The sequence below is a fragment of the Schistocerca americana genome, chromosome 8 (assembly GCF_021461395.2).
Source record: "Schistocerca americana isolate TAMUIC-IGC-003095 chromosome 8, iqSchAmer2.1, whole genome shotgun sequence".
NCBI lineage: Eukaryota > Metazoa > Arthropoda > Insecta > Orthoptera > Acrididae > Schistocerca > Schistocerca americana.
The window spans coordinates 398,388,669-398,532,847 of record NC_060126.1 but is presented as its reverse complement, the minus strand read 5'-3'; the positions used below and the strand labels follow the sequence as shown (position 1 = coordinate 398,532,847).

The 144,179-nt window shown below is 40.5% G+C and overlaps 1 protein-coding gene across 1 annotated transcript; it reads left to right on the top strand.

The window, feature by feature from the left end:
• Positions 1–59,855: 59,855 nt before the first annotated feature.
• Positions 59,856–134,869, top strand: LOC124544917 (protein FAM76A). The gene is made up of 6 exons (XM_047123656.1): positions 59,856–60,059; positions 60,247–60,311; positions 69,968–70,181; positions 79,118–79,254; positions 107,744–107,996; positions 134,007–134,869. The coding sequence occupies exons 1-6, from the start codon at positions 59,973–59,975 to the stop codon at positions 134,247–134,249; spliced, it is 999 nt and encodes a 332-aa protein (XP_046979612.1). The 5' UTR covers positions 59,856–59,972; the 3' UTR covers positions 134,250–134,869.
• The last annotated feature ends 9,310 nt before the right edge of the window (positions 134,870–144,179 follow it).

Below are 144,179 nucleotides of genomic sequence, written 5' to 3'. Positions count from 1 at the left end.
AAAAAAATGTTTGTTTTCTCCAGCATGTCCAAGCTTATCTCTTAGATAAAGGATGCCCATCTAAGCATGTGGATTGGGAAATATGTTCTTCTCCTAACAGGTAGTAACCATTCTGAAACACTTCCAGTTTCAGTTCAAAATGAGAGTCCCCTTTTCCTAAGTTTAAAAATGCTGATGACTCAACTGTCCAAAGTTTAAGCAATTCCCCTCTAATACCACCTTAAGTTTGGATCTGTCAACTTGTGATATGCTGGAAACGTTTAGAACTACAAACCCTGGTCATAAGTTTAAAATAGTGTGAAATAAAATAATTCTTACTTGTTCTATGAACCTATAGTCCACTTGTCTTAAGTTTAAAAAAACAGTGCAGTCTAAATGTTTAAACAAATCCTCTGCCCCTCTGAGATTAGATTTAGAGATGTCTTGCCTTAGATTTCATTCCATTCAGCATGCCACAACCTCCTCCCAGCCTGGAGCAGACACATGAATCCAGCATGCTTTTAGCAGGGAGTGCTCCACTGTCAGCATATGAAAGCAGAGCATGTTCAGTGCTGAGCTATGCTGTGCTGCACCATGCTGCTCCATGCTGTGCCAGGTCAGTTCAGACCGGGTTGAATTGAGCCAAAGCCTGCGAGTCCAACTCAACCTGGAGTCATTCAACCATCCACTGGTGAGTGCTCCACGTACAGAGATACCACACATATATTGCAGAGTCATCTTTCTAATGTGAATTGCAGAACAGTAGTTCTGAACTCCAGGCATAGTATTACTGTTTGTGATAGAGCTGCAGTCACAACCCATTGACCTGATTTGATATGGAGGAGAAATTTGAAAATGACAGCATCAAACTTTTGTTTTAACCAATATTTAAAAATGGCAGGGAAAGTCAAAATTCACTTAGGTAAAAACGACCTATTCCCCACACAGACATTCTGCAGGGAAGTTCAAAAATTGGGTAATCCACACTTGTCGTCTTGGAAAACTTGTGCAAATGGTTTTGAAGCCAGAAAAAATAGATTCAGATAATATACTTGTAAAATTCGGCACAAAAATATGTTTATGGTATGAACAGCAACTATGATAATCAACAGCCCCACAGATGCATCCCTTCTTTTTATTGTGATTTCATTCCCGTTGCCCTATACAAGAGGGGGTCGCCTGTCAGCAGATATAAGTTGCCACTCTTCAGCCATATGAGAGCTAAAAGTTTGAAACATAGTATAAAACTGGACATGACGGTTGACAAAATGAATGGTTGACATGATAAAAAGACATAGATTCAGTTACACAATTTAAAATATAAAAGGCAGATTAGTTGATTAATTAAAAGATTAACACAGGTGAAAAGGCAACAGAATGTTTCACAAAAGATAAAAGACAGAGATGCAGGAGCAGAAATTAAAAGCAGTAATAAGCTAATGTGAAATAAAGAGAGGGACCAGACTACCAGGAAGAGTAGTATCATGGAGATGTTGCAGTTGAGGCAGTGCTTAAGAGGGTGTCTGTGCAGGTGGATCGATAGAAGAGGAATTCACGAGAGCGAAGAGGGATGCCATTCTGGACTAAGGTTTAGGATGTGAGCGAAGAAGAGTTGAGAGGAATGGTGCTCTAACTGGGGGAGAATCTTTTAGATCTGATAGGATGCGTATTTGTCAGGACGGATTTCATGGTCAGGTAAGGAAACGTGATTAAAGTTTCGCTGGGAGACAATGTGGAGAGTGTGGTGGTATACCATTGACAGAATGTGGTGGTAGAGGCGCAGCTAAGTATCAAGAACAGTCAGTAGGTGGGAAACTAAACGTTGGATAGTGTCGAGTGTACGGCTAACGTAGGGTACTCAGAAACATTAAAGATGGGATAGGAGGGAGAGAAATTTCGTAAGTTGGTAGAGAATGTGGGTAGGGGAGTGTAAGCGTATTCTAAAGGCTAGGTGGAGCGTATGTCGTTTGAGGGTCTGCAGCACATGATAAAAGGAGGTAGGAGTGGAGGTCCATGCCACATTCGCGTAGCAGAGGATGGGTTGGATCAGGGATTCATAAGTGAGGATTGTGGAAGGGTGCAATCCTCATGTTCGGCCGGCTTGTAGTTTTACTAATTTCTGTCAATTGTAGGCTTTCTGTTGAATGGTTAGTAGATGAGTATTCTGTGATAGCGATCAGTTGTTAGTCTGAGGTATTTTAGCCTGTGAGTTAACTTTGTAGGAGTGTCATAAATGGTAAGGAGAAGTCATGGGGACAGAAGCTGTGAGTTGTTTAGCGTATAATTATTGCCTGCATTTTGGTAGGGTTGATTTTGAGGAGCAACTGTTTGCACCAGGAGGTGAAATGATTGAAATGGACCTGGAGGGATCGTTAGGATTTCTGAAGGGTAAGGTAGAGGGCAAGGAAGAAGGTGTCGTCAGCATACTGTAGGAGATAAACAGAAGGAGGGGGCTTGGGCATATCAGCAGTGTAGAGGACATATAGCAGAGGTGAGAGGACAGAACCTTGGGGTACACCTCCAGTGGGATGGAATATACAGGTGTTGGTATTGTTGACTGTGACATAAGGCATTTTGAGAGAAAGGAGGCGATGAGGTGGACATAATCTACGGGAAGTGCATAGATCTGGAGCTTAAAGAAGAGTTCAGAATGCCATACATGGTCATAAGTTATCTCAAGATCTAGGGAGACAAAAATGGCGAATTTAATGTTGCTGATTTGGTGGAAGGGAGTTAGTCATTGGAGAAAAATTGGGTCAGAAGCCACGTTGATGGACATGAATGGGTAGGTTTCTTGTAGGTGTTTATGGATATGTAAGAATAGAATGGACTCAAGGATCTTGCTAGACATAGGGGTGAGGCTGATGGGGCAATAGGAGGAGGTGTCAGTGCCAGGGTTATTAGTTTGGAGGAAGAGGAGGATTATAGTGATTTTCCATGGCTCAGAACACAAACATGTGTGAAGGATTCTATAATAAAGGGCAGCTAGGATTTCTAGGAAGGAGAGGGGCATTCCTTCAGGTGTTTGTAGGTGATGCAGTCGTGACTGGGAGCGATGGAGCATTTGTGATGGAGAATCTGCTGAATAACTTGTGTTGTTATTTGAGTATGGAGTTCTGTCTGCAGTATGTCGTTGAGATACTTGAAGCAAAGAGCAAAGGGTGGGAGGGACATATTGGTACTTTTGTGAACTGTCAGAATAAGGAGTAATAGAAGTGGGAGTCATATAGGATGGTGAAGGTGTCAGAGAGGTACAATGCAAAGTGGTTGGCTTCGCTTAGATAGTCAGGGAGAGGGTGATTATCGTGCAGTAGGAGGCAGGAGGGAGAAAGGTCGTTGGCAGTAAGGCGGTAGAATGCCTTCCAGTACCTCGAAGAGTTTATGAGCAGTGTGGCGTTGAGGTTTGTGAATGTTTGGCGTCAAACGCGGCGTTTCTTTGCTTTCAGCAGATTTCAGAGGTGTCGTAGTTGTCAGTGGCGTGTAAGTGTGTCTCAGTCATGGGTCTACAAGAAGGATTGGTAAGGGCGACGGGATTCAAGGAGGAGAAGGAGAGCACATGGAGGAAGTGTGGGGTGGTGTGGCTAGATGAGTTTCATAACAATGTGTTGAGTTACACAGCGTTTAAGAAGGCCTGTTGTAGGAAGGTGGCAGTATGGTGGATGCTATGGTGGTCTTGGAAGGATAAGGGGGCTTCCAAATTCGGTAGCAATGAATTCCCTGTAGGCATCTCAGTTGATATGGGAGTATTCATGGATTTGTTTGGAAGAGGCAGGAGAAATGGGTGCAAGAGTAGGGTGTTTGGTGTAGGGGATGCTGAGTGGGACAGGGAGATGGTCACTTCTCGGGAACTGCTGCAGTAACGCTCTCAAGGAGATGAGGACAGGTGACAATAACATCAGGAACTGCTTTCAGGGAGCATATGTAATGGAAGAGGGACTATATCACCAAGGGGGAGTCGATAAACTGCAATGGAGTTCAGTGTGGGACTGGTTATGAAGCAGCAATAACATAGGTATTGTCTATGTTGCTGAGGAAGTTGTATGGAATGGGATAACGTCATCAGATATGGATAGTAGCATAGGTAACAGCTATGGCCTTCAGGAAGGGGGTAACAATAAAGTGTTCTGCAGAGAAGTTGTAGAGTGATTGTGGCCAAACAAGGAGGTTCTTGTGGTGGGCAATGGCAACTCCACCTTGGGCCATGGGGAGAAGATTATTTGTTCAGTGGAGGATGCATGGTGAAGTGCGAATAGTGAGGTGAGATTGGAGGAGATTTCATTCAGGATGAAGGCCTCAGTAAGGTGTTGGGAGAGAGTGTGCACGAAAAGCTATTTGCAGGCTGAAGAGGAGTGGATATTGGGGAATCGGATATTATACTGCTGTCACGCCATGATTTATGGAGAGGAGGGGTAGCAGGGGTGGGTGGCTCAGTGGGTTTAAACTAGGGTGTCGAGATGAATGAAAAGAAAGTGGGTGTAGTTGTGGGAATAGATGGTAGATGGCTTGTGAGCTCAAGTGAAAGACAGAGCAGGCAGCAAGGGAAATTTGCTGTAGAGTGTATGCCCTCTGGAAAGGGTGAATATTTTGAAGAACTATGGTCATAAAGTAGATGATGAATTCAGCTGTTTCAGATGGGTAGAGGGAGTTGTTGGGGAGGAAGGGGTTGTCAATAGGTTTGATGGAAACTGTCAGCTCAGTTGTGGAAGGTGGAGGTTGATCCTTGCACTTGGAAGGACAGATCAGGTTGGGCAGGTAGCAGGTGCTGCATGAGGGAGGGGATTGGTTGGTTGTTTGGTTTAAGGGGGGAGGGTGAATGGACGAAACTGCTTGGTGAGTGATCCCTTGTTCCTATAAAACAAGTCCATGAGGGAAGGAATAAAACAAGCAGGACATCTCGCACAAAATCTGGAGAAAAGAAAAACCACAAGAACTACAGAAGGGCAACAAACATTACAATGGACAAAATAAGACAAGAAAACTACAAAGAGACGCAAGAAACAGGTAGAATGGATTAAAATAGTAGAACAGACGACTGTGGCTGGCTGATCACAAGATTAAAAAAGGATAAGCCAGCCAGTCTGCAACACATTAAAACTTCCAGCCTAAAAGCACTAGGGTAGAGAACACATATGGACAAAAGCATGAAATAAAACTTAGATGGAATGATAAAACTTCTCCCTCAAGTATAAAATGTAAAACTAAATCAGCTGATGTGGCATTGTGAACTAAAGCTAATGGTAACGAGTCCGGTAACTGATAATTCCGTCACAGGGCAGCTAAAGCAGGACAGTGCAACAGAATGTGGGCCACCATCAACTGGCCGCCACACTGACAGTAGGGTGGGTCATCACAGTGGAGGAGATAGGCGTGGGTCAACCAAGTGTGGCCTACATGGAGCTGGCAGAGGACTGACCACAGAGTCACTGCGACAACCCCACATGGACGACTTTCACTCATTCGTAGTCTCCTTTATGGCACACAGTTTATTGGGTGTACCTAGATTATGCCATTCCATATCCCAAAAACCTTGCCGCATAATACCGAGCGCAAGTCAGTTTTAGGGATGCCAATCTCTCCAGAAGCATTTTCTGAGTAGCCTGTTCGGCCAACCTGTCAGCAAGCTCATTTCCTGGGATTCCGACATGTCCTGGTGTCCAGACAAACACCATTGAATGACCAGTACGTTCCAGGGCATACTCAGACTCCTGGATGGTCGCTACCAAATGATGGCGAGGGTAGCACTTGAAGCTTGTATCTCGCTCAAAGAGTCACTACATAGAAGGAAGACCTCACCGGAGCAGGAACAGATATGCTCAAGAAAACACTGCAGCCATCCAGTAAGGAGGGCTATTCTGTATATCTCATGCAAGCACAAGCAAAGCCGATGGGACCATCAGCCATCGAGCCATCAGTGTAGACTACTTCAGAGCCCCAGGACATATCATCAGGAACTGGGAGAACATGACAGCAGAGAGCCTCAGAAAGAACTGAGTTCTTAGAGCCATGTGAAAAGTCCAGCTGAAGCTGGGGCCTAGGTATACACCATGGAGGTGTATGTGAATGGACCCATAGGAGAGGTAGTAAAGGAAAGGGCTCTAGTTCAGACATAAGGGATCAGATTCGAACAGCGATCATACTCCCTGACCTAGGCTGCTGATGCAGGAGATGAACTGCTGTGGCTGGGAAAAGGAGAGGGTAATTTGGATGCTCAGAAGCGTTACAAATGTGTGCGCTACAACTGATGAGCAGTTGTTGGTACCTGATCTGCAATGGAGGGACCCCAGCCTCCATTGCTAGGCTGATCACTGGACTTATCCTAAAAGCTCCCAGTCATAGTTGAACCCCACAGTGGTGCACTGGTTCTATCAACTGCAACGCTACGGGCACTGCCAAACCATAAACCACACTCCCATAGTCAAGGCAGGACTGAACAAGTGCTTTGTAGAGGCACAGCAGTGTAGAGCGATCTGCACCCCAATTGGTGTTGCTCAGGCATCAGAGGGCATTCAGATGCTGTCAGCACTTCCACTTAAGATGACAAAGGTGAGGAAGCCATCAGGCGTCAAAAACTAGTCCTAAGAATCGATATGTCTCCACTACAGTGAGTGGATGGTCATCAAGGTAAAGTTCTGGTTCCAGATGAACGATATGACACTGACAAAAGTACATGATGTACGCTTCACAGCTGAAACCTGGAGGCCATGGGTTAGAGCGCTTGACGGCATCTTTTGGATGACTCCATGTAGGTACCGCTCAACAGCACCAGTACTGGAGGAGCAATAGGAAACGCAAAAGTCGTCTTCATACAGAGAAGGTGGGACAGACGGCCCCACAGCTGCTGCCAGACCGTTAATGGCCACTAAAAATAAAAAGACACTCAATACTGAGCCCTCCTGGACCCCATTCGCCTGGATATGGGGGGAACTAGGAGAGGCACCAACCTGGACATGGAAATTAAGGAGCGACAGGAAATTTTAAATGAAAATCTGGAGTGAGCCCTGGAGACCCCGTTCATGTAATGTGGCGAGAATATTGTTTCGCCAAGTTGTGTCAAAAAAGATGGCTACCAAATGTTGGGTGTCTGGAAAAGGCTATTCGGATGGCAGACTCGAGGGACACTAAGTTATCAGCTGTAGAGAGATCCTGGCGGAAACCACCCTGGCATGGAGTCAATAGACCCCATGACTCTAGGTGCCGCCGGCCCCGGTGGTCTAGCGGTTCTAGGCGCTCAGTCCGGAACCGCGCGACTGCTACGGTCGCAGGTTCGAATCCTGCCTCGGGCATGGATGTGTGTGATGTCCTTAGGTTAGTTAGGTTTAATTAGTTCTAAGTTCTAGGGGACTGATGACCACAGATGTTAAGTCCCATAGAGCTCAGAGCCATTTTTGAACTCTAGGTGCCGACACAACCCCCGACTCACCAGAACGTTGGTTAGGCTGATGGGCTGGTACCTATCCACATCAAGTGGGTTTTATTGGGTTTGAGCACTGGAATGCCATTGCGACGGGAATACCCCATCGCTTCAGATGCGGTTGCAGATGACGAAGAGATATCACTGGTATTCTGACGAGAGATGTTTAATCATCTGAGTATGGATGCGATCTGGCCCAGGAGCTGTGTTGGAGCAATGTGCAAGGGCATGGATGAGCTCCCACACAGTAAATGGAGCGTTATATGGTACACTGTGGTGTGTCGTGAACGAGAGGAATTTCCGTTCCATCCAACGTTTGGGGGTACGAAAGGCAGGGAGTTAATTTTCCGACGAAGAGGCCTGAGTATAGTGCTCAGCAAAGTGCTCGGCAATTGCGTTTCCGTCGTTAGATAACGTTTCATTGATGGATATGCCACGGTCACCTGTTTGGGGCTGGTACCCACAGACGCGTCTGATCGTCGTCCAGACTTACAAAGGTGGCGCATGTGACCCATTGGTGGAGACATACCTCTCTCAACACTCCTGTTTCCGTCTTTTTATGAGCTGGCGAACACGGGCACAGAGCTGTTTAAAAGCTGTTATGTGCTTCAGTGATGGGTGCCACTTACGTTGCTGTAGAACCCTCCTATGCTCTTTAACGGCCTCAGTGATTTCTGGCGCCCACCAAGGCACTGTTTTTCGCTGTGGGCACCCTGAAGAACGAGATATCGCGTTTTCCGCAGCAGAAAAGATCGTTGTGGTCACTCTCTCGACCACCACATCGATGTTACCGTGTGTGTGTGTGTGTGGTGGGGGGAGAGTCAGCGGTAAGGAAAGAGGTGAAAGCTTGCCAGTCTGCTTTGTTCAAAGCCCATCTGGGTAGGCGTCCAGGGGAATGACGCTGGGGGAGCGACAAGGAGATAGGATTGTGGTCACTACCACGCAAATCGTTGTGGGCTCTCCAGTGGACAGATGGGAGAAATTCTGGGCTGCAAAATCATAAATAAATGGCAGAGTAATTACCGCAAGCCACACTAAAATGTGTGGGGGGCCCCAGTATTAGAATCGGAGGTCGAGTTGAGACAGGAAATTCTCACCAGGTCTATCTCAGCCAGTAAGCATGGTGCCGCCCTGCAAAGGGTTATGGGTTTAAAATCTCCCAGAAGTAGGAAACGTTTAGTAGTTGATTAATCAGTGCAGCCAATATGTTCAGGGGTACTTCACCGTCTGGAGGAAGATATACATTGCAGACAGTTATTTCTGGTGTTGCCCTTATCCCGATAGCGAGAGCTTTGAGAGGAGTTTGAAGGGACACAGGTTCACTGCATACCTAGTTCTGGACAAAGACATGTACTCCACCTGAGGCTTCAATATACTCGCTATGGGTTTTGTAAGGTCCCCTGTATTTGTGAATGGCAGGGGTCTGCATTGGTGGGAACCATGTTTCTTGGAGGGCAATGCAGAAAGCAGGTGTAAAGCTTAACAGTTGTCGTAGCTCAGACAGGTGGTTGAAGAAACTGTCGCAATTCCACTGAGGGAAGACATTGTCTGGAGTCTGGGAAGGCATGAAGGGACCAAGGAGGCAGTTTACGCCTCAGGGTAACCTGCTGCCACCGATTGTGTACCTGTGCGATCGATATCCATCGTGTCTGTGGATTCAGCGAGATTTAGGTCCTCAGGGGACACCAGTATCTCCACCTCATCCACAGATGCGGAGCTTGTAGGCAGCGGTGGTGTGGGGCCGCCTCAGTTTCTATTTTCTTGGGGGTCTTTTTTTGTCTCTCGCTGCTCCTTGGGTTTCTCTGGCTGCAAGGGCTTGACTGATTCAGTCTCAGGGGCTGAGGAGGATCTTGAAGCCCTATGACCAGCTGCCTGTGAGTTCTTCAGTCACTGGTGGGCATCCTCTTTCCCACTGGTAGGAACCTTGGAAGGGAGTGACCCAAGAGACCCCTTCCCAGCGAGAGGAGCTGAACACTGATGATTCGTTGGCTGAGAAGTGGTGGCTGATGTGCCCGATGGTTGGGGGATGGGGGGGGGGGCATACCCCCAAAGTAGGTATTGTTAGAGCAACAGGAATAGGAATGCCCCCAACCATGACCATCAATAAGGCAGGTGTAATCTTTCAGCCCTGGGGGCCAACTATAAATGGCAGAGCTGATGGGACTGTAACTGTTGTTGTAGCTGCAGCATAAGACAAAGTCATGTGCATGAACTGTTGTTGTAGCTGAGGCATAAGACAATGTCATGAACATGGGGTTTAGTCTTTTAAACTTCCATGATTTTCCTTTCGTTTTGGAGAATCCTGCAGTTAAGCGAGCAAGGGGAATGGTGCTCTCTGCAGTTGACACAAATGGGAGGCGGGGCACTTGGAGTATTGGGAATTATTTTTTGTTATGGTTTAGATGGATGTCCACAATCTCGACGTGTGACGCTGGAATACAGTGAGAAGACATATGCCTAAACTTCCAGCATTTAAAGTACCATATTGGGGAGGGATATATGGCTTTACATAGCATTGGTATACCACCACCTTGATCTTCTCGGGTAATGCGTCACCCTGAAAGGTCAAGATGAAGAAACCAGTGGCAACCTGATTATCCTTTGGACCCCTATGGACGCGCCAGACGAAATGGACACTTCATTGATATAAGTTGGCGCGCAACTCGTCATCGGTCAGCAAAAGAAGGTCCCTGTGGAATATAATGCCTTGCACCATATTTAAGCCATTATGGGGCGTGATGGAAACAGAAACATGCTCCGGCTTGTCACAGGCGAGTAATGCCCATGACTGGGCAGAGGATTCCGTTTTTTTTTTTTTTTTTTTTTTTATCAAGACTGACACAGGTCGCATTTTGGACAATCCCTCCACATAACCAAACTTGTCCTCTAAATGCTCCACAAAAAACTGATGCTTCGTCAACAGGAAAGATTCCCTATCAGCTCTCGTACATGCTAGGTACTGGGACGAGTAAGGTTCACTTCTGCTTTAGCCATTCCTCTGATGGTGTGGCCAGGGGGAGGGGGAGGGGGGACGAGTTGGAGTTATACTTCCTTGCATTGAATTGAGAGCTCAAACGTTTGGAGACTTCTGGTGTTTGATCACCAGCAAGAGATGACATAGTCCACTTCATTGTGGGTCATCTGCCCTGATGCCACGCCACCCAGCCTCAGCAAAGCCCACCTCGCAGGATGGCCATTGCTGGGAGTCCTGATGCCCCAGACAGGCAGGCATCCACTCCTTGGCACACATGGGAAGTTAACAGTGCAGCCATCAACAGAGCAATCCCTGTGTAGTCAGGGATACATAGCGACCCCACCACAACAGACTGCCTATGGTGATGGATATCAGGTGCAAAAAAGTCCATTATCATAGTGAGCTCAGAGAACGACACTGCACAATGGATAGAGGAAATGCACCCGAGAAGGTGTCCTCGCCCAACGGCTGGACAATGAGTGGAATTGTAGATCAATGACGATAAAGGATGCTAAGGCTCGCCACACACAAGGGACACAATGCACTACGTAAGGCGTCCTTCCGCAATTAGCTACCTCTTCGGAAAAATTTTGAAGAATGGATGTTAAACCCTATAGGGGACCATATCAGAAAGGCTGAAACATTTGAGACTCCTTTTAGTTGGCTCTTACGACAGGCAGGAATATCTCAAGCCTATTCTAATCCCTGGACTCACAGGGGGGGGGGGGGAGGAGGAGGAATGGGAGCAAAAAAAGTTAGGATACTGCTTGAGGAAGTGGTGGGATATATAATGGGGTAGACTGGAGGGATTTTTCAGTCAGTGTTTAGGTGGTCATTATACATTAGGCATCTTTGGCAGGGTGGGACTGAGAATGGGATTTGGATGACTCAATGGTGTGACTTCATTTGTAGATCAGGGCTGGATGGTGGAGTGGATGAATATGTATGAATATTCGGTGAAGACTTCACCTCCTCTATCATGGTCTCAGATTCGATCGCTTTGATCATGGCGATGAGTGTGAGGAGACAGTGAGGAGGTCATGGTTGCTTGGTCTGGGTGGTTCTGGGAAAGGGCGCGAGCTGTGCATAGGGACTGAAAGTGACATGGGGTATCTTCTGCAGGAGTTTGATGTATAATTCTGTATCATTACTTTTAATGAGGATGGAGTCTCTTCTAGGGATGATCAGAGTCGTGGGTAAGGCTGGGTTATATTTTCTGACTTCAAGGAGAAGCTTTTGACTTTGAGGAAGTTGGAGTCAGGACGGGACAGGAGGACGGTATGTAGTTCTGTAGATGCAGTGGTAGATGGGATGGCCTGGCAGTACATGAAGTCTGGGCTTTCCGTTTGTTTAGGCGTTTTTCTGGAATGAGGGGGGCAGCATCAGTACTAAGGTGTATAGCGTTTTTCCTGATGGGTGTAGGTAAGGAGGGGTTGGTGGGCAAACTGTGGATAACAGATGATGGGATTGTTTGGAAGGGGGTTTGGATGAAGACGGTACCACAGTGCAGGAACTTGTTGCGGAAACATCTGGTTGAGCCGATGGAAAAGAGCCACCGTGGTACAACAACCGAGTTAGAAAACTGCTATGGAAGCAAAGGGAACTTCACAGCAAACATAAACATAGCCAAAGCCTTGCAGACAAACAAAAATTACGCGAAGCGAAATGTAGTGTGAGGAGAGCTATGCGAGAGGCATTCAATGAATTCGAAAGTAAAGTTCTATGTACTGACTTGGCAGAAAATCCTAAGAAATTTTGGTCTTATGTCAAAGTGGTAGGTGGATCAAAACAAAATGTCCAGACACTCTGTGACCAAAATGGTACTGAAACAGAGGATGACAGACTAAAGGCCGAAATACTAAATGTATTTTTCCAAAGCTGTTTCACAGAGGGAGACTGCACTGTGGTTCCCTCTCTAGATTGTCGCACAGATGACAAAATGGTAGATATCGAAATAGACGACAGAGGGATAGAGAAACAATTATAATCGCTCAAAAGAGGAAAGGCCGCTGGACCTGATGGGATACCAGTTCGCTTTTACACAGAGTGCGCGAAGGAACTTGCCCCCTTCTTGCAGCGGCGTACCGTAGGTCTCCAGAAGAGCGTAGCGCTCCAAAGGATTGGAAAAGGGCACAAGTCATTCCTGTTTTCAAGAAAGGACGTCGAACAGTTGTGCAGAACTATAGACCTATATCCCTAACGTCGATCAGTTGTAGAATTTTGGAACACGTATTATGTTCGAGTATAATGACTTTTCTGGAGACTAGAAATCTACTCTGTAGGAATCAGCATGGGTTTCGAAAAAGACGGTCATGTGAAACCCAGCTCGCGCTATTCGTCCACGAGACTCAGAGGGCCATAGACACGGGTTCACAGGTAGATGCCGTGTTTCTTGTCTTCCGCAAGGCGTTCGATACAGTTCCCCACAGTCGTTTAATGAACAAAGTAAGAGCATATGGACTATCAGACCAATTGTGTGATTGGATTGAGGAGTTCCTAGATAACAGGACGCAGCATGTCCTTCTCAATGGAGAGAAGTCTTCCGAAGTAAGAGTGATTTCAGGTGTGCCGCAGGGGAGTGTCATAGGACCGTTGCTATTCACAATATACATAAATGACCTTGTGGATGACATCGGAAGTTCACTGAGGCTTTTTGCAGATGATGCTGTGGTGTATCGAGAGGTTGTAACAATGGAAAATTGTACTGAAATGCAGGAGGATCTGCAACGAATTGACGCATGGTGCAGAGAATGGCAACTGAATCTCAATGTAGACAAGTGTAATGTGCTGCGAATACACAGAAAGGAAGATCCTTTATCATTTAGCTACAATATAGCACGTCAGCAATTGGAAGCAGTTAATTCGATAAATTATCTGGGAGTAGGCATTAGGAGTGATTTAAAATGGAATGATCCTATAAAGTTGATCGTCGGTAAAGCAGATGACAGACTGAGATTCATTGGAAGAATCCTAAGGAAATGCAATCCGAAAACGAAGGAAGTAAGTTACAGGTACACTTGTTCGCCCACTGCTTGAATATTGCTCACCAGTGTGGGATCCATACCAGATAGGGTTGATAGAAGAGATAGAGAAGATCCAATGGAGGGCAGCGCGCTTCTTTACGGGATCGTTTGGTAATCGGGAGAGCGTTACGAAGATGATAGATAAACGCCAGTCGAAGACTTTGCAGGAGAGACGCTCAGTAGCTCGGTACGGGCTTTTGCTGAAGTTTCGAGAACATACCTTCACCAAGGAGTCAAGCAGTATATAGCTCCCTCCTACGTATATCTCGCGAAGAGACCATGAGGATAAAATCAGAGAGATTAGAGCCCACACGGAGGCATACCGACAGTCTTTCTTTCCATGAACAATACGAGACTGGAATAGAAGGGAGAAACGATAGAGGTACTCAAAATACCCTCTGCCACGCACCGTCAGGTGGCTTGCGGAGTATGGATGTAGATGTAGATGTAGATGGTGATGGCAATGCTGGTGTTGTTGCTGAACTGGGTGATGGCTCAAAAAAATGGCTCAAATGGCTCTGAGCACTATGGGACTTAACATCTGTGGTCATCAGTCCCCTAGAACTTAGAACTACTTAAACCTAACTAACCTAAGGACAGCACACACATCCATGCCCGAGGCAGGATTCGAACCTGCGACCGTAGCAGTCGCGCTGTTCCGGACTGAGCGCCTAGAACCGCGAGACCACCGCGGCCGGCAACTGGGTGATGCTGGTCCTTGTGCTGAGTCTGAAGTGTACAGTACAGAGGATGGTATACCTGGAGAGGAGAGGACTGGAAGATGGTGACCGCATCTAGCAGGTGAAAGAGGGATGGAAGACGCGTTTGCTGTTTCTCTAGGCATGAGAAACACCTTAGTTGACTTTGTAAGTTATAAGGATGGGCTGGCCGGAGTGGCCGTGCGGTTCTAGGCGCTACAGTCTGGAGCCGAGCGACCGCTACGGTCGCAGGTTCGAATCCTGCCTCGGGCATGGATGTGTGTGCTGTTCTTAGGTTAGTTAGGTTCAAGTAGTTCTAAGTTCTAGGCGACTGATGACCTTAGAATTCAAGTCGCATAGTGCTCAGATCCATTTCAACCATATAAGGATGATTTGGAATCTATTATATCACCGACATCGGTATTCGCTAGTGGAAACATGTTTCCTCTATTTTTTTCGAGTTTTCATGTAAAGGTCTTCACAGATGGGATAAGTTTTTCTCAGTCGAACGTAAAAAACTATACCAAGTTTGCTCATAAAACTAAATGAAAATGGAATTTGTCTATTTTCGTGGAAAGAGAACATTTATTATCGTCAGGAATGTTTTTTCCTCTTTTTTTAATTAGTTGCTTTATTATAGGAGTCGAGTTGATGTTAAATAATCCAGCGCAGAACGGCGGGTAAGTTCTCGACTCGGCACAGTCCCAGCTGGAGCATCATACGCGAAGTTAAACAAAACTGTTTTCCATCCCAGAACGAGAGGCCTATTGGAGGCGTTGGGGAACTGTCTTGTCTGTGACAGCTCGTCGCCGCAGTTGCGCCCCCTAATCATTAGGAGCGACTGTGTCACTATACTTTAAACGACCAAGATGCATTTGGGAAAACCACCCTTTCATCTCCTATTGTTTAGTTAACTATATCCGCTTTTGTGTTGATGAAGGACCATCGCTTCAAGGCGGACAGTGGCCATCACGAGCCACAAGGCTACCAGTGGAGTAGCTCCCTTCTGCAGTCCATCCACACTGCATATGGAGAGAGGGCCTCGGTTTTCGGCAGTTTGTGATTGTACATGGAAGAGAACGCATGTTCTACTACCACCCCTCTGTAGTCTTTTAGGACGACGATTTTCCCCATTACATGTGCTGCATTGTGACCCTTTCAATATGAATGCTGGTCTTTTCACGAAAATTTCGAAGTGTTATTAGAACTGTGACGCATGTTTTCCATCAGCTGTGATAGCATGTATTGGCTTCGTTTAGCTGGGCTGTAGGGTGATTTTTAGTAGAAGTGTGTAGTGAACTCTGATGTCAGACAGTGATAGATGATGTATGCTTGCAGGTAATATACTTTTTAACTTCCTCTCTGTCCAACACCAGCATCTAGTCAGCTGAGCTTATATCCCACCAAAAAGAACAAACATAGTATCTTAAACCTCAGCCTTTTTTCCCTTAGTTTGTAGGTGTAGGGTAGAGTTTGAGTGTTTCTGTCGCTGGTTTCGAGTGCGACTGCGAATTTTTTTCCCAGCAGGATAACACCTGTTGGATGGTATCGTCTGTTTTTGCAGCGTATTGCGCTTTTTTTGCCGTCCTTGTGTAACACTATGCCTATAGTTATGTAATTAGGTCCAATCACTGTGATTAATTGCGTAATTAGGATCGATATTTGGGTCAGTTTCGAGTGGTATTGCGAAGTTTTTTCCCAGCAGGATAAGACCAGTTGTATGGTATCGTTAGTTTTTGAGCTGTATTGCGATTTTAAGCCATCTTTGAGCAGCGCTATGCATATAGTTGTGTAATTAGTACCGATCTTTGTGATTAATTACGCAATTGGGATTGATATTTGCGTCAGTTTCCCGACCATAATAAATAAAGTACACTAACTTAACCTTCTTCTCTCGCATCTGGACAGTTTCCACGTGTTAGGGGATGCACTTGGGCTTTCCATCCAGTAGAATCAGGGTTCGAGTCGTTTTTTATGTGCACTGAGCGCTTGTGCACTGCATTATTTGCGGGTGTTTAAGCGTTGTGAACATGTTCGCATAGATTTACACATGCATTACTTCGGTGATCTATGAGTAGTTTACACGTGTGTATGCTGTGTACTGGATTATTTCGGTAATTTATGAGTTGTTTTAGTCTCTGCACATCAGTGTAGTGCATTATTTACGAGTAGTTTCCAAGTCTGTTAACTGTATATTGTGACCGCAAGTACACTCCTTCCTTTCTCCAGCAGCCCAGAACAGGCTGATAGAAGTAGGGCAAACTTCGTTGTGGCGCACTTTGTTAGTGCAGATTGCCTACATCAGGGGCTGGTATGCACTCAGAGACAAATCTATTGTTCTCCTTTGATTGACAGGTACTTAGCCTATTGTTCTCCTTTGGTTGACAGGTACTTAACACCTATTGTTCTGCTAAAAGAATCCTTCCTTTTGATTGACAGGCACTTAATTTATTGTTCCCAAACCCCCTCCCACTCCCCTGCCCTTTCAGGAAACCTCCCCCTCGCTGCTACAAGTACACTTTCAGGTCTGAGTTACTGGAATAGCTCCTCTCACTTTTATCAATTTGATTGACTACTTAATTAAATTGATCAATTAATAAACCTCTCACTCACTGGTAAACCCCCCCTTCTCTCTCCTCCCCAGAAAATGGCGAGAAGTTCAAATTCCATCAGGACAATGCAACACACCATGACTACCTCCACTAACCTAAGAAAAAGGCGGGAAAAATGTCACTTTGGCTACCTCCACCTCTTCCTAGGAATTGGCTGGAAAAGGACTCAACCGGTGCTGGATAGGATGGACATAAGTCTTTATTTTCAGTATTTATTTAGACAATTAGACACAGTACCGCCATCAAGTGTGTTCACCCTGAGGTCCAGAGTCCAACAGACATAGTATACAGTACTGCCACCAGAGGGTACTGTCATCCCTTCCATGATTTAATCCAAGATGGCGGTCTGGTGATGGAGAGGAAGGATCTCAGAACAGGAAATTCAAGGGTATATTGTTTATTTATAGAAAATTCAGTTTGTGGGGGTTAGATTTCCCTTGTTCATCATTCTCTGCTGTTTGGAAACATGTAGGTCCTTTAAGAAGTAATTACATGGGGCAAACATGTTGCATAACCTAATGTTTGGCACTGTATTCTGGGTATCTTAACCTAATGTTTGGCCCTTTGTCGGCACTTAACCTATTGTTCTGTTAAGTGGTTTCCACATCACCCCCATTTCCTTAAACTATTGTACCACCTTTGATACCAAATTAAGTTTTTAGATATGTCCTCCCACCAGCTTCTGTTACACTTTTCGAATGTCACATGCTTTTGAACGCCATTTCTGGCACATTCTTCTTTGTGACCCACCCCCTTAACCTACTGTACTGATCTTACATTGATATAAAAATTTATGCAAATTAATGAAATCGATATTCTTCACACGTATGGGGTAGATTTTTTTTTATTCACAGCATCCTATTGGTCAGTGAAATCGATGGAATATAGTTTAAACAAAAGACAGTTAATAAAAAACACATCCCACCAATCAATGCCCTATGCCAACACTGCCAACTCTGCAGATATCCCCAGGGATGCATCGGCAGTCCCCGCAAAGAGACTACGTGGCTGTCAGCTGTCAAGTGACACTTTGGTGTCAGTTCGGGTCCCGCAATGATGAGGCGGAGGCATCTCTTTCATACATGGCACCCGAGAATTACCTGTCGAAACATGTGTTCACCTAGGTACCATTGTTGACACAGTGACGCATAGCTGTGGTGCGGGTCCAGCACTGAGAGAGATGTTGCAAAGCTTCCCAGAATAGCACAGGGTGCACTCCTCCTAGCAATCCTAATGGAGCAGCTCGTCCATCACTGAATTTACCCATCAAACTGCTGCTGCTGCCGGTGTGGGAGCACTGTCCGCCTTTTTTTTTTTACTGTAGATGAGACTTTCAGCAGCAAAGCTATTTTGTGCGCATTGCCATATTGCACTGGCAGTTAAATCCCGTCAAAAGTTGTCTACAGATCATCAAAAACATACAAGACTCTCAAGAATACTGGGAACCACGAACATATTTACCAGTGTAACTGCAATTAAATATTACTATTGCTGCTGCAGTCTGATACCGATCGATGAGCAGGTAATGTCTCCTCTTGACAGCTGTGGTTCTGCAACAAATCTCAGTATCTATAATTTCCACGTAAAAATCTCTCTCATACCCTTGTGATTATCAATACACTGAATCTATATGTCCCTCACAATACAACACACACTCATTTTCTCTGGTCATGCCACAACATCAGATGCAGTAACATTACACTGAAATACATACGCATTTTGAGTGTAGGCTTAGCATAATTTTTTCAGGTGCTGTACAGATATACAAAGGTAACTGCACTGTTTGTGTAAAATGATGCAAAAGGGATGATTTTGTATGGCACAGGATACGAATTGTATGTTTCCTAATGGACACAGTACGCGGTGATATATTGCTGGGTTAGAGATCGGTTTCACGCTTCAATATTCAAGTTCATGTCCTCAGTGACAGAGCAGTGTAATTTTGTAAGAGTGTTTCCGTATTTGACGACCTGTAGGCCACTTTGCAAGGTTTAATTGTCGGTGCACATCCTGCTGCTTGAATGTAAAGATGCCTTGGCTTATGTTCGACATACGTTTGTGGGAAGTAGTCAAATTAGTATTCACATTAAAAAACAAAAACAAAACGTATGTCTAGTCGTAATGGAAGGATAGATTAGACATGGTGAATTGTGATTTCAATGCACTTCGGAGTATATTTGAACAAAAGTGGTGATAGATTCATTTCGTGAACAGCTGCACAATATAGCAATGCAAGTGTTCAATTGGACCTGCTATAGTGTGCAAACAGACCAGGCAATACAGCTGTAACAATATGTCCCCTCTTCGGATCCCCTAAGCATACCCTTGCATTTCCCATGTTGTTCTATCAATAGTGATGTCGATTACAGTACACCAACACTCGTCCATGATGTCTTTCCAAGCATTTCATCTGTGGGTGCGGTATTCATCATCACATAGTGCCGGATGCCTGTCCTTCATGACACTTGTTTGAGAGAACCTTGGCAGGATGCAGCACCTTCCAGAAGCGCTGATTCGAAGACTTTGTCAGACAATTTCCTAGGACTGAGGAGAATCGAGACATATAGGCGGTGTGAGAGAATACCATATAAGCACATGCACTGTAGGTATACTAGTGGCACTAGATATTTCCCTGCGAGTTCAGGCAGTCATCCACTCTCGACTCATGACCAGAGCGCCCTCAGTGGATCGAAAAATGTTTCAAATGGCTCTGAGCTCTATGCGACTTAACTTCTGAAGTCATCAGTCGCATAGAACTTAGAACCAATTAAACCTAACTAACCTAAGGAGATCACACACATCCACACCCGAGGCAGGATTTGAACCTGCGACCGTAGCGGTCGCTCGGCTCCAGACTGCAGCGCCTAGAACCGCACGGCCACTCCAGCCGGCTCAGTGGATCGGAGTCACTCTCAGAACTGTTGTGTAATGACAGGTTCGTTTCCCCCTCGGCACAAACGCATTGCTTTTTCTGGTCCAGACCTTATTGCTTGCTTTTCTACACACATATCCAGACTCTGGGATTACAAGAACATATGTAATTTCACATGCTTTTCCATAATATTATACCCCTTTCGCGGTACTTCTCGATACCAGGCACATAGCAATATCGCTTGCATAGCAGTATCGCTCGCACAACATAATTCCGAAGATATGTATTGGAAATATTTCTCTACAAAGCCGAAACCTTAGCGAGATGGAGCGTGCTGTAAACCACTGAGTAACTAGAAACGTATCCACTCCGCGAAGACCTTTACGTGAGAACTCGAAAAAAATTAGAGGAAACTGATATTTCCAATCGCGAATACCGATGTTTGTGATGTAACACATATACAGAAAACAGAGCAGACGTTCTGTAAACGAGGGGAATATGTGGGGTGGAGGCGACTTGATACAATCGAGTACAGTTCTGTACTGTACCTCCCGATCAGTGCATTTGCTCTAGGTGTTGGCAGCTGTACTACATTTACAAGCAATTTTAGAACCTGTAACGAGAGGTTATGTCGTGATCGCAGGGGTAGTACTGACATAAAAAAATTGATATAACTCTGGAAAATAACGAATACATTGATGGAATATACATCGAAATGCGGGAAAATTGAGAAAGTGTTTGCGAGTCTTTTGCTTGGGGCAGAACAATTTGTACATGGGGACAAGCATGCTACAGCAAGAGGCGAAAACATCGACATGGAAGCGTAGGGAACCAGGGAAACAGTCAGTTTTTTCCATCAAGGCAGCATTTACTGTATGTCTATTGAGGTACCAGTGATACACGCGAGTTGACTACTGTAGATGACGCTTTTCAGGAAATGACTGTAGAAGAATACTTTAGAGTTGATAGCGTAGTTGATTTACGTAAAATGCTTCGAACTCTCTCTGTCTGGAGCTCCATCATGCATAAAAATCACCCATTTCTTGTTCTTCCTAACCGTCTGCTATTACATCACAACACTTTCAAATCTGTTACTATACACCGATAAGGGGTGCTAATCTCCTCAACATGGGTGCATCTGGAGAAATCTTGTGTACTTGGATGTGTGAGGACTTGGCTAGCTCCATTCATTCATGAGACGTGGAATGTAGTGGTATACTTCTGGTCGGTTGCAGACTACACCGGTAACAGTGCTGCAGGGCAGGTTGATCAATGACAGTGTGAGAGAGTCTTTCGGTCTCTAACTGTACCCTAAGACTGCGAGAATGCTCTGTAACCCCCATCAGCATAGAGATAGATCGTAAACTAAACACTATGCTCAAGGTGTTAGCAAATATGTAGAGCACTCTCTGGTATACTGTGATGATGTATGTGATTGACAATTAACAGTGAATGGACATATTGGATAATCATCTATCTACATTTGCAATGATACTCGCAAAGTATGTTTAGCTACGATACTGTAATAGGGAAACATGCTGTCGCAGTATTATTCGGTGCTGAAATTACAGTAAAATTGCTGAAATTGTTTGCACTATCAACTATGATGCTTATTATTAGAGTACATCGATGGTGTCTTTTCCACGCCATCCGACCACTAGTACGCTGTTGGTTACCACATAATGACTGACTGGCATCGCTTGTTTGAGTTGCAGGAAGAGTTTTGATGGAGGGGTAACACCTTCTGGGGATGGTTAGCACCGAAACAGCGATTGCGTACATGAGTACAATATGAGGAATCAGTCGAAATGGAACGTAGAGCCATCAGCTATTCCGTTGCTGTGAGAAATGAGTTTAAATGTAGAGGTCGTCAGTCACTTTCGGACATAAGTTTGGAAGCTCTCCACAACGTCGCCAAACTCTTCCAGTTTACTTATGTTGTAACTGTCTTGTATTTAAAATCATCCAGTGTGTGTGGCGTGTTACGGTAGCCGCAGGGACAACATGATTTACACCGTGCGACATCTAGTTTTCTGCGAGAGGCCGTGGATCAGAACATGTTAATGTCAGTTTAGAACCTGACACAAACCTCGCACTCGTGGCGGAAAAACTTAACGTATGGCAGTGAGCAAAGCGTGTTACAGCAGAAAAAAACTGTCCTTCAAACGACGACACCGGGTCACACGGAGCGTCTCTTGCGACTTACAGTGTAATCTGTGGGATTCAGTCATCCTCCTACAGTATAGGTGATGATACTTTAAACTGCTCTGTGCAGTGGATCAATACTTCTATATTTAATAGGATCACCACATGTGCTCGATGCCGGCACGCATGACGCATTTGTTTTCGATATATGGGAGGAAAGAGATGCGGTAAAAAACTTATTGAGTTCTCTATCGGATGAAGTAAGTGGAGCTTTTATAGTTGGTAATTTTTCTATGGTGGATGGAACAGAATAACTATGATAGAATGTTGGGGTGATAGATGTGAATGGGCCCTGAGGGACGTGGATCTGTAGTACCTGCTTGTAGTTTGGGGAAGCACCACAGTGCAGTAGCAAAATCCAAGTCCTTCCCCCAGTTCCCATACTGTCTTTTATACTACCTCATGTTGCAGAAGCAGGCTTCGTTTCCGTCGAATGGTCAAAACACAGTTCTGCCGCAGTAACTCAGCTTCACCTGTTTCTATACAGGTTGCAGAAGGTGGTAGATATAGCTTTCTCTGACTTCTACTCAGTTCCGACTTACCTTTGAACTATTACATGCGCAAAGCTGCAGGGACGGTAGTGTTGTGTCTGAGGGGTAGTTGCAAGATGCATTGGGGCTACCTAAAACCATGTTGGAATTTTGCTGTAGCAGATAGGTCCGAGAAAGGTGGCTCGTTTCGAGATATGAGACTGCGAGAAATATCATTCACTAGTGGCTGTAACCATTAAAGGACTTCTCCATAGGATCCAATGCAGGTATATGGTTGAATGGAAAGACTTGATTCCAAATCATAGACATCATTTCTACTGAAAGCGTAGCATAGATATCTGAAAAGCAAGTGTACATTTCTTATGACCTCAATCATTACACCATCTACTACTGTTTGTAATCCTTCTCAATTAATCATTGTCTATAACTCAGTGGATATATCGCAGAACCTCTGACATGGCATTTAGACAGAGTGCAGTACACATACCAAAGAAATATCGAGTGGTGGTGGTGTGACGGAGTTGAAAATACCGGTTTCATACCATGCTCCTTAGCCAAATCACTTTCAAAATTCGGTAATTTTATTACGAGGGTGCACCGTCGGCGACGTGTAACCGCGCTGCTGGTCTGATAATATAAACTCCGGCGATCACCGTCTATATTCAGTGAATGGGAATGTCGTGTGGCTAGGGCCTCCCGTCGGGTAGACCGTTCGCCTGGTATTTGTCTGGAAAAACCACGTCATTCGTAGGTAATGCCATACGTGAACTTATAAAGCCAGTATAGGTTTTACATGGATACTTGTGTGCACCTGTGGAATCAAGACCATTTGTGATGGTAATATGGTTGTGTTTCTTTTAAAAATATAGCGGTTTGTAACACGATTATGACTCTCTTTCTAAGGCATGGTGGTAGCATTCGCAAGAAAAACTTATGAGGCATGTCCACCCATCACTGATTTTAGGTCCATATTATTTTGTACTGCCATCTATCAGTTACTAATGAAGTATTATACTTAGTAGTAAGGGGTGCGTGATAGGTTCGCCATGAGCATCAGCCTTATAAATATGTGTTTGTGTTCCGACATGTGCAAAGGAAATGACTATGTCCAGTCATAAGGAAGGTATGGATTTGAAGTGTACTGTGATAGCAAAGGGAAGAGTATCTCATGTCATATTTCTATTTTCAGAGCCACAGCCGTCAGCAGGGTGTATTTCTGATACTTCGCTCATTGACGAATGTCGTTCAACTGAGGCTGCAATTGTAACATTTAGTTGTAGGTACAGGGATAAAATATATATGAGGTCGGTTGTTTTCCTAGGACGATTCTGTCCATGTGTCCTTGACGTGCAGCGCCAGGGACCTCTGGTGGGAATGATTCACATTTCCCGTTAATGATAGGAACCGTCCGAATGGAGAGGCGTGTTGGAGTGCTGGAATGTAGCTGCCTTAACCGTGTTGTACTCCAGGCGCCCGAGTAGTGAGCTAATACTTAGTATGTGTTGGATAGCTTTCATGATCATGTGGAAATTTGAGAAGATTCAATACGGATGTGTGTTTGTACTGGACCGTTATTCCCTTCCTACGTAAATTGTTTCAGTTGACTGCTTCTGCACATTTCGTGCCTTTATTTATCTGAGGGAACATCGATTGTGGTGTGTGCATCTAGCACGTGCAAGAAACGTCTGCTGGTTCTCTAGACATGAGAAACACCTTAGTTGACTTTGTAAATTATATTGATGATTAGGAACTTGTTACATCACTGACATTGGTATTCGCGAGTTGAAATATCAGTTCCCTATCTGTATCTTTGGAATTATGTAGCCCGAGCGATACTGCTATGGAAGTGATATTGTTATGTGCTTGATATCGAGAAGTACCGCGAAAATGGTATAGTATTATGGCAAACCATGCGAAATTACATATTTTCTTGTAATCCCAGAGTGTGGAGATGTGTGTAGAAAAGCAAGCAAGTAGATCTGGACCAGAAACAGTAACACGTTTGTGCCGAGGATGAAACGAGCCCGTCTATGCACAACAGTTCTGAGAGTGACTTCGATCCACTGAGGGCACTCTAGTCATGTGTCGGGAGTGGATGACCGCCCGACCTCGCAGGGAAATATCTAGTGCCACGAGTATACCTACAGTGCATGTGCTTATGCTGTCTCTCTTCATGGTATATGTCTCAATGATGTAAAAGGGATGATATTGTATGGCGCAGGATATGAATTGTATGTTTACTACATCAACACGGTACGTGATGATATATTGCTGGGTTAGAGATCGGTTTCACGCTCTAATATTCCAGCTCATGTCCTCAGTGTAAAGGTACCTTAGCTTATGTTCGACATACGTTTTTGGGAAGTAATCAAATTACTATTCACATCAAAAAACAAAAAAAAGTACGTATGTCTAGTCGTAATGAAAGGATAGATTGGACATGGTGAATTGTGATTTCAATGCACTTAGGAGTATATTTGAACAAAAGTGGTGATAGATTCATTTTGTGAACAGCTGCACAATACAGCAATGCAAGTGTTCAATTGGACCTGCTATAGTGTACAAACAGAACGGGCAATACAGCTGTAACAATATGTCCCCTCTTCGGATCCCCTAAGCATACCCTTGCATTTCCCTTGTTGTTCTATCGATAGTGATGTTGATTACAGTACACCAACACTTGTCCATGATGTCTTTCCAAGCATTATGTCCATGGGTGCGGTATTCATCATCACCCATAGTGCTGGATGCCTGTCCTTCATGACACTTGTTTGAGAGAACCTTGGCAGGATGCAGCACCTTCCAGAGGCGCTGATTCGAAGACTTTGTCAGATAATTTCCTAGGACTGAGGAGAATCGAGACGGTGTGAGTGTAGGCATAGCATAATTTTTTCAGGTGCTGTACAGCTATACAAAGGTAACTGCAACTGTTTGTGTAAAATGTGTATATATTGCAGTGTAATGTTACTGCATCTGATGTTGTGGCATGGCCAGAGAAAATGAGTGTGTGTTGTATTGTGAGGGACGTTTAGATTCAGCGTATTGATAATCGCAAGGGTATGAGAGAGATTTTTACGTGGAAAACTATAGATACTGAGATTTGTTGCAGAACCACAGCTGTCAAAAGGAGACATTACCTGCACATCGATCAGTATCAGACTGCAGCAAAATGTGTGTGAAATCTTATAGGACTTTACTGCTAAGGTCTTCAGTCCCTAAGCTTACACACTACTTAACCTAAATTATCCTAAGGACAAACACACACACCCATGCCCAAGGGAGGACTCGAATCTCCGCCGGGACCAGCCGCACAGTCCATGACTGCAGCGCCTTAGACTGCTCGGCTAATCCCGCACGGCAGACTGCAGCAGCAATAGTAATATTTAATTGTAGTTACACTGGTAAATATGATCGTGGGTCCCAATATTCTTGAGATTCTTGTATGTACTGGATGATCTTTAGACAAGTTTTGATGGGGTTTAACTGCCAATGCAATATGGCGATATGCACAAAATAGTTTTGCTGCTGAAAGTCTCATCTGCAGAAAAAAAGGGTGGACAGTGTTCCCACACTAGCAGCAGCAGCAGTTTGATGGGTAAATTCAGTGATGGATGGGCTGTTCCGTTAGGATTGCCAGGAAGAATGCACCCTGTGCTATTCTGGGAAGCTTTGCAACATCTTTCTCGGTGCTGGACCCACATCACAGCTATGCGTCATTCCACCAGCAACGGAACCTAGGTGAACACGTGTTTCGACAGGCATTTCTTGGGTGTCGTATTTGAAAGAGATGCCTCCGCCTCATCCTTGTGGGACCCTAACTGACACCAATGTGTCACTTGGCAGCTGACGGCCATGTCGTCAGTTTGCAGGGACTGCTGATGCATCCCAACTCCCGGGGACATGTGCAGAGTTGGCAGCATCAGCGTCGGGCATTGATTGGCGTAATGTGTTTTTTATCAGCTATCTTTTGTTTAAATTATGTTCCATCGATTCCACCAATCAATAGGATGCTGCAAATTAAAAAAAAATCTACCCCATACATGTGAAGAATATCGATTTCATTAATTTGCATAAATTTTTTATATCAATGTGGTGTTAGTGGTATAATAGTTAAGGGCAGAGTGTGCATGAGTGGGTGACATGGAGTAGAACAGCAGGTTAAGTGCAGAACACTACGTTAAATTTGTAGAATTTTTGTGTAAAATGGAGTACAGTAGTTTAAGTGGGTGGGTGGCAAAGAAGAATGCGCCAGAAATGGTGTTCAAAAGCATGTGAGATTCGAAAAGTGTAACAGAAAATGGTGGGTGGACATAACTAATCACTTAATTTGGTATCAAAATCGGTACAATAGTTTAAGGGGGGTAGGACGTCAAACAGGCCTAGTAAGAGAGACTGTTCGATGAATTTTGCACAGCATACAAACCATACTTACAGGTGTCTGAAACTCTAGAATCTATTTAATTTATGAAAAAATGAATGAGCTGTTACGTTTTAAACTTTATGTTTAGAAAAAAAATCAAATTTTGTAGTTAAATATCTCAACTTTTACTAGTTTTTAATAAATTTGGAAAATTCTAGAGATTCATACACCTGTAAATATGATTTGTATGCTGTACAAAATTCATCAAAGAATCTCTCTTAGTCGTGAAGAAAAATGTGCCTATAGCAACAAAAGCAGCCAACAATAAGTGAAAAAATGATGAAATTTCATAAGTAAAAAAATTATTTTTTTAAGTTTTTGCACTTCCACTGCTATGAGTGTGAATCCTGAATCCTCCCTGGTCATGATGACAAAGTTTTATTAATTTATTTGTAAAAGTATAGACAGTAGAAAGTAAAATGTCCTGTGGTGCCTCTCCTGCTCCAAGTTGTCCCATTGACGTCCTACCCCCCTTAAGGAAATGGGGGTGACATGGAAAACCACTTAACAGAACAATAGGTTAAGTGCCGACAAAAGGCCAAACATTAGATTAAGACACCCAGAGTAGAGTGCCAAACATTAGGTTGTGCAACATGTTTGCCCCATGTAATTACTGCTTAAAAGACCTACATGTTTCTAAATAGCAGAGAATGATGAGCAAGAGAAATCCAACCCCCACAAACTGAATTTTCTATAAATAAACAATATACCCTTGAGTTTCCTGTTATGAGATCCTTCCTCACCACCACCAGACCGCCATCTTGGATTACATCATGGAAGGAACGACAGCACCCTCTCGTGGCAGTACTGCATACTAGGTCAGTTGGACTCTGGACCTCAGTGTGAACACATTTGATGGCGGTACTGCCTCTAATGTTTAAATACAGCCTGAAAATAAAGACTTATGTCCATCATGTGCAGCACAGGCTGAGTCCTTTTCCAACCAATTCCTAGGAAGAGGTGGCAATCAGATGACTTCTGTCAAATTGATAAGAGTGAGAGGAGCTATTCCAGTAACTCAGACCTGAAAGTGTCCCTGTAGCAGTGAGGGGCGAGGTTTCCTGTGGGGCAGAGGTGTTGGAGGGGGTGGGGGAACAATAGGTTAAGTGTCTGTCAGTCAAAAGGAAGGATTCTTTTAGTAGAATAATAGGTGTTAATTACCTGTCAATTAAATGAGAACAATAGGTTTGTCTTTGAGTGCATACCAGCCCCTGATCTAGGCAACCTGCCCTAAGAAAATGTACCACAATGAAGTATGCCCTACTACAGCTGATTCCTTTTCCCATCTAGTTTCCTCTCCAGACTGCCCGGGGGATGAGGAGGCTGGGGCACACATGTAGCTGATAAAAACACATGGTGTTATCATGATGCTCCTATTGACTGACCTGCAAGATCACATGACCTATCACGGCACCCTCTAATGGTAAACTCGCAGGCTACCTCAGTTCTTTGGTCTGCTTGGTTCGGAGGCAGTTATCTCTTGTGTGGTGGGAGTTTATATGTAGGTTTTAGAAATGACGTACAGTTCTATCAGGAACAGATGTTTCCTGCATTGTGTAATGCATCTTTATTGCAAATCATTTATTTGCAAGTCCGTATTCTTCCTCCTTCCTCTTCATATGCTCAAGCATTTATGCTCGCTTCCATTCTTCATGCACTCCTTGGCTGAATGAGTGCGTGTAATACAGCTATTAGAACTCCCCTTGTCTGGCACCAACATCTCTCTAATTGAACACATGCTCTTTCCACACTGACAGCTCAACAAGCACTGATATCTCAGCCTCTTGTGGTGGTAACACCACACTAAGTCACTACTGCTGTAGGTAGATAACAAATATAAACAAATATAAACAAATTTAAACAAGTTATATTCGAACTGAAATACATCATGAGCAGTCCCCAGTGGGGTCAGCACCACACTAAGTCCCTCAGCTGCAGGAGTAAACTCTTAGAGCAAAATTCCCTCCAAAATTCAAATTTTCCCGCCCATTTTCCAAGAGGATGACGCACCATCATGTAAAAAGTCGGAAAGGGGGGGAAGGGACTGTCGAGTGACCCGTAGAAGCACATAATTCAAATTTCCCGACAGGGGGAGTGGCAGGGGTGTATATCACTTTCCCGCCAAAAACCATCATTTTGGATACCGGTAATCGCATCGTCAGCTGTCGTCACGACCGCCATCTTGGATGATGTCATACGCTGTTGCCAAGTCTACAGGCAACCATCTTGGATGACGTTATCGCCGCCATCTTGCATACATCTGGGAACATTGGAGAGTGGGGTGGAGTCGGCCTTGTTCCACTACTAATGCCCACAACTACGCATTTACTGCTACTTGCATTCGACTTGAATAATGCAGCTAATAACACCACTTTTAAAGCTGCATTAAACCTTGATGGTAGCTCAACATGCGATGCAGATGTTGATGATAGTGGAATCTCAAAGCCTGGAAACAGTTTCACATTCTGAATTGATTTCTGTATGGATGTATCAAGTGCACTAAGCAATGTTAGTGTCTTGATGATCAGTGTATGTATTGGATATATTGGAAACTCAAAGGCTGGTAACAATTCTGTTTCCTGCTGTGATATATCAGGCACTGCATCATGGAGTCGGTCTGTGTGCTGAATTGATTTCTGCTGCTGCTCAGATGTATCTAGCACTGCATTGCATACATCATGGAGCTGTTGTGCTCAGGGAGAAATAAGTGAAAACCTTGAAAACACATACTCATACACGCAAAATGAATAATAAGCATTGAATACAGGCGACTGCATGAATAATTTTTTTCTATCAGGAAGAGGTACATTTCTGAGGACACGTTATGATGATGACCACCCTTCCTGTGGTGGCTCCACTTGATGCCTAGTACGCCGATGGACTCCGAGGATGAGTTATGGAGGTAGAAGGTGTAGGTAGACAACTACCTCAGAAACTGGGACAACTATTTTGGAATAGTAATGTTGCAGGCTACGTTCATATCCCTAGGTCTACCATCTTGGTTCGCCATCTGGGATTATATTATCATCGATGATATCATGGCTCTCCATCTTGCATTCTAACATCATTGATGACATCATGGATCGCCATATTGGATTCTAAACTTAGAACCATTCAGACTGTGCCAGTCAGGATCGCTATCTTGGGTTGCTCACCATGCATTAAGGTTACTCATCCTGTTTACAGTTTTGGGGGTGGGGGCATTTTTCTACAGTTCTTGCTGAAATATATAGATGTATGGAGTGAAGTGTTACATACTCTCCACTGTGCAGTGCACAAATTTTTCAATTTCCCACAATATTTCCACTTCATATGGAATACTCGAAGCCCAAACTAGTCTAAAATATTTCAGAGCAGCCTGCATAAAATTAAATGTCTCACAACGTTAAATAATACTAATTTTGAAGACCTATGAAACAAAACTGACAAAATCAGGAAACTCACAGACAAACAAACCAGACTGCAAACGAGAATCAACAAACACACAATAGGAAAGGTAATTTCCGATGAAGAAAGAATGAGATCCAAGAGAATGAAGAAGTACTGGGCTGACAGGAAACTGATAATTTCTTTGTATAAAGTTAGATACGGTGGCCAATGAAGGTCATAAAATGTAAATAATAATAATATTAATACTAGTTTTGATGATTGTTAGAAGTATTTCATTTCATTAGAAAATATTTCAATGTTCTTCAAGTTATCAGGCATGTAGTATTTTCCCAGGACTGTGTGGACTGTCGTTTCACATCACATCTCCTGACACCAGCAGAAAGACCCTTGTTGGAGAAATCATACATTCGTTCATCAGAAAATGATTTAGAAATACTTTGGACCATGTATGTAGCTAACAGAAGTCCCAATACACCACCAATTGATTACCATAAAAAATGAAGTAGCATCCCCTCTAGAAGTTAATAGTCCATCAAATGAAAATGCGTATGGGATGATGTGAAGTATACCATTTGCTTGTTAGATCTGGTTATAGATCTAGCTGTTCAGTTTTTGGAAACTTGTGATAGGGTCTTACGGGGCCAAACTGCTGAGCTCATCGGTCCCTAAGCTTACACACTACTTAATCTAACTTAAACTAACTTACGCTAAGGACAACACACACACACACACACCCATACTCGAGGGAGTACTCGAACCTCCGACGGGGGGAACCGCACGGACCATGACAAGACAGCTCAGACTGTGCGGCTACCCTTCACGGCTCTTCAGTTTCATAGCTTTAGCGATTGTAAGTGAGTGGCAGTGTAAGTATAACTGACAACTAATTGTGAAAAGCTAGTAATTAAAACCAAAACCGTGACTGAAAAGCCGACGTAACTAGATGGAAAAAATGGAAATGAACGTTTGGCATCATTGGCTGGGAGGCCCCTTGCGGGGCAGGTCCAGCCGCCTTGGTGCAGCTCTCATTACGTTAGACTCCACATTGGGCAACTTGAGCGCCGGATGGGGATGAAATGATGATGAAGACAGCACAACACCCAGTCCCTGAGCGGAGAAAATCACCGACCCAGCCGGGAATCGTACCCGGGCCCATAGGACGGCAATCCGTCAAGCTGACCACTCAGCTATCGGGGCGGACATGTAATTGAGATGAAGTGCCATCCTCGAGACTTACAGAGATTTGTAAGATTCATCATCAACGAATCTACTGCTATTTGCAGCGCTTGTAGGTGTACAAATCTTTCACACTGCTTCTCTCTGAAATTACAAAACTGTTATCTTAGATGGTGTTAGCCAGAAATGATTTTGTTAGAAATGATTAGAAATTCCTTGGAAACGTTTGGTATCCGCACCTGCCGTTTATATGTAATGAGATATGGGACATGTTCAGTCCCATATAAGGAACCGTTTCCTCTGAATTGTAGGGAATGGCCTTGTGTGAAAACTCTTATCCTAAAAGAATCTGCTCTGTCACATCTATATTTGAAGACTGTTTTGAATAAACCGAAATGTTCAGTTACACAGCTGTAGCGATCTGTTCATTGACAGGAAGTGGCGATATTCTGTCAACACTATGCATATGTTTCTCGAATATCATCTGCGAAATCAAAGTGCTACATTCCCGCATAGTCATGTCCGAAAAGAGAGATAAAATTAGGATCTTGGCATCTTGTCAAAGAGGCAGAAAATTTTATATATTTGGCTGCCATCTAAACTTGACAAAAACATGCCCTGCCGTCAAACAGAAGTCCCACATCCTATCAAACTAATATGGTCATTGAAACATTTCACAGTTCTTTTATTTCACAAAGTACAATTCTAATTCGAAAATATTACACATTAAAAAATGGATTCTTCGTTTTGTGTCACAAATTCAGAACATATCAGTGCTAACAGTAACATTCTCGTCTTGTGTGACACAGAATCGACGATGGAATGTGTACTGATTTGCTATTTAGCAGCCATTGTCATTCTTCAAGAACTTGCTGTTAATCTCACATGTTTTCTGATTTCTGCAGAAACAATACCACTTTGCTCGTGATAATTCGACGTCCGACTTACAAATTTAGTGGAAACGTCTGAAGTCATTATATTTAGCATGAAACGTACCAAACGATCGAGAAGTGATACTTCAGCGAGGTACCTATGTGAGAGGTGAATCGTTCATATGGCTGTCGCAACTGTAGTTTCTGTAAACTTCTGCATTAATGCTCCGCGAAATACGAGGTGCATTCAAGTTCTAAGGCCTCAGATTTTTTTTCTAATTAACTACTCACCCGAAATCGATGAAACTGGCGTTACTTCTCGACGTAATCGCCCTGCAGACGTACACATTTTCCACAACGCTGACGCCAAGATTCCATGGCAGCGGCGAAGGCTTCTTTAGGAGTCTGTTTTGACCACTGGAAAATCGCTGAGTCAATAGCAACACGGCTGGTGAATGTGCGGCCACGGAGAGTGTCTTTCATTGTTGGAAAAAGCCAAAAGTTACTAGGAACCAGGTCAGGTGAGTAGGGAGCATGAGGAATCACTCCAAAGTTGTTATCACGAAGAAACTGTTGCGTAACGTTAGCTCGATGTGTGGGTGCGTTGTCTTGGTGAAACAGCACACGTGCAGCCCTTCCCGGACGTTTTTGTTGCAGTGCAGGAAGGAATTTGTTCTTCAAAACATTTTCGTAGGATGCACCTGTTACCGTAGTGCCCTTTGGAACGCAATGGGTAAGGACTACGCCCTCGCTGTCCCAGAACATGGACACCATCATTTTTTCAGCACTGGCGGTTACCCTAAATTTTTTTGGTGGCGGTGAATCTGTGTGCTTCCATTGAGCTGACTGGCGCTTTGTTTCTGGATTGAAAAATGGCATCCACGTCTCATCCATTGTCACAACCGACGAAGAGAAAGTCCCATTCATGCTGTCGTTGCGTGTCAACATTGCTTGGCAACATGCCACACGGGCAGCCATGTGGTCGTCCGTCAGCACTCGTGGCACCCACCTGGATGACACTTTTCGCATTTTCAGGTCGTCATGCAGGATTGTGTGCACAGAACCCACAGAAATGCCAACTCTGGAGGCGATCTGTTCAACAGTCATTCGGCGATCCCCCAAAACAATTCTCTCCACTTTCTCGATCATGTCGTCAGACCGGCTTGTGCGAGCCCGAGGTTGTTTCGGTTTGTTGTCACACAATGTTCTGCCTTCATTAAACTGTCGCACCCACGAACGCACTTTTGACACATCCATAACTCCATCACCACATGTCTCCTTCAACTGTCGATGAGTTTCAATTGGTTTCACACCACGCAAATTCAGAAAACGAATGATTGCACGCTGTTCAAGTAAGGAAAACGTCGCCATTTTAAGTATTTAAAACAGTTCTCATTCTCGCCACTGGCGGTAAAATTCCATCTGCCGTACGGTGCTGCCATCTCTGGGACGTATTGACAATGAACGCGGCCTCATTTTAAAACAATGCACATGTTTCTATCTCTTTCCAGTCCGGAGAAAAAAAATCGGAGGCCTTAGAACTTGAATACACCTCGTAAACTTCCACATGCTTCTGAATTGCTTTGATCCCTTCCATTCATCCGATTGCCTCATTAGAAAGTTCATCGCTTTATATCTCTACTGGAGTAGTAACACATGACATAGCCATGTGATTTCCACTTAGCTGCTGGCTGGACACTTGAGTTATAGCATACATTTTCCTTCCACCAGATGGAGATAGTACTCTGTAGTATCACTGCTAGCCACCAGCACGAGTGGCACCAAACAAATGGGCCTATGGCTATCTGGCATCTCTGAGATATTTACCAAGCTACGGCAGCTTTGAATCTAATTGCTCTGAGCACTATGGGACTTAACATCTGTGGTCATCAGTCCCCTAGAACTTACAACTACTTAAACCTAACTAACCTAAGGACATCACACACATCCATGCCCGAGGCAGGATTCGAACCTGCGACCGTAGCAGTCGCACGGTTCCGGACTGAGCGCCTAGAACCGCGAGACCACTGCGGCCGGTTAGCTTTGAATCTCAGTGGCCCATTCTGGCCTATATTTTCATACTTCTCTTCGTACAGGAGGCGTCTCGGTCATGCATCTAGAACTGTTGACCGTATTTCGAGTTGAACTGCTGCATGCAGCGATGTTATTGAGTTTTAATTCCGTAAAAAATGTTGTTTTAGATATTTGCATTTGTTCTGTTTTTGATGGTCCCGTTTCGGCTTTTCACTTAGTCTAAAGATGTTTTGCTTTCAATGTGCTTAGTACACGTCTGGTATACATGTAATCTTCACGTGTTTGGATGCACCTATGGGGCTAGTTTAAGATAGCTGCTGTCCATAAGACACACATTTTTGTGGTGAATTTTTACAAGTATATTACCTCAATCTATTTTTTCTGGCTTCAAAACCATTTGCACAAGTTTTCCAAGATGACAAGTGTGGATTACACAATTTTTGAACTTCCCTGCAGAATGTTTGTGTGGGGAATAGGTCGTTATAAACCTAACAGAGTTTTGAATTTCGCTGCCATTTTTAAATATTGGTTAAAACATATGTTTGATGCTTTCATTTTCAAATTTCTCCTCCATATTAAATCGGGTCAATGGGCTATGACAGCAGCGCTATCGCAAACAGTAATACTATTGCTGGAGTTCAGAACTACTATTCTCCGATTCACATTAGAAAGATGAATCTGCAATATATGTGTGGCATCTCTGTACAAGGAGCTGTCACCAGTGGATGGTTGAACGACTGCAGGTCGAATGGGACTCGTGGGCTTTGGCTCAATATGGCCTGGCTTGAACTGGCCTGTCACAGCAGGGCACAGCAAGGTGCAGAGCAGGGGGCGGGGGATTTGTTTAAACATTTAGACTGCACTCGTTTTTAAACTTAAGACAGGTGAGCTGTAGGTTCATAGGACAACTAACAATTATTTTAATTCCCACCATTTTAAACTTAGGACCAGAGTTTATACTTCTAAACTTTCCCAGCATAGCACAAGTTGACAGATCCAAACTTAGGGTGACATCAGAGAGGAATTGCTTAAACTTTGGAGCTGGGCTAGCAACATTTTCACTTTTAGGGAAACAGGACTTCCATTATGAACAGAACTGGACTGAAATCGGATCAAACTGGTTTCTACCTGTTGGGTGAAGAACATGTTAACTTATCCGCAGGCTGAGACTATCATCCTTTATCTAAGAGATAAAGGCTATGGATAGACCCCCTCCCACCTCCTCCAATGGGAACATTTCTTGACTTGGTTGAGACAGTGCTCTTTGTCCTAGGATTGCTACAGAGGGTGACTAACACTCTTTGTCTCAGAACCATGGGCTGAGACTCTGTCATCTGTTGTGCAAGAGCTAGGCCTGGACTTGATGCCAGGGGGAAAATCCAGAATGTGTGGTAGCAATGCAGGGCATGCCAGTATCCCATGTCAGTCATGTTGGATTCCGACGTCAAAGAGTCTGTGCCTTTATGCAAAGGTAGCAATCTTGGGTCACGATCTTGCATTTTTTCACACCAACATGAAATTCAACATCTTGGATTTTTGAATTTGCCGCCAATTTATACTCAAGGCAAAAGCTCTATTACCACAGTGACATGATACAGTGTGGTGGGAAAACTGCTGTGGCACAGTGCGGCTATTTTTGATTTTCTCATCACATTTTGAATTTCCCACTATTTTATACATAGAGAAATTGGCCATGTCAGAGGGGTTGAGGGTGGGTGAGCAGTCTGAAATCTGGCAACGGCGAATAACATTACAGAGGAGGGGAAAATCTAGCAACCACTTATTCTGTCCCAGAACTCTTCTTGTATCGTCTGCTTAAGTTACCTGGAGTGGTCAGAAATAACTATAAAATCGGATAGTGAATATAACATTTTGCGCTTCGTTACAGGATCATTTAGTAATTGCGAAAGCGTTACAGAGATGACAGATAAACTCCAGTGGAAGACTTTGCAGGAGAGACGCTCAGTAGCTCGGTACGGGCATTTGTTGAAGTTTCGAGAACATACCTTCACCGAGGAGTCAAGCAGTATATTGCTCCCTCCTACGTATATCTCGCGAAGAGACCATGAGGATAAAATCAGAGAGATTAGAGCCCACACAGAGGCATACCGACAATCTTTCTTTCCACGAACAATACGAAACTGGAATAGAAGGGAGAACCGATAGAGGTACTCAAAGTACCCTCCGCCACACACCGTCAGGTGGCTTGCGGAGTGTGGATGTGGATGTAGATGTAGATGTAGCATTATTCATCAGAATGAAGGCAGATAAGACATTTAAGATGTTTACCTAATTATTTGTGTAAGCATGAACTCAGAATTTATAAATACATTTCACCTGTCTAAGGAATCTGCACTGAGTCATTTCGATCTTGTGAGTAAGAAATAGGATTGTATATTTGAAAGTGGATCAGCATTTGTTCTCTTATAGCATAATTTTACCGTGTGCTGTACCAGTTGTACACAGTGTTAATTGGGTCATACGGTTTTCTTACCCACATTTCAAAATTTTGTTTCAGTACTTCATTTCAAAATGAAAAGAACAATTTAGTAGTTTCATTTATGCTGAAAGAATCTCAAATTTATCTCCTGATTAATATTATCGTGTCCCTGTATTACCATTGCTACAGTATTTTTCGATTTGTCTGTTTCTTTCGTAAAAACAATACAAAATGGCCCTAGCAGTGGTTTAAAACCTTTTCTCTCAAGATTTATATTTGGATTGACGTAAACATACTACTTCTCCATCTAGTATTAGGAGTAGTTTCTTATGTTTCCACAGTGGAAGTACTTTTGTAGCATAAATTATTATTCTTGTCTCTCCCATTACGAGTGATGTTCTCTGTAAACAACCCAACAGGGGTCTGACAATTTTATATTATTTAGTGGAACTATGAAAATGACAGGTTCGTTAATACTGAAAAGAAACAAAACTGTCTTCCCTCACCATCATTTCCATTACTTTTGCTGGTGGGGACAGGTTTTTATAAACAATTAAGTCAGTATTTTTACTCCAGTTGTGACGACTGTATCTTCTAATTGTGCTCAGAATCTGTCGCCTATAAGTTCTGTATACTAAGAAAGAAATTCCTGTAGTCGCACTGCTCACCCCTTTTTATTTTTCTGTTTTAGAAATAACTATTCCACCAACGACTTAACTGCTGCTAACCATTAAGATATTTTTCTTTGGCAATTTTCTTTCTGTCACTTGAAGAATTTCATTGGTATCAACAAGAAGATATTGAGCAGGACTATCCTTTAGAGTCTCAGTGTCCACTGTGCTCCTTTGTACCTACATACATCAAGCAACCAAACGTACAGGAGAAAAATATTATAGCACAAGACAGCGTCTTAAAAATAGCTTTATTCCTATTAGTATCCAGTGCCATACGTGATCATTTATAAAAATGAATTCGCCAGTTGGTAAAATCATGGTTCATTCTGTGGTGCAGTTAAATGAATTTCGTACACTCTAATTAGGAACTGACTTCGTCACATGAATAGTAAAACTATGTAAATAACAAAATATATTTACAGCATGTTCATTTATCAAAAGGCTCCATACACAGCTATCAACACTGATGGCAATGAATTATCTGAAAATCCACTCTGCCGTCTGGTAGCTTACAAGGAATAGGTACTACAATATTTGACAGTAATTACCTTTTGTGAATTTTACCTATGTGCTATGTGATAACAATTGCTGGTGTGTGACTTTTCATGCCTTCCTGACAGATCTGTTGCAAATACACTGCTCGGGTTTGTCGCCAGATGGTATTGTGTAAATAGCAAAATATTTTATCGGTGCAAGGAATTTCAATTCCCTGTCTGGGATGGCCGGGCTGCAGCACAGGCACTGCTCTTCAGCCAAGAGACCATAAGTACATAACAGGAAGACTTAAAACAACATAAAGGAGAAAATATGGCAGGACGTAGATATAGAAAGGGGGAACACTATGGAAGAGTGTGTAGAAAAGGGGATGACTGTAAAAATGGAGGTAAAAATCTAAAAAAGTAAATTAGACGAAAAATCACACACTGTAACTATAAAAAGAACACAAAGCGAAGTACAGCTGGAGCATAAAGTCAAGCACACGATTAAAATCACAGCACTTGACGTCACTGTAGATTGACACTGAACACAACACTGACGTAGCACACTGATGACAAAGAACAAACTGCGAGCATCTGCCAAGGGTAGGGATACAAGGGAGAAGAGAAGAAAAGGGGGGAAGAGGTGGTGTTATAGAGGAGAAGAGAAGGGGAAGATAGGGTGGGGGAGCGCCGAAGGGTGCTGGGGAGGGAAGGAGGGGAGAGGAAAACAGTTGAGGAGGGACTGCAGAGACTCAAGGGCAAAGGAGGAGAAACCGCTCTGGAGAAAGAAGGGGAGGGACAGGGGGGCCCTCGAGAGGTGAGGGAGGGGGAGGGGACAAGGCCAGGCTACAGTTGGTAGGAAGGTTTGATGTCATGGCGAAGTTCATCATCTGGAAAGGAGGTGCTGGAAGTTACCCTGATGAAGGATATGGAGGATGTGGAGATGGAGACAGGGGGGATACAATGATAGAGGCACACCAACAGATAGAGGGTGGAGAGGAAGGAGGACACCAGAGGGTGGGGGGATCAATCCTGCAGACAGTGTAAAAGATGCGGATATGTTGGTGGAAAAGGAGGAGGTGGAGGAAGGGGGTGAGGTCGTACAGGAGCTGTGTGGCGAATGGAAGGTGGATACGAATGACAAGGCAGAGCAAGGATTTGGACGGCCTTTAGGAATTTTTAGGTGTGGAGGATGGTGGAAGGATGCCATCCCCATGTCCTGCTGGACAGGAGTTTCAGGAGGTGGAGGCGGGTATGGGCTTCCAGCTGGATGGTAAGAAATGAGGGGGCCAGGTGAGGTGGCAGTTGAGGGTGAAGCCAAGGTATCTTAAGGTGGGGATGAGGTGGATGGGACGACCATAAATGGTTAGGCAGAAATCATGTTGACGGAAAAGCGCGTACTGCGATCTATGATCATAATTGCCTCGGCCTTGGAAGGATTGATACGAAAGAATAATTATCGCGCGGCGGCGTCGAAATTTATCAGGCTGGGAGCAGGCAATACGCTTCGCGGGAAGACGCTCGCAGCTGGAGGAAAACGGTGCTTCTGGTGCCCCCTGCTGGGAGCCGCAGAAAGGCCTTCCATGCGTGTGCTGTGGGCAATCACTGTGCTGCTGGACGCTCCTGTGGTTAGAATCTGAACTGAATCTGATGAATCGGAAGTTCTTGTTTTCCCTGTTTTGATTTAATGGCGGCTAGTGCTGCATTCCAGGCGGCACTTTGTTGAAAACCAGTATACTTGTTGATAATATTGTCCGCCGTGCGGATATGTATGGCCTCCTTAACAACACCGTTCCAGAAAGATGACGCTGGGAATAATATTTCAGTCTTTTCGTAAAACATACGATGTCCCATGTTTAATCAATGCTGCGCTACAGGTAATTTATCAGGTTGCTCCAGGCGTGTATGACGATGGCGTTCTGGTGTTTGACGAACCGTCCTTGCACGTTTTGGCATATAAGATTTTCCACATTGGTATGGGATCTTATACACGCCACATTTCCTAAAGCCAAACTCGTCTTTGACCAAGCACACTAAATTCCTCAATTTTGCTGGTGGCCGAAAAACGCAATTGAGGCGAGGGTTTTGAGGGTTCTTTCCGTTCTTGAATATATGCCGCCAAAGTAGAGCAAGAACGCCGTTTTACTGGATGCCTCCGCATCTTTATTTACATCTCTGTTTCGAATTTCCATAGAACAGAATGCAAGGCGTATGTGTCTATCGGAATAGCCAATCTGTCGGAATACCGTTCTTGGGAGTTGTACCTCACCAGGTAGACTGTCGGCATGGGAGAGCACATGTGCTCTATGCACCAAAGAGCGTAAGACGCTACCGCGTTGTGCAGGGTGATGAAAACTTGTGGCCAGCAAATATAGCTCCGTATGAGTTTATCTGCGATAGACGCTATGCCCCAGTGTACCATTGGATTTTCTTCTGACTGTGACATCCAGGAATGGTAAAATGCCATTCTTCTCCACTTCCGTTGTGAACTGTATATTGGGATGGAGCGAGTTCCAATGCTAGAGGTAATGTGTCTATTCTGTAGGGTCACACCACACATGAATCGTCTATGTACCGCCAGAGGCAGGAAGGTTTGAGACTTCCCGACTGCAGTGCTTTTTCCTCAAAGTCTTCCATGAAATAGTTGGCCACGATGGGAGAAAGAGGACTTCCCATAGCGACACTGTCCACTTGTTCAAAACATTGGCCATTGAATAAGAAATAATTTGAAGAAGCAAATTTTTTAAACAATGCCGTAATGTCTTTCTCAAAGTGGCTGCTGATAGGCTCTAACGAGTCCTGCAGAGGTACTTTCGTAAATAAAGATACAACGTCAAATCTAATCGAAAGATACGACGATTGTAGCTTAATTGCCATCAGGCGCACTATGAAGTCCTCTGAATTCCTGTTATTGAGGTCACACTTGCCTATGAGAGGTCCCAACAATGTAGTAGAATGTTTGGCCAGAAAATAGGTAGGAGTTCCAATGGTGCTCAGGAATGAGCGAAGAAGAATCCCATCCTTAACTATCTTGGTTGGGCTGTGCAGTGTTGGGGGAACTACAGCCTGTTGACATAGGCTCTTAATCACTTTTGAAGGAACAGAACTTTTCTTTAGAAGATCTAATATTTTTCTCTGGACCTCTATTATAAATTTCGACTCATCAGTGCGATATTTATCAGTCTCGCCTTGCAGCAGTGACAGCAGCAACTACCACCACCTGAAGATGTCGAGCAGTTGCGTTGATGAAATATTGTACGACATACACAATACGATCTGGCGGCAAACACGAGAAGTGTATTTGCAACAGATCCGTCGGAAAAGCATGACAAGTCACATCTGGTACCTCTATGGAGAGGAGATGGCCACCCACATGCGTGAGTTTGACAAGCTGTGTAATAAGAGAGGTTACTTGTGTGCACTATGGCGTTTTTATGGAAATGCCACGACAAGCAAACTGTCCCAACGTCTGCTAAATTTAAACATCTTATTGTCTCAGCAGCCACTCTTAGAATTAAATGACGTGCGAGTGCAGCCCTATTGAGAAAGAGGGTACTTTACACAAGACGGGAACTACACATGGTGTCCATGAAATTTCTATCATTTCATCTGAAGATATCTTCGAAACTCTTAGCTGCATTCTGGGACTGGGTAATAAGCGCTTCCTGGGCGCTAGCTGCCTGGTCAAAACAACACATGAAGGTTCGCCAAATGTCAAAGTATATTTGTCTCAAGGCCCAACTGCAAGAAGGAAATGCACCACACTGATGCACACTGTGTTTAATCTCACGGACAGACTCCTGGACGACGCAGCCATTCCAGTGCTAAAGAAACGTTTGAACCATGCACTAACACCACGAGCAGCTACCGTCTGAGATGTCATAGCTGGCATAGAAAGGGCAATTTTGAAGCTTCCTAGTGACGTTACTGAAGAGATCATCAGGAGGGATACCTGTCTAATTTTTACACGAGCTCCACCAAGAACGTCCGACATCAGCTCAGGAAAGCGCAAAGCTCTGCGAGACTATAGAGCGGACAAAGACCTCGTCATTTAACCTGCCGACAAGAGGAACGCCACCGTCATTCTCTCAAGAGTTGAAGTTGGAGGCACTGCTCGACGATCCTACCTGTCACAAGCTAAGACAGGACCTGACTGGAAGGGTCAAGAGAAAAACATTAGACCTTCTAAAGAAGAGTTCTATTCCTTCACAAGTGATTAAGAGCCTACGTCAACAGGCTGTAGTTCCCTCAACACTGCACAGCCTAACCGAGATAGTTAAGGATATTCTTCTTCGCTCATTCGTGAGCACCATTGCAGCTCCTACCTTTTTTCTGGCCAAACATCTTACTACATTTTTGGGACCTCTCATAGGAACCTGTGACCACCATACCAGGAATTCAGAGGACTTCGTAGGACGCCTGAAGACACTTACGCTACAATCGCCGCATCTTTTGATTAGCTTTGACGTTGTATTTTTATTTACAAAATTACCGCTGCGGGACTCGTTAGAGCTTATGAGCAGCCAGTTTGAGGAAGACATTATGCATTGTTTAAAGAATTGCATACTTCAAATTGCTTCTTATTCAATGGCCAGTGTTTTGAACAAGTGGACAGTGTTGCTATGGGAAGTCCTCTTTCTCCCATCGTGGCCAACTATGTCTTGGAAGACTTTGAGGAAAAAGCACTGCAGTTGACAAGTCTCAAACCTTCCCGCTTCTGGAGGTACATAGACGATTCATGTGAGGTGTGGCCCTACGCAATAGACACATTACCTCTGGCATCAGAACTCGCTCCATCCCAATATACAGTTCACAATGGGAGTGGAGAAGAATGGCATTTTACCATTCTTGGATGTCATCGTCAGAAGAAAAGCTGATGGTACCCTGGGACATAGCGTCTATCGCAAATAAACTCATATGGAGCTATATTTGCTGGCCACAAGTTTTCATCACCCTGCACAACGCGGTAGTGTCTTACGCTCTTTGGTGCATAGAGCACATGTGCTCTCACATGCCGACAGTCTACCTGGTGAGGTACAACTGCCAAGAACGCTATTCCGACAGACCGCCTATTTGGATAGGCACATACACCTTGCATTCTGTTCTATGGAAATTCGAAACAGAGATGTAAATGAAGAAGCAGAGGCATCCAGTAAAACGGCGTTCTTGTCCTACTTTGGCGGTGTGGTGTGCGTACTGTAAGACCTTCGGTACACACACCATCAGATTATTTGACTTGTCGCTCTAGCAAAGTAGGCGAGTGTCAGCAACATGTCTCGTGGTCTTATCGTGGCGTGTTTATCTTCTGCCGTTAGGTCAGATGATAGAAATGCCACTTGCACGCTTACAGTAGCAGATTGACGGTGACCAACTTTAAACAGAACTTGATTAATTTTCACACAAATTTATTAAAATAATAATAATCGTAGACATTACGTAACTTGATTCTGGATGCTGTTTACAATTGACAATCTGAAGTTCCTTTGGTCTTGGTACGTTAATCTTATTCTCACATATCTCTGATACTTGACAAAGTGTCTATACATTTCTCTTCATGGCTATGTACAGGAATACGATAATCTTATTAGGCGCAGACTGGAAGTTGACTACAGACTAATGCAGACTGACTAATCGGAGGTCTGTACACTCGTTATAATACCTCGAGCGTTCAGGTGTCACTGCGCGAGTGTGATCCGCGAGGAGGAAAGGTTCTACGTTAGCAGCAATCTTATTGGCTACATATTAATACGCGGATTGGCGCAAGCAGAATTTGGTCCATCTCTAAGACAGCGCCATATCGTAGTGTGGAGACGGACGAGCGCTACGCCTGCGCTGTTGTGCTTAGTGGGGCGCGCTCTATTGGGAAAATTGGGTACGCGCTGACTACGCGGAACTATGTACGCAACAGGCGGCATATCTTCAAGAATAGAAAGAACCCTCAAAAGGCTCGACTCAACTGCGTTTTTCGGCCACCAGCAAAATTGAGGAATTCATTGTCCTTGGTCAAAGACAATCTTGGCCTTAGGAAATGTGGCGTATGTATGTTCCCATACCAATGTGGAAAATCTTATATTGGGCAGACATGCCAAAACGTGCAAGGACATTGCGTCAAAGACCAGAGCACCATCGTCATACACGCCTGGAGGAACCGGATAAATCAGCTGTAGTGGAGCATTGCTTAAACATGGGACATCGTAAGTTTAACGAAAAGACTGAAATATTATCCCCAGCGTCATCTTTCTGGAACTGTGTTGTTAAGGAGGCCATACATATCCGTACGGCGGACAATATTATCAAAGAGTATACTGGTTTTCAACAAAGTGCCGCCTGGAATGCAGCACTAGCCGCCATTAAATCAAAACAGGGAAAACAAGAACTTCCTATTCATCAGATTAAGTTCAGATTTTAACCACAGGAGCGTCCAGCAGCCGGGGATTTCCCACAGCACACGCGTGGAAGGCCTTTCTGCGGCTCCCAGCAGGGGCGGCAGAAGCGCCGTTTTCCTCCAGCTGCGAGCGTCTTCCCGCGAAGCATATTGCCTGCTCCCAGCCTAATAAATTTCGACGCCGCCACGCGAGTATTATCAGTCGCGCCTTGCAGCAGTGACAGCAACAACTACCACCACCTGAAGATGTCGAGCAATTGCACCAATGAAATACTGTGCGATGTACACAATACCATCCGGCAGGAAACCCGATAAGAGTATTTGCAACTAATGGTATAGTGACAGAAATGGTGGTAGTAGTGCAACATAATGGGCTTAGAAACTGTAAACAAAGCCAGGAATTAAATTAGTGAACCAAACACTTCAGATGCTCACGCACAGCTGCTAGTGAGCATTGCACAAATCACTGTGCCGACCGGTGTGGCCGAGCGGTTCTAGGCGCTTCAGTCTGGAAGTGCGCTGCTGCAACGGTCGCAGGTTCGAATCCTGCCTCGGGCATGGATGTGTGTGATCTCCTAAAGTTAGTTAGGTTTAAGTAGTTCTAAGTTCTAGGGGACTGATGACCTCAGATGTTAAGACCCATAGTGCTCAGAGCCATTTGAACCATTTTTTGAACAAATCACTGTGATGCAGACAGTTTTGTTCTTCCAACATGCCGGGTAGACAAAACAAAAACATGCATTTCATGCATTTGTGTCTGAGGTACAATTCTAATGCTGTAATGTCTAAGGAATTTTGTTGTTTATTGCAAAAACTGTAACTGTTGTTCTTCCCTGTATACATCCCACATAATTATTAATGATAACCACATGATAACAGTTGGACTTGCACATAATTGTGCAAGAATTGTAGAAATTGATGTATACTAGATGGATAAACAGAGGCGAACAGCTTACAGATTTTCTTTCTTTAGGCCACTGATTAACACTTCGATTAATTAATTGTTCAATGATGCAAATACAACAAATTAACTGATGGAGATGGGAGGGGGTAATGCTTCAGAACAGTGATCCAGTAAATTTAGTTGGAAATCTCTATTTGTCAGAGAATGTACTTTCTAAATATAATGTAGTACACATCATGAACAGTATGGAATATCTTTTTAACAAGCAAATTACTATTTCACCATTACTGTTGCATTATGTACAATTAAAATAATTACAGAACTGTGTCAAAATTATTATTGTGTCAAATTCAATGAGCTCCACATATGAGATTTATGCTCAATGTATGGAACAGAACCAGTGTGCAACTTCTGGTCTTTGCTGAGCAAAATATTCCCCTGTTTCTGTTTCAGAGCATCCTTTCTCTGCCTCAACAATTCCCCTGATAGACATTCATACAGTGTGCACTTACAGCTATACTGTAATCAGCCTTTTCAATGAATAGTTATATCTGGCTTGATCCAGCGATCTTAAAACTAGTCCATAAACGGAATTCATCTATTATATCCTACACTGAACGAAGTATCGTTCTCCACTGATATCAGAGTAGTTTCCAAAGAGCAGGGATATGACTGGTGTTCTTGAAAAAAGTATACTTTCTGTTGTGTTACATACTAATGCCTTAATGGATATTATTATATAAGACCTCAGATGATTCACGTGTATGAGAGCTAATTCTGTCATGTAAAAATAAGAATAGTATCCAGTTAGACATCGAGAAAATGTTAGTGTCATGTAAATGGCAAGTAACTCATAATGCAGAGGAAGGAAAAGTTGTGCACATCTTGAGAGAAAAAAAAAAAAAATATATATATATATATATATATATATATATATATATATATATATATATATATATATACACATCAAAAACGTTTTGCATCACCTCGATTCCGAGAATTCCGGAACTGTACAGAAAATTGGAATAGAGATCAACATAAACATCATTTCCGTCCTTTTTATGCTCATGAAAACCACTCATTGCATGCCATATGACCACATTGTGAGACCTCTGGAGGTGGTGGTCCAGACTGCTGTAAACACCGGTAACTCTTATACCCAGTAGCATGTCCTCCTGCATTGTGCATGCCCATGTTCGTCGTGGCATAATATCCACAAGTACATCAAGGCACTGTTGGTCCACATTGTCCCACTCCTCAATGGCGATTCGTCGTAGATCCCTCTGTGCGGTTGGTGGTTCACATCGTCCATAAATTCCCCTTGTCAATCTATCCCAGGTATGTTCGATAGGGTTAGGGTTCATGTCTGAAGAACATGCTGGCCTATCTAGTCGAGTGATGTGGTTATCCTGAACGAAGTCATTGACAAGATGTGCACAATGGAGGTGTGAATTGTCGCACATGAAGACGAATTCCTCGCCAATATGCTGCTGATATGGTTCCACTATCGGTTGGAGGAGGGCGTTCACGTATCGTACAGCCATTACAGCGCCTTCCATGACCACAAGCGGTGTATGTCGGCCCCACATAACGCCAACCCAAAACAGCAGGGTACCTCCACCTAGCTGCACTCGCTGTACAGTGTGCCTAAGACGTTCAGCCTGACCGGGTTGCCTCCAAACACGTCTCTAACCATTGTCAGGTTGAAGGCGTATGCGACACTCATCGGTAAAGAGAACATGATATCAGTCCTGAGCGGTCCATTCGACATGTTTTTGGGCCCATCTGTACCGTGCTGCATGGTTTTGTGGTTGCAAAGATGGACCTCGCCATGGACGTCAGGAGTGAAGTTGCGCATCATGCAGCCAAGCCTATTGCGCAAGTTTGAGTCGTAACACTACGTCTTGTGGCTGCACGAAAAGCTTTATTCAATATGGTGGCTTTGGTGGCAGGTCTCCTCCGAGTCATAATCCGTAGGTAGCGGTCGTCCACTGCAGAAGTAGCCCTTGGGCGGCCTGAACGAGGCATGTCATCGACAGTTCCGGTCTCTCTGTATCTCCTCCATGTCCGAACAACATAGCTTTGGTTCACTCCAAGACGCCTGGACTGTTCCCTTGTTGAGAGCCATTCCTGGCATAAAGTAACAATGCCGACGCCATCGAACCATGATATTGACCGTTTAGGCATGGTTGAACTACAATCAACACGAGCCATGTACCTCCTTCCTGGTGGAATGACTGGAACTGATTGGCTGTTGGACCCCATCCGTCTAATAGGCGCTGCTCATGCATAGTTGTTTACATCTTTGGGCGGGTTTAGTGACATCTCTGAACAGTCCAAGGGACTGTGTCTGTGATACAACAACCACAGTCAATGTGGAGTTCTGGGAACCAGGCTGATGCATAACTTTTCGGATATATATATATCTGTGTGTGTGTATGTGTGTGTGTGTGTGTGTGAAAAGAAAACGAGCATTAAAGCCCACAGAAGATGTTTTATAAATAAAAGAAGTGAAGCATATGTGATAAAAAAACAAACTGCCTTTCATTTGATTGAAAAGATTGAACACAGCTCCACGAAATTTTGAAGCAACTAAGGAATGACAGAAAGCGATAAAAATGAAGATAATTAGTCATCATATCACACAAATATAAGAGTAAGAATGTGTTGAAATATGAACTGGACCGACATTTAATTGTAGGGAAAACAGTTGATAAGATCCTTGGAACTGCATTTTGTGTACTAAAGAGAGTGCACTCACAAAAGTTATACAGTCCATACTTAAAAATGTCTTTAATGTATGGTCAGGCTAAAGGCTACTCCACATGCAATGACCTATCTGGGCAGATGTCTATACATGCACTGAACCACCACAAAACTTCTGGACCACACGACAGTTTCAAGCTACTGCATCCCCATCAACTGTTGGTCAAGGAACAAACTTTCAGCAGCAAGCATCTACCCTCTCACAAAGGATATTTCAGTTTAGGACACTCATAATGTAGGAAATTCTGCTGTGGTCTGCGTTCGAAACTAGCCTCGAAAACGAGAACAAAGTGCCAGAGGCGCAAAGAACGACATGGCTAAATTATCTGTGAATGGATATATAGACGTTTATAGTGACACCATGTAACTCAGCAAATACTTGCATGAGGTGAGTAATTTCACCACACGAACGATTAATACCGACATTGTGACTCCTGGCAATGGGAAGAAATACAAACATTTTGAATTTTTCAAAATATTAATGTCCAAACAAGCATTGGGCGAATTATACTGATACATGTGAATCTCTATACACTGTTCTGAAAAAGGGTTTTAGAACAACAAATGAAATATTTCAATAACATATGAAGTGTGAGAAATTACAGATAATATTTTTACATTTTAGACATTTTTTGAACTCTGTCTATGTTGCTCTTGTGGTCTTTAGTCCAGAGACTGGTTTCATGCAGCTCTCCATGCTACTCTATCCTGTGTAAGCCTCTTCATCTCCGAATAACTACCGCAACATACATCCTTCTGAATCTGTTTAGTGTATTCATCTCTTTATCTCCCTCTACTATTTTTACCCTCCACGCTTCCTTCCAATACTAAATTGGTGATCCCTTGATGCCTCACAATGTGTCCTACCAACCAGTCCCTTCTTCTAGTCAAGTTGTGCCACAAATTCCTCTTCTCCCCAAATTTATTTAGTACCTCCTCATTAGTAACATAATCTACCCATCGAAACTTCAGCATTTTTCTGTAGCACAACATTTCGAAAGCTTCTGTTGTCTTTTTGTCTAAACCATTTATCGACCATGTTTCACTTCTCTACATGGCTACTCTCCATACAAATACTTTCAAAAAAGACTTCCTGACACTCAAATCTATACTCGATGTTAACAAATTTCTCTTCTTCAGAAATGTTTTCCTTGTCATTGCCAGTCTACATTTTATATCCTCTCTACTTCGAAAATCATCGGTTATTTTGCTCCCCAAATAGCAAAACTCATCTAGTACTTTAAGCGTCTCATTTCCTAATCAAATTCCCTGGACATCACCTGATTTAATTCATCTACATTCTATCATCCTCGTTTTGCTTTTGTTGATGTTCATCTTATATCCTCCTTTCAAGACATTGTCCATTCCGATCAGCTGCTCTTCCAGGTCCTTTGCTGTCTCTGACAGAATTAGAATGTCGTCGGCAAACCTCAAAGTTTTTATTTCTTCTCCACGGGTTTTAATTCCTACTCCAAATTTCTATTTTGTTTCCTTCACTGCTTGCTCAATACACAGATCGAATCTTTTGTTCCTCTCGACTCTTATAACTGCCATCTGGTTTCTGTAGAAATTGTAAACAGCCTTTTCCTCTCTGCATTGTACCCCTGCCACCTTCAGAATTTGGATGAGAGTATGCTAGTCAACATTGTCAAAAGCTTTTCGTAAGTATACATCTGCTAGAAACGTAGGTTTCCCTTTCCTTAGCCTATGTGGTAAGATAAGTGGTATGGACAGTATTGCCTCACATGTTCCTGCATTTCTCCAGAATCCAAACAGATCTTCCCCAAGGTCGACTACTACCAGTTTTTCCATTCTTCTGTGAAGGATTCGTGTGAGTATTTTGCAGGTGTCACTTATTAAACTGATATTTCTGTAATTTTCACCCCTGTCAGCACCTACTTTCTTTGGGATTGGAATTATTATATTCTTATTGAAGTCTGAGGGTATTTCGCCTGTCTCATAAATCTTACTCACCAGATCGATGAGTTTTGTCATGGCTGGCTCTTCTAAGGCTATCAGTAGTTGTAATGGAATGTTGTCTACTCCTGGGACCTTGTTTCGACTTAAGTCTGTCAGTGTCCTGTCAAATTCTTTATGCAGTATCGTATTTCCCATTTCGTCTTCAACTATGTCCTCTTCCATTTCCATAATATTATAAAATTTCCCTCAAGTACAACGCCCTTATATAGACCCTCTATATACTCCTTCCACCTTTCTGCTTTCCCTTGTTTGCTTAGGACTGGTTTTCCATCTGCACTCTTGATATTCGTACAGGTGGTTCTCATTTCTCCAAAGGTCTCTTTAATTTTCCTTTAGGCAGTATCTATTTTACTCGCCGTGATACATGCTTCTATCTCCTTACATTTGTCCTCTAGCCATCCCTGCTTAGCCATTTTTCGCTTCTTGTTGATCTCATTTTGGATACATTTGTATTCCTTTTCACCTACTTCATTTACTGCATTTTTATATGTTCTTCTTTCATGAAAATCTCTTCTATTACCCAAGGATTTCTACTAGCCCTCATCTTTTTACCTACTTGATCCTCTGCTGCCTTTTTCATCTATCAAAGCTACCCATTCTTCTAGTACTGTATCTCTTTCCCCTGTTCTTGTCAATCGTCCCCTAATGCTCTCTCTGAAAACTTTACAGCCTCTGGTTCTTTCAGTTCTATCTCCTTAATTTCCTAACTTTACAGCCTCTGGTTCTTTCAGTTCTATCTCCTTAATTTCCTAACTTTTTCCAGTTTATTCAGTTTAGGCTACAGTTCATAACCAATAAATTGTGATCAGAGTCCACATCTGCCCCTAGAAATGTCTTATAGTTTAAAACCTGGCTCCTAAATCTCTATCTTACCATTACATAATCAATCTGAAACCCTTCAATGTCTCCAGGCCTCTTCCACATACACAACCTTCTTTCATTATTCTTGAACCAAGTGTTAGCTATGATTAAGTTATGCTCTGTGCAAAAGTCTACCAGGCAGCTTCCTCTTTCATTCCTTGCCCCCAGTCCATAGTCATCTATTGCTTATCCTTCTCTTCCTTTTCCTACTATCGAATTCCAGTCATCTATGTCTATTAAATTTTCGTCTTCCTTCACTATATGAATTATTTCTTTTACCTCATCTTAAATTTCATCAATCTCTTCGTAGTCTGCTAAGCTAGTTGGCATATAAACTTGTACTACTGTAGTAGGCATGGGCTTCATGTCTATCTTTGCTAGAATAATGCGTTCACTATGCTGTTTGTAGTAGCTTATCCGCGCTCCTATTTTTTTATTCGTTATTAAACCTACTCCTGCATTATCCCTATTTGATTTTGTATTTATAGCCCTGTATTCACCTGACCAGAAGTCTTGTTCCTTCTGCCACTGAACTTCACTAATTCCCACTATATCTAGTTTTAACCTATCAATTTCCATTTTTAAATTTTCTAACCTACCTGCCCGATTAAGGGATCTGACACTCCACTCTTCGATTCATAGAATGCAAGTTTTGTTTCTCCTGATAACAACGTTTTCCTGAGTATTCCCCACCCGTAGATCCGAATGGGGGACTATTTTACCTCCGGAATATTCTACCCAAGAGGACACCATTATCATTTAACCAAATAGTAAAGCTGCATGTCCTTGAGAAAAATTACGGATGTAGTTTTCCCTTGCCTTCACCTGTTTGAAGTATCAGGCCAGCAAGACCATTTTAGTTTATGTTACAAGGCCAGACCAGTCAATCTCCCAGACTGCTGCCCCTGAAACTACTGAAAAGCTCGCTGCTCCTTTTCAGGAACCACACGTTTGTCTGGCCTCTCAGCAGACACTGCTTTATTCTGGTTGCGCCTACAGTACGGCTATCTGTATCGCTGAGGCACGAAGTCTCCCTACCAACGGCAAGGTCTATGGTTCAGGAGGGGGATTCTATCTATATATTCTGTTAAATTATGGGAGTGGTCATTGAGGTATCTTTTAGTTTATTTCTGAGTATTTGGGGATTATCAGCACCCTTTCTGTAGTCTACCACCAACCTGTTACAAATTTTTACACCAGCAAATAAAACTCCATACTGAACTCTAGATAATGACGCAAAATTTTAATACCGTTATAGTGGTTTGTGCGGTTCAACTTCAATTCTCTCCTGCTGTGAAGCATGTATTCCATAAGGGAGTAAATGTATTGACAGACGAATATAGAAATTCCCATGCCCAGAAGACACTGTGCAAGATGTTACTTATTGGCTTAACACAATATTCAGACTGCACTCTTCTGTAGAACTGCTTCGAAATGTCATGGTATAGGTCACCACCGAGTGATAGTGTGCTACCAGTCCACAGGTCAAAGTAATGAGAGAGATTTCAAAGCGCCAAACAGGCAGAACTTTGGTTAACTCTATAACGCTGTTTTTCTTTTTAATTAGTTGCCCTCTTTGCTGTGGGGTCTACTGCTCTTGTTTGGTCTATTAAAGCATTATTAGCAGCGGTCTGCTTATCCTGAATGCTGTAATCTTACTTTTCCTCAAATGTGTGTATCATGTATATATTTCACTAAATTCAGCCATAGACATCCTAAGGAAACAATGTGTATCAGCCATTTTAAAATTTACTGTATCTTCACAGACGAGAAATACAAAACGACAGTGACTTAAACACGTTTCGCACGCCAGATTTGCAACAATCTCCTGTCGGCACTACAGTCTGTCTGTGCAGACGTGATTTTCACAGATATTTGCGCTTGTGTGATGTGCACAGACATTAGAGCAGGCGGATAGTTGCCTGTTGGCTGTTGCTTAGCCGGGTACGTCAAGTACAATCAATCACTACGTTTACATGCGACATCTCTTCCGAAAGACGAAACCCGAATTTCGGAAACCGTTTATGACTGTCATGTTTACATGTTGAGTTCCGAAGCGGATTTGATAGCCCAGTTATATACGGCAGCTGGAAAACAGCTGTTCCAGTTTCTGATTTAGTCATTTCAACCGCTATTTCTCTTCTCTTAAACATTAGAGATAGACATTTTCAGTTTCAGTATAATATTTCCGATGCTCCTTCACTGCACAATAAGTCACCCCATTGATATTAGTCAAATATTTGAAAACAAGACGTAAACTGACAGACCAAGGACATTACAAAAATGGTTGTGCTTTTGTATAGGAGCGAAAATCGATTGTGGAAGTGGAAAAGCTAGAAAAGTATTACCAGAGTTTGGAGTGTTTACATGACTAATCAGAGACGGTAATGTGAAATCAGCTTGCGAAATCTGGTTATGGAAGCCCCATGTAAACATAGTGAATGAAGACTGGAGCAATTTCTCGTATGCTTGAAAGGGCAATAGTATAACAGAAATACTGAAAACTCTTCACTAGAAGACTTTCAAAGAAAATGCCATAATGTTTTGTGATTCACACCTGCTTGTAGTTAAACTATGTTGAAAATTTACAAACATAGCCCTCAGAAAAATTTATAGTGGTATAGTCATCTGATGTTGCTGTCAGTAAAAATCCTGAGCCTGCTTTGGAGTGTTTGTATGAGACAATAACTTTTGTATGATAATATCTAGAAACATCTGATTCAAATTGACAAATAGATTTGTGCATAATCATAGAGCCAGTAGCTACGAGAACTATCAATAAATTCGATAGGCAAAATATTAATCAGCCACTTAAAAGAGAGCACTGATCACTTTGAACTAATTTAGATGAAATAGACCTGGTACTAGGCTGTCATATGATCCTCCATAGGGAATGTAAGTCATGCTAGTCAGACAGTGTAAACGAGTATGCAATTCAGTTGTTTGAATTCAGAAGTGGGTCGATATGGATAAGTGACGGACTGGTAGAAATACATGATTTCACTGTGAATCATGTAGCCAGATTGGTTGATGAATGAACATGGACTATGCAACATGTCTACAAGAAATGGTGTACAATTCATATTCATGTACCACATCATAAGGACAGTGGTTATAAGGAGATCTAACTGACAGGGACCAGAGACGTGTGTCACACATTGTGAATGGGAACTGTTTTCAGACCTGACAGGAATTGTTACTATTAGTGAATGCACGTCTATCTCATTGAGTTTATGAGCAAACAATGTGAAGGAAACTGGATTCGATGGACATTCGGTGTCGCCCATCTAACAAAAGGCCACGACTTTCCCTGCTCTCAAAAAATGAAACGTGTTAAGTGCACCAACAGTTCAATGAAGCATTTAACCTGCAGTTTATGGAGAACGTAGTTCAAACTGTAGGTGTTTCTGTAATGTTAGTGTTTTTAAGATAGTGGCTTGGATGCACTCATTGACGTCACTGTGGAGTTAAACCAAAATGTTTTATTTCAACATTATCATTAACTAAGTTTGTCCTTTGCGCTACATCTACATTTTGGTAAGATGTGAGTATACACTCCTATGTTCCAAGATGACACAAGCCATGTTCACAAAGTTTCACATAAACGCAACTGGCTTTATGAAACTCTAGCAGGGTATCGCTCCTTAAATGCTCTCTAAAGTAATCTTAAGCCCGTGAGAACCGTCTGCGAGAACTTCTGTGAACTTTGAAAGGTAGGGGACGAGGTACTGGCAAAACTGAAGCTGTGAGGACGGATCGTGAGTCGTTCTTGGGTAGCTCAGATGGTAGAACACTTGCCTGCGAAAGGCAAAGGTCCTGAGTTCGAGTCTTGGTCCGGCACACAGTTTAAATCTCCTAGGAAGTTTCATATCAGCAAGCACTCCGTTGCAGAGTGAAAATCTCTTTCTGGGTTCTTAAAACTGCGTGAATGGTTAAGCCACACTTTGTCCGTTGGGCTCCACCTTTTACCTTGAAATAAAAGATCTTCTACCTTGGAACACGTGATATTTGCAAATAACAAGAGTTTTTTTTAATGTTTCAAAAGTGTTAGCTGTCTTGAAAATGGAAATCTGACCCTGTTTCCAATAACTTCTATTTCGAAATGTAGTTTACTTGTAAGTGGTTTCTGACAATACTTTTATTTCATTCGATATCATTAACTGATTATAATACTTCTGTTTAATTTGAGTTCATTAACTGATTGTTGATGTGTTGTAGAGTAGTTGTGTAACAGATAGACTATTAAATACAGTATTCAGAATGAGTAAAGTGTTCTGAGGCTCAAGCTGTGTAAAATGTTTAAAAGTGCACATATAAATGTTAAATATCGCTGAATACTACATAAGAAGACAAACTTTGAGGCACCACCACCCATCTAGGACATCACATGTAGTAGCCTCAAAGCACAAGATGCCCAGACCTACTGCACTTATGATATCATTCAGAAAGAGATAGTCAGCAAAGTAGCTGAAAAACCTGAAAAGAGAAGAAAAGAAGACCCACCCCAGGATGGGTGGACATACAAGAAATAATGCTTTCCTTGCAAATTAACAGCACATGAAATTTTGAAGAGAGGCATTGGCACTTCATTAGAAGGTGGAAGGAAAATGACGTAGATTCTGCGAAATTGTGCCGCAAAGAAACCCCAGGTGATTTTACTCAGTCAAAGAATTTGTTTCAAATTATATATTTCCTGTTATGATGATAGTAGACCTACATATTACAAATAGAAAAAAAAGAACATAAGGAAGTCGAAGTACATATAATATAAAAAGTCTTCACCTATACAGTTGTAGAGGCAACAAGCATATATCATTTTAGAAGTGAAATTTCTGGATGTATGGATTGGCAGAAACCGAAGGATGTGTCACAGAAAAACGATATACACATAATTATGTAGTGAAAATTAAAACTGCGACACACAGTTAAAAAGAAAAAGCAACCAACATAATTATCAGTCAAGTTAAAAAATGAGATAGAACAAAACATAGTCACAGAACGCTTTTCTGTCTCAGTAACTTCCTAAATCTCCTCCATAGGTTAGGTGTCAGTGGCTTCCCAATTTGTTAATCAGAAACTATACTTCTGTTGGTGATTTCAGTTCTTTATTATTTTAGACCGAGTAATATCAAGACAAATAAGCCAATCTGTGCAGTGACCATGGGAAGTAAAGATCAGTTTCCCACCAATATAAGCATTACTTTCACATCAGAATATAAACAATTTACATAATTGTCACGTTTATTTTTATCTGTGTATATAATTCTTTGACATCACAGATGCCATCTGTACCATTGCAGGATCGGTAACTTCCAAGAATCCTTGGGTATCGAAGTGGCACCCACAATAAGAGCGGTATATGTAGAATGTTCTCTTGTCAAGTTGGCAGGTTTTGATATTGTTTTACTCGTTGACAACTCAGACAACAAACATGGCGGTGAATACAAAGTCATTAAATTACGAACAGGGTTAAAATGAATAATAAAAATTTCTATTGCTCTCGCTTTCAGCAATGTAATGAAGGAATTAATAGACTGACTTACCCAGTCATGAGCGACATCCTCAGCATGAGTAATGCTGCATGAGGTGTAGGAAGCTGGGATCATTCCTTTATTTCTGTATCTGGGATAAACTAGTGAAATGTCTTTGCGATATATAAGAAGATTGTTAACGAATGAGACTTTTCTGATAGTCATAAATTGCGGATATACAGGTATTTGAAAATCTATAGTTCATCTCTATCCCCCAGTCGGTCCTTTCTCTCAATGTGTAACTTTTATGACTTCCGCAGCAGCTCTTTGTTTTGGATGTGCACAAATGGATCGTCTGAACATACAAACTTTGTTGAGTGATTCTCAAAATCGTGACTGAAACCCTCATTCTTCAATTTTTGATAGTGTTTGAAGACATCAGCTATCCCTTTTGTACCCAGAAGAAGGACAGGCTTTATAAGTGGCACTAAAACTGTCTTATCCCAAGAACAAACACGAGCTATAATACACTTTTGTGATTCCCTTTTGATTCCGCTCTACACCCAAATGTGTTCTACATCATGTTTAAGGTGGCATTTTCTCCCTTACTTGCAAGTAGTCATGTGCAACTCGTCAACCTCTACAATCTTATTGTTGCCACTGGTGGGAATACTTTCGTTAGATACAATTACACAGCAGACGTCCTGACTAAATCCATAACAATCACAGATGGTATTCACAGATATGTCACTTTCTGAAGCAGTCGCTCGCGATGTATAATCTCTTATCCATCATGAAATGATAGTTGCACTTTTCTCAATGTTGAACTTTAAGTTTACGAACCAAATATAATTCTAATTGAGGTCCTTTTTTGCATTGAGAACAATAAATCTAGAGCAGAGAGTCTCAGTCAGCTCAGCGGTCTTTTTCCTAGAGTTTCACACATGATCCTCTGTGACAATCCTTGCAATTTCTTTGATTTTGGTTCAGCAATAAACCATATTCCCAACAGAATTGTAAGTATTTCTCTACTGCACATATTCATGAAATTAAATTGCGCCATGTAATAATATTACAGGAGATTTGCTCATGGCTCTTCAAAATGTTAAACAATATTCCCTTGTCAATCCGCAAAACAGTATCCAAACCTGCAACCTCAGCAATCAAATGTTTGATATACATGACTTGCATTGCGGGTGCAACTTCAAAGCCATGACTTCGATACTCAAGACTTTTTGGACACAACTCAGAAGACACAAACGAACTGTAGACATTGGCAGCGAGCAGGCATTGATTGAAATCAATCACACACTGCAGCCAATGTCTGCAGCAGTTGCACTATAGAACAAATTAGTATATTTGGAGTATTATTTGCCTTCATTTCATACTCTGATAATACTGACGAACTGAATTTGTACCAGCCACTATGACATATTATTTTGATCTGATATAAGCTAATATGTTCTCTTTCTGAAGTATTTCTTTTAAAAACATCATATATAGTACTCCTGTATGTGGTACATACATCACAGACTGGTAAGAAATAAGCAAATAAGACTACTTTGTCATTTATCTTGTAGACTATAATCCCACTGAAACGTGGGCATCTACTACCTCTGTGATTTAATGGTTAGCAATGCTGATTACTGGCCCGAATGTCCATTGCTCATGTCCAGTGATTAGTTTCGAATCTCCTGAAATGCAGTACACTTAACCTTGATAAGGGAGCAGAATATGTTTTAATTATACCAATATTGCCTATCTTAAATACTGAGGGCAGCATTTGTTCAGATAATTGTTATAGACATTTTAGTATAGAACAACTAATATTCTGAACATAATCCTCAGCAATGTGTTTTGGAGTCTTGCTGACATCATCTGCTGTCTTAGGTTAAACCTGCATAAACATGCACTTCAAAATCACTTTTGACCTTGTGTGTGTCTGAAGTGCATCCTTATGTAGCATATGAAGCCAGATGGTGTGAACTTGACTCTCAAAACATATTGTTGAGGATTATGTTCCTAACATTAGTGGGTGCTTGCTAAAATATTTATAACAATATTTTACTTGTATTTTGTGTCACATGCATCTGTGATGTGTGTATATCGCAAAGATGATGAAAGTGTCACATGTGTATCTACACAACAGTGTAGTGGCATTGTATGGTAAGCCACATGTGACGCGCCTGCTGCAAGTTCATCTCAGTCAAGCTATTAATTTGCTCAATCCACCATAATGGTGTGCATCCTCTAGGTCTTTAGCCATCGAATTTTCTCGCTATCGATGTTCTTTCCATTGCTTCTTGCTTTCTGGCAGTGTGACCAAAATATTTCAACAGATTTTTGTTGAAAAGAGTCGACAGTCTTGTTCTGATGCTGTGCTGCCCCAAAATCTATTCATCTGTTTGATGTGCTCTCCAAGGTAATAGAAGTCGTTTTCTATAACACCATATTTCCACAGCATCACTCCTGAGACGATCCGCCACCTTCATTGTTCAAATTTCTGCTGAATAGGTCATGATAGGGAAGATTAGAGTTCACACGAGCCTGAGATTCTTCTCGGAGGTGAGGAGGTGTCCTTCCAGATGCAAGCACGTTTTGCTGTATAATTTCTCTCAATTGAAATGTGCCTACGGATCTCAGGCTCACAATCTCCAGTACAGTTGACAACAGCTCCTAAATACTCGAAGTGACTAATGATCTTGCAGCCAGCAATATTTGTGACGTCAAGTACGTTGTCATTAGGGCAGTCAACAGTAATCACTTTGTTATTTGCATAGTTGATTTTAAGAGGAAATTAATTAATTAATAAAGGCTAGTTAAGTACAATATGTAACTTCATTGAAGTAGCAAAACTTAAAAGAAGGTATGCAGAAAAGGCAGTAAGTCGAAATCTTTGATTAGCTTGTGATATGACAAACAATAATTGATTTCTAGCTGTCTAGGGTGCACATATATATGCTTATGTAGTCATCTTGTATAATGACATCTTTACATTAAAGGTTGTAGTAAAAATAATACGAATTAGATCTTTATACTTAGGGTAACATTATGCTGCATAAGTGGCGAAACAAACATTCAGTTTAACAGAACAAATAATGTGTAACATTTAAATCTCCATAAAGGAAACCATAGTCGACTTAAACAATTACAAAAGACTTGATTTACCTCCGCCATCAATTCTTTGGTCACTGCAATTTTCGGCTGCATCGTCCACCCAGGGTTGCGTGACATCCAGCTGCACACTCATTTTAACTTCTTTCCGGTTCAGAAGAATAAAAATCAGTAGGTTTTTCGTGGAGGTAGATATTAGCAATGATGCAGTGATTTTGTTGGTCAGGCTTTTTTTACATCGAGATTGGGAAAGACAGTGGCGCAGTTACTTTCTCCTCTTCACGTTGAAAGAAATGTAAAATATTGAACTTCTCGAATTGATGAAGGCTTGGGTTCCTCTTACATCGTTCTTTTTTTTAACATTAACTTAATAACACTGTCCGCAAAAGGCCTAACAGCTCAAGATACTTTCCAAAACGAATGACAATTTTTGAACGTCACATAGCAATTGTGACGTTATGCAATGTCATTTGTCTTTTCAGATATAGAATTTTGTTTTAATACTCCTTGATGTTGCTGAGCAACAGGAGGAAACTTGCACATCTAATAGAGCGAATGTTTTCCACTCCGCACTTTCATCTTGTGTTCTGTTCATCTTTGCTTCGTAAGTCATATCTTTGTGGCGTTGTAGCTGCTGAACGCTGTCGGTTGGTGGATTTGTAGTTTGTGTCGCATTGTGTTTTAATTGTACAAATTTGTTAATTAAAATTTGTTATGATTCTTGTGGAAACAGACTAGAAAATGAACATGTCCGCCTTATTTGCGTGCTCTAAGTGTTTCTCGAGGCACCCTTTCGAGGAACTCTCCGTTGGCCAACAGTTGTGCAAAGTAAGTCTTGCGAAATAGATTTACTGGTGTAGTTTTAGGTGTTCCATGTTTTCTTACCAATTATGTATATGGAATCGATTCTACTTGAGTTGTTTTCATCTCTTCTAGTGTGATATTGATATGCGTTTGTAGAGTTAAGACCGTCAACACTCAGTGAAGGTGTTATAAGTTTGTTACTTGGTTTTAGGAATGCCGTGGCGCTTTTCCAGTTGTGAAGTGTACTTACTGCAGGTCTGAATTTCAGCAGACAAGGTAAGACGTTTTAGCTGAACCATTTTGCTGCTTGCTACATTAGTTATAAGCTATGATGCGACGAGCAATTTATAATTCCGTCATGGAAATATTTTGTGCTGATCGAATTAAAACAGACCATTATTGACGAAGCAGTGAATCTCAGAGAAGTGCTTAGTGACAACTTTTCTGATCTATATTTTCATTCTTATCGCGAACTATAGATCACTTCCGTATTACTGTTGGTGTAGGATATTTGTTACAGTTTAAATAACTTGCGGTGATGTGGCAGGGTTAAACTCTTAAATGAGTTTTGACCCTAAACCTGCCTTAGGTTTGATGATGATGACTACCAGCGTCTCGCATTAAACTAGTTTATAAATTGAATTTCGAATCCTATAGACTGCTCCTTTGATGAGATAAGCAAAATTTTCATATTGTCCCCTTTTTTATTTTGTAAGGTAAGGTAAGTTAAGTACGTTGAAGTTATATATATAAATATTTATTTTGGCATATAGATTTACTTTAGAGAGCAATAAATCTTATGTAACAAACCCCATAAGGAACAACTGACAACAAACCATCTCATCCTACATGATGAAGATATCAATAGACATTTTTATTGCTATATTAGTAGCAAGAACAAAATTTTGTATTGTGTTGTTTATTTTATGAATGGAACAAAGTACAGTAATTAGAAATAGGATTTAGAGGGCCAGTTCAGTGCAAAGCTGCCCAAGAAATAAGAATTTATTTCCATGACTCCATTCTGGTAATAAACAGCAGGTTCCCAAGGTTTATCTCTATCCGCAATAACTATTGTAACCATGTTTGTCTCATTTGCATTCTTGAGGTACCAGTGAACTAATGTGAGGTTCCCGAAAAGTATGATTTCCATACTTTTTGTTCGTAGCTTATGGGCGATTAAGTGTCTTGCAAAACTGGTATTTCTGAATCAAAATAATTACTTTGCAACATTATAGTTGGGTGGGAAAACAATTCATAAATTTCTTCAAAGGCATTTTATGACAAAAATGAGGTATAGAGTCAAATTATTATTGTCTTCTGTCATGATTTTACTTCTTCATGACTTTCCATGAATTAAAATTGCCTAAAGTGTAACAGTCAAAACTGCACTGTTGTAAAGAGTTCATTTTTTCATCCGTTTGCTTCTCTTTGAACTTGAATAGCCGAGCTGAATTTGCACACTGATCTTTTGATGATGGCCATCTGAAAGCATTAGCAGGACTAGGTGGGGTCACAAAGGGGACAGTGTTATATCTTGCAGCTCTGTCTCACCCACCACTGATTGTCATACACACAAGAAATGAAGTGGCTCACTGCAAAGTCTTCTAATACATACTGTGGTCCCTGCATTTCACACACAGTAACAGGCTGCATTTTGTGATTAATCACTCTTCCAATGTTTGTGCCACTCTGGGATACAGCACAGTAGTGACTCGATTGAAGTCCTACCACAGGTTTCTCTCTTTTTTTAAATGGAATTCCCTTAATGTACTTTCATTTAGAGTTAAGAGTTTCTTGTTTGTTACTAATGTTGATACAGTGTGTACAAGTACATTAGCATCTCTTACAGCATCAACAGCCTCATACTGGAGGTCAAATCTTGTTGCAAGATGTTTACAGAGACCTCCTACATCATCACATACACTTTTTCCATGACCTGTTGCTGAAAATATCTTTTTTTTCTGTACTACAATGTTGACTAAGATCATAAAGTTGTAGGTGGTTTTTAAAATGAGATGCTGCATCATCAGTCAAATACACATGTTTAGGAAATACATGCCCTTTGAATGATATGTTATCAGTTATGCTGACAGCATAGAATGCATGTGCACTGTCATGAATGAGATCATCACTGACAATAGCAAAACAGTGTGATGTTCCAAAGGAAGTGAGCAACACGTGTGAACATTGATACGTATAATGTGTGCCAGTGGTAACTTTCAATTTCGTTCTGAAAGTAGTAGACCAGTTCTCAGCAAAGTCGAAATGAACAACAACTAATGTCTCAGTATTCAGGGATATGGCTGATTTTACTTCTGCTATGGCCTGGGACCGAGCGAGGTGGCGCAGTGGTTAGCACACTGGACTTGCATTCGGGAGGACGACGGTTCAATCCCGTCTCCAGCCATCCTGATTTAGGTTTTCCGTGATTTCCCTAAATCGCTTCAGGCAAATGCCAGGATGGTTCCTTTGAAAGGGCACGGCCGATTTCCTTCCCCATCCTTCCCTCACCCGGGCTTTCGCTCCGTCTCTAATGACCTTGTTGTCGACGGGACGTTAAACACTAATCTCCTCCTCCCCTCCATGGCCTGGGATATGGCTGATTTTACTTATGTATGGCCTAGATCGGGATCCTCCAGATGTGATGATGAGCTATTCCTCTCATGACCCAATGCCTAACCTCTGTAATAAACTTCTCTGGCTCTACTATCTTCTTCACCAACTCTACTCCCTACCACAATGCACAGGTTATGTCCTTGTCAGTATCGTGAAGGTGTAATGCTTCAAGAGCCACCATTTCAGCACCAGGACACATTGCACCCTCCTACAACTAACATTTATCTTGCAGCTCTTGACGTACACACAAAAGCGTCAGGTCCGTCTCTGTATAGGCTTACTTATTTCCTGTGACACTGCTTAATTGCAAAACAAGTTTCAAATTAGTGTTTTAAATATCTATGTATATTTCCTTAACTGGCTGGCATTTTAGCCATTTTGGGCGTAAGGAGTGTAATTTTGTGAGACCAATTATCAAATTCGGGTTCTCCTTTTTCGTTAGGAGCTATGCTTCTCATATTTATCTTGTTGTATATCTTTCTAACTTTTTCATGATTTTCACTAACAGATTACATGAGCTTGATTAGGACTTTGCCTGCTACAATCTTTGTCATCACTTAAATAATATTCTGGAGCAACAGTAAGCTTATCATTTTACGATGGATGTCCACAGTAAGAATCTAGGCATGCTCAGGTACCTTTCTCATTCTTTATTTTATGAGCTTTTGAAATCAGATAATGTGAGGAAGTGGATATGTATGTCTGTATCTGCTGCTTAGAATAGCTACCTGGTATCAGGGTCAGTATCTGTACCTTCTCAGTACAGGTGGTTGCTGAGATAGCAATACTTAGGTTCTGAAACAGCACGTCACATTTTGTGTACATATCACTATCTTCAGGTTCTGCACCAAGTGCATCTACATTATAAATGTCACAGTATTGAAGATGTTACTTTTGTAAAACTTATTTCAATTTCTTCCACTTTTCTTTTTACATACTGTTTTCTTCTTACCTTTCGTGGACATTTAAGGGGGGATGTGGTAGGGGCTACAGAAGAAGTGCTAACATTCAACACATCAACTACTTCACACCTAGGAATGTAAACGTCTGCATTGTCTTCTTCAGTTTCACATTCGGGTGATGGTGATCGTTCAGGTGGATTGTCACTAAATTTCTTCTTGTAGTTAGTTAGCAATTCCTGCACAATGGATGTAATGCTAATATCGTTGCATGAGGACCAAGATATTTCTGCAGTACCTCTTGACTTATTTCCGACCACTGGGAAGAGTTTTCACTTTTCTTAAACACCACCTTCTTGTGGCTCTTTTTCATTGTCCACACACCTCACTATTTCACTTCTGCATCTCCTCATTGACATCGTATCTTCAAAATAATTCGAACTAGACACAAAACTCGATGCAGAATGGTTTTTGTGCAAGTTCTCATTTGTTTATTATAAACAGAAGAGCACTGGAAACAGTATTGCCAACATGCATATTTTATGCTAGAAATTCAGTGATACAAAATATACAGAATGTTGAAATTTTTTTAACACTTTACACACTGTGTTCATACTGAATACTAACGTATTAACCAAACAGTGTTTCGCATAATTCTCAAAAGCTTTCGGATGGGGGATTGCGAGTAAATAATTTGCAAAGATGCAACTTTTTAAATTTTTAGTAATAAATATTTACAATATTCTTTAAGTGGAAAATTTAATTTAAATTTCATATTTTTGTCTTAAATTTGTAAGTTAAAGGAAGCCCATATATGTGTATCAACTAAGTTTCAACACTTTGAGAGGGAGCTTTAACGCTAAACATCTGCCAGGTCTCTAGTACTTTTGTTTTGATATATATCTGTTTTAAAAGTTATTTACAAAACATATGTTTTTCAAAAATTAATATAAAATGAAAATACTTTATTTCTTAACACTTATGATATAGAGGTCTAATATATATTTTTTCCCGGGGAAATTCATGACCACGAGTTGACATGACCTGTATGATTTGAGATGAAATCATCCTTATTTTTATTTGCAATAGTTCTGATTATGTGTTTGTATTACTTCTGTAATGTTGCACAGCCTGAAAGTGATTCTGTAACTTAGCAAATTTTTCAGTCTGCAGTGGTGATTAGGCTCTGTGATACACCATTGTACTGTTCAAAAAGAATATTGCCTCAAGATACCTCTTTTGTCTGATGCTTCTGGTCTCATTTATCCACATAGATCTTGTAGCCATTATTTTATCTTGTGGGTAGTTGGTGTCTTCTTCTTTTTATATTGAATACAAATTCTTCCCTAGTATTCGACCAATGTTGATTTATTTATGTAACTGGGTGGCCCTCTTTAGCATTATTTCTTTTGTGGCCAAGTTTAGTAGCTTTAATACATAGAGATTCTCAGGGGTTTGAAAGTGAAAATACATTGTTTTCTGGGCCATAATTAGACAGTGGGCCCTTATGTCTGACATTGCGCCTTCTACATATCATCAAAATTATTTTGCTGTACCACACAACAAAAACATCTCATGACTGGTTTATGGCAATGTCCAGTATGTAACTCACTGATGTTATTCCTGTTGGTTCAATAGACCATCAAATTGCTTCTTTAGTTTCATAAGGTGTACTGACTTCTATCTGAAATCAGAAGGCTCAAGAGTTATCTGTGTTAGTTTCGTGACTAACAACAAGCAAGCTGAAATCTGTCTTCTTAGAATTAAAATAGTAAACACCTTTCTGCAAGGACATTTACCAGAATTTATGTAAAATTTAATACAACAAGTTCATGGTAATTGTGTTCTAAATTGCCCGTTCTTGTAAATTTTGTGATTTTAGTTAGGTGCTCTCGCAACGCAATTGAAAGGAACTGAAGTTTGTAATAATAATGAGCTGGTGGTTGAAACTGAACATTTACAGTAAGGTATTGATTTAAAGAATAGCTTGTCAGTCCAAGTACTCTCTCTAGATACCATCTGCTATATGTAGATTTATTCATTGTGAATTAATTTTGTTTTTCGTTTTATCTTAAGCTTGCATACCGTCTGTCTCTCAATCAACAGATACGCGATACTCTGGAAGCTTGTTACTTGTAGATGAGCAGTGGGATCAGTATGACTTATGACATTTTTCCAGAAAGTACGTGTGGCATACTCTTCCTTTCTTTTACAGGTTTATGTAAAGTTGTCTACCTAAATCTTCAGAACTGTCATATAATCTAGGGAATTAAATATTGTACAGTTATTCTGTGAAGTTTTAAGAGTTCCTTCTTTTTAACATTGAAATTTACAAGTTAAGGATACGATGGTTGTAATCATTGTTACGTTTTGAAGTAATAAGTTATAAGACAGAACTGCTGGCGAGTACTTTCTTCAGGGGGCAAAATATATAGTACCTCCAGTTAATACACTACATGTAAAAAGGACGTACTACTTTTGTAGATATGACACTTATCCTCGCTACAGATCATGCTGTTTCATAGATGCCCACCCTCTCTGTACTAAAGTAACTATACGAATGGTGTGAAGACAACTTTTTACTTCAGTTCTTGAAAACACAAGGTAGTTTAACATTCAAATAGAGGCTTAAAAATTCTCTCTGGAGACGTACGCTTCTGGGAAGTGCATAAACAGATAATACAGTCCTATTTACTGTCTTTCACAATCAGAACTGAGAGGCTAAAATGTCATCAGAATTTAAGCTGTCTAGAAATTGAAAGGGGTACGTGTATCATCTTGATTAATAGCAGTAAGAATTTAGTGTGAAACAGACAACAAACTGGGACAACAAAGGAACGATTCCAGCATTTAACTTAAGAAACACCAGAAAATCTAAATTTGGATGGGTGGACAGCTATTTAGGCAACCGTCCTCTTAAATATGAGTCTGATGTCTTTCCAGTGTGACACCTTACTTGCTTAAATGTGTGTCCACACAATGCCTTTTTTCAGTTCAACTGTGCACATCCGCTTACATTTCCAACAAAGCAAGCAGGTAAGCATAATTGTGGCTGCATAATTTCTTCGAATTGGAGGGCCTTTGTCATAGTGCGTTGCAACCCGAGTTTGGCTGTGATCTCGTGCACTGTTCAGTAGACAGGCAGGTGGGGCCAATATGTGTTTCGTTGTGTAATGTGTTGAAGTTAAGCTTTAAGACGATTTATGAGCAGTAATGTCTGTGGACTCCAAAGAAAGCACACTGAAAACTAGGAGGAGTCATGGAATGCCACTTCTAAAGAGTATTTGAGTAGAAATTTGAGGTGTGGTGCGCTTAGTGTCAAGTGTTGGATAAAGTCTCTGATCGTATTACTGTAAAGAAGAAGATAAGTCTCAGAGTAGGAAATCAAAAGAGAGGAGACTACAAACTTACGAAAAGTGCATAGAAAACTGTGCATAGGTATTCCTGTTATGGTGACTTAATTACACAAGTGAGGGCCGTAATACCTGAAAAAGAAAAAGAAAAGAAAAAAATATGAAGTCGGAGTAGCTCCTCAACAAACCAATAGAAACTGGAATGAAGGACATTGATAAAAAATGAAAACACAACCTCCATTCTAATGGATTCTGGGGTCTGTAGCATTCCCAAGTTTGTTGAGTCAAGGCATCTTAATGTGTGTATAATCTTTTTTCATTCAAGTTGTGTAGGCAACCTTTCATAAAATAAAATACTAATAATATACTGAAAGTCAATCTACCTTCACATAACGTAACATCTTAGAACCTCCCTTAAGTATTTCTCAGTTTGAGGAAAAATAACGAAGGCGGCCAGACATGCCCCGTAAGGGGCTTCCCGGCCAATGACGCCAAAAGCTCATTACCATTTACCGAAATGCTGTTGTTCTGTAGTATGAAATAAATAGCTCAAACTGATATATGTCACTGGTTGCCAGATAATGATACGTCATTGCCAGCCGTATAGCTGCAGTTTTCCTAGCAGAAAATTTCAAATCTCACTGTGACCCCCTGAAATTTGTCAACAGAATCTCACGAGGTTTGTATTTCTCATACACTTATGTGCTGTTTTACCCATTACCACTTTAATGTTTTCTTTTTCTGTTGCCCTTAATTACAATAAAGACAGTACAGACAGCCAAGCAGACAAATGGGTTCTTAGTAGCCTGCTTGCACAGTGAAGCAACGTTTGGACAGGACAACACATGTGCTTACCTTTCATTCTTTGTACTAATTTTTGTGCATGCGCTTTTGTTTCCAGACGTCTGTGATTGCGGATGAGAAAAGAGGCATCGTGTGGACGTACCTTAACCTTAACTTGTGGAAGTTGCCAAAAAAAAAAAAAAAAATAATAATAATAATAAAAACCAAGATGTCAGAAGAGGTCGCAACAATAGTATTTGGAATAGAAATCAAGATTATGAAATTACAGTAACCAAGAAACAAATTCTAGGAGAGATGTTATGTGTAATGTTACAGAGGCAAAATGGTACAAAGGATAACCAGTGAGGAGAGATGATTAAGGTGGAAACATAGGAACAAGATTATGGTAAATAGTTGGGAGGAAAATAAAGTGATATAATTAACAATTTGGCAGCTTCAGACAGGGATAGAAGAGATTAAGATATGCTGATATCAAGATGGAGGACTATTTTAAGATTGTGTAACATTGTGACAATTATAGCATTCAATATGCATACGAACAGTTACAAATAATATGAAATACATTTGATTGCAGAAATAACATGAAACTGAAGGGGTAACTGTAGAAATTAGGTGGGTAGTGGGTGGGGACAAACTAGACATATAGCAGTCTTAATAATGTAGACATACCAAAATAACTACTAATGCTCCCACGTCTGAAATGCAACAATTTTGGACATTCTCATACTTCTCTGTAAATGTAGAACTTCACACAGTCAGCAACTAAACCGAATAACAGAGGGAATTTAATCAGGGCTAACATGTTGTCCCCCATTGCAGCATGCAGAATCCTTCTTGTGAACTTCATTCTTGTATCCATAACTAACAAAAATTGGAACATAAAATTAAACCCTTGACAATGAACAACATACTACTCTAACAATACCAAACCTGAAAACAAATCTATTATCCACAACTGCCAACAATAAAATAACTCACTAACGAATGCCCAAAAATTCTTACAGCATTATTCTCAACAACAGCTCTCAAGGAGCCAGAGAATAACTGTCAGCCTCAAACAGTGTAGAAACATAAACTTCCCACGCTGTTGAGTATCACCACATACTGCAGTACGGTCCGTATAAACACAATCCATTTCGAATACACCACACTGTCATAATGTCGCACAAAGCAGTTACATCACGGATGAAAGCATTTGGGCAGCACTGCGAAGTTTGGTTAACACACCCAAATCTTATTCAGCGCTTGCCCCTCCACTCTTTCCTCTCCTTTCTTAGACACCTTGTGTACATTTCCTTGCCCATATGTTGTTTACGGTATTTCTCCTGCCAAGTGCTATTTTTGTAATATGATTTATTGATTGTTTTGTCCTGTTCAGGACTTCAATAAATTATCAGAATTTTGAATTGTGATTGTTTCTCTCCGTTGGTTAAATTCTGTACTTGCTACTATTTGATTCGTTCATTTGATTAATTCATCTATGTGTTTAAAACTGTAGTTATAGGTGAATCATCAGGGTGAGATTCTTATTTCGTTTCTTTGGTTTTTCCTTCAAATCGTACATGAAGAATTATAGTCAAACTTGGTACCTTATTTATCATGTTGTAGGCAATTTGTATCTTTTTGCATCTATATTCTGGCTTTCCCTTGCAAGTGCAGTTTGTATTTTCCCCTTGGACTTGGTGCCATGTATAGAGTTGTTTGCAGTTTCCCTTGCCCTTTTTAACCTTCATTTCCTGTTGTGTATACCTGCCAATAACATAAAGAATAGTAGTGCACAATAAAAATGTTATAGCCTAATCACAGTTACGGATTAATGTGGTTGTGCTGAAGCATCTTGTAAATTAGTTCTGCAAGACACCAGTATTATGAAAAAAATCGAGTGCTACTCGCCATATAGAGGAGATGTTGAGTTGCAAACAGGCACAATAAAAAGACTGTTAACTGTATAACAGTCTTTTCATTATGCCTGTTTGCATCTCAATGTCTCATCTATGTTGTGAGTAGTAATCTATCCATTTCATAATACTGTCATTGTTCCATCCTGGACTTTCAGTTCTCCTAGATATTAATACAAATTTAAACTTTCGGTTACAGTATCAACTGATTTATTGATTCCAGTTAGTTTGAAAACTGCATAGCTTAATCTGACGTAATATACTGTGTTTTGTATGGAATGTATTGACTTACTTTGTGATACAGTGTCGATTTCAAGACAACCCCAGTAACACAGATTGTATCTCTCTTTTGTTCTCAGTAAAGGAAGCCCCAGTGCAATTTGTAAAAAATGTGAGCAGAATGTAAAGCAGTTCGGTAAACCTTCAGCTTGTGAATATTGCAATACAATAGCAGCATTCATCGGGAACAAGTGTCAACGTTGTACCAACTCTGAGAAGAAATATGGTCCTCCGGTGACTTGTGAACAGTGCAAACAAAAATGTGCTTTTGATAGGAAAGATGAAGATAAGAAGGTATAGTTACACCACTACGTGTGAAACAACAGCAGATACAAAGATGATATGAAAGTAGTCTCTATAGGCCAGATAAGTTGTACAAAAAAGTGAAAAGTTTGTAAAAAAAAAAAAAAAGAAATTTGTAAAACTGTTGTAATTAACATTTAAGAACATTGATTGTACAAATTTTATTGCTTTATGGTGCAATTTTAATATTGGATATGATGGTAAAAAAAAAAAATATTTGTACTTGAATACAGTTCAGTTTCAAAACTGTTGAGACTACCTTTGTCCTACAAGAGAATTAAAAAATATACTTATGGTTTAATATTACTGGTGCAGGAAACTACTGTTGATTAGAGTGTTACAATGTGGTGCATATTAACAACATGGTTATAAACAAGTCTCTGGATGTACCAGATTTTTCTCCCCCCCCCCCCCTCCCCTCCCCCCCCCCCCCCCCCCCCCCCCCAAGTCATCTGACAACAGAAATGTGTTGTTGTAATGAACCAGTTGAAGAATCTTGGCTATTTATGAAACACACTTAAGTGTGTGTAGTGAGAGCCTTGTAGTTTCTAAATTAGATCTTTCACTGAATATGTAGAACTGTCCAGCAGATTGAGAATACATCTGGTTTGTTAAGGGGGCATCAACAGTGAAAACAACATACGTTATTCATATCACAACCTTCCTAAGGGCAACATTTTACTCGTAACATGATTTGGAGAAATTAGTGAATTAATAGAAGTATGTGATAGTCAAAAGAATAGTTCAATATAACAACGTTTTATTGCAAAACTTTGGTCAGTAAAATATTCTTGACTTGTAACTATGTGAGGCTCACCTTTTAAACCCCTGGTCTAATAGGAGAACAAATTTTTGTCAAGCTACTACTTGTTATGATGACCCAATGTATGCAGTTCTGAAATACGCTCTTAGTTGTATCTTGTATAATTAATTTGGGATAGAGTTACCAGTATTACTTGCATACTGTAGTTACTGAAACTGATTGTAGTGTGTTGAGTAACAGATAACAGTACAAAGAATAGTGTTGTTCATCTTAAGTTTTAGTGTGTTTTAATGATGTTGTCAATATATTAATGTGACTAAAAGATTTCATTAGGTTTGTGATATTGGCTGATGGATTGTAAATTTCTTCCTCCATCCTGCCATTTTTCAAGAATCTAATCTGAATATCTTAAGGTTGGTAATTTGCAAGGTGATAAAATACAGTGGGAAATAGAACCCATAGAAAATTTTGAAAAATATGGAAAATGTGACCCACAGTTTTTCTGTAATACGCAGCTGTTAAAACGGGTGGTGGGGAGGGGGGAGGGTTGGCTTGTCTTCAGCATTGAGTAGGTAAAAAATATTCAGACAAGAAAGAGAAACATAGTGTAAATGTCCTACTTGTCAGCATTGAAAGCTGTGATAAGTAGATTTGATAATGATCTGCAAATGCTTACTCTCTTTTTCATTGTAAATTGACAACAAAAATATCGTAACAGTTCAGTGATTGAAACATGTTGGATTCCATCACTATTCTTTCAAACAGAGAAATTTTTTGCTGTATATTGCATTGTTAAAGGTCATTATGCCCCCCCCCCCCCCCCAAAAAAAAAAAATAGAGAGGGAGAGAGAGAGAGAGAGAAAAGAAGAAAAAGAAAAAAGGGGTGGGATGTGTTTGATCTCTCACCATTGGTGAATATAATATAAAGTTCGATTTCAAATATTACATACTGCTATCTGAAAAGTTTTCTGACGAGTTTCTATGTTTGTGTATAAGTTTTCTGTGGCGTTGCTATGTTGAAAATGGGAATAATCATAACTGGAAGATGGTGGCAATGTCAGTAATTTCCAATAGAAATAAGCTTACAAGCAAACACAAAATAAACAGCCAGTAAAATTATTCAGTTTAATTTCTGTATAACATTTATTACTATAACATGATCAACGCATATAATGTGTGACTTGTGGACAATGGTACGAGCATTTTGTTTTGAGAAGATTTGTTTAACTGGAAACACAAGAAATTAATTTATGATTTAAGGAAACACTCCTCAGCTGTTTTTAATTTGATCAGCACAAAATTGAATAGTTTTACTTATTTGTACTGTTGCTTTTCATATTAGTACTATTATTGCTATTGCCACTGCCACTTTTGCTGAAGCTTCTCCTGCATGTTTTACTACTGTTAATGCTGCTGCTGCTGCTGCTGCTTTTATGTATCAGGAAAAGGGGATGTAGATTTGTGCAATTGTTTTTTGAAATTGACTTTTTGTTTGTAAAGACAATGGAAAGTCCAAGTAGGAATATCAACAATGTAGGAAAAGACAGATTGCTACTAAGACACTTACATAAAGCTTTCTGCCACAGCCTTCATTAGCAAACAAGAAACACAAGCAAGTACACCTCATGCACACATGATCGCCAACTTCAGCATCTTGTATTGGAATGCAGCTATCACGTGGGATGCAAGCAGCAACCTGGATGGGGTGGGGAAGGGGAACGGGTAGTAGTGTACAGGCTGGGAGAGACAAAATGATGACTGGTGAAGTGTGCAGGCACTAGAAAGACAACGGCTGGTGAAGTGTGCAGGGACTAGAAAGACAAGAAGTGCAGCATCAGGAGGTTTTGGGGCTGGGAGGTGGGGGGGGGGAAAGGAGAGGAGTGGGAAAAGATCGGCAGGTGTGTTGGCAGATGGTGCCAAATAAACAGGATTGGAGACGAGAATGGGGAGGAGATAGGATAGAGGTGGTGGAAAATGATGGGTGGAGGTTGTGGGGCAGTATGTTACTGTAGATGAAGGCCGGGATAGTTACAGAAATGGAGAATGTGTTGTAAGGATAACACCCATCTCTGCAGTTTGAAAACGCTGCTGGTGGTAAGAAGCATCCAGATGGCTCAGGTAGTGAAGCGGCCATTGAAATCAAGTTTATGTTCAGCTGCATGTTGTGCCCAGGTATTCTCCTTTGCTCTTAGCTACAGTTTGGCAGTGGCCGTTCATTCTGATGGACAGCTGGTTGATAGTCATACCAACATAAACAGCTGTGCAATAATTGCAGCAGAGCTGGTAAATGACATGACCGCTTTCACAGGTGGCCCAGCCCTGTATTTGGTAGGATAAACCTGTGACAGCACTGGAATAGGAAGTGCAGGTTGGATGGATTGGGCGGTCTTACACCTTGCTCTTCCACAGGGAATATGATCCTTGTGGCAAGGGGTTAGGATTGGGAGTAGCATTGGGATGGACTAGGATGTTCTAGAGGTTGTATGAGTGACAGAACACCACCTTAGAAAGGGTGGGAATTATCTCTGGTAGGATGTCCTTCATTTCAGGGCATAACGATAGGTAATAAAGAATTTTTAAGTATGGAAGGGATGACAAATCACCCCTGCCATAACAGCCTGGCCACCTAGGGACAGCATATCTGCAGTGAAGAGAACTCCCTTGCTCAGTATGCTGAAGATCTCACTAAGGCCTTCACAGACAGGCACTGTCCCCCAGACTTAGTCTGCAAACAGATTTCCCATGCCATTTCACCTCACACCCTCAATCTTCCCACCACTTCCAAGAATCAGCCACAGAGGAGTGTCCACTTGTCTCCCAGTACCACTCTTGCCTGGAACAACTGAGCCACATCCTTTGATGATTACCTATCATGATGCCCTGAAATGAGGAACATCCTACCCAAGAAACATCCCACCCCTCATAAAGTGGTGTTCCATTGCCAACCCAACCTCCACAACATCCTAGTCTGCCCGTGCCACTCCCTATCCCAGCACCTTGCCTTAAGCATCATATTCCTGTGGAAGACCAAGCTGCAAGTCCTGCCCAATCCACCCACACAGCATTCCCCATTTCAGGCCTGTCACAGGTTTACCTTGTTTCATCATGGACAGGGACACCTGTGAAAGCAGCCATGTCATTTACCAGCTCTGCTGCCATCCTTGTGCAGCTTTTTATGTTGGTGTGATTTCCAACCAGCTGTCCACCAGAATGAGCGGCCACTGCCATACTGCAGCCAAGAGCAGAGGAGACCACCCTGTGGCACAACACGCAGCTGAACATAACATACTTGATTTCAGTGGTTGCTTCACTACCTGAGTCATCTGGATCCTTCCTACCACCAGCAGCTGTTTCGAACTGCGCAAATGGGAGTTATCCTCACAACACATTCTCCACTTCCGCAACCATCCCTGTCTCAACCCAAGATAACATATTGCCTTAAACCCTCCCCCCAACAATTTCCATCCCCTCTATCCTATCAACTACTTCCCATTCTCATCTCCCACTGTGTTTATTTACCGTCCTCTGCCAACGCATCTGCCCATCTTTCCCTGCTCCTCTCTTTTTTCGCTCCTCTTTTCCCCACCTTCCTGCTCCACAATCTCCTAATGCTGCACTTGTTGTCATTCTAGTCCCTGCACACTCCTCCAGACAGCGTTCACCTGTCTACCCACTTGTACACTGCTTTTACCCTTCCCCACTCCGTCCAGATTGCTCCTTGCATCCCACATGATAGCTGCATTCCGGCACTAGATGCTAAGGTTGGCAGTCATGAGTGCATGAGGTGTGCTTGCTTGTGTGTAAGAATGTTGTGTGTTTCTCTTTTGCTGATGAAGGCTGTGGCTGAAATCTATATGTATTCGTATGTAAGTGTCTTGTAATTATACCTGTATGCAATTTAATGTCTTCTTTATGGTCATTAGCAATCTATATTTTCTTACATTGTTGATATTCCTTTTTTGACAGTGAGAATATGTACTCACTGGCAAAGCAAATTGTCAGCCTGGAAGGGCAATGGTGCATTTTGGTACTTAAATTCAGTTTCCTGGAACATGTGTTTCTGTGGACGAACAGCTCATTGCTTGACAAATGATACATTAGGTTTAGTTATGGTCACTAAAACATATGTAGAATTGTCCTCTCGTTTGAGGGATGAGGAGATTTTGATGAATGCCTGTGAGTAGGCTATAATAAAGAATGCACTATACTTTGCAGTCCACTGTATGCTGTACATAGAATACATATTGTGGTTGATTACTTCCCTACCTGTTGCATTCTAGAATGGAATTTTTTTAAAGTACGAGAGAGGACTTTGTGCTCATGAATTCTACACAGAAGTGAAAGTGGAGGTGCAGATTTAATTTATGGTATATTGAAAGTATGGTTCATTGAAGTTACATAACCACTTGTCCCAAAATTATAATTATCTTACTTCAAATATTTCCTGTAAAAAAATTCGTCCTGTAGCTTTCTAATGCAATAATACTGACTGGTTACAATTCCAGTGGCATGCTGTTATATTCTTTCAGTTTACTTAACTTTACACTGAATAGTAGAAGCATTGAGCTGTTGATAGACACACAAAAATACATGTGCAATTTTTGTGCCAGCTGAAATTAAAATGCTGGGATGACAGTTCGGCGGGTAGATTGGGGTGAAGGGTTGTGTTGGGCAAGATTGTCTGGAAGCTAGCAAAGTTTTCATTCCAACTTGCATTATTATTGTTTGTATGTAGCTTTCCTTAGAATTGCTCCATGTTGTTTCAATTTTTGATTACATGTTATTTCTTAAACAATCATTTTTAGTTGGATATTTATAAAGCAATTCATGATTCAGGGTTCTTTCTTGTTCTCATTTTAAGGTACTGCCATCTGTTTTCTTGTCGCCATTTAATCCTCCATCTTCGTACAAGTAGACTTATTCTGTAGTGTCATCCAGACCTTTGTTGAAGTGAATATGTTATATTGTAAATTTTATTAGACCTGTCATTTTAGAATTTCAGTATCACATACAGCTTCTGAGCAGTGTATAATACGAAGTTTAGTTTAAAATTTGTCAGCTGGTCAGTGAGATACTGCTTTTAGCTCAAATATACGTCAATTATTTCACAGTTTACCACTTACGTAAATTCATTTAGTCCAGCATGTTTCTATGGACTTAAGTTTAAAGACTGTTTTGATGCAGCTCTCCAAGATCCAAGAAGTATCCAGTGGATGTATTTGATTCTTGAAGAGCAGTTGTGAATTACCTTTAAAATATCTCCCTGTATCTGCCATAACTTCTTCATTTGCCTCAAAATGTTTTCCAGCTGCAAATTTCATAAAATGTTGGAGTAGGGAGAAGTTGGAAGGTATCGCCCTCCTTCCCTCCCCTCTCCACCCACTCCTCGTGCTTTTGCAAGCCAATCTTCTCATTTTTTTTTATACAGTTGGGTCAGAAGTCTTGTACTATATTTGCCATTTGCTACTGTTCTCTTTGGAAGGTAGTCAATAAGATGATCCCTTCTTTATCAATGAAAGACTGGGCTTATCCTCCTCAGTGAATTGATTGTACTTTGCTTTCTTGGACTGGTCCACTGGCTTTCGTATACTGTACATTCTCTCTCTCTCTCTCTCTCTCTCTCTCTCTCTCTCTCTCTCTCTCTCTCTCTCACTGCACCACGAAGTGATGGATATACAGGGTGACCCAGAAGTCCGTCAATGTATGAAAATTCGATACTTCTTGTAATAATGTAGATAAAGAGGTAAAAATTGACGCATGCTTGAAATGACATGACGTTTCATTGACACTAAAAAGAAAGTTCACAAAACAACCAACAGATGGTGCTACATATGATAAAAAAGCTATGATTAGCATAGTAATTGATGATTAGCATAGATGATGTTCTTTATAACAAATGCTTGTGTCTGCCATCATTCATCATCAATATTTGTGGTTGAGGGACAATATTGTGAACAGCATTGTACAACTTACCAGTAGGTATGGTTTTCAGCATCCCTAATGAGATAAATCATGGTAGAGTTAAGGCTTCAGATAAAGATACCCCCCCCCCCCCCCCTCAAAAATAAAATAAAATAAAATAATCATGTGGATTGAGTTCAGGAACCTTGGGTGGCCAAGCATGACGGAACTAGCGGCTCATCACGCAATCCTCATCAAATGATGTTCGCAAGAAATATTTCGCACGTGTAGCAGTACAGGGCTAATCACCACCTCACATTCTAACACGGTTTTATCAGCCACGCTAGGGATGGCGTGATTCTGTAACATACTGGCATACCTCACTTCCATCACACTGACTGTTTGAATAGCAGTGTCCCGCATTTCCTCAAAGAAAAAGGGTATAGTTATCATTGATGTACTAAATCCACACCACACCGTGATTTTCTCGTCATGCAGTGTGGTTTTCACAACAGTTCAAAGATTTTCAGCAGCTCAAGTTCTTCAGTTGTGGTTGTTGAGAGACCCTCAGATTATGAAATGGGCTTCATTGGTCCACAACACGTTAGACAACCAATCATCATCATCTCCCATTTTTTGAAGTGCCCACACTGCAGATACTGTCTTGAGTTGAAAAAGTGAGGCTAACAGTTCATGATGATACTGGGTTTTGTACAGCTAACATTGAGGGTGTGTCTTAGCACTCTGTTGAACAGTAGTGCATGGAATCCTGGTGCCATGTGTGTCTTCACAATTGCTGACTTAACTGTACAGAGTTGAACCCGCTAATGTCTCCATTTCTTCCTAATTGTCTGAGTAGCAGTAGCACTTATGACTGGTCGCCCACTGTGCAGCTGATCTAAACAAAATGTTGCTTTGGACTGTGTGATAATTTTCTTCTCGATAACACTTGTTACAGGACCTTTAACAGTTCAAATACTCTCATGACAATAGGATCTTGAACCTGCAGAAGCGGATTCTTCATTCTGATTGTAAAGCTTCACTGACAGTGTCTTTCCTGGTAAAGTCAACATGCCGTGATTGCTGATGCATCTGACGCCCTCTCTCACTACAGCTCATTTTATATACGATTCTCGTATGATATCATTGACATTTTGCTGTCCATTGCCATCTGATAGCCAGTTTTTCTGCACTTGTTGTTGATTTCAGTAAAACACTGTGCCATTTCAAGCATGTGTATCAATTTTTACCTCTTGTCTTCATTATTCCTTGAATTAGCGCATTTTCAAATGTTAACAGACTTTTGAGTCACACACTGTGAATCATGGACAGTAACAAACCAATTCCCAAAAACAATTGGAGTTTATCTCTTCTGATATATCAGTGGCATCATTTATTTAATATTCCATGGTTACCAGTCATCCAATAACATTGACAAACTTTTTGATGTTGATACACTTCAAGATGCAGTTGTGATGTGTGGTAGATCTTGCCACCCAAGACCATGTAGTTGAGAGAGAGAGAGAGAGAGAGAGAGAGAGAGAGAGAGAGAGAGAACATGTTGCAGTTAGAAACAGAACAACAATAATCATACTATGCAGTATTACCAAGAACAGTTATACTAATGAATTCATAGAGTTCTTTGATTGATTATGTGGTGTAGAATTTGAGATTGAATGTCGACCTCTTGGAATTTTTAGTTCTCATGTTATCAGTTTAGAATATGGCTGTAAAGTATGTAAGTAATTGGGTGACATACCTCCTTCTCTGTAATAAATACCAAATATTGGAGTACATGAGGTTGAGGGTTGGAGAAAGGGAGGGTTTTAAAATATGAGGAGAAAGATGGAAGTTTCAGCCATTAGCTTACACATCCCACCCTCCACACTATCTTTTTTTTTTTCTTCATCTGCTTATAGAGTCCTAAAATATTATTGCACAATTTGTGCAGTGTTATTGTGTGATGTTATTTGTGCTATCATATGATAATATAATTGTAATTTGCTAGAATTGGTAATAAGGTGATTCCCATAGAAGCTGTGATATTGCGGCCCAATGCGTAGAATGTCGTGCATAAAACATTGTACAAACTGCCTAATCCACACTAAAGATAATTAATTATTCCACATAAATCATGAGGTTGTTACTTGTTTTCTGTGATATCCTGATCTTATTAATTTCATCTGGTGTCAAGCACAGCCTCATTTTTCAGAGAAAAAGCGTTGTCACATCTGTACATGTAACTTCGATGATTTGTTTACAGGTCGATGGAAAACTTCTTTGTTGGCTGTGCACACTGTCATACAAAAGAGCTCTTGCCAAGACAAAGCAAACAGATGCCGAAAGAAGAGCTCACCTGAAACTTGCTGCCCAACGAGCCGCAAAGGGGAAAGATATTAAGTAAGTGGTGTAATAGTCTTTTTGTAATTTCTACCCAATGTACGTATAGAGGCAAATAAAGCAATGTACATTTTGCCACGCCAAATTTAGCAACTAATGATCAGAATATATAGTGAGTGGTTAATAAAACTTGGCTGGTCGAGCCGGCCGGCGTGGCCTAGCGGTTCTAGGCGCTTCAGACCGGAACCGCGCTGCTGCTACAGTCGCAGGTTCGAATCCTGCCTCAGGCATGGAAGTGTGTGATGTCCTTAAGTTAGTTAGGTTTAAGTAGTTCTAAGTTCTAGGGGACTGATGACCTCAGAAGTTAAGTGCCATAGTGCTCAGAGCCATTTTGGCTGTTCGATAAAAGGATATCTACCTTTCTTTGTATCTGTTTGACCAGCCAGGTTAAGTTGAACTAATAAGAGCAGATCTAGCATTTTTTCACAGGCTAATAGTTAACACCAAAGCAGCTGCAAAATCTTTTGTACTCATAGCAAGAGTGAAATAATTTGTTCAGTTACTTTGTTTCTCAGTTTGGCAGTTGCAAATTTTTGCAAGGATCATTTCATAAATTGGCATTGACAGATGCTGAGACTGATATTGAGACAGCTCTGCCAAGAACATTATTGTTATATGACCTTGTAGCTTCTAGTCTTTTTAGTAATTTATGTGAAGCGTAAATTTAGATTATCAGTGTCAGCAGCTTTCTTTTAAGTGTGCAACAAATCCAATGGCTTAATCTAAAGACAGTTGAACAGATATTATTATAAGGATTGAAGAATCAATTTATAAAGTATCAGTTTAATTAAATTTATTTATTAGAACAATGTGGAGAATTGGTTTCAACTGGAACATGCTAATAGGCCAACATCGAAGAAAAAACTGATTTTTAGACTCAATTCTACATTGACGTTTCCATGTTGAGTTAAAAAAGTAGTTTTATGACAACTGCTTTATATGCAACCATTTTTACATACAGAGTCCATAAGCAAATCATAAATATATCAGGGCTTTGATGGTACTGATGCTGAGACAGTATCAATGCAATTGAGTTTACCTGTATGTGGTACATACATCTTGCCATTTTAGGTGTGATGTAGGAGTCATTGATGCATAATGACTGAGCGCTGTAAATTCGACTGTACAGGCCTTTGTGGTCTTGGTTTACCAAAAAATACACCCAAAATATTTAGGAGATGAAAACTTAAAATGGAGATTCTAAAAACATACATTAATCAAGGCCATAGTGGCTTGCACACAGGCATTTCTTAGGTTCAAAAGGAATACACTAGAAAAATCTGCCACTACTTGAGGCTGGAGAGTCAGTTGAAATTATGGCCCAAAAATGGTGCATGAGGTTTACAGAAGGAAATTGACATGTTTCATTTATTACCAAGCATGCTCAGAATAAAACAAAGTGATAATTCCTAAGAGATTTTTTCCCCCCGTTATTTCCATCGATAATTTTCTCCAGTTTAGGGGTACTTGGGTGACTTATTTAAACACATAAATTCTGCTTCTTTCCATATTGGTGAAAATTTCATACTGTATTCAAATGGTCATTAGAATTAGACACTTACCTTTAAGTTTGTAGGGATCACCTACTTCTATATCTACATCTATACTCTGCAGATCATCAGGAGGGGCAGGGCAGAGGGTATGCCCTACTTTACAAGTTACTAGGGGATTGATACCCTATATAATCATACTTTTGACAATAATCGTAGGTGTGGTACTGAGTCAAATGCTTTTCGGAAGTCAAGAAATACTGCCTCTACCTGATCACGTGAGAAGAGTGCAAGTTGGGTTTCACATGATCTATGTTTTCGGAATCTGTGTCAGTTGGTATTGAGGAGGCCATAATGTTGGAGCTTAGAAATATGTTCCGAGATTTTGCAACAAATTTGTGTCGGGGATATTGGACAGTAGTTTTCGTTAGCTGTTTCCCAACACCAGTGACACTAATTCTTATTTCATTCATCTTTCCAGTGGTATGAGGATTACATTGGGGAAATTCTCCTGGGGTTTGCATTTGAAAATGGAATTAAGCATTTCAGCTTTTGCTTTCCTGCCCTCAGTTTCATTTCCTGTCTCGTGCAGTAGGGCCTGGACACTAACATTGGTGCCACTTAACAGCCTTTACAAATGACCAGAATTTCTTCAGGTTTTGCAAAATATCATTTGACAGTATTCTGCTACTGTAGTCATTGAAGGCATCACACTTTGCTTTCTTTACAGCCAAACCCGTCTCATTCAGTATCTCTGTATCTATAGTCCCATGCTTTCTTTTACACCTATTATGCAGTAATCTCTGTTTCCCTGATACTTTTAGCATTTCATGATGTGATGTGGAACCGTGACTTAGGGGTGCTTATTAGTTTCTCCAAACATCTGGACATCAATCAGAGCAAGGTGTGTACATTTTTCTTGCCAGTGCTTTCACTTCCTGAACAAATTTGAAGTCCACGAACTGTTCATCATACCAGTCTGACTCTGTCTGATAATGATAGGCTATATTGTCGTTTTGGATTCACAGGTCTCCAGTTGAATGATGTTCTGGGTCAGACAGGTATATGTAGTATGTCCTTGCACTGTTTGTCTATGTGATGATGGTGGGAGTCATTCAGCATCCCCAGTTCATCTTGCATAAAAATTACCCTATAAAGATAGTACCATCAGTATTAATGGTACACACACTTGTACCATGACACCGGCATATATCACATCGTACAGTAGCTGTATGTACACCGACATGTAGTAGATGCTTCTGAATCATTCTGCTTCTCTCTTAGAATACCCCTGTATTCCTCACACTATGACTGTGAATCTGGCAGTTTTGTTAAATCGAGGTACTGCTTTTTAAATCTTAACAGGTTGGCTAAAAAAGATGACTTGTCTCAGATCTAGGCTCAGTTGGCTGTAACAAGATGAGAAGTACTGAGCATGTGACATTATACTTCCAATAGTGTCTACATGTTACTGTTTATGGGGCCAAGGTGCCTAACAAATTAAAAATAGTTAAAAAGTACATAAAAGGAAAGGTACACAAAAGAGGCTCATAATATTATAATAAGCTCCAAAAGGGGAAAGATATACCATGATCAATTCGAGGTACGTTGAAGAACTGGCACCCATGTTACCAAGAAAAGTGGAACAGTTTGGCATGTTACATTATCATGATGTTGCCAGCCCTTTCCATCAGCTCTTGTTTTTGCATAATGATAGAGTAGTGTGGGATGAGCACACAAGAAATTAACCTACTTGGTCATGGCCACTTTATATGTGCACTCCTGTGGGATGTTTCATCACAGGTTGTGCAGGCAATCAGATTTTTACACACATGCCATTGTGTCAAAGGTGTGGCTTGAGTATCTCGATTCAGGGAAAGCTACCAATGCCAGTGTTGAGTACCATATGCAGCATCATGTTTGGTAGGCTTACCGTCAATTATCAGAAATTGTAACAGGAAATATATATAAAACAATTACCCATTGAAGGAATCTGACAAACAATCCTCCAACTATAGGCCATTTGCATTCTGCCAAGATAACCAATGGCTTTAGAACAGCCTCCTAGATATTTAACACCAAATAATGTTTTGGATTAATATTAGTCTGGTTCCTGGCAAAATCACAGCATGAAGACAGCTCTCATAAAAGTGACTGACAAATTGAAACAAGCTTTGTACAGCAGAAGGTGTCTGTTTTAAGGGCTTTTTGGATTTCAACAAAGCTTTCCACATTGTTGACTTTGATGTTCTACTTGCTAAACTCACAAGCAAAACTTTTTCCAAGTGCAGTACAACAGTTCCGCTATGGGCCCATTACTTCTGTCATACAGGGTGATTCACAAAGACATGCAAATATTTTAATATGTTGTTCTACAAGTAAAACTTAAGAAAAAAAAGTTCATATAAACATAGGTTCGCAAATGTTTAGTTATGGGGTTACTGCTAATAAAAGATTTTGCCTGAAATTTAGCAACTTCGCTAATATGAAACCACCGCAAAACCATATGAGGTTAAAGGAAAGCACAATTTCCATTTATTTTGTTGTTATTGGTGTGGTGAATCTAATAAAACATGCCCCAGACGTCTATCTGCGGTAGTTTCCCAGAACATCCTGAGAAGCAAAGAGGTAATGTCGTAAAATTTTTAATTTATTAACTACTTGGCCCAATTTGTTTTTTAAATTCCAGACAATTGTGCAAAGCTTTCAACAGAAGTTGTGGAGAATTTAATTGTGGAAAAATGATGGTAATAACATTAACTGAAACTGTATGAATGGGTCAGTTAATCTGCTTTTATTAATACCACGGCACACTTGAATTCATGTTAAACCAGAATATACAAAGCTCAGTATTAAGGAAATTGAACAACAGATTTTGTTGTTTGTTTCAGCTTCACCGGGTTGTTCTTAATTTCGTCTGTTGCATTCATAATGTGAACAAGTAATGCTTCACGTGTATTGACTTTGTTCTCATAAACTATGTCTTTTATCCATCCCCATACACAAAAATACATTGGTGTTAAATCAGGCAATCAGGGTGGCCACAGACGGGTAGCACCACGACCAATCCATTTCTGGGGAAAATGTACATTTAAATGTGTAGTAATGGTGTTGGTTCAATGTGGAGGCACGCTACCATATTGAAAATACATTTGCAATTGCGTAGTAGGTGGAACATCTTCGAGCAAGCGGTGCATTTCTTCTTGAAGGAATTGAAGTATGTCTCACCAATTAGACGTCCTGGGAAACTGAATGGTCCAATAAAGTGTGTGCTGATTATACCTCACCGCACATTTATGTTAAATCGCTGCTGGAAATGGCGATGCACTGTTGCGTGTGGGCTTGCTTCAGACCATATGTGCTTGTTATGTTAATTGTTGCCGAATTAGTATTTAACCAGTTGCACAACTCCGCAAGTAAAGGGCAGGATCTCCCGGGTGTAAATGAAGCACTTTTTTTATGGTAAGGATACAGATTATTGTACTTCAGTGTATGCCATACCCTAGATTGTGAACTCCGGATGTTCTGGAAAACTACTGCAGATACACGTCTGGGACATGTTTTATTAGATTCACCACAGTAATAACAACAAAATAAATGGAAATCCTGCTTTACTGTAACCTCGTACAGTTTTGCGATGGCTTCGTATTAGCGAAGTTGCTAAATTTCAGGCAAAATCTTTTATTAGCTGTAACTCCGTAACTAAACATTTGTGGACCTACGTTTATATGAACGTTTTTCTTTATTTCTACTTGCAGAATAACATACTGAAATATTTGCATGTCCGTGAATCACCCTGTATATTAACCCCAGGGGGCTCGCCACTCTTTGGTGGGTTTGTGCTTGGCTACCACGGGGCCTGAGCATCTTTTGCCTTACGTGCTGCATGTCTGCCCTCTTGCCATTCTTTTCCCTCTCCCTTGCGCAGCGTGTCTGGGGTGTTACTGGGAATGTTCCGCATTGTCTGTCGCTGACTAAGAACACTGTTCTTTCGCTCCCTTTTCCTTTTTTTATTTCTCTTCTCCTCTTGTTCCTCTGCTTCGATGTTTGAGGTTCCTCTTTTTCTTCTTCCTCCCTGTGCACTCCTGAAGGCCAGCCCACGTATCTGATATGTAGCAGGTGACTGGGAACACTTAATTCCCAGCCCCTGGTTGACAGGTAGGGTTTGCACATAACCCTTGGTACAGGCCAGACCCAGGGAGGGGTGAGGCCAGGGCCAGGGAGGGGTGATTGCCTGAGCTGCATCCTTCCCAAATTGCTGATTTGTCCCTCTGTCAGGCGTTCGGGAGGTGTGACCTGAGATGAGAATAACCACCTAATGCGGGTGCACCCCCCTTTGAAGGGGAAGGAGCGCACCATTGGAGATGCTGGCAATCCTGGGGGATTTTATGACACTGAGCCAATCGTCTTCACAGTCAATGCTTACAAAACATAAATATAATGAGGCCAATGATTCAGAGACCCCTCCCGCTACACCGTGGTTCAGTCGACCACCACGGTAAATCCGTTTATTATTCAGAAAGGTGGTTGATCAATTGCCGGCCCTGTGAAATCTTGCTCGTGTTTATGGAATGGCACTTTACTTTTGGAGACTATTTCTGATTCTCAAGCACAACAACTGCTTGCCACCTTGCTTTTCCATGGCTATCCTGTTTGTGTCGAGTCCCATAGAACTTTGAATTCTTCCCATGGTGTTATTTGCACGAGGCTGCTCAGTGGTCTAACCGAGGCCGAAATCCAATCTTACCTCTTTGATCAAGATGTCATTGCCATCCATCAGGTGACGAAAAAGGTAAATTCCTCCATAGTGTCCACCCGCACTCTTTTTCTCACCTTTGATAGAGTGGTGCTTCTGTCCAAGATCAAAACAGGCTATGAAATTATCACAATCCAGCCGTGCATTCCGAACTCGATGCAGTGCTACGGGTGTCATCGTTTCAACCACACTATAATGTCTTGTCAACACCCAGCCAAATGTGTAACCTGTGGTAGGGATGCACACGAGGGCCATTGTCCGCCTCCTTATCCCCGTGGTATCGGCTCCTCTCGGGATTGTCCCGTGTATCGTGATGAGTGGGCTGTCCAAGAGATCCTGGTAAAGGAAAAAGTGCCTTACCCAGTCCCTCGCAACTTATCGGCTAGTCGCAAACCCCGCATTCTCCTGTCTGGCACCTATAGTTCTGTTCTTGTTACCCTAGCTCCATAAAGGACATGGCCACGCAGACATGCAACCTCAACTTCAGCTCTGAGGTTGTGAAATTGCCTAGTGTCACGGTAGCATCACCATCCCTCCGTCCAACTGTGCAGCAAGCCGTCAAACTCGATTCAAGGGGTGTAGCCTACACAAACGTTAGACCGGAAAGGACAGGAGTACTCCCGTGAAGACTTCCTACGTCCCTCCAGCCAAACACCACCCGAGTCTTCCTCTAACTGGAAAGGCTCAAAGACATCCACTTTCGGCAAACATTCTCCTCCTCCTCCTCCTCCTCCTCCTCCTCCTCCTCCTCCTTGACACTGCTGCCACGTGATACCTTAGCCCAGCCAGCCTCCGTGTCACCGGTGCACACTACCAACCGTTTTTAAATGTTGGACTCCACAGACCGACAGCACAAGCCAGCTGATGCTTCTGTGCACCCCATGGAGCAGAATCCTCCCATGTCTGTGTGCTGCAGCAGCAACTCTACACAGGCTGTCACTCAGTAGCCGCCGAGATGACATTTCTTCCTCATCATGACTCTTCTCCAATGGAACGTTCACAGCCTTCCGTCCCACAAAGAGGATTTACTGCCGCTTTTAGCATCGCAGCGTCCCCTTGTACTCTGCCTTCAGGAAACGAAATTGCGCCCTCACGACTGCTTTGAGCTTTCACATTTCTTCCCCGTTCGTTTTGACCTTCCCCCTGAGGTTGGCATTCCATTTCATGGGGGTGTCATGCTGCTCATATGGGATGACATTCATGATCAACCCTTCTACCTGACTGCCCATCTTCAGGCTGTTGCAGTTCGCCTTTTTATTCCCCACCTTACCTTTTGCATCTGTACCACTTTGTTCCTCCGTCATTCAGCGTCACCAGAGCAGACTGCCATCAGTTTATTGGGCAGCTACCTCCCCCATTTCTGCTACAAGGTGACTTTAATGCACATCATCCCCTTTGGTGTTCTCCCAGAAACTGTCATAGAGGTGCCCTGTTGGCTGACCTTAACCAACTTAACTTCTTCTGCCTTAACATTGGAGCACTTATTTTCCTTTCCGACTCCTCACACCCCTATTCCCATTTGGACCTATCGTTCTGCACTTCCCAGCTTGCCCATTGTCTTGAGTGGTCCATTCTTTCTGATGCCTACTTGAGCGACCATTTCTCTTGTGCTATCCGTTTGCCAACTCCTAACCCACCTGTGTGCACACTCAGCTGGCAGCTTACTAAGGCTGACTGGCGGCTTTACTCCTCCCTGGCAACCTTCAAAGAACAAGATATCCCCAGTTGTGATGACCGGGAGGAATATCTCACAAATGTTGTCTTTACTGTCGCGGGATGTTCCATTCCTCACACTTCCTCATTACCATGCTGTGGCCCAGTCCCTTGGTGGATTGAGGCATGCCGTGACGCAATTCGCGCACGGAGGTGTGCTCTCCACGTTTGTAACCATCATTCTACAATGGCAAACTGCATTCAGATGCGTGCAAATTGTTTCCTGTTCTTCAGGATAGCAGAAAAGCTAGCTGGATTGCATTCACTAGTTCTTTTAACAGTTTCATGCCTTCCTCTGTCGTGTGGGCCAACTTCCGATGGCTCTCTGGGACCAAGATCCATTTGCCAATTCCCGGCCTGACAGTAGCAGACAATGTCATAATGGACCTTATTGCTATCACTAACACCTTGGGTCGCCATTTTACAGACGTTTCGAGCTCTTCCCACTATCACCCTTCCTTCTTCCATTGGAAGCATGTGGAGGAGGCTCGGGCAATACCCTTCTTTTCTCAGAATCAGGAGTGCTACAACACCGCCTTTACTATGTGGGAGCTAGATCATGCTCTCAGTTCCTCCCGATCCTCTGCCCCAGGGCCAGACGCTGTCCACATTCAGACGTTGCAGCACCTTTCTCTTGCAGGCAAGCACTTTGTGCTTAACACGTACAACAGCATATGACCAGAAGGCACATTCCCCGGACTTTGGCATGAAGCCACTGTCATACCCATACCTAAGACCAGTAAGGACAAAAACCTTCCTTCTAGCTACTGCCCCATCTGTCTCACCAGTTGTGTTTGCAAGGTGATGGAATGTATGATTCATGCCCGGTTGGTATGGTGGCTCGAGTCTCGCTATTTACTAACAAATGCACAGTGTGGATTTCGAGCTTGGTGTTCTGCAGTTGACCGTCTCATTACTTTGTCTACCCATGTCATGAATGGTTTTCTGCAGAAATCCCAGACTGTGACCATGTTTTTCGATTTGGAGGAGGCCAACGACACCTGCTGGAGAACTGTTATCGTTCGTACTCTTTACACGTGGGGCTTCCTTGGCCGCCTGCCTGTTTCCTTCAAGAATTTTTAAAAGAGTTTTCACGGTGCATGTGGGTTCTGCCTTGTCAGACACCTTTATCCAGGAAAAGCATGTGCCTCAGGGTTCCGTCTTGAGTGTCGTCCTCTTTGCTATTGGCATTAATCCTATAATGGCCTGTCTCCTGCCGAGCGTCTCTGGCTGCCTTTTTGTTGACGATTTTGCTGCCTATTGCAGTTCTCCACAGACCTGTCTCACTGAGCGGCATCTTCAGCGATGTCTTGATCGTCTTTACTCCTGGTGCATTGACAGTGGCTTTCATTTTTCCACTGAATTTCTGGTGGTGCCATCGGTTTATCCCACCATCATCACATCTTGGGCCTATTGCCATCGTTCGTTAAAACTACAAAATTCCCGGGGCTCATGATCAATAGGAAACTCTCTTGGTCTTGCCATGTGTCTTAATGGCAGCCTGCTGTATGCGGTTCCTTAGTGTCCTACATGTCCTCAGTGGTACTTCCCGGGGTTCTGATCGAACCACCCTCCTACATTTGTACTGGTTCTTTGTCCATTCGAAACTCAAGTATAGGTATTTTGTTTATGCGGTTGCACATCCATCCCTCTTACACTGTCTCAACATTATCCACCATCGTGGTATCCGTTTGACCACTGGCGCCTTTTACACTAACCCAGTTTGAGAGTCTGTATGCTGAAGCTGCTGAGCTACCACTGTCCTACCACTGTGACTCTCTCCTCAGCAGGTATGCATGCCATTTGTCTGCCATGTGTGGTCACCCATCCTATGCCGCCTCCTTCGATGATTCCTTTGATCACCAGTATGGGACGCGTTGCTCTTCTGTTACCTCCTGGAGTTCGCTTTTGGCACTTCCTATTGTGGCTTACCTTCACACTACCTGCAGTTTTCCCAGTGTGTGTGAACCCTTCACCGCCTAGGCTCTGTGAAGCGGCCCAACCTTGGCCTTCATTTGCTTCCTACGGACACTACTCCAGCCTCGGTTTATCATTTATCACCTTCAGTTTCACGACCTTCACATGGAGCTTCGCGATAGTATCGTATACACTGATGGCTCTCGGACTGACTGTGGAGTCACGTGTGCCTTCGTCATTGGCACCTGTGTTTTTCGATATCGGCTTCCGGCACACTGCTCAGTATTTACAGCTGAGCTCTTCACCCTTTATCAGGCCACAGAGTACATCCGGTGACATAGACTTTTCAATTGTGTCCTCTGCTCGGACTTGCTCATCGCCCTTCAAAGTCTAAGTGTGCTGTACACTGCCCATCCCTTAGTGCAGCAGGACCTGGTAAACTGTAACTTGCTAACTCTTGGTGGAGCCACTGTGATGATTATGTGGGTTCCTGGTCATGTTGGTCTGCCAGGAAATGAGACTGCTGATGTTTCTGCCAAGGCTGCAGTCCTCGTACCTCAGCCTGCTAGTTCCTGTATTCCCTCCGATGATCTCTGAGTTGCTGTCTATCAGGAGGTGGTGTCCCTTGACATCAACAATGGTCCTGCCTTCACAGGAATAAGCTCCAGTTTATTAAACCCTCTCCCAGCAGCTTGGACGACCTCCTCTTGGCCCTCCCACTGGGAGAAGGTCATTTTAACTAGGCTGCGTATTCGGCACTGTGTTTTTAGCCATCTTCAATTGATAAGTGACGCTACCCCACCACTTTGTACGCATTGCGCAGAAGTTTTGACTGTTTGCCACTTCCTGACGGAATGCCCATTTTTTAACTGTTTACATTCCCGCTTGGGTTTGCTGTCTTGAGTTATCGACCATTTTATCAAATGATGCTTTTGCTGTCGACTGCGGTTTACTTTTTATCGGCCAAAGCACTATGGCAAAGGCCATTTAATTTTTAGCTTTGGACCTCCATTTCTGTATGGTGTCTTTTTTAGCCCTTTATACACGTCCCTGTTTTTATCTGTCTTCTCGTATGTCAATTGGGACTGACATACAGTTGTTTTTCAACTCCTCTCTGTCTTCGTGTTCTATAGTTGTGACTTGGGCGCATATGACCTCATTTGTTTTTTTCGCTCTAAAGCAAAACAAAACCAAAACTAAACCCTGTATATTAATGATATGTTAACTGTTTTCTTCCATTGCAAATATTACTTTAATGCTGATCATCTTCAGGTATGACTAAGTGCAAGTCCAACAAACCTGAGCACAGCCATGCAGCATGTAAATGCTAATTTTCTTGGCTTACGAAAGTAGGTGCAAAGCACAGGTTTGAAATTTAACTTATCTACAACGGAAGCAGTATTTGTCATATATAATAGACTTATTACCCCTCAGTTCAGAGAATCTCTTCCATCCTTAATCCTAAATGGCACAGAAATAACCTTTCCTTCCTTATACACAGAATCTGGAGATAATTCTGGACTATCACTTGCACACAACTGCAATCTGTAAGATGATGTTGGTGTCACTTAATTCACGACAGAAATATTACAAAAAGTCCCATTTTGAGCTTAAAAAGAAACCCATGAAGTCAGTAATGCTTCCTATACTTAATTGTGGTGATCCTATTATTCGAGGACTTTCGTATTAGAGCTCACTTTGGTTGGAGCTTGTGCTGAATGCTTGTGTAAGATCAATTTATGTGGTGTACACTTTTTCAACCATATCACTCCTTTCTATCTTTCTCTGTTTGCGCTATCATCTGTTCAGCCATTGCACTCCCTCTTATTTATCTTCAACTCACACACTGCTATGTGAACAGCACAGAAAAAATACTTGTTCTCAACAAAGTAAAATCCTCTCTGTGCCATTGCATAACATTGGTGTGCTCTCTAAATCATTTTTGGTATCGGGACACATCTATGGAACAATCTTCCTCAGAATATCGGAGAAATTAAATTCCCCTCAATCTTCAAAAGAAAGCTAATGGTCCCTCTTGTATCACAGTAGCAATCTCTCCCCACATACTTGTATGCTGCTCACTCTTATCAATCCCTCCCTCTCTTACAACTTTTCCTTACCCCTCGTTTACAGATTTCTCTATTTAACTTGTGTTCTGTCCTGACCATCATTGTTACTGTCATTTCAATTTTCACCTCCTTCTCTATCCCTTCAGATTCCGATTATGTTAAACAAGGCATCAGCTGTGTTAAACTGCTGTACATAATTCTTAATGCCCTTTATTGTTATTGTTGCTGTTATTATTGTAAATGTTTTGTTGTAATATAGTCGGTATGCATTGTTGCTGGAAAGCTGTAAGAGATGGCCTTAAGACTCTAGTTGGCTCGGGCTAAATGGGCAATAAAGGGTCACTGTGCATAAAGCACTAACCATTTTAGTGCTGGATATCTGTGAATAGCCATATCTTCCAAACCGTGAACTTAAGTACGGAAGCCACCATGGCAGATGTACAGCCAGGCATAAGGCACAGAAATCATTACATGGTTAACTACACTGCCATAGGACATTCAAATTGGATAAAAAAAATGTGAGTGCATACATTACATGATGATGATGATGATGCCCATTGGTAATGTACATTTTTACCAGAAACAATGAGTCGATGCCTCGCACTTGCCAGTAGGATATCTTTCAGTCACAAGGTGGAACAAATCTATGCGAGGTGATGTTTATGTCGAATAAAGTGGGGCCTTAATACATTCGTGCTCACCTCTAACTGATGAACCATACTGGAACCCACTCTCAAAATCGTGTGAATCCATTCATATGCTTAAAGTAGTCAGCAGATGATCTGCACCTTCAGCACAACAATGCACCGCCCCACTGCTGCCAAAATGTCTCAGAATGTTTTGAGCAACACTTGACAGTCATGGAGTGCTTGTTTGTCTTACCAAGTCACATGTCCTCATCAACCCTGTTGAGCCCATCTGGTATACCATCAAGTAAATTGCACGTGTTTGAGTGAGCTTTGGATCACATCTGTTCCTGCCATTGTTGAAGTGAAAGGAGGTGCCACGAGGTAGACATTTCCATTTCTGTTGCACAAAATTTATAACAGCTGACTCTTGAACCCATCCATCAGTAGAAACCAAATGTTTGTTTACATCCAAGTTTGAGATGGATTGTCGAACAAACATTGATACAGTAAAACCTTGCCTTTAAGAAATGCCTGCTTGTAATAAATATTTCTATCAGTCTCAGTGACACTGCCACAAAAATTTGTTTTCAATAAATCATTTTTTAAGAAAAAGTTGACCTTTATGGACTATTTATGCAATAATTTGGGGCAGGAAATTTTCGAATTAATGATAAAATGACAAATGACATCAAATTGGCAGTTTTTACTGACACAATGTGAAGTTGGTTGTTTAGCTACCAGGGTGACATAACAAGCATTATTGCCTTTTTTGTAACTTTGTTCATTACTAATGGTAGTGCATCTTTTTTAAAATGGTAGCCTATATTTTTTAGTCGGTAATACACTTCCTGTCTTCAAGACCTATTCAAAAATATCACAGTGTCAAAATTGAGTTTGACTGTCCTGTATTAGCACACCATGCAGATTCTAGGGGGTAATGTAACTTGTCCATTTGCTGCAATTAAAAGTAAACAAATGAGAATACAAGACAATAGCACACCACATTCAGTGTACCATCTTCAGCTCAATTTTTGTGTGAGTAGAATGTACACCAATGATGAGAGAGTAGAAATGCTACTGATATATGGAGAATGTTTAAGTTATCAGAACAAAAATTGCAATAATGTTTCGTTACTCATGATGTAGGTATGTGTAGTATAGTGCTGCAGTACTTCTCAACAGTATGTTGTGTACAGTGAAGGCAGTCCTCTATTAAAAAATTCATCATCATTACTTTTCTTTTATGATACAGGATGATGCAGTTAAATGTAGGCCACCTCCCCTCTGAATGCGAATGCAATATTTTGACTTTTGCAAAAAAGAGCTACAACAGTGGACAGTTTTATATAATAGTAGATTATTAGCATTCTTCTGTCAGTAATTCAGTTTATTTCATCAGTTTATATCTTTGCAGTCAGAAAGAATTGAAATGTGGAAGCATATGTGAAAACAGGTTTGATTAAGGAAACTTGCAAAATTTTTGGGCTCATGTACCCGGGTAGAGGACTACCAGCAAAGAGAGCAATACAGGATCTGTATAAAAATTGGTGCATCTATGGAACTATGCAGAATGAAAAATAACAAAGAATTCCATCAGTTTTGCACAAGAAGTTATTGCAGACATTTTCCAAAGAATTATTCTGAGCTGAAATAAGTCTACACATAATTGGCCCAACCGGCACATGTGAGGAAGAGGAGTTGGCTAGAGGATATTGAAAACTCTTAATTTGAAACCATATTGTGATAGTTGTGCAGCAGTTACAGGAGGCTGACAGTCATAAATGTGTAAATTACTCCACGTAGCTTTTGAATAAAATCAGCAGTTGTTTGTTAGACCCTTTCCATTTCATCTTGAGTGATGAAGCATGATTTGATCTTTCTGGTCGTGTGAAGTCACAGAACACGAGGTGGGGGCAGTAGGAGGGTAATGTCTATGAAACAAATCCACACACAAAACAGGAGCTGAAAGACAGCACAGCAGTGAAGTTGCTGCCATTGATACCTGCAATTTATGCATGGTGTATCTGAATATGCTTAGACATGCACAGCTGTGTATTGTTGTTGTAGGGGATCACTTTCAGCATTCTTCTATGAATGTGTTTTTTGCTGTATTCTCACTGTAAATAAATAGTAAGTCCATTTCAGCTCTTAGTTTCTGTAATTTCACTGCATCTCCTTCATACTTACATGGGCTGAGTTCATCTGCGCCACCTTGTACTACTCAGGAATAGGAATTCTACAGATTGCAGTATCCTGACTGGAATCCAATTTCTCATCTTACAACAGTTGCAGTTCTGCTAACTTAACATTCTCCTTGGATAAATAGCTTTTCTATGTTCTCTTTGTTCATATACAGTGTACTTCCACAGGTCGTCAACTGAATGACTGGCATGCATTGTGTTTGTGTTTTCGTTTATTATCAACTCCAGTGAGTGAATGAGTTACATTACCGTAAGTGCTTGCACAGGAGAGTCAAAATGAGTTTTGTGTTACATTTTCAGTAATGTCATGGTTATGTGAAAAGACATGCTGCTGTTCATATCTCTGTAACTAACAAAGTTACAAGAAAGGAAATCATCCTCATTAATGTTGCCTCGGCAACAAACATGTTGCTCAATAAAAAAAATTTTATTGTTCTTCTGAACCAAAAAGTCATTTTCTGTGGTGAAGATAAGTACGATGTTGTAACAAATGATTGACAGCAAATTGTCCCTGAATAGGAATTTGAAATTTCAAGGAATATTTTCTTTAGAAAAAAATTGAACATTTTTTTGATACAAAGTTATTTGTTCTTTAATTGGTTGGTTTCAGTAGGTTTGAAGTAAAGCTTTTTTTAAGTAATGTAATAAATGAGATGTGTGATGTTAATAAATATAATTGATAGATGAATGTTCATTTTCAGTATAAGACTTAAAAACAATGAAATATGACAAAAATAACATAGTTGAAAACTAATTTGTCAGAAAATAACACCAAATTGGGCAAAAAAGATTTTGACAAAATTCTTATCAATCCTGGATGTCGGCAGCTGTTCGTTTCTTTATTGAAAACGAAAATTTTAATAGAATAAATGGTAGTAATTAAAGTGACAAGTAGATCATAGCTTCTTGATTGGTGATTTCATACACCATTCTGATAGAAATAATAGTAGTGAATTAATTGGTAAATTGTAACACCAGTTGGAAGCAGCTTCATGACAATCTTAACATGAAGTTTATAATTTCTGGCTCATTTATGGAAGTTTATGTGATCACTCTAAGCTTGTGGTTATAGCTTGATACCAGTGCCTACCAATTTTAATTGTATAGTACAGCACTTAGGATGGTCACTAAGTGACTGAAAATCGATTTTGCTGACAATAAAACTACAAAATACAGCCAATGCTGATTTTCCTTCCAATTCTATCCATTATTTGGTCATGGTGCACACAACACGCCATTGAGTTGCCAATCAATATCATTTACTTCCAAAATGAAGTGATAGATAACTAAACAATCAGACTGTAGGACTTCGTGCAGGAGTTTTCATCCAGGCTTTCTGGCCAGTGTGTGACAAGAGATCGTATGACTGGGCACCACAAATGTTTTAATCCCCATTGATTCCATTCATTTTCATGAGTTTAATTCAGTTGCTATTTATCCCTAGGGCAAGATAAGCCACAGCCCTCCATCAAATTCATTTCCCTATTGTTGCTATTCCACTAATTCTGTAGGAGAAATTCAGTTATATTTATTTAGAAGTAATTGGAGAAAACATCAATGGTAATGCAAGTTTGAGTCAGGCTTGGAAACTTAATCAGATAATCTAATGGTTAAGGCAGCTGCAGCTAGTTGGTCCAGTATTGAATACCAGTCTGGCACAACTAACATGACAGGGTCCCCTTTCCTAAACAGACTTCAATGATGATATTACATATTTTAATGCTTGTACAAAAAACTACCTAGCCTTCTGCAGAGGGCTAGCATTAGATATTCCTTATTTGTGGGATCCATCATGGCTTTCAGGATCTCTTGTAAGAAGAGTGCAATTTGGGTTTGAGGATGGAACATGAGATAATACAGTACTGGTACACTAAGAAAATTTGCAGCCCGAAAACAGCACTTAAGAGCTTAGTACTTTGGAGCTTACTTCATAGTTAATTTCGACATACGAATATGAACTTTAAGCCGAATTACACATTTTAGTATGGTTTACCAAATTCAGATGCTCTTGGAGTGTCCTCTGATGTCCTATAAGATCTCTCAATGCTATATACAGGGTGTCCCATCTATCTTAACCACCCTAAATAACTGTTTGTCCAGATCCAGATTACAGAATGGTTCTTCAGCTGTCAGGGGGACATCAATCAGCATGATTGCCTTCATTGTAGCTTTGTTTTTTGCAAAGATATGAACAGTGGTACGACTTTTTTAAATGGCACCCTGTATTTTTTATTCAGTAATTATTTCCTCTTCTAAAGACCTGTTCAAAAATGTATCACAGTTTACCATTCACTGAAACACAACGTTATTAATTACATAACACAAAATTGACTTTGAGCCGGGATCGCAAACTCGTCCACTTGCTGGAGTTGTCAAAAAATAATTGAAAACCAAGTAAAAACATAACACAAAATTGACTTTGACTCTCCTGTACCATTGACCAGGAGTAGAACATTGAAAGGTGCTCAAAGTGGTGACCCTGGACACCGATACATTGGTTCGTTCGTTGAATGAAAGAAGTGTTGCCTGCTGAAGAGAATTACAAGCAAGCACGATACCTTCCTGCATGTCCTCTGGAGTTGGTGGAATATCGCAAAAGACAACGTATTTAATACATCCCTAAAGAAAAAATGTCCCGAGGATTTAAATCAGGACACCTAGCAGGCCAAGTAACTGTTCCTCTTTGACCAATCCATCTGGCAGGATACCTCTGGTTTAGAATGCAACATGCATGCAAGGCATTATGTGCTGGACATCCATCATGTCGATACCTCATAAGCATTCTGGTTCTTAGTGGCACTTCATCCAGAAGAGGAGGAACAATTCGTCTGAGGAAGTTGGCATATGCTGTGTCGTTTATACTACCATTGATGAAATAGGGGCCAATAATTGTAGTTCCAAGCATCCCACACCAGATGTTAACTCTCCATTGACGCTGATGTTCCACCTGTCTAAGCCATCGTGGATTGTCGCTGGACCAATAATGCATGTTCCTTTTATTTGCTTGTCCTTTGTTTGAGAAGGAACATTCATCGGTAAATAGAACGTTGGAGAAGTAGTTCAGGTTGGCGAGGATTTGCTGCTGTGCCCACTGACAGAACTGTACATGATTCTGGAAATCATTCCCATGGAATTCTTGATGTAGGTGTACGTGGTAAGGATGGAACCAGTGACGTGTAAGAATACGATGTACACTATTTTTAGGAATGCCAATCTCGTGTTCAAGCTGTCGTATGCCACATGTGTATTCATGGTAACGGAAGCAAGAATAGTAACTTCGGAGCTTTGGCTGTGCAAGTGCTATGATGATTGCGTTGTCGTGGGTTGAAACTTCCCGTTTTGTGAAGCTTCACAAGAAGACAAAAAAACATCAATTGGGAAGGTGGGTTCTTGTCAGGATATTGCTCTCTGTATAGTTCTGCTGCCTGCATAGCATTTCACCTACCTTCAACAACAACAACAACAACAATAAAGGAAACATTATGTTGATGCAGTTTGTAGGAAGGACAGCCTTTACTGTATGCCTTCTCTACACAACAGTATTTAAAAGGAAACCACTGTACCAAATGTACCTGTACATAAGAAAACAGTATTGCAATTACCGTTCTGCTAACTTACATTCCCCATAGATGAGTAGCATTTCTACCTTCTCTTCATTGGTGTACATTCTACTCACACAACTCTTCAACTGATAATGGTTGACGGATTGACAGGTGTGCATTCTACTTATGTTTACATTTGTCCTCTGTCGCTGTCAGCACATGGGTGTGTTCCATTATCCCGAGTACCTGCTCTAAGCACTTGGAGTGTCAGCATTAATGTTGTGTTACATAATTAATAACATTGTGTTTCAGTGAATGGTACACTGAAATACATTTTTGAATAGGTCTTTAGGAGAGGAAATGAATTACCGAATAAAAAATACAGGGAGCCGTTTAAACAAGTCATACCGCTGTTCACACCTTTGTAAAAAAAAAAAAAAGCGACAATGAAGGCAATGCTGATTGATGTCCCCCCGATGGCTAAATAACATTTGCTTGAAACATTTCTTAATTTGCATCTGGACAAACACTTATTAAGGGTGGTAAAGATAAATGGAACACCTTGTATGTATGAACATATGGGCTTCTTACATCATCGTAGCCGCTCATGTGTAGTAACACCTTTTCTCTGGCGCTCTCTGGCAACTGCTGAAATGAACCTAGTTCTAACAGGTAACGGGAAAATACTGCAAGTGGTGCTTTGAAAAGTGTTACTTTCAATGTAAATAACCTACACAGATGAATTATGTTATGTGTGAGAATGTGCAATGAATTTATTAAATCACACAGCATCTGACTCTCATTTAAAACTTCCAACACTTGGAGGAACAGTCACTTAGAAGAATTTCGAGCCCAGAAAATTGGATGTTAATGTCATTATTTAAAAATTTTTTGCACATTTGTGTGATGTATCTTAAAAGGGTGACATGCGTGTGAAAGCTTAGCTTTTTTGTAGCTACATTATGTACATTAATTTAATCCATTTACTTTTCCTGTTTGTGTGTTCCCTGTGCTTAACAGTACTGTCGCTATTGGCTTATTACATCATGTCCTATAAGCTATGATTGGTTTACAAAATCTTGATATCAAAGCTTCAGAAACAAACGTGCTGTGTTTGGTGGAATTCGAATTTATACTTTCATAAAACAAAAATACGCAGCGTATCGTAATATGAAAATATGCAGCGTACGTGTTGATACACAGCAAAGATATTTCCAAAACACGTTTTTCCCCCCTTTCATTTTCTGAAGTGCTGGGAAATTCTACTCTGCTGTGTAAAACCTTTACCATCTGAATGATTGATATTTTTACAGCTCTAAGGGAAAGTATGCTGTCACTTATCATGGAAAATGTGTATTTTCGCTGTGGAAAATGTGTATTTTTGCTGTGGAAAAAGTGTATTTTTACGTGGGAAAAAGTGCATATTTAACTGGCAGATCTGGGATAAATGTGGAAATTTTTTTTCTTGTCCTCGTATACACCCTGAAAGATGACACATTGACCTATAGCCAAGCACAGTTAAAAGGTTGTTACACTGTAAGTTTTCAACCAAAACCATCAGAAAAGAGAGACACACATGCATAACAACCAGATATAGCAGTCATGTATGTGTGAGGTGTGCTTGCTTTTGTGAATGCGTGTGTGGTTTTTTTTCTCTGATGAAGGCTTTGGCTGAAAACTAATGTGTAACAGTCTTTTCATTGTGCCTGTCTGCAACTCAACATGTCATCTTTATGGAGAGTAGCAATCTATCCTTTCTGTTATTGTTGATATTGCAACCTGAACTTTCATTGTTTGAAAATGTAAGTTAATGCAGATGAGAGGAAAAAAACAGTACCGTAAATGTTCGAATACAGCATTAGTAGTGTGCTGCTTGACACAGTCATCTTAATTAAATATGTAGTTGTAACATTGCAAACCACTGCATTAAAGACACTAATGTGTATCCACAGGACATGTGGCCTGTAATTGACATTGTCATGACAGTATCTCCATTGGACCAGCCCCTGTCAGATTTCCAGGAGGGGAGTGTTTGGGGGGGGGGGGGGGTGACCATGAGAAAAAGACTGAATAATCAATGAAGTAATAATGTTCTAAAAGTTGGGGTGTGATAGGGAGACTAGAGAATCTGAAAAGGCTCAATCTGAATATAGTGGATGTTAGGCAAGTGAAATGGAAAGCAGATTAGGAAATGGTCAGATTAGTATAGGATAATATCAACAGCAGCAGAAAATGGTATAACAGGAGTAGGATTTATTATGATTGGGAAGGTAGGGGGAGAAAGTGAGTAACTGTGGACAGTTCGATGATAGGGTTTTTCTCATCAGAATTGGCACCAAACCAACACTGACAGTGATAGGTCCAGTATAGATGCCAATGTTACAAGCCGAAGATGATGAGATTGAGAATATATATGAGGATATTGAAAGGGTAATACATTACGTAAAGGGAGATTAATATCTAATAGTGATGGGGGACTGGAAGCCGGTTGCAGGGGAAGGAGTAGAAGAAAGGGTTACAAGAGAGTATGGGCGTGGTACGAGGAGTGAGAGAGGAGAAAGACTAATCAAGTTCTGCAATAAATTTCAGCTAGTAATAGTGAATACTCTGTTCAAGATTCACAAGAGGAGGAGACATACTAGGAAAAGGCCAGGAGATATGGGAAGACTTCAGTTAGGTTACATCATGGTCAGGCAGAGATTCTGAAATCGGATATTGGATTGTAAGGTGTACCCAGGAGCAGGCATTGACTCGGATCACAATTTAATAGTGATGAAGAGTGGAGTAAAGTTTGAAAGACTTGTCAGAAAGAACCAGTGCACAAGGAAGTGGGATATGGAAGTACCGAGGTATTAAGAAACACGCTTGAAGCTCCCTGAAGCTACACACAAAAAAAAAGAAGTTTTGCATCACCCCAGTTCCCACAACTCCTGATGATAGACATTGACTGTGGATATTGCATCACAGACACAGTCCCTTTGACTGTTCAGAGATGTCCCTAAACCTGCCCAAAGATGTAAACAACCATGCATCAGCAGCGCCTATTAGACGGAGGGGGTCTGACGGCTGATCAGTTCGTCATTCCACCAGAAAGGAGGTACACAGCTGGTGTTGTCTGTAGTTCAATCATGCTTAGACGGTCAGTACCATGGTTGAATCACATCTGCATTGTTACTTTGTGCCAGGAAGGGTTCTCAACAAAGTAAATCTCCCGATGTCTCGGAAAGAACTAAAGCAATGTTGTTCGGACATGGAGGAGATACAGAGAGCTGCACCGGAAGTTGTGATTTTGATAACGCAGCCGCACCAGCATCGTTCGTCACAAGGTGTCAGTCGCCGAGCAGCAGCACGTACACACAGAGATGCCGCGCTACTACATGAGGAGGAGGCATACACGCCAGACAGTGTATAAAGCTATTGACAACATTAATATGAAAGTTGATAGCACTAATGGACAGGTGTTTTTGCATGGCCCATCTGTTTTTTGTGGAGGAGTGATAAAATCACAATTACATCGCAAAACACTGACAACAGTGAAAATTCACAATATCTATCGAAATACAGTATTCCAGATCTACCCGCATGTGATCTGTGAGCACTGACGTCGCAGGCGAGCTCGCTGCACTGCATACCGGAACACAGTCGTGATTTTTCATGTTTTATTATTAATGCTAGAGACTCCTTGCCGCTACTTTCATACAAAGCACCATCCTCTGCGCCATCGAGCACATTAGAAATACAGTACATTTTTTTAAATGCATGATGAACAGTTTCACTTGGGAGACATTTCCAAGATTGACTAAAGCATCCGCACACTTGAGACAAGCTTGCACACTCAGGCGTTAATTGTCTATCTTCTTTTGTTAGTCACTGTGTATACATATATTTCTGCTTGTCCATAAAAGGTTTAAACAAACACCTAACGGGTGCAGAATGGATGTCATCCATTTTGGAATTACAACTAAGTCCATTTTACCCTCTGCAAATTTTTTTTCACAGCTGGTGTACAGTGACCTGCGTACGAATCTAACACAAGCATACGTGGCAAACCTAGCAAGGTACCAGGACGATGTTGCCAGACAGGTGTGATCCACTCTAAAACCATGTCCGCCGTGAACCAGCCAATTTCGTTTGCACGTACAATAACACCTTTAGGAAACACTTCGGACTTCAGTAAAGTCTTCAGTGTGAAATTAATGGTGGCAGTTTATGGCCATCGGCTGTACAAGCCAGCATAAGTTCCGGTGCGCAGTTTGATGATGTAGCGCTGAAATGTGACGAGTCTTTCCCTGTACTTTTCAGACCCAATTGCGGCTCCTTTTAAAATCCTGGGTTTTCTGATGTGCTTTTACTTGTATTCTTCCTGCAGTTGCAGGTAAGCACTGTTGCTGCTTCCTCACGAAATCGTTCATTATGGTTTCCACCCCATAGTGGCAGCCACGTTTTGGTCCAGAAAACGCTTTTCTGTTGCTGGAACAAGCTGAAAGTTGTTACTTTTGGTGTCTCCATGTCTTACCGAAGTTCAAAAGCAGATTGTAACAAACGTTTTTATGAGCACTGTCGAAATGTAAAGAGCTTTTTTTAGATTGCCATGAATATTTGAAAAATTGCTAAATTCGCCCATGATAAAAAATACCTTACATTAATTACTTGAAACTAACACAACGGCTCCTGTGGCGGCTTCTAGTGGCAAAAAGCAGCAATAATGGCCGCCAGCTCTTACGGCGACAACTATCAGCATTTTTTGGAACTTCTTAGGCTTTGAACCCGGATGTAAATCGCAGGCGGTTTTTTGGATTCCGAAAACCGGAAAAAGTGCAGCTTGCATTCGGGCCACAAAAGCCACTATTGTATTGTTTTCAATATTTAATATTCTTAATGCTAAATGCAGGTTTTGCCGTGATTCGAATTACGTTAAATTGAATATAAAATTGCATTGCACTTATTGATTAATTTTCGGGACTTGAAATTTCTTCCGTTAAATGCGGGTTTACACTAAACTGAGGTCACGCACAATCGAGGTTATACTGTAAAACATCAAATACTGTAATGTCAAGATTGGGAAGACATATGAAAATGCACAGTGTTCGTTCGTAAACACGGGGCTGTGGGCATACCGAAATGTGTTACAGTAATATAGGTAAATAATAATAATAATAATAATAATAATAATAATAATAATAATAATAATAATATAATATTAGATGTTATACTAATACATCATAAAGTTGTATATAGCCACAAAACATCAGCATGTATGTATGTGAACCATTGTGTTTTGTCAAAATAATGTTCACAAAATAATTTTTTAAATTTATTATTTGAAATAAAAAAATTACGGTATGGGACGACCAAATTTTATTATATACATTTTAAACGTACACTCTTAAGCTATTTTTCTACATAATCACAATTGAAATTGAGGTACTTATACCGTGCAACAAGTTTTTCAATTCTCTCTCTCTATAAATCTGCCACCTGCAATTGCAACCATTGGTTTATACTGGCATGCAGTTCGCCGTTAGTATGGAAGTGTTGCGTAGCAGGACACGTCTTCATTGCTGGGAACATGTGATTGTTGCATGGTGCCAAATCCTTGCTGTATGGTGGATGATCAAATACCTCCCATCCAAAACCCCGTATGTGCTCTCAGGTAGCATTGGCCATGTGTGGGCGTTAATTGTTAAGAAAATGCAGAACTTTTTTGCTAAGTTTTCCCCAACTTATTATTTCTTTTCTGTGTTTATCATGAAGGTTGCAATAAATTTCAATTGGCTTGCAGATTTTTGAGAACAAAAACCTAATCACAGAACACATCTCACAAGCGATAACGTTTTCTATTGCAGTGCACATTTTAAAATGTCAAAGGAATCAAATTATCAGAGGCATAGACCACACACTACCACTGTTGGATGCGTACTGAGTAGGAAATTTTGTGGCACCAAGATGGTGGCTGGAGCCCCGCCCACTGCCATGATAGACAAAAACATCTGTGGGTTTCTGGATAGCTCTCATGTAAACGTTTGTAGAACTGTTCATTAAAGTAATAGTTCCGTCATCATTTTTCGTAGCTCTTGCACTGTCACACTGAACCGTAAAACAATTGTGGGTACTTTCGTTTGAGCCTATCTGCTTCTTCGCATTATTGCACTCAAACTAAACTTCAGCAACGTACATTCGTCTTGCAGAAATTGTAATTCATGTAGCATGATATGTTCTACACATCCATGTGGAGTAGCGGTTCCAATCTTTCTTAGACCATTACCCATGAGTGCAATCACACAATAGCTAATATACCTGCCCTCCACCCCTGCCCCTGCTATCTGTTGGCTGCCCCCCTCCTTCCTCCCGCACATTTTACCAACCATCACCTAACTAAACACTGCAGAATGAAAGACTTTTCTTGGATCTCACTTATTTTTAAAATTATGAAAGATGAATGATATTTAGTTTGTGTGTGTGTGTGTGTGTGTGTGTGTGTGTGTGTGTGTGTTTCAGAATGAATGACAAAGGAATTTGTGGTGCACTGTAAGTGCTACCTGTGACTCTTTCTCGGAAATGAACGCTATAACTATTCACAGTGATCGTACACACATATTACAAAACATGCTTGTCCTACATTACTCCTCTCCTTACCGATTTTTGCACTATACTTACTGTTCATAAATCACTTGATTGCTGCACTTCATACATCTGAACTGGCAGAAATTGAACAACTTCAGGCTGATAATGCTTTGTGTTAACCACCCTAATAATAACAATAATAAAATTGTATAAAGTTCTATATTAGCCCATATGTAGTTAACGCTGTGCTGTGCTGTCAATGTATTCATTTATCTGTTTTGAAGTGAATAATGAAGCAATTTCTGGACTACTGTAGGTACTACGTACATTTTGGAGAAGCCATTTTCTTCAGATGTTTAGCATTTGTTACATCTGTATGTCACTGTTATCAGCGATGTATGAAACAAAGCACAATGTGTGTGTAGTGGGTTGACTATGTGAGGAACCTGTAACCTCCACCGCACCAGTGTTACTAATTGAGAAAAAATAATTATTGGTAACTTATATAACTAGTATTAGAATCTTACAAAATTATAATAATATCATTCAGTTTTTACTTCTCAGATAATTCTGTTTTACCCCTCATGGGGTGATCACCTCCAGGTTGGGAACCACTGATGTGGAGGAAGCATTAGATGATAACATTCTTGATAAGAGTTTCACACAATCATAGTAGGCACAGGCACAACCTGTATATACATCAATATTAAACATAATTCACATTAAAATATGAAAATAAAAATTTCATGCAACTTACTATCTCATGCATTAATGTAAAATGGAAAAGAAATAAACCCTTACTGCACAGAGCATAACTTAATCACAGCTAACACTTGGATCAAGAATCATGAAAGGAGGTTGTATACATGGAAGAGGCCTGGAGATATTGGAAGGTTTCGATAGATTATATAACGGTAAGACAGAGATTTAGGAACCAGGTTTTAAATTGTAAGGCATTTCCAAGGGCGTATGTGGACTCTGACCACTATCTATTGGTTATGAACTGTAGCTTAAAGCTGAAGAAACTGCTAAAAGGTGGGAATTTAAGGAGATGGGACCTGGATAAACTGACAAAACCAGAGGTTGTACAGAGTTTCAGGGAGAGCATTAAGGAACGATTGACAGGAATGGGGGAAAGAGATACAGTAGAAGAAGAATGGGTAGCTTTGAGGGATGAAATAGTGAAGGCAGCAGAGGATCAAGTAGGTAAAAAGACGAGGGCTAGTAGAAATCCTTGGGTAACAGAAGAAATATTGAATTTAATTGATGAACCGAGAAAATATAAAACTGCAGTAAATAAAGCAGGCAAAAAGGAATACAAACGTCTCAGAAGCGAGATCGACAGGAAGTGCAAAACGGCTAAGCAGGGATGGCTAGAGGACAGATGTAGGGATGTAGAGGCTTATCTCACTAGGAGTAAGATAGATACTGCCTACAGGAAAATTAAAGACCTTTGGAGAAAAGAGAACTACTTGTATGAATATCAAGAGCTCAGAGGGAAACCCATTTCTAAGCAAAGAAGGGAAAACAGAAAGATGGAAGTAGCATATAGAGGATCTATACAAGGACGATGTATTTGTGGACAATATTATGGAAATGGAAGAGGATGTAGATGATGATGATGATGATGAAATGGGAGCTATGATACTGCGTGAAGAGTTTGACAAAGCACTGAAAGACGCAAGTTGAAATAAGGCCCTGGGAGTAGACAACATTCCATTAGAACTATTGACAGCCTTGGGAGAGCCAGCCCTGTTAAAACTCTACCATCTGGTGAGCAAGATGAATGAGACAGGTAAAATACCTTCAGACTTCAAGAAGAATAAAATAACTCCAATCCCAAAGAAAGCAGGTGTGAAAATCACCGAACTATCAGTTTAATAAGTCATGGCTGCAAAATACTAACATGAATTCTTTACAGACAAATGGAAAAACTGGTAGAAGCTGACCTCAGGGAATATCAGTTTGGATTCCATAGAAATTTTGGAACACGTGAGGCAATACTGACCCTATGACTTATCTTTGAAGATAGATTAAGGGAAGGCAAACCTACATTTCTAGCATTTGTAGACTTAGAAAAATCTTTTGATAATGTTGACTGGAATACTCTTTCAAATTCTGAAGGTGGCAGTAGTAAAATACAGGGAGTTAAAGGCTATTTACAATTTGTACAGAAACCACATGGCAGTTATGAGTCGAGGGGCATAAAAGGGAAACAGTGGTTGGGAAGGGAGTGAGACAGGGTTGTAGCCTATCCCTGATGTTATTCAATCTGTATATTGAGCAAGCAGTAAAAGAAACAAAAGAAAAATTTGGGGTAGGTATTAAAATCCATGGAGAGGAAATAAAAACTTTGAGGTTCGCCAATGATATTGTAATTCTGTTAGACAGCAAAGGACTAGGAAGAGCAGTTGAACGGAATGGACAATGTCTTGAAAGGAGGATATAAGATTAACATCAACAAAAGCAAAACGAGGATAATGGAATGTACTCGAATTAAGTCGGGTGATAGATTAGGAAATGAGACACTTAAAGCAGTAAAGGAGTTTTGCTATTTGGGGAGCAAAATAACTGATGATGGTCGAAGTAGAGAGGATGTAAAATGTAGACTGGCAATGGCAGGGAAAGCATTTCTGAAGGAGAGAAATTTGTCAGCATCGATTACAGATTTAAGTGTCAGGACGTTTTTTCTGAATGTATTTGTATGGAGTGTAGCCATGTACAAGAGTGAAACATGGACGATAAATAGTTTGGACAAGAAGAGAATAGATGCTTTCGAAATGCGGTGCTACAGAAGAATGCTGAAGATTAGATGGGTAGAGCACATAACTAACGAGGAGGTATTGAATAGGATTGGGGAGAAGAGGAGTTTGTGGCACAACTTGACAAGAAGAAGGGACCGGTTGGTAGGACATGTTCTGAGGCATCAAGGGATCACCAATTTAGTATTGGAGGGCAGCGTGGAGGGGAAAAATTGCAGAGGGAGACCAAGAGATGAATACACTAAGTAGATTCAGAAGGATGTAGGATGCAGTAGGTACTGGGAGATGAAGCACCTTGCACAGGATAGAGTAGCAGGGACAGCTGCATCAAACCAGTCTCTGGACTAAAGACAACAACAACAACATGTGAGTTTTGTCATGTGCCAGTGTATAACACATCAAGATATTTTAGTGTAATTATTATTACAAAACCACTCATGGCATGGTCAGCATATGCCGCTGCAAAGTATCAGACTCCAAATGCCCATTGTGTGCACTGTTAACTTGAGAACTACTTAAGATGAAACTGTATTCACCACCAGCTGCAGATGTATGTGCTGAAACTGTAGTAGAACTTAAAACTGCTGTAAATATTTTCTCTTATGAATATGTAGGAATACAGATTCAATCAGACTTGGAACATGTTGTTCAGAAATTAATACTTTTTTGAGGGAACATATGATATCTGTATTATCCTACTTAATACATCAAATTAGGATCTATTAAATTCAGCTGTGCCATTTTGCTAATACCATAGCTTGTCAAATTTAAACTTAGTTACTTTGAAGTATAGAGATTTAAAAAAAAAAAAAATCGTATCTGATGATTTCTGTTTTGCATTTTCAGGCACAAAAGTCACAGCAAGCGACCGCACCGTGTTGATGTTACTAAACTTACTGCTGCTCCAGATGGCATGGACAAATCAGATGGCATTCCTCCAGCTAAACTTGCTCGCTCCTCAGGAAACAGTAGGGGAGATCCACTTGATCCGAATTCTTCAGACCATGTTGTTGCGATGACACAGCTCAAAGAACAAATTGCATCTCTGCAGAAACAGCTCACCCAAAAGGATGCCCTGCTGCTTTCTAAAGATAAACAGGTATGATGTCACTAGCTTAAACTGAAACATTTTGTGAGAAGCATTAGGCGGCATTGTTTTGTTCTCCGTATGTGTAACTGTGAAAATCACTTTTAATTTTGTCACATTATTTGAGCTTATTTAAATGAGTGAATTACTATTACTGTAGTGAGAACCATTTTATGCATTGGGGATGCACAAGGTGCTACCCAAAAGTTTCTGAAATTTATGTGACCCACGCCTACAAACTATAGTACAACCAAACGGTGCTATGAGCAGTGTACAATATGTTTTGTGTGCCAGTATGCACAGCGGCTTTTATCTATGTGTGCGTGTTTATTGTTGGCCCACAGTTTTCAATTTTGATGTTTGCTTGTGTTTGTAATCTTGCTGTGACCGTCTCGCAAGAACAGTGTTGCTGTATTGAATTCTGTTTTAATCGTGGTGAAACAGCTGCAGAAACACGCAAAATGTTACTGCAAGCATTCAGTAATGATGCTTTGGGCCAAACACAAACGTATGACTGGTTTAAACATTTTAAAAATGACCGGATATCTGAAGATGATGAATGTTCAGGACAATCATCTACCAGCATTACAACAGAAAATCACAGTGCTGTTGGGAATGTGATTGTGAAAGAGAATAGGCAGAGCATCCCTGACATCTGATGATGTCCTAAGGCGGCTAAGGGAGGCTGTGAGTAGGGAACGTCAAGAGAAGCGGTGACTGAACCCTCCGCCATGACAATGCGAGGCCACATACAGCTTTTACCATGTGGCAGTTTTTTGGCAAAAAGACAACACAGCAGTTCTTCCTCATTCACCATATACCCGACTTGGCTCCGTGGGCTTTCTTACTGTTTCCCAAATTGAAAATGGGCTATGGGCTTGAAGAGATGAAGATTTGACATGATAAAGGAGATTTGAGTGGAATCACAAATGATGCTGAACACACTGACTAAAAAAAGACTTCAGGATGCATTCTGTGTATGATAGAAGTTCTGGAATCAATGTCTGAGCTCCAAATTGGATTACTTTGAAGGTGACTGTGCGCCGAATAAAAATCTGGTGTGATGTGATTGTATTTAGCGTTCGAGTTTGAGAATTTTTGTGTGGCATCCCATACGTGTTCTCCCACCCTCCCACATATTTCATTCTGCTGGAAAGATATCCTGGCTCAAAGAAGTGGTATACAAGTGGGCCAAGATATAGCTTTCATGTTCTGAGTAGTCTTTTAGGAATTAACTTATGCCTTTAATTGATTTTCTACATTCTGACAATTTGAAGATAAACAAACAGAAAACATTGTCGGCAGTAGTATTTATATCCACTTCCTTCATTGCTTACTACCTAAGCCAGTTGTCTCTTTTGTTACTATGTGTAGTTATAGTAGTAGTAGTAGTAGTAGTAGTAGTAGTAGTAGTAATCACTGACATCATTATCTAGAATGATAATTTCACCTAACCAATGAAAGTTGAGAAAAGAAGCAGTGTATTTCTATACATGTGTAGCGATGAAATATATAATCTTGGTTGCCAGAAATATTTGGCTGTTTCTTACAAATATGTTGTGATTTCTGAGGTTGTGGTTGCGGTGTGACCGTAGAACACAACTTTTTTTCGCTCTCCACCCCCACCCCGAAATACACAGTGGATTTCACATCGATACTGCTGTGAGACTATGAGAATATTTTCCTTAATCTCTTACTTCCAAATATGTCGTCTGTCTGCTGTTCTCTCATTGGCTACATAGAACCGCCAGCTGACACACATTCTTTTGTTCCTGTGATACCATAATGGCCAGCATTGACAAAATTGGTGTACAAAACATGCAAGTACATCACTGGCCCGGATCCGGGCTTTTACCATCTCATGCATAAATGTATGCTGTTGTTGAGTATTTGTCCAATTTTAAAGTCAGCTCAGTCCTGACTACAAATGAAAAGGTAGTTAACTCTTTAGTTGCAATCTCTCTCTCATCACTACTACAAAAATAGTCTAGCTTTTTCTTTTTTTAGTGTATATGATATGTTGATAAAATCAATATTACATTTTGTTTGGTATAGCTTATTAACAAGTATTATTGCTTTTCGGATAACTTCCTCGAATCAGTCCAGAAAAAACAATTACCAATATTCTATTGTTAAAAAAGGAACAGCATTGAAGTAGTGCAAGGAGGTTAGATTAGATTGAAGCAGGGTCATAGAACTCGTCCTCTCAAAATCTTTGGCATGCATGTAGCAGGTGCTGGATGAGTGTATGTTACGCTGCAATCAGCATCAACATTGGTAGATTCCAGCAACGACCGGCATTGGACAAAGATGGCCGAGCATTTCAAATCAATGTGGCAGGGTGTGCACAGTCACAAGCGTCCAAACATGCACGTAATTCGGATGGGAATCGATGAAATTCAGATTAGTGTGTTTCCTTTGGTAGATTCAGCCAATGTTCTCACACATGAAATATGGGCTATAAGAAACTAGGTTTCCTTCAAGAAAGGGGTTTGTGGAATCCTGAGGATAATAAGTCATTATATGGCTATATGAATTGAAATCACAGCTTTGTAGGAAATCACAAGTAGGTAAAATCTTAATCCGAAAATTTTAGGCATAAATTATAATAATTATCTTGAGGTTGAAGCTCTTCTGTCTGTGTTTGCTTTAACAATACCTATGTTTTTGAAAGGGATCCACCTTTAGCAAAGCACAATTTTGTTTTTTATCCCAAACCTGTTTCACTGCAGTTGCAACATCATCAGTGGGCTTTTATTTTTTGGTTTTTTACCACATGGTTTGGTTTTCCTGATGTATTATGTTTTTATAGTACCTGTTTTCTTTCACAGTTTGTCATGTTTTCACTTTTCCTCATCTTCTTCACTATGGCCATCTTGTTTTTACAGCTGGTAAACAGTGAAACAGTGACAATGACAGCACAATATGCAGAACTTCACAGTGAAGAAGATCAGGAAAAATGAAAACATTACAAATTGTGAAAGAAAACAGACACTATAAAAACATAACACACCAGGAAAACCAAACCACGTGGTAAAAAGCCATAAAATAAAAGCCCACTAATGGTGCTGCAACTGCAGTGAAACATGTTTGGGATAAAAACAAAATTGTGTTTTGCTAAAGGTGGATCCCATCCAAAAACATATGTATTATAAATTATAATCTCAAAAAATAAATTGTTGATGTGAGAAGGGTGGCATATTCTACACACAGTTATTATTGTGATTTTTTTTTTGATTTTTTTATTTTGTTGTGGTAAGGGAGCATTAGCTGTCTTATTTACTGGTGTTTTTATGCCACTAGCATGGTGATTCTGTTATGAGACAGTTTGCAAATGTGATGTCTGTTTTTTCCCCTTTTCAGTGTTTTAGATGTTCAAACCATCTCATTCTAAAATTCATGTTTGTCCAAACCTATGCTGAATGAGAGTCATTGAAGGTTAATTGACTTAGTCTGTTTTACTGAACTTATTTGAAGCTGTTCAGTTTGTTTGGAATCTGGTTATTCTAATAACTGAGGAAAAAGTGCAGTATTCTCTGTGTACTTTTGAAGACACACTCGCTGTGTGCTTTCCGAGACATTCACATGCATTTGACATCTTTTTAATAGCAAAAGTTGCAGTGCAACACAGCTCCGAGCACAGAGGCTTTGTGGTATCTACAGCTTAAAATCTGACCTAGTTCATACATACAATAGCTTCTAACCTAACCTCCTTAACTCCGCCAAAAACTGACGAAAGAGATTGGATGTAATGGGAGCGAGCTGTCAGCCAATGTTATTTGGTGATGACATCCGACTACAGTTGTCGGCACCACTGTGAACACAGCCTTATGCAGTGGATGGACAGCAGTCAGCTGCAGCACTCACCTATCTCACATGAAGTTAAATAAATAAATAAAAAAATTCTCATGTAAGCAGGAATTAAAGGTATTAAATAATAGTCCAGTAAAATTGTAGTCAAATTAGATGTTGCTGTGATTGCACCAGTGGCAGGATTACAAACCCAAGTGTCAGCAATTTTGTGACACCACACAATCTTTCCAAATTTTTCAAAATGAATCTTCATGTGACCTCAGTCACAAAAGCTTATCTGTAACTGTATGATGATGCCTGTATTAAACTATTACATAACATAAAAATGTTGGCCCCCAGCAGCAGTAGTTCAATTTTTGAGAATGTCAGGTGAGCCTGTATTTTTCTAATGATGTATTTTGGAGATAAAACCTCGTCTTACAATCAGGTAAATATGGTAAAATATGGGGAGCAGCACAGCTGTCAATCCAAAGGTTGCTTTGAACATTGTAATTGCTTTACTGTAAATTGCAAGTTGTAGAATGTGTAATCTTCTATACCATCTGATTTGTGAATTGGCTTACCTGTCCAATTACAGTAATGACATTACACAGTGCTCTGATGAGTCACACTGTAAGTGAAACTGGATCCTCTTCTTGTGGCCAAACTGTTTAACACATGTGAATACTTACCTGTGAATTGCAACTATTTTTAAACACACTCTGTATATGCCTCTCTTTGTTTCTCAGTGTTCATCACATATTTACTGAAGTTTTTCTCTAATATGTTTGTTCCTTTATTTACATAACTCAAAGTAAAATAGGTAAAACAGTTATGCCTGTTCTTTCAGACATGTCCAAAAGAACAGGCACCACACATTCATATAATTGATTCGCCTTGATGGGCAACAAATTCCCGACCATGAGTATGGATGTGCAATACGTTTGTTGTCCTGTGGGAATCTGAAAATAGCGAGCATGTAGGACGTGGATGGGGACTGCAGATAGGTGGCACTAAGTGGGAATGTGGGTCAGCTGAGATAGTCCATGCAGACTGTGTCCAGGTGGTGCAGTGGTTAATGCAACTGCCTAGTAAGCAGGAGATCCTGGGTTTGAATCCTGGTCTGGTGCACATTTTCACTTGTCACCACTGGTTCTGCATAAAGTCCCTCTGATGTCAATAGTTCCTCCCCCCCCCCCCCCCCCCAAATTCACCTTCAGTTTACATATCAACATAATTGATGTAAATGATTAATGGAAAATCTCATAGAGATGTGAAACAAATACTAACAAAGAGATAGAGGGGCTGGCCAGTACTTACCTCAGCTCAGTACAGCCGATAGATACACATAAAACAGAACTGAAAATTTACATTCCTAGCTTTCGGAACTTTGTTCCTTCATCAGGGAGGAGAGAGGGGAAAAAAGGGAAGAAGGGAAAGTGGATTCAGTTACTCACAACCCAGGTTATGAAGCAACAGGGAAAGGTAAACAGGGAGGGTAGCAAGGATGGAGGCATGGTTGTCAGAGGGAAGCCAAAGATATTCTACTGTAAGTACTGTGCCAGCTTCAAACCAAAGAGGATGCATACAGAAGTAAAGAGGTATATAGTATAAAGATAAACACAACTATGTAGGATGAAAAGATGCGGGAATGGCTGAAGAGGAAAGGGAAAGAGGAGAAGACTGAAGAGTGAATGGGAGTGAGGTTGTTTAACGTAGGTTCAGTCCAGGGGGATGGCGGGATGAAAGGATGTGTTGGAGTGCAAGTTCCCATCTCCGCAGTTCAGAGGGACTGGTGTTGGGTGGGAGAAGCCAAATGGCACGTACGGTGTAGCAGGTTCCTAGGTCCCTAGAATTATGCTGGAGGGCATGCTCCGCTACTGGGTATTGGGTATCTCCTAGGCGGACAGTTCGTCTGTGTCCGTTCATGCGCTCAGCCTGTTTGGTTGTTGTCATGCCGATGTAAAAGGCTGTGCAGTGCAGGCATGACAACAACCAAACTGGCTGAGCGCATGAACGGACACAGACGAACTGTCCGCCTAGGAGATACCCAATACCCAGTAGCGGAGCATGCCCTCCAGCATAATTCTAGGGACCTAGGAACCTGCTACACCGTACGTGCCATTTGGCTTCTCCCACCCAACACCAGTCCCTCTGAACTGCGGAGATGGGAACTTGCACTCCAACACATCCTTTCATCCCGCCATCCCCCTGGACTGAACCTACGTTAAACAACCTCACTCCCATTCACTCTTCAGTCTTCTCCTCTTTCCCTTTCCTCTTCAGCCATTCCCGCATCTTTTCATCCTACATAGTTGTGTTTATCTTTATACTATATACCTCTTTACTTCTGTATGCATCCTCTTTGGTTTGAAGCTGGCACAGTACTTACAGTAGAATATCTTTGGCTTCCCTCTGACAACCATGCCTCCATCCTTGCTACCCTCCCTGTTTACCTTTCCCTGTTGCTTCATAACCTGGGTTGTGAGTAACTGAATCCACTTTCCCTTCTTCCCTTTTTTCCCCTCTCTCCTCCCTGATGAAGGAACAAAGTTCCGAAAGCTAGGAATGTAAATTTTCAGTTCTGTTTTATGTGTATCTATCGGCTGTACTGAGCTGAGGTAAACATAATTGATGTGTTAGAAATTAATAAATGTTGTGAAATGAAAGTAATTTTTAGCTGAAACTGTAAAATAACTTTATTGTAAGATCACATTGTGTGTCCATCTGTGCCAGGGACATAGCATTGGGTAATTTACCCACTTAGAGTAAATTGTTAAAGTGGTTACTCATGGCCAATCAGGCAGCTTGACTGTGCCCTTCCCAGTCGTAGCATATTAGCTGAGCACCTGCAAGCATGGGTGGTCAGTGATCCTGTGCATGCTCAGAATGTTTGCAGTAGGACTGCCCGACAGTTACCAAATACATCCTGTGCTTTTTGCAAGCTTGATTTAGAGAATGATGTGCTTTTGGCCCACATTTTCGCAGTATAAGATCATTCTCTACTGTTGCTATCTTGTTATGTTCTCCCACTGTCACAGGTAACTGCCCTGTGAAAAGCAGCCATGATTAAACTCCAGTGACCACAATGATGTGTAGCAATGAATCAAACTGAGCTGGACGGGAAGGCATATAATAAAATCACTTATTTACACAGACTTCATTACTGCTCCAGAGGTGTGCAGGGTTGATGTAACTCTGTCGTCATAATAATAATAATAATAATTCTGTTCACCAGAGGTGCGGCCGTAATACAAATTCTGGAACTAACCACTCCAGTCTTAACCACTGAGCTTTTCTGAGCTCAACCCTTTGATTCTAAGTACTATTATGGAGCGTTTTAGTAATTACAAAATTACCCCAGGTGGTAACAAATCCTCCGCCATCAGTGGCGCAACTAGTCTATCGGATTCTGGGGAGACTAGGCTGAAACGCTATATCCCAAACCAGAGGAAATCGAAGTCTTTTGACCGACTCGTGCCCAAGGTCGAAACATTTTTTGGAACTATCAATATTAACTCTCTCTTGACACCAGGAAAACTCTATAAATTAGGAGACACACTAAAAGAACAAAATATCAAAATTTTAGCCCTGCAAGAAACAAGGTTGCCTGATGAGAATACCATGGATTTTGGAAACTACCGATTGTTTAAAAGTAAAACAGACAAAAGAATTCTTAAAAACACTCCGCATCTGGGTGTTGCATTCGCAATTTCGCAAGACATTCTTGGCTCCGTAATCGAAGTAAATCCAGTAAACAACAGACTAATGACAATTTCCATGAAATGTGCAAATAAAATGTACTGTTTAATTAACGCACACATGCCTATCAACCAGGAGAATAAAACAAATCCAGAAAAAGTAAATAAGTCATGGGAAGTGTTAGAGAATACAGTCTCCAAAATTCCTCAAAATTATGTAAAGATTTTAATGGGTGATTTTAATGCACAGTTAGGGAAAGAGAGAAAATTTAGAAAAACGGTCGGTGAATTCCCTGCACATAAATGGACCAATCAAAATGGAAAGAGGCTGGTAGAATTTTGCAGAAATTTCAATCTCAAAATTATGTCAAGTCATTTTAAGAAAAAACCTTCAAAACAAAAGACATGGCGATCACCTAACAAGGACATAGGTGAATTCCAAATTGACCATATTGCAATCTCGTATCCATGTCACAAAGAAATTTTAAATGTTCAAGTTCGTAAAGGCGCCAATATTGACTCAGACCATTACTTAACCCGTGTGAAACTAAAGCTAAAACCCCAAAATTTCAACAAAAGGACACCATTAATCCCCAAATTTGACACCAGTAAAATCCAACCATCATTATTAGCAGACAAATTTGACAAAACAAGTGCACAAAATTGGGAACAACTCAAACACAAGATTATCAAAACAGCTCAAGATCAAATTCCTTTACGAAAACACAAGAAACATGCTTGGTGGAATGAAAACTGTGATCATGCAATCAAAGCCAGACAAGAGACATTTAAAGCATGGAATAGCAACAAGACAGAAGACACATATGATACATTCCTGACAACTAGAAAAGACACTTCAAAACTAATTAGACAAACAAAAAGACAATATGAGAATAGTCAACTCTTAGAAATTGAAGAAGATTTTCAGAAATACAATACCAGAAATTTTTATAAAACTTTTAAAACCAAAATAAAGGGGTACCAACCCCAGAATCTTTGCTTCAAGAAGGAAACTGGACAGTTGGCTCTTAACAACCAAGAAAATTGCAAAGAACTTTCTAAATATTTTAAGAATCTTCTAAATTGCCCCGAGCCCACAGAAAGATTTCCACCAAAAATTCCCCAACAATGCAATCCAGTTTCACTTGCACCAAATGAAGAGGAAATCATTAAAGAAATTCGTAGGTTGAAAAACAACAAAGCATCTGGTGAAGATGGAATTGTTGCAGAACTTTTAAAGGCAGCTGGTCCAAAAACCGTTAAAGAAATTACTTCAATCATGCAAAACATTTGGCAAACTGAAAAAATTCCTGATGAATGGAAAACCGCCTTGATTCACCCACTTCATAAGAAGGGAGACAAAACTGATGTTAATAATTACAGAGGAATTTCTCTTCTTCCAGTCACATACAAAATCCTCTCTCAATGTCTTCTGAACCGAGCACAATAACAACTTGAATGGAAAATTGGCGAATATCAAGCAGGTTTCAGGCCAAATAGATCTTGCCCAGAACAGATTTTAGTCCTCAAACTAATTCTCAGACATCAAAAAATTTACAATAAAAATCTAGTTTGTACCTTTGTAGATTTTAGAAAGGCTTATGACTCAGTGGATCGTGAATCTCTTTTCCAAATTGTGAAAGAACAAGGCCTGGATCCTAAAACCACGGCAATTATCAGAGACACGCTAACTGGTACAAAATCAAAAGTAAAGTTCAGAGGAGAAATTTCAGAATCCTTTGAAATAAAAACAGGCGTGAGGCAAGGTGATGGACTCTCTCCGTTGCTATTTAACTGCGTTCTAGAAAAAGTAATACAAGAGTGGCGCGAACGAAAATTGGAGTTCAAAATTGACCAATCAGTGAAATTAGGACGAACAAATATTCGAATAGACTGTTTGGCCTTTGCAGACGACTTGGTTATTCTAACGCAGGACATCCAAATTGCTCAGAAACAAATAGAAATTCTTAAAGAAACAGCAGAAAGAGTAGGTCTCCAAATCTCATTTGAAAAAACACAGTATATGACTAGCAACAAACTGGCACCCAAACTTTTGGAAACTAAGTATGGAAAAATCAAGAGAGTTTCGCAATTCAAATATTTAGGTGAAACAATCTCAGAGACTGGTCTAGAAAAAATTGGAAATGAAATTCGTTGTCAAAAGATGGAGACAGCTTTTAGACTTACAAAAGACATCTACAACAAAAAATGTCTCTCGAGGTACTCTAAATTGAGACATTACAACACGGTCATAAAACCAGAGTGCCTTTATGGGGCTGAAACGCTAATTTTAAACAGAAAAAAGGACATTCAGGAAATCCAAAAAAGAGAAAGAAAAGTAATCAGAAAAATTCTAGGTCCAAAATATACTGAAGAAGGAACATACAGGCTAAGAGCAAATAGTGAAATTCAACAATACACCAGCATATATTCGGATATGAAAAAACGCAGATTAAAATTTTATGGGCATATTAAAAGAATGGATGCTACCAGACTAACTAAACAAGTAGTGGAATTCTACGAAAATCGAAGTAAAGCTAAATTTGAGACAATAAAATGGATTGCTGCTATAAAAGAGGACATGAAAGAGGCAGATATAAAACAAGATGAAATTCAAGACAGAAAATTATTTAGGCAAAAAATTCATGACTGGGTAGTTGGTCAAGCTGAAAAACCAAAGAAAACTGGAACCACATGGTCTGATGAAAGGAAAAGAGCTCATTCCGAGAGAATGAAAACAATTTGGGCAGAGAGAAAGTCTAAAAGAAAATAACTGAATGCCCCGTGATTGTACTTCGCGTGGTCCAGTAGGGCCCAAACGTGAATAATAATAAATAATAATAATAATAAGAATAATAATAATTATTATTATTATTATTATTATTATTATTATTGTTGTTATTATTTGCATCAGTTGCTTCTACTAAGAAATTTGCCAGTGAAGTCTTAGGAGATGGTCACCAATAGATCCTTTAGGTTGGTTTTAAATTGCACTGTATTAGTAGCTAAACTTAAATGTCTACTGGCAGTATTTTGCAAATGTGTATTTCTGCATAATTGACACATTTCTGGACCACAGTAAATGACTTTAAATCTTACCTGGTATTGATTCCATGAAATGAGATGTGTAAAAAGATATATGCAGTATTATTTATGACAAATTTCACTAAGGAATAAGTTTACTGGGAAGCAGTAGTTGGTATTTCCAGTTACTTGGCAAGCCTCTTCAGGACCTTGCAGTGTTTAACAACATCCATATTAGAAATGAAGATTTATTGAAGCATTTTGACAGTTGTGTGGTATGCTTCTCCCACCTGAATTCTATCGTCAAGCTGTAATCGCAAGAATTCTAAACCACCATCTCCTCCATCTGCTTGCCATCATATTTTAGACACATGCTGGGTGGAAACCACCTATAAGTTGGGAAAGCATGTACTTTGTCTCTTTGAAGTTTAGTGACAAAGAATTTGCTTGTTCAATGTTAGAGAGCAGGTATTTTATCCACTACTGGCTTGCTGGGCCCACTGTAGCTGGACTTATTAACAGAGTATCCTCTCTGGCTATTTGGTCCACAGGAAGTATTTTACTTCTGTTCTACCCTTCAACAGCCAGGAGCTGCTGATGAGCATTTCCGGGTCCACTACTTCTGGATATGGTCTCTAGGGTTAAACACGTTTGCAGATGACTTAAGTGTGTGAGAAATTAATTAGGAGGGGTAAAAGAAAGGCAAAACACATGGGAAGACTGTATGGGTGGAAAATAATGCAAAGAAGTGTGAAGTGATAGTGACAATGAGGAATAAGAGGAGAGTAATAATGGATATAAGTTTTACGCCCCAAGTCCTAAAGAAGTGGTAAGTTTCAAGTACCTGGGGAGCATAACAGAAGAAACTGGGAGGAATGATAAGGAAATTAGTGAAAAGGGAAGTGTTTCCTGCAGAATGTAAAAATAATGATCTGGAACAAGGATGACCCACCAAAAGCTAAACAAGTGTTATACCAAGTATATAATGCTCCAATACTCACGTATGTGTCAGAAATTCGAGGAATGAACAAGTGAGCAGTACACAGTCTTGCAAAATTTTAACGAAGCAGAATAGGACCTTTAATGGGTAGAGTAAGGAATGAGATGGTTAGAGAGATAGTGAAAGGGAAGCCAATGAAAGAGGTCATAAAAAAGATAAGTTGGGTATGTGAAAGGAATGGAAGTTGGCAATATACTGATGTAGGCCAATGAAATGATAATAGGAGGCAAGCGGCCTACAGGAAGACCGAGAGACAGATGGGTCATTTGAAGGAAGGAATATGTGATGATGAGAGGAGGAGACAGAGAAAGAGTGGAGAGAGAAACATGGTGGGTGGACAGGAAAAATGGAGAGGCCAGTGTTCTAAACAGACCCAGGTAAGAGCTGGAAATTGTAGATGATGATCATAAAGAATTCACTAGACACCAATGTCATTAACAGCTCTTGATGAAGTGATACTGTTTGTCATTTATCACAATTTTGTGCATCATCTGGAAACATAACAATCATAGCATCTTTAATGTTATTGAAAAAAGGTAATTAAGTACAGGAGAAAAAAAATAAGGTCCCTAAAATAAAATCTTTCCGTTATCACATGTAATTTTTTTCTCGGTTGAATTACGATTGCTAGCGTAATACAAGGTTTATTCCTATCGATACTCTTTCTTTACTTTTATAAATAATTTAGGAATAAATGAATGTGCTCACTGAATAACACAAGGGTTGAGTCATCGACAAGCGCATTCAGAAGAGAATGAAAATTTGCTAGCTTTCCGGGGGAAAAAATCCTTTGACAAGCCCAATGTAGGGGTACAGGTTGTGTGTGTGTGTGTGTGTGTGTGTGTGTGTGTGTGTGTGTGTGTGTGTGTGTGTGTGTGTGTGTGGTGGTCTTCTACATGGATTTTTGCTGAAAACTAGCAAGTGTTCATTCCCTTTTTGTGTGTCTGTCTGTGCCTCAGTGCTTCTGCTGTTCAGTGAAAGGTCTCCTGTACTCTTAAATTATTTACATTCTGCCAAAACTTTCCTTACTATGTTTGCCTCCTTTTAGATAGATATGATTGAATCATTTCACTCCTTAACATTCTAATTTACTTAAAAGCAGTCAAACACATTTGATGCATCACTGACATATCAGTGGTCAGTAATTTATTATCTAATGAATTAACTGAATTCTCACCTTACGTGTAAATAGCCTTGTAGGTACTGGAAATCTTTAGTAACCCAAACTCTGACTTACGTAGTGTATTCTTTGTTGTCAAATAGCTGAGGTGTTGCTTGTATACGTACTTTTCTCAAATTTTCAATATTGTTACCAAAAGTGAAATTGGATGGTATTCTTTTACCTCTTTTGTTATACACATGCTTAACTGCAGCATATTTCCACCAGTCAGGGAATGTTTCAGTGATAAATAACTTCTGATACAAAGATATATCAAAAAATAATCAATTTTTGAAAATACAATGTAATTGGATAGATAAAAAAAACTCTACTCACCAGCATTTACAGCAAAACACACACGTATTAAAGGTATTAAAGTTTGCAAGCTTTCGGTGCCATTGGCTCCTTCTTCTGGCCACATGGTTGAAGGAGAGATAACATGGGCGAATGAAAAGGATTGGTGAGGTTTAGGAAAAGGGGTTGAGTCACAGGAGACTTACTGGATGGGATGAGAAGGAAAGACTTTGTTGGGGACAAGATTTGAAAACATGAGAGTTTAAAGGTGTAAGATGGGGTAATAGACAAGACAGATTACTGCCAAAACATCAAGCATGAGTTAATGAGAACGAAAAGCTAACCACATTGTATTTGATAGAGGTGGGAGAGGTGTGATGAAAAATAGACGGTCAATAAATGAAAGATATAGAAAACTAAAAGGGAGTGAAGAAAGGAGTTACTGTGAAGCAACGCTGAGACCGAAGAAATTAATGTACGAGGGTAAGTCAATTATTATCCATAATTTAGTTATATTTTTGTTTATTTTGATAGTACTCTTGTTTTACGTTGATGACACACGCTTTGTTTATTTGTTGTTATATCTTTGCAATTTTAGAGCTGCTCGGTTAGTTTCGATATCGTTGCCGCGCTGTTAATCGTGCCTTTTCCACTGTCTATTTGCATCAAAGAAGAGCAACGTTCAGTGATCATTATCCTTTTTTTGTCGTTTGAAGGTGTATCGGGGGCCTAAATTCATCGAAGACTTTCGCTACAGTATGTGAACAGTGTTTTGCCACAACAGTTTGTCTACGAATGGATTGAAAACTTCCGAAATGGTCGCACAATTGTTATGCACACTGAAGGCGCTAGACGACCGTTTGCCGCCACAAATGAAGAAACCATTGAGAATTCACATAAAATGATTCTCTTAGACGATTAGCTATTGACGAAGTGGCACATCGTCTGCAAATTAGTCACGGTTCTGCCTATGAAATCATCCACAACAGACTTGGGTTTCATAAAGGTTGTGCGAGATGGATCCCAAAACAACTCACACATTTGCATAAACAAATGTGATTGGACATCTGCAAAAGACATTTGGATCACTATGGTAACGAAGGGAACAACTTATTTGACAGTATCATTACTGGTGACGAAACATGGATTCATCATTACAAGCCGGAGAGTAAACAGAAGAGTATGGAATGGAAACATTCAAATTTGCCATGCAAGTAGTAGTTCAGGACCCAACCGTCCGCACGAGGCCCAATACTGGAACATTATGTGGAGAGGGGCACAACAATAAACAGTGTACATTACAGTGACTTGCTTACTGCCAGGCTAAAGCCTACAGTTCAAAGCAAATGCCAAGGATTGCTTTCAAAAGGAGTTGTGTCGTTGCACGACAATCCCTGTCTGTGTACCGCTGTCCACACTGCTGAAACACTCCAGAAACTCAAATTTGAAGTACTGGATCATCCTCCATATAGTCCCAATCTTGCCCCTTCTGACTATCACTTGTTTGGTCCACTAAAACAGGCATTAAGGGGCTATTGATTTGCCTTGGACGAAGAAGTGAAAGAAGCAGTGTGTTCCTGGCTTGCAACTCAACCACGAACCTTTTTTTATGAGGGCATCAGGAAGCTTGTACAACAATGGACCAAGTATGTTGAAATGCAAGGAGACTGTCGAAAAATGGTGCTCTTGTAAGTTTGCTATTTGATTACAATAATATTTTGTAACTACTTAGCAGATAATAATTGACTTACCCTTGTACGTTAAGGCCAGGTGTGTGGCAAGAACCAAAGATATGTTGTAGTGCTGGTTCCCATCTGCGGGCTTCTGAGAAACTGATGTCTGGGGAAAGAATCCAGATGCTGCATGTGAAACAGGCAATGAGGTCACTACTGTCACACTGTAGAGCATGCTCTGTGTTGTCGTATGGCCACTAGTTCTTGTGTTGGCATACTGTATGAGCTGCCTTGTGTATTTGGGGGTTGCACGTGTTGCTGTTGTTGGGGGGGAGGGGGGGGGAGAATACTGTGATTTGTGGTTTGGCTGTCATGTTGACACTGTGCCTGTGTTCACCTGTTTCATTGTTGGTTTGTTTGTTGTGGTGTTGAAGTATTGTTTTTCAGGTTCCTTTGCTTTCTCTCCTGGTTTGTTGGCATGTTTTCTTTGATTTTGTGTGTGTAGCTGTCTGGCTTGGCCAGAGTCAGTGAAGTGTTGTTTGGGATGAGCAGTGTTGGTGCCGGCGCAGGAGTGGTGTTAGTTGTGGTGTGTATTGTTTATGGTACTGTTGCTGGGGGAGTGTTTTGTGTGTTTGTGGAGGTCTGGGTGTCCTGGGCCCTTCTGCTACCACTTGTAACACCGGCAAAGGAGATTCCGCTCCTTGCTGGATGCAGCGACGCCTCGTAGCTTCTAGTGGTTGCTTGGTTTTCTTTGGCGTTTTTACACCTCAGAACTTCTTTCTAAGTGTTCAACCTTCTGTAGTTCACCACATGGGAACCATCGTAGTTGGTACATTTTATAGCTGTTCTTGGTTTGAAATTTTGTGCTGTGGGGTTGCCAACATATTTGCGGCATCAATGTTCCAGATCACATTGTGTGGCCACATGGCCAAACCACTGGCAATGGTGGCATTGTTGGGGGGCACACGTTGGTGTGTGTTTTTTCTGCCACTACAGCCATAGGAAGGAGGAATGACTGCTTCAAAAAGCTGTGGGAGTGAGCCATGTTGGCCAACAGCATGAGGTAGTTGGTTGTGGCTTTTGTGTAAAGAAACTATGCATTCGGTTCACATTCACGCAATCCCAGCGGAGAACAGGTATTTGTTCCTGTAGTATGTTGTTGGCGATTGTAATGTCAACTCTTTTCACAACACACAGTTAAATTTTCTCATCTAAGGCCCTGTGTGTGGTATGTGCTGGGAGTGGTATTATGTACAAATGATGACTGATTTTTTAGCTTGCTGAGGCAAGTGTAGTTGCATGTTACAACCAGTGGGAAGCCAATCAGTGTGGTTGTATTCTTCTGAATAGATGCTTCTGTAGAGCTGTGTTAGTTAGATGCTGCAGTATACAAGGTGTCACATGTATTGGAGTGGGAACTGGGAAGGGGTAAGCAATTGGAGGATAAGGGGGTTACAAAAGAACAAAGGATACTTAGCAGGAAGAGTTTCCACCTGTGCAATTCAGGAAAGGTGGTGTGTCGGATAGAATTGAGATAGCATAGCATACAGTTGTTAAAATCAAGCCCATCATATTGGACTGCATGCTCAGTAACTGGTTGTTCAGCTGTCTTTTGGTCACAGTTTGATGATGGCCATTACCGTATTTACTCGAATCTAAGCCACACTTGAATCTAAGCTGCACTTGAAAAATGAGACTCGAAATCAAGGAAAAAAAAATTTCCCGAATCTAAGCTGAACCTGAAATTTGAGACTCGAAATTCAAGATGAGAGAAAAGTTTTAAGCCGCACCTCCAAATCGAAACAATGTTGGTCCATTGTAATATGAGACACAATTTAGGTCGAATGAATGACAATACAGCTACAGTAGTTTGGTTCGAGTCGTAAGCTTAGCAGTTAAGCTATACCAGGTAGCCATTGCTATGCGTCAGGCACTCCGTCCGTATTTATACAGGTACCCTTCCTTTTTCACATGCTTCGTCTGGTTTGAATTGATTGCTTATATTTCTTTGATAAGTGCCGTTCTCTTTGTTATAGGTGTTTACGTCATTCTAACTAAAAATATATTACTATACTGTGTCATGCATTGTTTGTTGCATTCTGTGCTTACGACCTGTCGCCACTCGCGGCATGACTTGCTTTTGTGCACGCTACCGCCTCTTACAATAAAAAAAAGGAAAGAGAGAGAGGAATCATCTCATTAGCGAAACAATGGCAAGAGACTGCTATTTGTTGTTACTTACACTGCTGCTTTCTTCGATAATGATCAACAAGAACCAAATAATAGAATGCGTATGATAGAAGATGTTCTGAATGAGAGTTTAGCGAAAATTTTTCTCCGTTTGAAAATCTTTGCAGACGCCACTTTAGTACATTACATTCTGCACAGAAATTAGTCATCTTAGATTTAAAAATCTAGTCAATTGCCGTGCTTCATTTCTGACTGTATCACTATTAGGCACAAGAATAATACAAATATAAACATGACATGATACGTATATTCTTCCGCGTTTGCTGTTGTCTCACTCTAGTTTCGTATTTTATTAGGCAGACAGGTTTTAAATGAGATAGCAGCAAACACGAAAGAATACATGGCAAAATGTTTATATTCCTATTATTCTTATGGTGAAGAAAATATTGCATGTGATTCACAATTCATAAAAGTTCCTATTAGCAACCATCTCTTCTCACAGGTAAGAAAAAATTCAGAACATAGAGTTGGCCATATTGACAAACATCCCAAACAGTCTTGCCAGTCGGATTTTTGTAGTACATTGAAATGCCGCTAAATTCGAAGATGAACAATACTTAGTTTGTATTTACTTCGTTGGATAATGTATGAAAATGCAGTGGTTGAAACTCGGGCCGGAGAAGAAAGCTCGTCTTCCACCTTTTTTTATTTTTTTTTAAATTTATTTACTGGCACAGAGGTTTTGGCGCCAGTATTTATCTTTGTGCCTGCAAACCATGCCTGTGTAGCACTACATATATTCGATGGCAGAAGTTAGTTGTGGCAGCACCTACCAACATTTTTCAGAACTTTTGCTTACTTTGCACTCGATTCTAAGCCGCAGGCGGTTTTTCGGATTACAAAAACCAGAAAAAAAGTGCGGCTTAGATTAGAGTAAATGCGGTAATCTGGACAAACAGCTCTTGTTAATAGTCATGCCCACATAAAATGCAGCACAGTGGTTGCAGCTAAGTTGGTAAGTCACATGACTGCTTTCACAGGTGACCGTGCCTTTAATGGGGTAGGAGATTATTGCGCCAGGACTGGAGTAGGTGGTATTGGGTGAATGTATATGACGGCTTACAGATAAGTTTGTTGCAGGGATGTGAATCATGGGGGCAAGAGAATGGCAGCAGGGGTGGGATAGGGATGGACAAGGGCGTTGTGTAGGCTGGATAGGTGAGCAGCGTTATTCCACTGTGGGAGCGTTGGGATCTTTCTTGTTTCTCATTTGCTTCAATCCTGGGTGGTACTGAGTCACAAGAAGGATGCACCTGTGTGGTCAGGCAGTGGGCTTGTTGCAAATGGTAGGTGACCTTGAAGACAAGGCACAAGAAAGCTGTTTTATGATAAGTTTGGTCTGTGAAAGCCTCAGTGAGATCCTTGGGACACTTGGACAGGGACTGGTTGTCATTTTAGGTGTGACAACCATGATTCTGGGTGGTGAGGAGAGATTGCTCTAGAAGCGGTATGAACAAGTTAGCATAGGATGGTGCCATGCCGTTGCCTATTGTACCACGCATTAGTTGTAGGTGTTGCCTTCAAAGGAGAAGTAATATTGGGTGAGGATATAGTTAATCATGATGACCAGGAAGAAACCAGTAACCACCCAAAAGCAAGTCTTGTCCTATACATCTTCCCACTCCCACCTACTCCAGTCTTGTCACAGGCATCCCCTACCCATCAAGGCGGGACTACCCGTGAATGGAGCCAAGTGATCCATCAAATGAACTGCAGCCACTGTGCCGCATTCTTTGTGGGCATGATAACTAACAAGATATCCTTCAACATTAAGGGCCACTGCCAAACTGGACAAGAGACAGCTGGAAACCCAAATGATTAGCGTGCCGTGCAACACGAAGTGCTTCAGTTAAACGACTGTTTCACACCTAGATCCTTTCCAACAACACTAAAACTGAACACTGTCTGAACAGACCTTGGAAAGCCCAACGGTAACGACTGACCACCATATCATCCATGGCTGACAGGTGTAACTGGATACAGATATGGATGGGCATGTGGTCAGCACACCTTTCTCCCAACTGTTGTTAATTTTTGTAACCAGAGCTGCTACTTCTCAGTCAAGTAGCTCCTCAGTTGGCCCCACAAGGGCTAAGTGCACCCCACTTGCCAACAGCACATTGCCGACCAGGGTAGTCACCCATCCAAGTGCTAACCAAGCCCTGACAGTGCTTAACTTCGATGACCTGACTGGAACCAGTGTTACCACTGTGGCAAGGCCTTTGGCATACAGCAGCACTAGCTTTTGTGAATTGCACAGGTGTGAACACTCCCTGCAAAATTAACATTCATTCCCATTAAACCCCCTTCCCCATTGGCCTCAACTTCGGGTAGCCTGTCCACTGCCTGCCTATACCCTTCCCTGCTTCAACTCCAGTATTGCACATGCCCTCTGTCCCACCAAAGCACCTGCATAAACATTTCCCCTTCTCTGCTTCTCTCCTCTCCCTTTCCATCTATCCTCACCCCCACCCCTCCCCCGTCGCACCTTCTCCCTTCCCCAGCTGCATCTAGCAGCCCTATCCTGTCCTCAGCATTTCCTGCACACTTCCATAGGCAGCACTAGCATCTTCCAGCATTCCTACTTTGCAATCTTTTCCCTCCTCGCTCCACGCCTCTTCCATACCCCTTTACAATCCTAGATGTAGTCACGGATGTGCCTTAGGGACCGGAGATGATAGTGGCCGTGGGTGTATATGTGTGTCCAACGTCGTCAGAACTCAGGTAGCAGCTTATGAGCTTTCTTTGATCTCAGTTCTTTCATTACTGCTTGAAATTCCATTTTCATAATTGGACGAACCACTTCTTACGCTTGCAGTTTTCTTCCTTCTATGGAAAAGATTATCTTGTCCTTGGTTTTGAACTGTAATTTCATCACTCCATTTCTGCTGTCTCTTATATTGTTGTCCGATGTGGTTGTACTAAGTAATTTGCCACTACTAGTTGTCTCCTTCCTATGTTTCTCTGAATTTTTGTGTGATGGGTGTCCTTTGGCTCTGTATCTTTCTCGGTCTGTTGTGCAGTATTTCTTCCTCTGTATTTGTTCCTTTCCTGAATTAAACTTATTACTGTATTGTTCCCAACTATAAGATGAGATTTTTCTCCTAAGTTGTCATTAGAAAAACACAAGGTTGTCATACATCATAGATTACATGATTGCTGCTGAGGTCAGTGTGTATGCGTTGTGCAATAGATTACTGTAAGGGTCTTCTTATATTTACAGATGAAGCTTTGGCAATTAAGGTCAAGCACAGGTTTAATTTGAAGAATTCAGGAGCGTTGGATGGGGATCAGTGACAGCAACTTTGCTTAGCACTAGGATGAATGTGGGGAAGACAGTGGTGTGCAGGCAGCAAATTTTATCATGCCGTCAACCATAGGAAAATATACCACATACCTTAGCTTTTTATGGACACATACCATGTTTAAACTGCAGGTTGCTTGAATCAATTTTGTAGTCAGAACTGAGTTAATGTTAACAATGGACAAATACTCAACAGTAAGGCGGGTACCAGGTTGAGATTCATTGGGAGAGTGCTTAGAAAATGTAGTCCATCAACAAAGGAGGTGGCTTACAAAACACTCGTTCGACCTATACTTGAGTATTGCTCATCAGTGTGGGATCTGTACCAGATCGGTCTGACGGAGGAGATAGAGAAGATCCAAAGAAGAGCGGCGCGTTTCGTCACAGGGTTATTTGGTAACCGTGATAGCGTTACGGAGATGTTTAATAAACTCAAGTGGCAGACTCTGCAAGAGAGGCGCTCTGCATCGCGGTGTAGCTTGCTCGCCAGGTTTCGAGAGGGTGCGTTTCTGGATGAGGTATCGAATATATTGCTTCCCCCTACTTATACCTCCCGAGGAGATCACGAATGTAAAATTAGAGAGATTAGAGCGTGCACGGAGGCTTTCAGACAGTCGTTCTTCCCGCGAACCATACGCAACTGGAACAGGAAAGGGAGGTAATGACAGTGGCACGTAAAGTGCCCTCCGCCACACACCGTTGGGTGGCTTGCGGAGTATAAATGTAGATGTAGATGTAGAGTAGTGTACATTTCTACAGGAGATGATAAAAGTCTAGATTGAGGCCAGTGTCATAGTTTAACTCGTGAAACGGGGCACAACAAATGAAATGCGATCTTTAGCAGTGGCACTAAAGCTGCTACTGCTGTACCAGCACTGTTGTTTTTCAAGGTTGGGTACAGTGTTAATCTGAAGTGGTAAGATTCAGCTATATTGAGCCACGAAGACAACATTTTGTTGCCATTCAGTTTGCTTACATTGTCACTGCTGTAAGAACTACAAATTGTAGCATTCCGTAATGGGTGTCAGTTATGGTTGCGTCTGTTGAGAAATGTAGATTTATAAGTTTGTTGTTCACAGTTGGCTCACACAGACAGTACGATTTTAATTTAATGGTGATTCATGAAGCAGAGGGGTCTACATTACAGCACAGAACATTGCTCGCTCAGTGACTTCCTGCTGTATCTGATGTAAAACTACTTACATATCAGCATCATATAATCAGTCTAAGGAAACGGACCAACTATTTGCTTGGCCATATAGGCAACACCCATCAGGCACCTTTTTATTTTGGTGTGTTGGCCATTGTCACACTCAGCATGAAGGACATTGAGTGTTCCTAAAATACACTTGGGCAGTAAAAATGCCAGGATGACAGTAATGCTGGGTCCACTAGTAGATGGGAAAGAAGCTCTCTCCACCCACCCATGTATGTTTTGCAGGAAGTCTACACCAAAAGAAAAACTGCCTGCAGTAGTATTTTTAGATGCCTAGAAAAGGTATGGATGACCTGATACTAAGATTGATTAAGTTTCTGATAGCAAAGATCAATGCAGACCTGGTAATCATTCCTTTGTGGCATGGCATCACAATTTCAAGTAATAGGTGTTGTTTTGAACATGCATTTTAAGGCTTACCAGTGATAGTTTTATAGTGTGTGTGTCCTTCAGAGAGACCATTTTGTCACTCCAGTACAGAGGTGGGAGTTAAGAGACCCTCAGTATCTATGTTTGGCCTGTGGATGGGGCAGGATCTCAAGTGAATCTATTATGAAAGGATTCAAAAAGTGCTACATATCTAATTCTGTGGACGGCCCAGATGGTGATATACTACAGGACGAGTGTCAAGAAGGAAGAAATGTCACACTTACAAAAGATGATAATTATAAGTGTGAGCTGATGATAATTAAGATTAAAAACTGTGTGCTACTGCTGGCAACTGGGTTAGATAGTAAGCAAAAAACAAAGTAAAGATAAAAAAGTATTTCTTTCATTTATTTTATTTCCCCTTGTATTATGATACACAGATTTAACATAGCCACCCACAATAGAAATTCTGCAACTTTACGATCTCTCTACATTTTGGCTTTTCTTAATTGTCAATCTATGGCTTTTCTTAATTATCAGTCTGTGGCATTTCTTAATTATAAATCTGTTCATAAGAAATTATGCCAGTTCTGTGAGCTGTGGTTTCGGCAATGTTGTAGTCAAGCTGGATGCCAACCTTCACAGAACAGTGTCCTCATCTCCCCCCCCCCCCCCCCCCTACACACACACACACACACACACACACACACACACACACACACACACACACACGTTCCCATCACCACATTCAGCCCTTGCTGAGCTGAAGAAAGGTCCAACACTGTTGTGCATGAATTCCATTTGGCAATTACCAACATGTCATAAACATGGCAGCAGTATATGTCCAATTATTTCTCCCCATTTCTCATAAGGATTCCCCCTCCTTCCTTGCTCCACAAAGGAATCTCAACAGTAATATTCTGTGTGTCTGTGGACAAGGAAAACCCAGAGTCTTGCAGTTCTTAATTCAGTTTTACGAGATTGGGTTTTTATAGTACACTTGCAAAAATACAGCCATGCAGTACTATAGGTGTGCATATCTATACTCAATCCATTTTATGCTCTGGAAGAGAGGGGGAAAAGGAATCGAATTTTGAGGTTGAGTAGATGTCCTCTCCATGAGTGGGACCACCTCAAAGTCTGTGAAGTGAAACGTAAGAATCTTTGAATCTATAGACTCCATACAGAATTCTTCTGTGTCAAGAAAAGTGCTACAGAAATATTTGCTTCTTATGCTTGAATACTTATTCATATGCTCTTGCTTTCAGCAAGATAAACTGCAATTATACACATATTCAAAAGTATTTTTTTCATGAATAAGTTGTACCTTATGTCACTAGATCAGCTCATTTTACATTTATTTCACAATAATTCAGGTCCCTTGATAATTTACTGATGCTTCAAATGCAATTAATACTGGCTTCCTTGCCATTAGGCATGCTAGTGCTCCAATTGTCAGACAATAAAAACTTTTAAAGCACTGAGTGTCTCAGCTTTTTATGTACATTACTTTGCATGTACTATTGAAATATGCTTACACAGTTTCAGTACCAAAGCAGTCTGCTGTGAAAATACTAAGTAGATAACCATCAGTATTTTGAGATGTAGTAAATTTTGTGTATTTCTTGTCAATTTTCAAACTTGCTGATAAGTTATATGAAAACTGGCAATTTCACCCGTTGTGGAGAAATTCCTTCAGCACCTTCATCAATCAGCTGCAGTCTGAAAATTTCATTCTGGAAACATCCCCTAGGCTGTGACTAAGCCACATCTCTGTAGTATCCTTTCTTCTGGGAGTGCTAGTGCTGCAAGTTTCGCAAGAGAACTTCTGTGAAGTTTGGAAGATAGGAGATGCGGTGATGGCAGAAATAAATCTATGAGAATGGCTTGTTGGTAACTCAGTCGGTAGAGCACTTGTCCACAAAAGGTGAAAGTCTCTAGATAGCATCCAATCTGGCCCACAGTTTAAATCTGCCAGGAAGTTTCGTATTAGTGAATACATATTTTAATCGTTTATGTATCATATTTTCTGATGCGCAGATTGGGAACCAGACAAGCATTTGTCTAAAATGTAGAAAAGGGCCTGAAACTACACTGAAGCTGCCTGGTGTACCAGACCGACAGTCATTAATCTGTAATGCTGACGAACCAGGTGTGTCTCACCTCCCTGTCATAACTACTGTATTCTTTGGAAGTGAGAAGAACTAGTTGTGAATCCAGTTAGTGACTCACAAATGTGAAAGATCCCCACAAAGCATATGAGCAGATTGTATCATTAAACTCTTTGATAACTGATGTTCAGTAGCCATTTATTCTTTCGTCACATCACTTTCCAAGCCATTACCAGTTTGCTGTGAGTTGGCACTTTTGACTCAGTGCTGCAGTATTAGTTATAATCAACTCTCACAGGCAGATTTATCAATAGACCTAATCCAAATGATTAGTAGTATTTGCCAAGCCCTCATAAAATATCAACAGATGGTTTTCTTTTCTTAAAAAATAAAATAGTTGCAAACTTTAGGGTAGATTGTATTTAGTGAAATGAATCTGTAGCCTGAGTTATTCATTGAGAGATATTGCATTCAAGGTGGTGCAGAAGCTTACCAGTTTTGCCTTCTGGAACAGCAAAAGAACTTTCCTGTGGTACATTACTCATTCAATACCATTGAGTTCATCAATATCGATGAAACTTGTCGCAGTCTAAAGGCATACAGTGCATGGTCAAGAAACCATTTGCACACTAATACACCTTATCAAAATAGTTTCTTAATTGTGTGAATTATTTCAGTTATTTTGTGTTAATACATATTAAGAACTAGTGGCCTGGTAAGTCCTTTTTTGAAGGTGAGAGGATTCCTCCCAGCAAAAATAATTAGTTACCTCTGATTGCAAACAATTGGTTTGACTCACTGCTGACCGTTCATGAGGAAGCTGTAACAAATCTGTTCACATTTATAAACAACTGTTCCTACAGATGGAACCTATTCCTAACCAAAGTGACTACCTTGTATAAGAACTCATCATAAAAAATATTTATGAATGTCCTACAATACACTACTTTGTCTCTTTGTAGATATAGTTATGTTCTTGTGGAATATTCCACAACACGCACACCCATGTTTTACCCCCCCTCCTCCCTCCAGCCCTTTTTACCTTGCCTTCCATTGACATTCTATCTAATCAAATCCACAAAGTATATGAATTAGATTTTCCACAGTTCTCAGTGGTTACATAATAATTGAAGTGAGAGCTTCTCTGATGACTTCATTATCTCTAGTATGTTTCAGAAATTCCTTCAAGTTGAGATACAAACAAGTATTTTGATTTAGTTTTTGTACTAAGCGTTTCAGATAATGCCCACTCATTAGCATAAATAAGTCCTTACATTTGTTCTTCATTACATTACTTCCTATATTAGAGCTCTTTTTTTGTTTTTTTTTTTTTGTTTTTTTTTTATGTCGCTAAACAAATTTGTGTGTGTGTGTGTGTGTTTTTAAATGTTAACTGTTTGCCACCTTAACAAATAAGAAAAAACATTGAACAGTAAAATTTTTGTTCTTCGCCTTGCCAGTTCTTCATTGCAATTTTTACAAACAAATATTTTCTCGATTGAATGACTAAACATGCCTGATGGTACATCAAACACATTTCACTTTCACTAAAAAAGCATTACGAAGTCAGTTTGTGTTGTTTCTGGTTTATATTAAAGTGGTGCTATCATACCTCAATGTTTGTAGTTAGTCAGTATGTATCGAGATAAGTCAGACTGTAAATTGTTTATACAGTAACAAATGAAAATACCTGTATTTTATTTTTGACATCCTACATTATCACCAACCCCCACAAAAAGCAGCAACAGCAGCGCGCGCGCGCTCACACACACACACACACACACACACACACACACACACACACACACACACACTGTTAAGGCAGCAAAAGTAGTAAAATTTTGTTATTGTTATTGCTCAGGTAGTTGCTGCTAATATTCAAAGTGTGACTAATCATGTTTTCATCTTACCCAGCATATATTAAGGACTAGGGGATTGGTGTTGGATAACCATCAAGCATGATTAAGTTCTGACTGAATTAAGATATATTTGTGTTATATGTCACATACCTAAATTTAATTGAGATTGTGCATGTCTTAACTACATCTATGCAGTGGAAATTGTCTTGCAGATGAATTAACAAATTAGTGAATGAATAAGTAAATAAATAAATTATTTTCTGTTTAAAGATGACAGAGCTCAAGGCGAAACATTTTACCACTGAGAGTGAGTTGAGGAATAAAATGAAGACAATGCAGAAGGAGCATGACAACAAAGTGGAACAGTTACACCTGAAGGTTAAATCACTGCAGAAGGAAGTAGCAACACTTTCAAAGAGCACAAAGAGGCAAGGTCTACTTGCAAATAAGGATGGTCTAAGTGGTGGTGGCACAGGCAGCGGTAGTGGCACCGACAGTCCGTCACTTGCTTGATTTATCTGCATCAGTGACATTCCCATGACCAAAGGCTCCATAACAAGTCCATCTGATCTATTTTATTGTGGTATGTGTATTGCATTTCTTCATTTGGCACAATGAAGAGGGACATCTGTTACTCAGTTATTTTTTGTGAACTGTAATCTCTTAAGTCTTTTATGACAAGCCAAGACATACCAGAAAGATTTAATCCACATAATCATACCTGTAAATGTACTGGTAGTGATGTACCAGGTGTCATTTTTATCTTTTGTGATGCTGAGCATGTGTTCTTTATCTATTGGGCATCCATCACAGACATTTTGAACTTCATTGGGTGAGTTTTTTTTTTTAAAAAAAAAACTTTTATGTTTATATTTTATCATTTGTGATTGCAGTTTTTTACTTTATTGTACTATTCATGTGAAATTTTTTTAAATATTGCCCTTACCATACTTTTGATGATTTTAGTAATTTAGCATATTTTTATAGTTTCACACATTCAGATCAATCATAAAAAATGTACCTGAAACTGTTCTAGAGTCCAGCCCTAGAAAATCATTTTACCTTTTCAGGCCTTTAGCAATGGTATTTAGAGTTTTTTAAGAAAATAATGCAAAAAAATATTTGTGGTGACATGTAGTTTTGGCTGTTAAAAATATAAAGTTTATTGATACAAGTGATACACTAACTATGGAGTATTTATTTGTAACATCCCCATGTAACTCATACCAACCCTTTAAGTCAGGTTGGTGCCATTTCTTACAAGTGATTTTGAATGTTACATCATAACATAAATATTAAATACTTTTATATATTTCTCAATTGTGATGATGTGCCCTGAATTGTAGAGGCAAGTAATTTAATTTTGAGATTTGGCCTATTGGAATACTGATGTTTTGGAATGTGCTGTGTGTGGGAATTTGAAACTAAAGTGAAGAAAGAAAATTCAAGATGCTTGGCAACTTTGACAGCACTTTCTCTTATGATTGACACTTCATGCAACAGATGCAATGTAGATATGGTTAATTTTTATGCTTATGCTTCCGTATAATTTTGTTAATTGAGTCTAAGCATGGGCATAAATTATAATTGTTTGTGTTTATCAAGTAAATTGCCCTGGAAGTGTCATTTGTTAAAACCTCATTTACAGATCCACGCAAAAGACAGAGGTCTAACATTGTATGAAAGTAAGTAAGGACAGGAATGTCTTATGTTTAATGTTCGGAGATAATTGAGAAAATAGTAAGATATTCATGTAAGACAAATTGTCCTGTTTTCTCCCTTAATAAATTGAAGAGTCACTGTAGTTAATTGCAGAATATCTGTTCTTCCAATAAGTATTGTTTCTAAATTAATTTGGTCCCTGTATGGCTCATTCTACCTGTCAGTGTTTGCCATATTTATCAGTTGCCTTCACCATATGTGTGTTTTCACATGGACATGCGTGGAAAGAATGTTGTTTGTATTTTTATCCATGAAGTATTTCATGACATAAAGGCAATATTTTAAAAGTTTTAAAACCATATTTCTGTTTTAGATCTAAAGATTACACAGATTCAAATGTGGAGACAAATCACTAAGCATCATCCAGAAGTGTTAGGCGGCAGGTATGCTGTATAAGAATGATGATAGCAGCTTAATCTTTCAAAAATGCTGTTTGTTGTTGTAGTATATGGACAAATGCAGCATTTTCATGTTCTCAGACACTTCTCTATGGTGTTGAAGGTATGTCCTCCACTGTTTTCATTATTCTCCATCCAGGATTTACCATTACACGTGTTAAAATACGAGTCTGTTTAAATAGTGCTGGATGAGAACTAACTCCTGTTTATGAAGAATGTAGCAATTAAGTGACAACATTTTTGACTTCACAGAATTACGTATAGAAAGTTTTAGTCGATGCTCATTTTGCTCATTTTATTCACAAATGTATATCCCCTTCTTTATTAGTAGAGAGGAAGAATTAAAAAAGGTTTGCTGCTATGATATTTGTGTGACAGTAGTAAGAGGAGATGAATGGTTTGTCATAGGTTGATGTTAATGACATTCAGTACCTATTTTATAGAGTTATTGCATTATTACATGAAGAATTGTTTAGGCAGTCTAATTTCATGTACCTGTTATTTTCTCTGCCCTAAAAGATCACTGGAAGGCACCTGCTACATAACTGTATGGCAAAACGCCAATGGCTATCGTTTGCTTGAAATCAGTTTTTGCTCAAGTCATATCCTTATGTATCACACTCTTAATGTATAAAATTTTGAGTTATCAAATTTTTTTCCAATATTTTGTGTGAAGTTTGATAATCTGGTGTATTTATTTCTTTTAAAAACTGTAACCATTAATTTTAATGCTCAGTGTCCTTGTTTTGGCATTGTTAGTGTTTTTTGAGTAAATGATTGTTGTGTAAAGAGCAGTATAATTAATATTTGCAATGTAGTTTTAATTAGGTACATAGAATGTATTGATAATTAAGTAGCAACAGTATAGTAAATGACATGGCCCTCAAGCAATGGTTTGCATGTTTCTGATTCAGTGTAACTTTGTAACATGTAATTGTCTAAATGTTTTATTTAAATATTGTAAGCTCTTTTAGTAAATTCTCTATGGATTGGAAAGTTTATTCATGTAAACTCAGTTGACAAAAGACAAGTTTAACTGTAAACAATAGGTGAAACTTTCTGTATTGTTGTGATGTTGACACTTGTACCATTCAGTATGGTTTTTTGTGTGTGTGTGTGTGTGGGGGGGGGGGGGGGGGGGGGGGTGTAACAACTTCATACATGTTAGCAAACTTATTACAATCAAAGTCGTCATGTTGCACACATTTTTGTTTGGAGTTGAAAGATTGTTGTGGTTATTACAGCAGATGTTTAGCATGCGACATTTATAAATGAGCATTTCAAATTCTTTTATTTTTGGTATTCACTTTTGTTGCTTGGGGGTCATATTGCAGTATTAATTTTGATACATTGCTTCAGAGAATAATTCCGTTTTTGATGTGAACATTATTTTACTATAAGCGGAGGTCATACATGTTTTGTGGTATTAGTTCCTGCATAAAAGATGATTGACTTCATTAGGACTTAACAGAAAACAGTGTTTTGGAACACATTTTTTCAAGCATGATAGCAGGAAACTTATTTTCACAATACAATATTTATATTATTGCAAACTCATTTCATAATGCTTTGATATGATATAACATGCTTAGTAAGTTCTGCTAAACAAATGTGTGTACTAAGAGATATTTCTTTTGCCTCTGTTAAAATATTGTCCTATTTGAAGATTGTGTCCACATTTTATGTCACCGCACCACTGTTACATGACCATTATTTGTGTGTGTTTATGGGCAGAAGTAAATTGCCGTACTCATTGCAGTTACACTAGAACTTCAGTAGCTTAGAAATGTAAGGGGCCTCTGCAGTGTTTTCCTAGCTATAATACATTTCTGCACATGATTGGGTATAACTGTCCAAGTTATAATTAGAGGAATTTGATGTGTTTTCATTTTTGGAAGTTGTAAAGATATTTTTTTTTTTTTTTAAGTTCTCATGAATCATGTATGCAGTCTTTAGAATAATGCAAGAAGACAGCTTATAGTCCGTTCTGTCGTTGGAAAAATAATAAATATTTTTACTTATTGCAATTTTAATATTATAAAGTTGGCTCTTTCTGTAATTTACATTTGTCTTCACTGATTCTAAGTCAAATGCCTGAAAATCTATTTAAAACTAAATTTTTATCATAGTCACCTTGTGTGTAATTTTGTGTCTGTGTTAGAAATGTTTCGATCTCTATGAATTTATTAGTTGTAACATCACAGACATGAGTGTGTGTGTGTGTGTGTGTGTGTGTGTGTGTGTGTGTGTTAGTTGATATAGTGTCAGTATCTAAAATGTGACATACATTTTATTACAATTTTTTTTTATTCATTTGCCTGAAGAGCCAATATTTAAGAGTTTAATTTGCATGCAGTCTTAACAAATAAATTGTAACATTATTGTTCAGTTTTCCTCCTAAGATACTGTCATTGCATTTCATGTGCCTGTATAGCTATCCATTTTGTGTGTGACTCCTTTGTTTCTTTCACCAGATTCTGTGATGAAAAACGTGTATGAACTATTCTCAGGGATTGAACTATGTGTCATAATGTATAGACGTACGTTCTAAATCTCTCTCCTTATATGTAGATTTTTCATATATGTGTTGGCACAGCCCATCCCTCTCTTCAAGCAATCTGCAGACCACAGAGGAAACACTGACAGATTTGCAGTCACTTCAGATTAAGATGTCTGTTCTAGATTGAGACAGCATTCTAAAATCATGTTATTGTCTCCAGTTACCAAGCAAGCTCTGTATGCAGCTTGGCAGATTATGTTGGTTGATGAGAATGAAAGGTTCACAGTTTTTCTCAAGTCAGTGTTGCAGTTACATATCTGGTTGGCCGCATTCCTCAGTTATATTCCACACAGTTAACATGTGTACAGTCCATAGTTAAATATTTGACAGTTATCAGTAGTATGATCATAAAGGAAACATTGGAGAAATCCTCGTATGATTATAAAGGAAACATTGGAGAAATCCTCTGCCATTACTGCTTGTACTCTATTTTTGAATGAGGTAATTGACTCTTAAACTATAAATTATTTCCAATCCTCCCACTCCCTTTCAGTTATCCAGCTATTTTAGATAGATACAGATTTTGCAGTAGATACTTCCAAGATTTTACCTATTGTATCCTTTCAGCAACTTTTGGAAATTCAGGTTTAACACTAGCTGTGGCAGGCGAAGGAACTCCACCCCACCCCACCCCACCCCACCCCTCTCCTCTGCTCCCTAATGGCAGTACTAAAAAAAAAATTGTGTGGCTAAGAAAAGAGAGTGTTCATGGTGACACTGTAAAGAAACAATAGAGCACTTACTGAATTATGCCTTTGTGCCAAACTCAAGATTATTGATTTGTGAGGTAACAGTAAATATGAGAACAGCAGAACTGTTGGAATGGAAAAAGTTAAGTCTACAGAAATAATTGGTAAAACAAAGCAAGAATGCAATTAAGTTTTGATTGTAGAGGATTCAAACAATGGAAAATCTAAGATGGAGTGTGACAATATTACGGAAGAGATAGTTGCTACTCACTATATAGCAGAGATGCTGAGTCACAGATAGGCACAACAAAAAGACTGTCAGAAAGTGAGCATTCAGCCAACAAGGTTTTCATTGTAAATAGACAATGTACACACACACACACGGTTGTGTACGTGTGAGTTGTGTTTGCATGAGAGAATGTTGGTATATCTTGTCTATTTCCAACAAATGCCTTGTTGGCTGAAAGCTCATTTTTTTGAGTCTTTTTGTTGGGTCTATCTGCGACTCAGCATCTCTGTTATATGGTGAGTAGCAATTTTCCTTTTCATAATATTATAGAGGAATTACCACACGAGGGAAAATGTTTTGTGTACAAGCTGAAACAACAGCATTCAAATGGCATATCCTCAATAATGGGACATAATTTACATTGTAATGTTTTTGTTTTGTTTTTGCTGTAATCTTAGTTTCTGTTATGTTTTTGTCCATCAATTGAACAGTGTCTTACCAATGTTTTTAGTTCTGTTCTATGTTATAAGATCATGGATAGGGAAACAGGTGTTGCATTGGGGGCATTGAGAAATCTTTGATTTCCACATAATATGATTGTTTACTCCCATTTCTCACATTTTCCAGCACCACATGCTATTTGTAGTGCCTATATATTATACTTATCATACTACACTGGTATATCTGTTACTTATTCACGTTTGGTTGCCCACTAAGAAATATGTAACAATGAATGTGTAAGTTCTGTAAAAGTTTTGTATTGGTAATTTATATTTTCTTCATTTTCTCATTATCAGCCTGTTGCCTGTGAAATATTGTTTGAATCTGTAAACGATATGTACATAATATACCGCAATGATTTGTTAGTCATGTTTTCTGCATTGTAGACAATCTTAAAATTTTTTCAGGTATTACAAGGTCTTTAACTTACTCTGACTCTTGGTTGTCTGTTTCAAAGTGATGATTTAAAATTTTCTGTCATAGACAGTAAAAATGTTTTAACTATCAAGAAGACACATTATTTGCTGCAAGTGGAGGGACAGCAATTTGTTATGATAGTAGGACACAGACCATTGTCTAATCCAGTGTTCTGTCATTTCCACTTCTGTGGCATTGAAGTAAATGTATCATTTCTTCATTGCTCGCAGTGTCTTAAAGAAGAAGGAAAAATTCTTTATCGGATACTTAAAAAATGTTTTGTATTAATGTTGTTGTTGTTAAAGAAATGATGTTTACAGGCACAACACCAAGACCTGTTAAGGCTGACAGTCCTGATGTGGCAGGCTTTAACTCACCTCCCACAAAAACATTGGTTTTTGCCCCCTAAATTGTTTTTGTTTCACTTCCTTTCCTAAGATGTTTTGTATCAGTTTTCTTTTCTAAAATTGTTTGTATACTCACATACTGACTTCGTATTGTACTTCTTTTGAGACAGTGCAATGGTGTATTTCAAATAACAGGATGTCTTAAAATCATATTGTTTAAAGATATTACATTTTCTATCATTTCATCCCTTTTTAGTGGTAAAGCATATATTAGATCTATGAATATTTATTTATTACAGGTCAGAAAAGTGAAATGTATTTAAATATGATGTAGTCTAAATTTTATTGTTGTGTGTAAGATGTGCTTAAGTGTACCTGTTGTTTATGAGCAATTTAATAAATGATCTTGTATGGCCAAGACCTGATTTCTTTGCAACAGATGGAGTATTTTTTTTCTTTCAGACCCTTCTTTAAGATTCAAATTTGGTTGAGCAGCTCTATCTTGACACTCAGATTTGTTACATATAAACAAATAGTTAAAACTGTCTTAAGTATATGTTCTGCCTCAGGCTCCAAAATAAATAATCTTTCCAGTTTTGTAATAGTTCAACTAAAAACTTCACAAATAAATTGAGGCAGCGATATTTGGATAGAAGTTTCAATCATATGGGTTGGTGCATTGTCTCTTTGGAACTAATCAAATCCATGGTTAGACCCAGGGGATCACATGTTGCTGGTCACACTGCTTCACTTTGTCAGTAAGGCCTCATTGGATGATGCAGTGGAGATATGTGCTTGGCACACCACTCTCCTTAAAGTTGAACATTTACTGTTGAAACTGGAGCTCCTGTCCCTTTTCAAAATAACTCCTCAGTTGTCCTCATGAGGCTGGGTGGACTCCTTCCAGTCCTCTCAAAAAAGACTGTATTTTGTGGTAGTCGGGTCTCCTAACTGCTCACATAGGGAGATGAACATTCCGGCAATATTTGAATTTTGGCACAGCTACAGAAGCGTGTGGCAAATCCAGTAAATGTTAATGGTTGATGCAGAAACAATGCTACAGCAGTGAATTATTGAATACCGAATGCATTGCTAATCGACTGTCGTAGAAAGCTACAAAAAAAGTTTGAAATGATGATAAAATCAATAAAATTTGTTAAAATTATGATGAAAGTGATGACTTTTAAATAGTGATGTATGTTATTGCTTCATTTTGATGGTAATGCCCAACCTGAATTTGAAGTAAAAGAGCACTGTCCAGTGCTAGCACAACACGTATCAAAACTGGTCACTGATGGGAATACTAATTTGATAGGTTGTGGAGCTAAACCAAAATTGTGTTAAATTTCTCCAAATCCCACTACAGTGGATGTGGAATTTCTACCTAGTCAACTGACATGAAAAGGGTATATGTAACTTTGCCGGCTTATTTCCCAGAAATAGAAAAAAGTCCTTTGTTAAAAGTTATGTTATAGAATGCTTACAAATGGCAAATTTAGTGATTGATTCATGTGAAAGTCTGTTTGAATTTGAAGAAGATCTGATTGTTGAATGCTATTCAAACTAAAGACAACATGGTGTAGGATACACCACATATCATAAATGAAATAACTGAATGATTGATTGATGCTACCATTGCACTGACTATATCCTTGTAGGGTAAGGCAAATGTTTGTAGCATTTCCAAGAATGTGTACAGAAGTATTCCTGGGTTTTACAGAAAGACTAGGCAATGTTGTCATGTATTTGGGTAGATCACATTCAGGTTGAAAGATGACTTTGTGGTAGAGTAGGATAGAGTGTAAATAATGTAAATGTGAAAAGGTTTCAGAGTAGACAGTCGTGATATTGAAGGAAAAAGTAGATGGTCATATAGGACATCGGGAAGGGGGAGAATCAAATAGATATTTAATATAAAAACAAAAGAAGTTAAGAGAAGGCAAGAAAACTACTTTAATTGACGTTTGATCTAGAATGTAGTCAAGCAAGAATAATAAAACTGATTAGGAACAAAAATAAGTGCTAACCTAACAAGTTAGTTGACTGTAGGCAGGATTGCTAACATACTTTCACTCATTGTCATACCCAGTTCCATCCTGAGGGAAAAAAATTTTAAACTTTATCTGACATGTAGCAACTTCCATTCATTATGACCTGCAGAATCAGATTAAAATATTGAAAAAAATCTCGTGGTGACAGTTTGCTAAAAAAAAAAATTCCCCGTCTAAAATAATGGAGGAATTACTTTAAACTAACCAAATGCAGGAAAATATAATGTATTTACCTTGGGGATGCATGCCCCTGTCCTCTGGTTGAATTTTGAAATGAGCTGTTGTTCTCAGGAGATCACAATGTGAAACAAAGCAGCTGCTAAACAGAAGCTCAGAACTCACTCAATCATTGCAGTCTGGAGTGGCACAGAAAAGTGACGTAGTTGAGCTGTGGCAAATTTAAAACCAAACGCATGATAGTGCAGCCCAGAATGGAAGGATGTAAGGCGTGGTCTTCTGGGACAGTGCAATTAAGGTCAAAGAAGTATTTATTCTAAAAAGAATTGCATTAAGGATATTTTGCAAAATTGGTAACTAAACATCAACTGAAGTTTCTCACATGTTAATGCCAATATGCTTATTCTCTAAAAGTATAACAAGGGTGAAAATAGGTTGTAATGTGTAATTCACAATCACAAAATTAGGAGTAAAAATGATACATATAGATTTTGCATTGCTGCTTGGGTTAGTCAAATGGAATTGCAATTTGGGTACAAACCCTAAAACTTGGAAACCTCCAATTCAGAAATAATTATTTGTATAAGTAAATGAGCCCTAGTCACTGTTTTGTGTGTAGTCTTCTTTACAGAGTTGTCTTCAGCAGGGGCCAATTCTTCTTGTTAATTTATTTTATGTAACAACCCACATTCCTGAAGACTGTTCATTAAGATGATTTTAAAGGAGGTGATGTGTGTCAATGAAAGAATACCAAATGCTGTTGCTTTTGTAGAGTACAATCTATGTGAGAAAAATTGTGATGTGGTGGACTCTAAGCAATAAAGGCAAAGGTTCTGTGCATCTTATAAAATAAGCTGGCAGAAAATTAGAAGAGAAAGATAAATAATTTAAAAGACAATTTAAAGTCAGGACATACAGCAGAGAAAGAAGAGAGTGAATCAAACCATATACAAATGGAAAATGTGAACAAGTTAAGCAAAGATTTCAAATAGTTTATAAGTGATTGTGAGGCAGTCCTAGAAGCTCTGTATATTGGATGAAGTGCAGAAGTGTCATTTTTCATTGGGTAGACGGAACTTAGTGAACATATGCTTGCTGAGGATAATTGATGAGCAGTGTAGGATTGAGATGACATACCCTAGGGAGTTCTTCAGTTTTTATCTGCTTGTGGAGAAACAGGTGAAGGATCCTACCATCCTGTTTGCAAAATAAATTATAACACAGAAAGCTGTTGGAAGTTGTTAGATATTAACTGAATTATGTTAGATTTGTCTGGTATTCTTTGAAACTGTCAATATGAATGCAACAACTTACGGAGGCACCATTAGTGCCTTGGAGGTTCCTGAGAAAAC

Excerpts from the sequence above, each read along its gene's own strand:
- LOC124544917 (XM_047123656.1), top strand. The coding sequence starts at position 59,973 with ATGAACATGTCCGCCTTATTTGCGTGCTCTAAGTGTTTCTCGAGGCAC. Across the intron at positions 70,182-79,117 it reads GGAAAGATGAAGATAAGAAG|GTCGATGGAAAACTTCTTTG; the intron begins GTATAGTTACAC and ends ATTTGTTTACAG. Across the intron at positions 107,997-134,006 it reads TGCTTTCTAAAGATAAACAG|ATGACAGAGCTCAAGGCGAA; the intron begins GTATGATGTCAC and ends TTCTGTTTAAAG.